Genomic DNA, 144,179 nt, shown 5'->3' with positions numbered 1-144,179 from the left:
CCACAACCCTGACCAGCCCTGCATGGCACCCCACTTGAGTGTTTCCTCTTGGTTGGAATGTGTTCCTAAACTTCAACAGTGCTCCTTGCATGCTTGGATGGAGAATACAGAAGGATGTGTTAGAAGGGGAGAAGCAAGTCTACTGTACATACATCAAATTTAAGTTGATTGCATTTTCCACTTTTATCTTTGACCATGCCTGCTCACTGTGCTGCCTCCGTCTAGCACTGGAATGTAGCCCTTCAAAGGTTACCCCAAACCAAAAGTGTTTTCACTCATGTGTTGAAAAACTTCCCACACACCCTGTATATACAGGTACCAGGTTAAATCTGGTTGTGTACAAAATCCCATGTGGAAAATTCACTAAGTCATAGCAAGGACAACTGCAAAACTATTTGGCTTTTATCAAAATACAAAATCTGCCCAAGGAACTTCCAGATATGATTTACATGTAATTTCAGGGGATATTCCAATGGCAACCTAGAGAAGTGGTTCCCAAACTGTCCCCTTCCCCAGCACCACTTGAAAATTTTTGAGGGTTTTGGTGGACCACTCAGTCACTTTTCTGCCTGCTGTTTGTTAATTGTGATGCATTATACTAGATGTTAAATTGTCTGTGTGTTTATTTTTTAAAAATGGAATTCAAATTTTAATACAATAAAAAAATAAAAGAGGCGATAAAAATGTATTTCAACATCACTACGAATACTTTAATGGATGTGTCTTTTGTGCTAAACAAAATTCTGTTATGTTCTGTGTGGCATTTGCCATCTTGAGTCTTAGGTTAGATTCAGCATTCATTCTGCTTCTGAATTTGGACACACACACACATATATGCCAACAACTCTCACTCTAACTCATCCTCTTTCTCTTGTTTGCACTCTCTCTTAGCTTCTTCCTCTCTTTTTTGCTTTTTCTTTCAATCCCTTTCATGTGCCTTGCCAGCCTCTTTTCCCTACTCAGGACTTCAGCCTTTCTTGCCACCAGATGTGGCTTTATTTTTCTAAGGGAGGCAGAGGTTCCTGCTGTCGCTTCTGGTCTGTCCTGCTCACCTTCCAGATGGTTCTAAAAAGGACAGAACAGCCACTGTGCCCACCTGCCTTCACACACACACATACACACGCACACACACACACACACACACACACACTGCACTCACCATTCTTTGCAAACACATACACTGTCCTTCACACAAATGTAGCTATGCTGCTTTGGAGAGTCACTGCCATGCAAGCTCATAGATCACTGGTGGACCGCCAAACACATTTTAGGAACCCATAACCTAGGGATATGCAGAACACTTCCTTCCAATTTCCCATAACCTTTATGAATTACTTTGGAACTCTGTTCGGCTGCTCCCACAACTTTTCCAGCATTTTGCGCATAACGAAGTTCCAAAATTTGCTTGGAATAGTGTGCTAAATGAAATTTCAGTATCTAAATCTCTGGGGGCGGGGAGAGCAGTGCATCTTAATGCCAAATGTGTGTTATGTGTTTATGGCTATTCAGCATAAAGGAAAGACACTCAACATGATACTATTTATTTCTAGTATTCTTGAACTGAGTCCTGGCATTAAATAGAAGTTCCAAGGTTAGGGTTGCCATCCTAAATACATTTACCAGGGCATAAGCCATAGTGAAGATAACTGGACTTACTTCTGAGTAAAAATGCATAAGACGGTACTATGACTCCTAATGAGTGAACTCTGGCTCAGGTGAAACCTGTAAACCATATACAAACGGAGAAAGGAACCATTTGTGATTTCATTATGAAAATATCTAAATGTCATTTTCTGATTTTATTTGAATATCAAGTATACACTTAAAATAAAGAGGATGAGAATTAGAGAGCTATCTCAATCATTTTCAGAAGCAACATTCCATTTGGCAATCACAGAAATGCCTTAATGAGGGGGAAGGACTACAAGGTTTTTTTTAATAAAAAAATAGAATATTCATAAATATCATTTTGGATCATCTTAGCTTTATTAAGATGGAAGAAGTATGTTTCATTTTGGCCAGTATCACAAGGATATTAAGTGGCCACTAGTGAAGAAAAAGAGAACACCATTATGATGTGCCATAACTGCAAGTATAATTGTAAATATTTTGCTTGCAAGTTAGTATAAAAGCAAGATAAAATAAAACAAAATAATGATTATTAATATTAGTCATAGTAGCTGTAATACTAGTAGCAGGTGAATTCATTTTGAAGAAGGAAAAGTTATTTCTGTATTACTAAATTCTTCAGGTACAACTGAAAATAAAAAATACAGGCTCTGTGCTCTTATGTCAAATTAAATAGAGTGTTGCATTACTAACATGACTGCAAAAGGAAGAGAATGTACAGGGAAAGTATAATTTAATTATCATGAAATGTCTAATTTTAAGGCAAACAAAGACAGTGCTGACTTCAAGGTATGTGAAGAAAGTAATGAACAAACTGGAAAATTAAGGCAAACTGTTGCCTTGCTTTACTTTCTCCCACCTTCACTCCATCCCCCAAATAAATTAAATAAACCAAGGTTCAATCTTACTAAATCTTATTATGGAGTACGCCCCATTGAGCTCAGTGGACACTATGTCTGTCTAAGAAAACAGGCATAGCATTGGCCTGCATGGAACCAGTCGCTCTTGGATAAACATGTTGTTGTTGTTTAGTTGTTTAGTCATATCCGACCCCATGACCCCATGGACCAGGGCATGCCAGGCACTCCTGTCTTCTACTGCCTCCCACAGTTTGGTCAAACTCATGTTAGTAGCTTCGAGAATACTGTCCAACCATCTTGTCCTCTGTCGTTCCCTTCTCCTTGTGCCCTCAATCTTCCCCAACATCAGGGTCTTTTGCAAGGAGTCTTCTCTTCTCACGAGGTGGCCAAAGTGTTGGAGCCTCAGCTTCAGGATCTGTCCTTCCAGTGAGCACTCAGGGCTGATTTCCTTCAGAATGGAGAGGTTTGATCATCTTGCAGTCCATGGGACTCTCAAGAGTCTCATCCAGCACCATAATTCAAATGCATCAATGCTTCAGCGATCAGCCTTCTTCATGGTCCAGCTCTGACTTCCATACATTACTACTGGGAAAACCATAGACTGATTAATAACATGATTGACAAAGGATAGCCAATTTTCAGGGTTCGTTAATCTGCTCTTGTGTATTTGTCAAAGGGAAATGAATCCAGATCAACTCACAGTACTTTTGGATTTACAAAGAGGAAGCCAGTAGTTTCTAAACTAAGTATGCAAAACATCAGATGTATACTATGATATATAATATTACATCTGAACAAACATGTATATCATTGACTTAACTGTAGCCCAGCAACACCCTCTAAGCCAGGTCTACTAATTTATTCATTTTTTTATGTCAGCTCTTATAAGTCACGTTTCCATCCCAAAAGCATACAATTGTTATAACACATTTTGTGTGTGCTTTGTGATAGCTAATTCACAGTTCCTATTAGACATTACAGCCATCAAAGCAGTGTCGGTGTAGGAATAGTGTTTTCCTATAATACAGCTATGTCGGCGTGGGACACAGGGAACATATGCTATCCAAATCAGAATAAACAATGCAAAAAAATGCACGCAACGTAACCTTTTCAACTAGGAAATAAATCCAGTAGGTCAAAGGAGTTGTGCTTGGATTTTCTACCTACATTTGGGATAAGTTCATAGGTATGCACTTTAGCTGTGTGAGAGAAAGCCAAGATTTCGCAACTCTGCTGCACATTAGTGTTACTATCAAAGATGCCTGCTAAAATATAGCTCCACATCCACAAAAACTGTACAGAATATTTTTACTTCGTGCCATTAAAGGTGCTAAATTATTTAGTTTTGAGATATCAATGCTTATTAAAATCTCTCACAACTGAACACACCTTGCACGGCTAATTGTCTGCAGACTGCTGGCTAATAAATTATGTTTGACTTCATTTTTTTTTCCCTCAAGCAATGCAATTAAAATGATCCTTAATCAAAGTTAGTATAAATACATCCATACTTATTTAGAGTTATAAGGGGGGGGGGATGCCTCTTTCTTTTCAGACATCATTAACAAGTGATGAAGAGAGGGGCAGGAGGACTAGTGAATTTATATTAAAGCACTGATGTATATAACCTGTGGTTTTCCATATGTTGTTGGACTCAACTGTAGTCCTTGTGGACAATGGTGCAGTATAATGGCATTTATGGTCCACCAACATCTGGAGGGCCATTGATTTCTCACCCATGTATGAACTCATTTTTCTCACGTGCCAGGCAGTCCCAGACAGATCCTCAGTACTCTACCTTACCACCATTACTTCAAGCACTCTCGACCCTCTTTCATATCCCTTCTGCACTCCTCTGCTGCAACCCTGAACAACTCTAGATCATTTCACTGGTACATACACTAAATTTCCCCCTGTTGTTGGGCATTCCTTGACCAGATAGTGGAGCATTTATGTGTGGGATGGAGGTAGACTTTCTAATGATATGATTGGCAACAGGGGTGCCAACTTGAATAAAATATTGTGGGGGCCCAGGTAAGCGCACTCAGCATCATCGATCACAAGACACAGCACACACACCCTGTGTGAATGGCAATGCCTGTTGACTTTGTGGGGCCCAGCTCCCTCAAATATTTAATGGGGGACAGACAAAAGTACTCCAGCCCCTTGGAGTTGACTCTTATGATTGGCAACAACTTTTAAACCATTCACTGCCTCCTGTAAGGGTTAGTGGTGTATCAGCTAATGAGCTTTATTTTTGGCAGTCATGAAGCTAGTAGCTTTGATATCTTGCCTAGCTGTTCAGCTAGCTGTGCCTCTATGTCACATTGATAAACATTCAGATAAATACTTTTAAAAAACACGAAGCTTATATGTTAACACACAACTAAAGCATATTAAAAAATAAAATACAGTGGGTTTGGGAAGCTATGGCCCTGAATTTTTTGAGTAGTGATGTTGTTCACCACTGACCACTGGTCATGCTGGCTGGGGCCATTGGGAGCTGGATTCCAACAAAACCTGGAGAGCCACAGGGTTCCTAAACCTGTTATAAATGTAAAGTTATTAAAATGTCTAGTAAATATTACCATAAGTATATTTTTTTAACCTGAAACATCAGTCCACATATTATACTTTAACAGTATAGGAGAGACATATTTCTACTTACAGCCTAATCTTTTTATAGGTCACACTGCACTTAATTTGGATGCATATTTCCTGGTAAAGTGTGCTAAAGACTACAGCTTTAATTTCATTAAATTCATGACCCTTTGTGACATATTTACAGAATGGTAGCCACTGTTCTTTCACCAACCTTCAGCCACTGCCTTGAAGGGAAATGGTCACATTTGTGCCATACAAGCTGACCAACAATTGATTAATCCTAAAGGTGGTGAAGTTTTTGTTTTAAGGGACTTCACTAAGTCAGCCCACAAAAGTTATTTTTGAGACTGTATGCCATTGTGAATATATCTATGTGGCACAAGCAATAATAACTCGAAAACTATACCTTAGTGAACATAAGTGTAAGATGACAACTGGGACACTTGAAGCTCCATTAGTTCCATGTTTATTGGAGAACAATCATACAGCTGAGGATTTTAAGATGCTGCAGTTGAGCAAGTTCATATATCAACACAGAAGGGACAAGAGCCATCCATCCATCCACCCATCCATCAATCTCTTTCACATCCCATCTTTCATCCAAGGAGCTCAAGGGTGGCATATATGGTTTCACCCTTCTCCATTTTATCCACACACAAACCTGTTTACTTTCTGGGTAAGAATCATATGGGATTTACATAGTTACCCCTAATGGTCAAATGAATTTCACAGTATTTCTGACATAAAGTTAATTTTATAATGTCTGCTTCCACTTTGGATATACGTTTGAATCCAAAATGGCACACACACACACCACGGTTCATTAGTGATGAATTTATATTAAATGGTCCACACACCACACCACTTTATCAGTTGCTCGGTGATGTTTCTCCAATGTTACCACATTATTTCTGTCTGGAAGGACATCCTTGGGGCTTATCCAAACTTAGCTTTTGCACCACTCTTTGCAGGCACACTTCCACACTTAAAAGTTCTGTGTCCAAGTGTGTGTGTGTGTGCTTGCCGCAGAGCTTTCTCCACAAAAGTCTGTGCTTTAGTGGTCACTTGGAGCAAATGACCATTTGGGTTTTTTGTGGATTGCTGTCTGTGTGGCCAGGCCATGACACCCCCCAGCCCCTAGGGATCATAAGAAAGGAATAAGGACTCTGACAACGTGCTATGGAATTAAATTAGGCCACAACTTTATTAAACTTCTGAATGCAGGAAGACCTTGGCTTAGGCCTTGGGCATGTACTCCTCCCAGCCCCCCAGCTGGGGGAACTGGGCAACATCAGGTTAAATGGGATATGGGGGTGCACTGTGAGACATGTGTATAGCACACAGCCCAGCCTATATCCCCACACGCAGGGTAGTTCACTGACAGCCTTTTCGTGTATGGCCAGTGACACCCATATATATAACCCCTTTTAGGAGGGGACCCTGGAAGAAGAAGAAGAGTTTGGATTTGATATCCTGCTTTATCACTACCCTAAGGAGTCTCAAAGCAGCTAACAATCTCCTTTCCCTTCCTCCCCCACAACAAATACTCTGTGACGTGAGTGGGACTGAGAAACTACTTCAGAGCAGTGTGACTGGCCCAAGGTCACCCAGCAGCTGCATGTGGAGGAGCGGGGAAGCGAACCCGGTTCACCAGATTACAAGTCTGCCGCTCTTAACCATTACAGCACACTGGAATCGACGACATGGGGGGGGGGTGAGTCACCACTTCAGTCCCCTCCCCTCCATTATAAGGAAGAAAAGACTAAAGGATTCCACCCAAGGCCATAAACTGCCAAAGTTGTGACAAATTGCTACGGGAAAGACAAAATCTGCCAATGCAGGGAAATTTCTTCCTGGTCCTTCAACAGCAACCAAAGACCATAGCAGCGCCTACTAAACAGGAAGAAAAAGTTAACCTGCAAAAAGAAAACATTAAAGTAAGGGAAGGTGGGTGAATCTCCTGAGCTGACTGCCTGGCTACTGTCGGCTGCACCCCCTATATATCATTGGGACTGGCCCCACCTCCCAGCAATGAAATGGGTGTGAACCTCCAAATAATATCACTGAGAGGCAGGCCAGTCCCTGTTTGTCATTAAGTTCCCTGGGAACTGTAGCACTGCACGCGATCCCGCAAACGGCACCCACAATGTAAATTGCTCATTACTGCAATTTAGCTTTAAAGAGCAAGTTTTCGTGGGGAACCAAAAAAACAAAACAAAAACAGGTGCCTGGACATTTAAAGTGCAGGCTGTGCCTGGAAAGAGTGAAGGAAAGATAAGTGTGGATAAGCCCTTATACTATAGCGCAACATACCGTAAGTGGGGCCATGAACAAAACTGAAATGTTTGTGGCGTAAAAAGTGTGACAATTTCACCAGGAAGCTAGGAGACATGCATTGATAGCAAAGAAAGCATTATGTCTGCCCTGAAACCTTTGTAGGTGTGAAAAATATTGAAAGTGGAGATTGCCTATGACTTCCCAGATACAATCATGCGTGCAGATGATTATGAACGCACAATAAAAAGGGTCCAGAAAAGAACTGTTGTGTGCGATTTCTTTCCTTGTGCTAGGAGAGTTACAATAGTACTTTAGACAGCTTGCTTTGTTTACTGAAGCACATTTGGGACCCAGTAAGTGTGAATAATTTTGTTTTGATGTCTTTTCATGTCACACAGTACAGGATGATGCAGAGAATTATGTATATCTTGTAGGAAGTAATTTTCCTCTAAAAGAAGCTACATCAAGTTGGAAGTATTATGTCTAACGTGGAAAAATTCAGAAAGGCTAGTGCACTTCATTGTTGAAGCTGATAAGAAAGTTTTCCCCTAAAGGACTTAGAATTGATTGTTGGCCTATAAGAATCTGAAAACAGCAGTTGAATCTGATGTTTATTGGTGAGCTGTAACATTTACTATGTACATTTTTGTACATGGCTGAAAACTTATTCATGCAATGCAGGTACTGTCCTGAGAACTCTTTAGGGTGAACAGACAGGACTTAATTTAACTAACAAAAAAATAAATATTTGGATATAATTTGGGTCTCTTTATTTATTGTGCAGACTATTGTTATAAGTCTATTGTTGCCAAACTCAACATTTGCCACTTGCCAGCCTCCTCCTCTCCTTCTGTATTAGGCTATGAGTCAGCTATCTAAATTGCTAAGGTGATCTGCCTTAATCACCCATTACTTGTCACTCAGTGTTGGTGACTGAGTCAGGCAAAAGCTAATGGTATGCTCTGAACAGCAAGACTCCTTAACTATATCAAATGAAGGAGATATGATATTGGTACTAGGGATGGAAAAGATCTGTCAGTTTCCCTTCTTTCAGTCTTTCAGTTTTCCAGTATTAAATTCAGTTCTTAAAAAAAAAAAAAAATCCCCATGAAAATTCTTCAGCAAGATTTTTTCAAATTTCTCCCAACGAACAATTTTTTCTAGGCAGTTTTGACTAGTATTCACATTTTTTTTGCAAGCAATTTTTCCTAATGCATTTCTGCAGGCCATTTTCACTAATATATTCATTTTTACACACACTTTTAACATTGGTTACTTGCAAAACTGCACCACAAAATCTGGGTATATGTGAATTTCAAAGGCTGGCTATGTTTCGGTTCTCATATTGTTTGTCTGAAATTGGTATGTCCAGCTTTAAATGTGAACTGAACTGAATTTCTCCCCTATCCCTGTTTGGGACTTGAATGAGGTGGTGGCGTCCTGAATTGTGAGAGCACAGCAGACTTTTTCACCTAAGACAGCCTTCCGCTGAAGTGGCACAGGCCAAAATTCTACCAGCTCATAATTCAGTTCTACACATGTCTAACCAGAAGCTAAGTCCCAATAGTCCAGGTCTGCAGGCTCAGTCCACCATCTAATTTGTCTGCATGAGTAGACCAGCTCTTGGAACTGAAATTGAGGATCATTTCTGCCTGAGATATTTTATGCACCCTTCACACATCACTGTGAAATCCACCTCTCAGATCTGAATACAGTGGGGTTCTAAATGGTTCTTGAAGTGAATTGTGTTTGTTCTCATGATCATGCACTATGATTCAACCATTCAAACAACACACAATGTTGTGTAGCGTTTCACATTTGCGTGGACAGGCGGAGACCCCTCCCCAAACCCAGGCGACCCCCGGGTGGAATAATGACACCCGACAACGTGTTATGGGATTAAAATTGGCCACAACTTTATTAAACTTTCAGATGTAGGAAGACCTTGGCTCAGGCATTGGGCGTCTATCCCTCCCAGTCCCCGGCCAGGGATCTGGGGAACATCAGGGTTATCCAAAGTGTGTGGGGATTGGGCTGACTCTGGAGAACATCTGTTCAAGTCGAGAGACCGTGCCCCATTTCGCTGCATCATAGGGGAGAACACTGACAACCCATTGGCATAAGCCCCATGCCTCCCCTCAAAATACCCCTTTAATGGGGAATCCTGGGATTGCCGTCACAGGGGGGTCATGGGTCACCGCTTCACCCCCCCCCCATTGAGGGAAGATAGACTAAAGGATTCCGCCCAAGGCCTAAAAACCGACAAAGTTGTGATGTTTTGCTACGGGGAAGGCGAAACCTGCCAATGCAGGGAAATTTCTTCCCGGTCCTTCAATGGCAACCATCAAAGACCTCAGCAGTGCCCACAGAGCTGTAAAGAAGAAGGTTAAACTGCAAAAGGAATCCATAAACTGAGGGAGGGCAGGGTGGGGGAAGTTCTGGAGCCAACTGAGGACTAACAGGTAAGTTAAACCCTCTATTATGAGTGTGGGGTGGTCCTAACTCTACCTGGCCAACCCCCCTTGGCAACGCCCCCCTCCCAGCTGGGATTGGCTAATTGTGGAGGCTAGGTGGGAACCTCCAGGTATCCAGCTTGGGAGAGGGGGGCAAAGCCAGCTAATTTGTTGGGAGTCTCATAGTCCTGGGGGGGGGGGCTGTGCACGACCACGTAAAAGCCACCCCCCAGTTAATGTGGGGAGCGGTCATTGTTGCCCTTTGGCATGAAAGGGCTGTGACACTGTATTATCAATATGCTTGATTACCTTTCCCTACTATGTTTTATAACCATTTCTAGGAAGCACTCTTAATATGAAATAATTAGTTTTGAAGGCACAGAAATAATTCTCTTTCCAGCCTGCCCTCATCAGTTCCACTTGGCAGATAATGACCACTGACATGAGTAATTGTTCAATGCATGATTTTGGTTACATGGTCCTGAAATAAGTTTGCTACAAGAAGGCTAGAAAAAAATAAAATACAGGATTCATCTTCTGATATATCTCCTTCCACTCTGTTTATTAGCCAGTTATTGGGGTGGGGAGAGAATCATATAAACCACAGCTACTCAGCTGCTTACTGCATCAAAGGCAATTTGGTCAATTTAACACACTGTCGGGCTGATTTGAATGCATTTCATTTGACTGAACCCAAGAAGTATCACACTAGGGCCAGAATTCTTGAATGAATGAGCTTCTCCAGTCACCTCAGTGGAGGGGAAATCTCCCTAGGAATGTCCCTTTGCACTTGCAGAGCTATTGAAGTAAGTGGGGGAGACTTTGGGGAAGGGATCAGCTGTGTTCCTGTCCCTTCCAGGAATTATATAAAGCTGCTTTTATACACAATCAGACCAGTGGCCCATCTAGCTCAGTATGGTCTACACAAGGGGTCACCAATGTGGTGCTCTCCAGAGGCTGTAGACTAAAGCATCCATCACCCATATCGCTGATCTTGTTGGCAAGGGACTTGTAGTCCACATCCTCTGAAGGGCACCATGTCGCCAACCCTGGATCTACAGGGAAAGGCAGCAGGCCTCTAGTTTCCCCCAGATTTACCTGGAAGTTCTAGGGCTGAACTTGGGATCACCTGTGCACAAAATTGTCCTTTGATGATTTTGCTGGATTACGTTAAACATTAACTTGGGCTACTGCTTGATCTGCCTTTAAAGAATCATGGGGGATCTTCTCTCTCAGGTGTCCCCTGGAAGCAGCCACTCCATCAGGTGGCAGCAAAGGAAGAGATGGGAAGCAGGGCCTTTCCTGAACCAACAAGTTCCTCTGACAACTGTCTCCCAGCCATTTCATCAGGCTGTAGTGCAGTACTGTAAGAGGAGCAAATCACAGACACACCATTGGCTCTGCTGATACAATAGCCGCATTTGGCTTCTCCTCCCTCTGAACTTTTTCTATTCTAGAAGGCATGCAAGTGGAACTGCTATGTATTGTTAAAAATGCTGGTTTTCCTTTCTTTGCTATCCCACTTTCCTTTTGTGTTATCATTATCCTTTTTTTAAGATAGTAGCTAGGGACTGCCTTGTTTTTATTTATTATAACTAAGCCACTCTAGTAGCCTTTCAGCAGACGACTGGGGTTAAGATGCTTCATGACATTAGTCCTGTTAAGTTGTGGGTGAACATATCAGACGACGCAGCGATTCTTCAAACAGCTCTTGTTTATTCAGAGGCCAGAACAGAACTGAACCGAAGAGCTCAGTGAGCCTGCTTATATAGAGCTCCAGAACAACGTAACTGTAGCAACTTTCTAAAACTATCCAATCACTGAACGTCACTTTCGATCCTTCATTTGCATACAAACTATCCAATCACTGAACGTCACTTTCGATCCTTCATTTGCATAACTATCTACAGTATCCCCCTGCTGACCCTGGGTGAGAACTTCAGTACATAACAAGTCCAGTGATATTTTTCTGACTAGCAGAGTCCTGGGAAGAGGCCTTTTCCCCTTTAGCTGGAAACATCAAGGATTAAACCCAGATTTTTCTGTGAAGGAAACATGTGCCCTGCTGCTACATGGTCATCCTTTATTGCTCAATAGTAATTCAACCTCCCCCGCCACCTTTTAATTTGAATATTATTGGGGAGGGAAAGCCAGGTTCAAAACAGCAGATATAACCACAAGACAATAGAATGAGAAGGTAAAATCTTTTTCAGCACAACAATAAGAAAAGCCAATAAAGCTTATGCATAGTACTGCTATCAGAACCATTTTGACTTCCCACCCACCTTCCCCTTTAAGCTAACATCCCACTCAACCAGCACAGTTGTAAAGTGAATTTAATATAAGCATATGCAGTTGATCACAGTAAATAAATGCTTTTATTTACTGGCTTTAGAACAGTTTGTGTGAGAGTGTGAGCATCAAATATGAAATGAATAAGAGCCAAGCTTCAAGAGCATTTTATCCTCTCTCTCTTTTTTTATTCTTCAGCCAGCCAAGTTTGTTCTATTAACTTGCCTGTGATTGCAAAATACCAAAATCTATATAGCCAGTGGGTTGATGTTGGCACTGTAGGTGATTTTCAACACTGAACAATACTTAATTTAGCAGCTGCAGGTAGATATCTAATTAAGCCGTCAGGTGTCAAAAAGGGAACCTTCCAGTACCCATTACAAAAAAAAAATCATCTGAGGGTGAACTTCATGCCAAGTGATTTCCTCAACCAGTCCTACTCTTTCTTTTAAAAGAGCTGGTAAAAAGGTAAAGGTACCCCTGCCCATACGGGCCAGTCTTGACAGACTCTGGGGTTGTGCGCCCATCTCACTCAAGAGGCCAGGGGCCAGCGCTGTCCGGAGACACTTCCGGGTCACGTGGCCAGCGTGACATCGCTGCTCTGGCGAGCCAGAGCCGCACACGGAAACGCCGTTTACCTTCCCGCTGGTAAGCGGTCCCTATTTATCTACTTGCACCCGGAGGTGCTTTCGAACTGCTAGGTTGGCAGGCGCTGGGACCGAGCAGCGGGAGCGCACCCCGCCGCAGGGATTCGAACCGCCGACCTTTCGATCGGCAAGTCCTAGGCGCTGAGGCTTTAACCCACAGCGCCACCTGCGTCCCCCACAAAAGCTGGTATATAGGTGCAAAGACTCCCACAATACAACTTTTCCTTAGAAACAGGACCAGAAACAGTCTTAAGGATTTGTTTAATTTGGGATGGCGTACACTCTTTTACTAAAACACAGGACAATGTTTCTATGGGGGAGGCAAGTGGGTCATGCTACCTCACTTTGTGTCCACCATTGCGCCCAACTTGGACCTTCCCCAATGCTGAGCATGTCTGGTGTAGGGCAGTTTCCTAAATGGAACCTGGCTGGAACCAGGTTTTGAGAAATAGGGTCACAACAGTGGGCTCTTTTTTGTGTTTGTGTGTACCTCAACATCTGCATTACTCACCTTGCTAATAACAGTGTACATAAATTAACATACGCAAACAATTAGGAAGAAGCAAAGGCTTCAGACAAATTAGCTGCAGACAACCACAGAGCATGGCATATTACATCCAATTCTGCAAGGAAATCACCCTTGTTTAAAGCTCTGGTCCATTTGATGTACAAGATTTTTTGCTGAAGCTGGTCTTCTAAGAGTTCTCATGGGCACTAATAGGCTGAGAGATGCCTTTTGAAGTGCCCATTTTATAGCAGCAACACTCTCTGTTCACAAGTCAAGGTGTTCTAAAAAGACTGCTAGAAACTCCAGGCACACATTCCTTCTTTCTCTCTTATAGCCCAATTGACAGACCCTTTTTATGATCTCAGCTTCTTAATGTTGCGGAACATCATTTGCCAGTAACTTTTTGTGTGTGTGGTACATCTGCCCTCAGTTCCCCCCTCCCATTTGTGTTCCCTCCCTAAAACTCTTTCAACCCTGCATGCACATTTCAAAGCAATTCTCCTTACATCTTGTATGTATCTCTTTGAGGCAGTCATAAATGGAGTGACCTAGAGGTTTTGTGGTTCACTGAAAATCTTTGGATGGGCTGGCGAGCTCCTTCATGTCCTCTGATAAAATAAAAAGGTGCTGCCCAGAGTCAGCCGCAGAAGGTCACCTGTCAGCAATTGTTATGAGCTGCATAAAAAATTGGAAGCATGTAATTCTTTTATCTCCTGCAGAAGGTTTGACAGCACAGGTGAATTCTCTGTTAGGTAATTCATTGCCTTTTGCTGGAAACACCAACGACAAAGGCCCAGGAGATGTAGAAAATAGCATCTCATGTAATTTGAATGCTTTTAAGAAGAAGGCAGGTTATGAGAAGCTTTTACTTCCAAAAGTTCCAGTCAATAAATCAGTCCCCATGAATACTGCATATAAAAAAATGCAATGCTCTAGGGATAATTCAGGTGCTCAGGACAGAGGACAGGCAAGTATTTGGGGGCAGGAGTTCAATAAACAAGCAGGCAGAGGGACTTCCGGGACGCCGCAGCCGCGGAAAGGAGCGCGAGATAACCCTCCGGGGGGTCTCGAACAACATGGAGATTTAGAGGGGTCATGAAGGCTCTGTGAACCCCGAAACCGCAGGAGAAATATCCTGGGGGGCAAAGTACCCAGTGACGCTACCTGTGCTCGCCTGTGTTGCCGGCGTTTAACAAGGCTGGAGCTGCAGCGTAAAGGGGAAGCAACAGACTCCATGTTGTGAAGCCTCAGGCTCCGAGGGAAAGCGGCGGACTTCCAACAACAGCAGAAAAGCTGGGAAACAGTTATAAAACACTGTGGAAAAAGCAGTGGGATAAAAGAAATACTGGAAAATATTTAGATAAGATTAAAGGAACTTTAAGATAAGAACCCAGCAGAGACGAAATAAGTGGTGAAAGGAGGAGGAGTCCACCACTGGCGGTAAGGTGAAAAAAGAGTATAGCGAGACGCTGGGAGAGAGGAAACAAGAATAATTAGCCACCAAGTGAGTGTGGTGGAAAGACCTCGGACACAAAGTATAAAGAGTCGGAGGCAAGGCAACAGCAATGTAACAGCGAAATTATTTAATGGACTAGAGAGAAGGGGAAGGGATCTTTCTGTTTCATCGGGACGGAGAGTGTTATAGCCAGCGTGGGCTTCTGCGGAGGACCTTTGTTTCCAAACTTTATGATTGTGGCGTTTCAGGAGTGTTGTGATTTAAACGGTGTGTGGAGTATAGGCTCTTTTCTAGTACTTTTTGTCTAAAGACAGAGACTATGAGATTGTGAGAGACTGCCATATTTAACAAGCTAAAGGGGGATCTTACTTCGTCATCCCAATCTGACACGTTCCCGACCTTCCTAGATGGCTGCGACTCTCTTTGGGATTTAAAGAGATATACACTTCGGGACTTAAAGAGATATACATTAATGTTGGACCAAGGGGAGATTGCGTCCAATCTTTAAGTCAAAAGAATACGGTATTGTAGGACCCTGCCCCTGAGTCTGGAAGTGTTTTTGGTGGTTCAGACGCTTACTATACCCACCCCCAAGACTTAAAAGACTTAAATACATGTTTTGATTTAAGGTCCAGTTAAAATTGTGTTACCATCTGATACCCTATTAAGGGCTAATTTTTTTGAAGTGTACCAATCAAGTTAATTTTGGACCCTTACTGTACTACTTGAGAGACGTTAGCCCTGTTATTTCTATATCCTATCCCTCCGGTATTATAGGAGGAATCAACCCTAAATATATAATGCTGAACGGTTCTAAAAAGGGGGTGGCAACACCAGGGGAAAGGAGGCCTTCAAGACAAGAAGAGGTGAAGGAGGCAAGAGAAATCAGAGATTATGATAGCTTGATGGCCGAAATAAGAAAGGAATTCAAAAATAATGAACAGTATATTGAGAGAAAATTAATAGAGGTACAAAATACCTTAGATAAGAAACTGGAGGGAGTGGTGGGGGAACTGACAGGAAAAGTTAAAGATCTCTCAGTAAGAACTAAGGTTTTGGAGGATTCAATGAAGAGGGTCCAAAAAGATACGAAAGACAGTAAGAAAGAGGTGGACAGGATTAGACTAGAAGTTAAAGAGATAGGTGAGATACAGGAAGAGTTGTTGGATAACATGGCTCTGACGCAGATGCAACAAAATCAATCTAACCTGAAATCCAGAGGAATTCCAGAGAATTTAAATGAGAATATTAGAGCTAAAGTGGTGAAAGAGCTGGCAATTTGGCTAGACAGAAAAGAAGAAGAGATAAATCATTGTTTAGTAAATATTTTTCGAATAAGAATAAAATTGGCTAAAGCTAAAGGGTAAAAATTGCCAGGAGATGTAATAGCCATGTTTAATTCATTGGAGATAAGAAATGAAATTTTGAAACAGAATTATGTTAAAAGGCTATATATTTAAGGAAACCCAATCATTATTTTTAAAGAGATTCCTTCGAGATTTCTTCGAAGGCGAGACCCATATAAAAAATTAACAAATCAATTGAAGAAAAATGGGATCTTGTACAGATGGGAGTTTCCGGAAGGTATTTCATTTTATTTCAAGGAGAAAAAGTTCAAACTGTCTACCATTTCAGAACTTCAAAAATTTGCAAGGAGGTACGAGAAGGACCTGGGAAAAATGATGGGGGAGGAGGAGGTGGGGAATCAGCAGGGGGAGGAAGGTGGGGGGAGTGAAGAAGAAGAAAGAGAGGAGAGCTCAATAGGAGAAAGAGAAGAACCAGAGAAAGAAGACAAAGAACAGTAGTTTGTATATAGATTTGATAAATTAATTAATATTGCATAACAGATGGCGATAAAAAGATTAAACTGGAACGTGAATGGGTTGAATAATAAAAATAAAAGGAACCAGATTGCACATATATTATTGAAAAAGAATTGTGATTTAATATGTCTCCAAGAGACGCATATAATAAATAAGCATAAGAGAGTACTAAGTAATAAGAGACTGGGATTAGACTTTGTGACATCGGACAGGGTGAAGAAAAGAGGGGTGGTAATATACATAAAGGAAAAATATGACCCTCAATTATTGTATAAAGACGACCAAGGGAGACTAGTCATAGTTCAGATGGTGTTTCAGGGAGAAAAAATAATTGTTGTTGGAGTATATGCTCCAAATGATAAAAAATCCGCCTTTTACTCTGAACTAGGGGATAAACTGATGGAATGGATGGACCAAAAAATGATACTGATGGGTGACTTTAATGGGGTGGTGTCTCCAAGCTTAGACAAATTAACAAAAAAACAAGAGAAGAAGGAAGGCAAATTACCGCGATCATTTTTTGATATGGTAAATAACTTGGGATTAATTGATGCATGGAGACTTAAAAACCCCACTATAAAACAATATACTTTTTTCTCAAATCCAAACCAGAGCTGGGGGAGAATAGATTTGGATATCGAAGGAATTGACACAGAATTTAATTAAATCGGAAATTCTTCCACGAACTATATCCAATCAAAATGCGGTATCCATTGAGTTAAAAGGAAAGGACACTAAAATAGGTAGATGGAGAATGAATGAATTTTTATTCAATGACCAGAAGATTGTAAAAAAGGCCATAGAGACAATAGAAGACTATTTCAAATGAAATTTAAATGGGGAAACTGCTATAGAGACGGTGTGGGACGCAGGAAAGGCAGTTATGAGGGGTTTTTTAATACAGAAAAATAGCCAATTAAGAAAAGAAAAAGAGACAAAAAAAGAACAGATCCTAACACAGATTATGGAAAATGAGAGAAAGTTAACTATCAACCCCAGTGAGGAGACTGCAAAACAGAATATAAAGATACTACAAGCTAAATTTTCTACAATAATTGACCAAGAGGTAGAATGGAAAATTAAAATGTTGAATCAGAAGACGTTTGAATCTGCAAATAAGATAGGCAAATATTTGGCGTGGCAAATAAGAGAAAGAAGAAAACAAAATACGATCAGTAAGATAAGGGAAGGAGAAAGGATTGTGGAAGAACCAAAAGAAATAAAAAAGATATTCCAAAAATACTATAAGGATTTATACAAAAGAGGAAAGGAAACAAAACAAGAAATAGATCACTTTTTGCAAGAACACCACCTAAAGCAAATTTCAAAAGAAGAAAAAGAGATATTAGACCAGAAAATTACTCAAGAAGAGATAAAGAAGGCTATTAAAAAGATGAAAAGTGGGAAAGTGCCAGGGCCGGATGGCCTTCCGGCCAAATATTATAAAACACTAAGTGATCAAGTATCCCCAGTGCTAGGAGAAGTGATGAACAATATACTAAAAGAAGGAAGGATCCCGAACACCTGGAAGGAAGCATATATTATATTGATCCCTAAAAAAGATGCAGACACCTTGGAAGTGAAAAATTACAGGCCAATCTCATTATTAAATAATGATTACAAGCTATTTGCAGATATAATGGCAGAAAGATTAAAAAAGGTTCTGAATAATAAAATACATAAAGATCAAACGGGCTTCCTTCCAGGGAGACAATTAAGGGATAATGTAAGGAACGTGATACATATTATTGAATATTTGGATATGAGTATAGATACACAGGTGGGACGCAGGTGGCGCTGTGGGTTAAAGCCTCAGCGCCTAGGACTTGCCAATCGAAAGGTCGGCGGTTCGAATCCCTGCGGCGGGGTGCGCTCCCGCTGCTCGGTCCCAGCGCCTGCCAACCTAGCAGTTCGAAAGCACCTCTGGGTGCAAGTAGATAAATAGGGACCGCTTACCAGCGGGAAGGTAAACGGCGTTTCCATGTGTGGCTCTGGCTCGCCAGAGCAGCGATGTCACGCTGGCCACGTGACCCGGAAGTGTCTCCGGACAGCGCTGGCCCCTGGCCTCTTGAGTGAGATGGGCGCACAACCCCAGAGTCTGTCAAGACTGGCCCGTATGGGCAGGGGTACCTTTACCTTTACCTTTACCTATAGATAGACAAGCGGCCTTAGTATTTATAGACGCCGAAAAGGCGTTTGATAATATCTCATGGGATTTCTTAAAGAAAAGTCTGGAAACGATGGGATTGGGAGAGAAATTTAGAAAACGCATAGAAGCAATATATAAGGAACAGAAGGCAAAATTGGTAATAAATAACACCACAACAGAATACTTTAATATACATAAAGGAACCAGACAGGGCTGCCCCCTGTCTCCTCTATTATTCATAACAGTATTAGAAATATTGAATGAGAGACTGAGGGGAGCAACAGAAATCAAAGGAGTTAAGGTAGGAAAGAGGGAATATAAAATCAAAGCTTTCGCAGATGACATCGTATTAACCTTAGAAGATCCAAAACATAGTGTAAAAGAGGCTTTACAAAAAATCGACAAATTTGGAGCTGTGGCAGGACTTAAGGTAAACAAAAATAAAACCAAAATGTTGGTTAAAAATCTAACAAAGGAAGAAACGATAGATTTAGAACGAAGGACAGAAATTGTGGTAGCTAAGAAAGTGAAATATCTTGGAATATGGGTCACGGCCAAAAATTTAAACTTATATAAGGATAATTACGAGGTCACCTGGAGGAGCATAAAGAAAGATATGGAAATTTGGGGGAGGATGAAACTCTCTTTCTTGGGGAGGATAGCTGTTGTTAAAATGAACATTCTGCCTAGAATGTTGTTTTTATTCCAAACTATCCCCATACTCAAAGGTCTAAAACAGTGTAAAGAGTGGCAGAGAGCCTTGGCGAAATACATCTGGCAGGGGAAAAGGCCACGGATAAAAATGAAAATTTTGATAGACAAAAAAAGAAAGAGGGGTTTTTTCTTTGCCGGATTTAAGTTTGTATTATGAAGCGGCGTGCATACTTTGGTTAAAAGATTGGATAAAACTGGAGAATAGAGACTTATTGGACCTGGAAGGTTTTAATAATTGGTACGGATGGCACTCGTACCTATGGTACGGGAAAGTGAAGGTCCACAAGAGTTTCTTAAACCATATTTTTAGGGGACCAATATACCAGGTATGGGAAAGGAATAAAAACCTCCTTGAAAGAAAGACCCCCTGGTGGATCTCACCAATAGAGGTTTTAACGATCAAGAAAACAAATATGGAGGAGAAAAACGCCACTTATGAAGAAATGTTAAGAAAAACAGACCAAGGGTTTAAACGTAGACCTTATGAAGAGATAAAAAGCTTATTCACTGGCAGAGAGATATATCTAAATTTGTCTGGCAGGGCAAAAAGCCCAGAATTAAGTTTAAGATACTAACTGATGCGAAAGAAAGAGGGGGCTTTGCCCTGCCAGACTTAAAGCTGTACTATGAAGCCGCAGCTTTCTGCTGGCTAAAAGACTGGCTACTTCTCGAAGACACTGATGTACTGGACCTGGAAGGTTTTAACAACGCTTTTGGTTGGCATGCATATTTATGGTATGATAAGGTTAAGATCAATAAGGTCTTTAAGAACCATATTGTCAGGAAAGCAGTATTTAATGTCTGGACAAAATACAAAGACTTATTGGAAAACAAAACTCCGAGGTGGCTTTCACCTCTGGAAGCTAAGGCCCGAAAAAGACCCAATATGGAGGCCAAATGGCCAAAATATTGGGAAATATTAGAAAAAGATGGAGACGCTTGAGGAATGGAGAGCAAAACTACTAGAATACGCGGAGATGGACAGATTGACGGGGAAAATTAGATATTTAAAAGACCAAAGGTTCATTGAGGATTGGGGGAAATTTGTGGAATATCTGGAAAATATAAGTGAAGGTCAGATAACGCTAGTTGGGTTTAAAAAAGCTCTGTGAAAAGGTTGGAATATTGTCTAAAGAGAAAAAGAAGGAAAGAGAAAATAATGTCAATATAAGCTAGGATTTGTGTGAATTTGTTAAATTAGCGTATGGATGATTTCAGGGGAAGCTGAAGGAAGTCTTATAGAAAGAAATCTGTGATAACAAGGCGTAAATTGTTTTACTTTCTTGTTTGTTATGATTTAAAAAACAATAAAAATTATGCAGGAAAAAAAAAAAATTGGAAATTGCAGAGTTTGGAGAAAATGAAGGATAAAGTGCGAGACTGGTTACATTACGCTCAGATTAAAGAAGTCTTTAAAAATGATAAAAAGGTAGGGTTCCAGGTGGAGAAATCGAAGTTGGAAACAGAATTGTTAGAACCAAAGACTAAGGTATTATCAAGAATGTATAACTTGCTGTTAAAATGGAATACACAAGACGAAATGGTTAAATCGGTTATGATAAAGTGGGCTCAGGACATTGGGTATAATATTATGTTTGAGGACTGGGAAAGGTTGTGGACCACTGGGCTGAACTTCACTGCATGTAATGCTCTGAAGGAAAATGTAATGAAAATGATATATAGATGGTACATGACCCCAGTTAAACTTGCCAAAATATACCATTTGTCTGATAATAAATGTTGGAAATGTAAAGAACACGAAGGAACATTCTTTCACCTCTGGTGGACCTGCCCTAGAGTGAAGGCCTTCTGGGAAATGATATATAATGAGTTGAAAAAGGTATTTAAGTATACCTTTACTAAGAAACCAGAGGCCTTCCTTCTGGGCATTGTCGGCCAGAAGGTGTTAAAGAAGGACCGAACATTTTTTATGTATGCAACAACAGCAGCAAGGATACTCATCGCTAAGAGCTGGAAAACTCAAGATCTACCCACACTGGAAGAGTGGCAGATGCAGCTGATGGACTATATGCAACTGGCCGAGATGACTGGCAGAATCCGAGACCTGGGAGAAGAGAGGGTTGAAGAAGACTGGAAGAAATTCAAGATTTATTTACAAAAGTACTGTAATTTGGTTGAATGCTAAGAAGGATGCTAGATCATAAATAATTGCCTACCATCGAATTAGATTTGAACTTGATGATAAGTGAGATTGAGGAAAACATAAAATTTTTGGAGATTAGATTAAATTAACCGAGCAAGACTTAAGAATATAAATAAGATGATAAATTGCTGGAAAAAATTTATAATGATGTAAGTGGGAGTGGGAGACGTGAGGGAGTCCAAAGAAGTTCTGAAAAATGTGTTATGACCCATGCTATATTGTTTATTATTTTTGTATTTTGTATCTAAAAAATCTTAATAAATATTTATTAAAAAAAAAAAAAAGCTTATTCACTGGTTGGTTGCAATATCACCAGGTGAATGATTTGCTGAAAGAGGATAAGAAGAATCTAGGTTTTGATGATAAAAAATCAAAATTTAACATAGATGTAGTAGAAGGTAAAAACAAAACTTTGTCTAGAATTTATGAGATACTATTAGAGTGGTATACAAAAGACGAGGAGGTGAAGGAGGCAATAACTAAATGGGCAATCGATTTTGGCTATAACATTGATTTTGATAGGTGGTTGGAACTGTGGAATAGTAACATAAAGTTTACGGCCTGTATGGCATTGAGAGAAAATGTCTGGAAGATGTTATATAGGTGGTACCACATGCCTGTGAAATTGGCCAAAATGTATAGATTAAAGGATAAGAAATGCTGGAAATGTGGTGAGGTGGAGGGTGACTTATATCATTTATGGTGGACATGTAAAAGGGTGAAGGGCTTTTGGGAATTAATCTACAATGAGCTTAAAAAAATACTTAAGTACACTTTTCCCAAAAGACCTGAAGCCTTTTTGCTGGGAATGACGGGTAAAGAAATCAAAAAAGAAGACAAGACGATATTTCTCTACGCCACCACAGCAGCAAGAATTATGTTGGCACAATACTGGAAAGTGGAAACCATTCCCAGCGTGAACGATTGGCAGATTAAAATGGTAAATTATGCTGAGCTTGATAGATTAACAGGTAGAATAAGAGATCAAGATGAACAGAAATTTCTGAAAAATTGGAGTAAATACTGGAACTATATTGGAACAAATGTTTAAAGTGAATTGGTGGGGCTAGAACAACTCTATCAGTGAGTGAATCTAAGATTTTAGATTAAAAATCAATACGTAATGGAAGAAGACATTTGATACTTACCAAAAGGGTGGAAGGGAGTTCAGGGTTTGGGTGGTTTTTTGTGTGTGTTTTTTTTATGATGTAGCCAATTTACCCGTCTTTGTATAGTCGGAGGAAGGGAAATGCTGGCTTGTGTATTTCTATTGTAGTGATTTTTTTTTTTGTATTTTTTTGTATTTTTTCTTATTTGTGTATGTCTGTTCTGCGCATAATTTTAATAAAAATGTATTGCAAAAAATAAAAAATAAACAAGCAGGCAGAAATCCAAATTTGGCAGGCTGAAGGTCTAGTTGCAAAGCAGTCTCTATCAGTGATAAAATGCTCAGGCTGAGTGAAGTCAGAAGGTCTGGAAAGTTTTTAAAAGGTTGACTTGCAAGGCCAGGAACTATGGTGTGAATGTCCCACTTAGAACTTCATGCAATACCTTCATGTATCCAGCCAATCCAAAGGGACAAGGTGCTAAAGAAGGTGGCTGCATTTCAGCATCAGACTCTTGTGGAGGATACTGATTATCTAGATCTATTTCAGTGTGGATTCACATCCAGTTTGGGCACAGAATCAGCCTTGATCACTCTGCTTAGTTTCCCAGTGGCGCTTGATACCATCAAAAATGGTATCATCCCGGAACATCTCTGTTGGCTGAGAATCAGAGTCATTGTGTTACATATGTTCCACTCCTATCTATGAGGGCCATCTCAAGAAGATCAGGGAACCATTTTGTCCCAAACGTCATTCAACATCTATATGAACCCATTGAGAGAGAAGTCATATGGGGATTTGAGGTATGATGACTTCAGTGTGCTGCTACTAGCCAGCTCTGTCCAGCATCCTTTTCTCAGAGTGGTCAACCAGATGTCTATGGGAAGCCATTGGCATCTTGTGCAATATCATGTTCTAGTGCAATATCCTGTTCTAGTGAAATATCCTGTTCTTGCAGTGGTCCAACACATGTCTATGGGAAGCCCCCCAGAAAGGACCTGAGCGCAATAGCACTCTTCCCACTTGTGATTCCCACCAGCTGGCATCCACAGGCATACTGCCTCTCTCAATGGAGGTAGAACATAGTTTGCATGGTTAGTACAATTAATAGCCTTCTACTCCATGGGTTTTGCTGGCAGAAGTTGTCATATGAATCCTCTGGGACCAGTAGGATGGGGCAAGGGAGGTGGGCCCTGTCATCCATTGGTAGCAAATACAAAGTTTATCTCCTTTCCATGTAACTGGGCATCAAATCACATCTTGTGGTAGTGAATTATGTAAGTTAATTATACAATGCATTAGGATGTACTTTATTTTATCTATCCTGAAGCTACGACTAGTCAATATAATTTGACAGCTGATTGTTGATACAGTGCTGCACAGGAGGGAGGAAAAGAATAGATTCATTGTCTCCACACCAGTTATAATTTAACGAACTCTCTATCACATGTCCCTTTAGTTACCCACACGGAAGATAAAATAAAAATCCAGTGCTTAAGACTTTCCTTGTAGGGAAGGTACTCCAACTGTTTGATCATTTTGCTTGCCTTTTCCATCACAAAATGTGCACAGTTGGTGATCAAAATCAGCTTAAAATATATTATTTTGACTTAACGCTGCAGTGGATTAGGCTGTAAAACACCATCCCTGGAGGCTATAAATGAGGTGCCATTTACTGGAACTGAATAAAAGGGCTGGCAAGGTTTGTGTTTATTATTATGAAAGTATTGATTGTGCAACATACAGTCTTCTTGGGATTCACTTCAAAGCATAAATTATATGGAAGAGAAATTAGGAGCAAGACCAAAAAAAGAAGGATGGAGTAGTGGAGGGCTGGCAAATCAATGTTTCTAGACTCCATCGTCCATCAGCCTCAGGAGTTGGAGTCCAGCAGCATCTGAAGAACCACAAAGTCCCCGTCCCTAAAATTGAGCTACTGAAAGTTTGAGACTAGGCTTCAAACTAGTTTATGCTTGAAGCTAATGCATGCTTACGTTCTATTGCATCTGACCCACAAGTACAGAATGCACACTTTAGGACTATGTTTTGAGAACATCCCTCGAAAAGAGAAGAAAAAGAAAAGAAATCATATATAGCTATTCCAGTCTTCAGAGGGAAGGTGGTCATTAATTTTTGGCAGAATGGCACCACTTAGCTATAAGAGGGAGACATCAGTGGGCTTCCAGGGTAGGGAGCAGACATCAGGATCACACACACACACACACACACACACACAGACACACACTATATGAGCAGAACACCTCCACAAACAGCCCAATGGAATGGAAATAAATACAGAGCATTCTGCACTGTGTTCTACGAAGCTCACTAGGTGACCTTGGACAAATCATTGACTCTCAGCCTAGTCAACCTCACAGGGTTGTTGTGAGGATTAAACAAAGGAGGAGAGAATTGTGTGCACCATCTTGATAACCTTGGAGGAAAGCTGGGATGCAAATGTAATAAATGAAAAATAAATTGTTGCAGGTCCCATTTGTAGACATGTAAACCTTGCAAAAACTTAATCTCGGACACAGAAATCAAAGGGAAAAGTAAAGTCTTTTCAGCACTTCAGAAAGATATTCCAGTTCATTGCCATCCCCATGGACATGCTGCCTCAGGCAGATTTGACACATATGCATGGAAACATGCAGATGCTCCTGCCACATGGTATATCTGGACATTTAAAATCACAGCTTTGTGTGGCGGTGCTATTCATGCTTGGTGGAGCAAAAGGGGAATGACCCGTCTGTGTTTCACTGTGAATTTCCCCACCAAATTATTGATGCAGAAATGGTACAACAAGGCAACTTATTTCTGCCATGTATTACAGTGCTATAAGCCTTCCAGCAGGCAAAACAGCTACTGTTCTTGTCTCTTCTTTCTCTGCCCTATGTGATAAGAGATTCAATCTATAGGCAGTTATTGTTGTAATGGAGACACTATGTCGGGTGAAATTAACAAATAAAAGCACACACATATAGAACAGATAAGTAATATGCATACAAATGTAAAATAAGTTGTCATCCCTCCCGGAGTACTAAATATTAGTTAAATACAGGTTCCGTCTTAGAGATCTCCTGAAACATTGTTTTTTTAAAATAATAATAATAATTTTTATTAAAGATTTTCATGGTTGCTGGAGCGTTATCTCCATATGTGGTGGGATTGTCCCTGAATCCAAACCTTTTGGACAGCAGTCCTACAAGAAATATGTACGTAAAATAACTGAACAGGTATTGGAACCCACCCCAGAACTGACCATATTGAATATTTTCCAAGACAGTAATATTCACTCACACTATAAAGAGCTGAAGTATTGGTTTCTGAACGTTAGTGAAATGAGTCCACTACCCAAACATTGGTTGAATTGCTGTGGTGACAGGGAATGTTCATGAACCTCCTAGGTGCCAAAACTTTAGGACAGAGGAAAAACAAACAAACAAACAAACAAACAAACAAACAAACAAACAAAAAAACCAAAAACAGGTTTGTGAGCCTTTTATGGGAAGAGTGGTCTAGGTCTCCTAGAAATATGGGTCTGTCTGATAAGAGTCTGGTTATGAGAGGTGAATAGACTATCAAATGTTTTCCGTGCACCTAATGCGGCAAAATGGGACGCAGGTGGCGCTGTGGGTTAAAGCCTCAGCGCCTAGGGCTTGCCGATCGAAAGGTCGGCGGTTCGAATCCCTGCGGCGGGGTGCGCTCCCGCTGCTCGGTCCCAGCGCCTGCCAACCTAGCAGTTCGAAAGCACCTCCGGGTGCAAGTAGATAAATAGGGACCGCTTACCAGCGGGAAGGTAAACGGCGTTTCCGTGTGCGGCTCTGGCTCGCCAGAGCAGCGATGTCACGCTGGCCACGTGACCCGGAAGTGTCTCCGGACAGCGCTGGCCCCTGGCCTCTTAAGTGAGATGGGCGCACAACCCCAGAGTCTGTCAAGACTGGCCCGTACGGGCAGGGGTACCTTTACCTTTACCTTTTAATGCGGCAAAAGGTCTTCCTAAGAGGATCAGGACTTCCACAGGACTGAACATTTGCTGATGTGATATGACAAATTGTGTGTGTGTGTGTGTGTGTGTGTGCATGTATATAACCACTAATGACATTAGCAGGGGGTCACAGACAAGAGCATTAAGACAAGGGCTCAAAGACACAGCCCATGTGAAGAAGAACAAGACACAACATGGGAAGAAGGGATTTAGGGTGATTTAAGGTGTCTCTTACATTCTAAACATAATCCCATAGTGGTTGGAACCTTGTGAGCAGATGTATTATAATGGAATCTTGGTGTCAAAGTTATTGTACTAGTACAATATAGTATAATACAATTCTTTTGTTGAATAAATCTGAATTTTACCTTTTCTCATTTGTGGTCTGGATTCCTATTCCTAATTGTGTGGTCTGGTTAGCTGTTAACCTGAGCTATGTCAGTGCTTATAAGGAATTAGGAATTAGAGAAATTAAGGCATATTGTGCAGTAAAGAGAGGTGGATGATCAGTTACAATGAGCTATAGTATTCATGGAACAAACAGAAAAGGAACTACATTGAGTTGCTGAAAAATCTTCATTAAACACATACACTTCAGAGTACAGAAGCAGAAGGAAAGAAAGGACTCGTTTGAGTCCCCAACTCTAGTGTATTAGAAAGAAGTGAATTAACCAACTTCAAGGGCCACAGATACATTTTCTTCTCATTGCCTTCCCACTGACAGCAGCAGAATACTATGGCCTTCTTTCATCTTGCATTTCAAATCATCCCCACAGGATTGGTCTTGATGCTTGAGAGATCACTTCTCTCCTTTGAAATCTCAACTTCAGATAAAAAGGTACATTTCACCGTAGTCACATCTAATTGAAATTCTCTCATTTTTGACCTTGCAGAAAACATAATGCAGCTATTGTAGGATGAGGCAATATGACTTTAAGATACTTCAGAGTGAATCCACATTGCAATGCTGATGTACCCACCTGGAATTTTGAAGAGAGGTGAAACCTCTTACACATGGGAGTCAGGGGGATGACCAGGATGAGATTATTGTTTATAGTCGCCTGTTATTCTCTCACCTCACCTTCCCATATTTCCTGTAAATAAACCACTAATTGTTGGATCTTCCTCAATCTGGCGTCACTTGTTATTCAACAGAAACACTACCCTTCCTGCTTGGCAGGGGGTTGGACTCGATGGCCCTTGTGGTCTCTACCAACTCTATGATTCTATGATTCTATGATTCTAAAGACATGGCCTACCTATTCCATACAAGAAAGGAAAACACAGCCATACTGCTTGCCTCATGTCCAGGATCCTGCACACTGCTGGCCTTAGTTCTTTGATGTATGCACATCTACAAGTGTGACATATAGAAATGTCTCAGATGCAATCTGCATATGCAGATCAGGATCACAAATGGTGCATAATTATCATACCCTCCAACATTTCTCCAATGAAAATATGGACATCCTATTCCATACCCTCCAACATTTCTCCCAAGAAAATAGGGACATCCTAAGGAAAAGTAGGACATTCTAGGATGAAATAAAAAACCAGGGCGGCTTCTGTAAAGTTGGGACTGTTCATGGAAAATAGGTACACTTGGAGGATCTGGTCCAATATTTCAAATATAAGCTCTGATATGGGAGGTATTTCTCAGATCTTAGCAGCATTTAAAAAAAATAATATTTCATTAATTTTCCAGAAATAACAAACTTATACAGTAACAATATATATTCATGTCCAAATATTTAAAAAATTGACTTCCCCCTAAACTAGCGATGGCCAAACTTGGCCCTCCAGCTGTTTTGGGACTACAATTCCCATCATCCCTGACCACTGGTCCTGTTAGCTAGGGATGGTGGGAGTTGTAGTCCAAAAACAGCTGGAGGGCCAAGTTTGGCCATCACTGCCATAAACCCTTCCTTGGTTACATTGTGTTTCTTCACACCGCATGTTCTCTGTAGTCTGAAAGTAATTATTTTTTTACTTATTATCTTATTCATAATCATATTACAAGTACTTCAAAATCATGTCAATGTATTGACCTTTGTACAATGTTTTTGTATACAGTGATACCTCAGGTTAAGTACTTAATTCGTTCCGGAGGTCCGTTCTTAACCTGAAACTGTTCTTAACCTGAAGCACCACTTTAGCTAATGGGGCCTCCTGTTGCCGCCGCGCCACCAGAGCACGATTTCTGTTCTCATCCTGAAGCAAAGTTCTTAACCTGAAACACTATTTCTGGGTTAGCAGAGTCTGTAACCTGAAGTGTATGTAACCTGAGGTACCACTGTATATGCAATAAAGTCCTTCCATTCTTCTTTAACTTTGTTGTCATCTCTTCTTCTTAGTTTTAATGTCAGTTTAGCCATTTCAGCAAGATCTTAGCATTATTCTTTCTTGTTTTCTGGGAAATCCCATGGGCACCCCCAAGTATACATTGAAATTTTGCTCTTCACAGACCCCCATATACTTGAGAAATTTCTGTTGTCTCATCAAAACCGCTTTTGCGTCTCTCAAAATGCCTTGCTTGCTTCACCTGAGGAAAACCTCCAAATTTGACTCAGAATTTCACACTAGGTAAAATTTGGTGACAACTCTGCTTAACATTTCTGCAAAGAATGACTACCGGTGACATGTGCATGATATGTAGCAGTATCACTTCAGTAATACATAGATGTCCTCATTAAAATATTTAATAAAAAGTGCATGGTACTATTCATGACGTTCCATTCTTTCAAAGGTTTGCTGATGGATTTGCACTGTGTTTATGACATAAATCATCCATTTACTGTATGTTATAAAGGGAAAGAAAAGTACACCTAAAATGGATTGAATGCAGGGTGTCAGAGTATGGTGGAACAATTAGTGGCTTCTTTAGGTTAGAGACAATAGAAAGAAATATTCTCATTAAATCGAGATGGCATGAACTTGGAAGTGTGACAACTGAGTCTGCATTGACACCTTATTTTTGTCCACCGTGATATTGAAAGCAGAGTTCCCAGAGAGCTTCACAGATCTGCAGGAAAAGTTTAATGTCAGTACATCATTTGATAGGTAGTCATGGAGATCACACAAAGCCATACCACTGAGATTTAATCTTGCTCTGATTTAATTGTGTGCTAGTCTAATTTCAAACAGCAGCATTTCTGTATAGCCTGAAGTCTTGGAATGGCTGATAAAAAGGAAATGATCATCAGCCATATATTACAATAGTAAATAGCTGCTCTGATAGAGGCTTGAATCAAATATTATGTAGCTGTTGTGGGATGAAGACACTGCATTTGGATAAAGTATTGTTAAGATGATATGAAGGTGATTTTTTCTTTTTTTTTAGTGATAGGCATTAGCTCATTTTTTCTTAAGTGTATGAGCAAAGGACCATCAAACCAATAAAAGCATATGAATGACAGAACTGGGACTCCCCTTTATATTCTCCAGACTTGCTCATCAGATTTCATCTACTCAGAAATGTTTCTGAAGCCCCAAAAGAACAGCAGTACCCTGCATAAGCCAGCTGGCAGAGGGGATCAATACTCTCAAGACCTAATGCAATAGCTCAGTGGATGACAAGGCACAACATAAATTTAAGTTAAATTAAGTATTTGTTTTAGGAGAGCATGACTATCCTTCATCCATACTTATGATGTGAGGAGATAGCCATGGTTAACTTCAAACGCTAGGAAACCTTGGAAGGTGAATTCAATCCACCACATACTGACACTTTTATTGAGGTTTTGCAGTTTCCTAGGTTATGGGATAACCATAAAACAATGAACAGGGTGGTGATACAACGACTACTGCAATTGACACAAGATAAAACCATTAAGGCAACTATTGGTAAATGAACAATAAGCATCCATAAAAATGGCAAAAGTAGTTTCTTTCTAAAATATGTTTTATCTTAAATAATTGCTAACACAGTAAATAAAGAGTCCACTTGTAATATATCAGTGGTTCAGCGCTCACTTCTTCTCTTTCCAAAATAAATTTTATCTTGAACAATTGCAAACACAGCAACAAAGAGCCCACTTGTGATATACCAGTGGTTCACTGCTCAGACGTCATTCCGGTAATCAGATGTTTCATCACTAAAGAGCTTAGTCATCGAGCTGTCAGAATCAACTGGAACAGAATTGCACTAAATTAACAAGTAGAATAAGGAAAATTAAAATTAAAAGTACGTTGAGAATGCACAATAAAGACATACCTTTGTAGTAAATAATGTACAAGAGAAGACAGTATGTAAATGACATAAAGCAGGGGTGTATCTACAAGAATAAAGGTGAGACAATAACTAGTCTATTTGCACATACATAGTTAATACCTCCAGTCCCACTAATACAAAAAACCTTGATAGAAATTTACCTATCCTCATCTGCATGTTTCCACTGGGAGGAGGATAGAAAGAGGATGATTTCATTCAGTTTGTTAAACCACCTTAGGAAACATGGCTGGGGCTCACAAATTTAATGACATAGTGACAGAAAGTCCATAAACACAGCTAAATGTTATTACATGAATCCTGCAAACTCTAATGTTGAATTTTGGAAAGAAACTACTTTTACCATTTCTATGGATGTTTATTGTTCAGTTACAGATAGTTGTCTTGGTGATATTATCTTGGTGATTGCAGTATGTTATGGGATGGCAGAATTAGAAGACAATCCTAACTCCCTCTGTATGTGAGAGAGGGAGGGAGGGAGAGAGAGAGAGAGAAGAGACAGAGAATATTTCAGACCAAAGTTTTGTAAAGAGCAAAAACAAATGTTATCCAAATCTTCAGAGAGTGAATGAGATTTAGTTATATGGTGACCTCATGGAGGAGGGGGAAATGTATTGTGTTAATCATTTTTTCCCCTCAAAATAGCTGGTTTCCAAGTTTAAAAAGATAAAGGACCCCTGACAGTTTAAGACCATTCACAAACGACTCTGGGGTTGCAGTGCTCATCTCGCTTTACAGGCCGAGGGAGCCAGCATTTGTCCACAGACACTTTTTATGGGTCATATGCCCATCATGACTAAGCCTTATTTTGGACAATTTCTGTCTGTAAGCAAAGAGAAGGGATCTGCCAAAAATCCACTTTCCACCAGGGACAAGTCTGCAAGGTGATGATTTAACTGAATTATGCAAAGTGTGGTGGTAAATGAAGAGAGTTGTGCCAGATATTTGTTGAAAGAGGAAGAAAGTAAGTTAGTTTGATATGGTGTGAAACAAAATTACTAGCAGACTTTAGTTACTCAAACGGTTCAAAATGAAGTCAATTGATATTGCTTCTGCAACTCTACTCAAACCTTACTCCTTATATGTAAAATCAATACCCATATAGTTTAAGTCGGTGGTTCTCTGGAAATGTAAAGGCCAATTCAATCTATAGAACAAAAAACCAAACAAAAATACAAATGTACAGCTCTACTTGCTTATTATAGCTCTTAGACAGAGATAAGAAGGGCAACATTGGACTTACTTGTTACTATTCATGTTTCCAACAGGATAACAAGAAAATTACTTTGCTTGCCCTCACTGGATATATGTACTACACATAATTATTTAGTATGGTCTTCAAATTGCCTTAAGGAACAGACGTGTAAGTTTGCTGATTATACCAGTACAAAGATAATGTAAGTTGCTTTCTGGATACGATAAAGGAAATGTTATCAGAAGAGAACACTGTGCTGAGAATACAAAGCTAGAAAATGTGGAAGTAAGTGTGGTTGATTGTAATCATGTGTCAACAAGTTGGCTGTCAGTATACGATGCATTTTTTAAAACACTAACAGGAATGAAACAAACACTTTTCTTTTCATTCAACATTTATTAATAGTTGAGGTTTTTGGTAAGTCAAATCTAGAAATATATGTCCTGTTCTAGTAATATTTACATCCCCATTGCTAACCAGAATGTAAGCGGGGAGGCACATCATCTTCCCCACCACCACAATATACCAGAAAAGCAGCAGGTTTTTTGTTTTGTTTTGTTATATTTCCATTGTTTGTGCCAGACACCAACAGCAGCCCACTGGGGGGGACCTCACTGTAGGAAGTAAGGGGCAAGGTGTAAGATGGTATCCAGGAAAACTTCACCACTCAGGTTAAGCTGACCCCCAACACAATGTTCTTCCCTACATTCACAGTGGGGCAACACACAATTTTACACTGGATCCATCCCCTTATCATATTATCCATGGGTCTGGAAAATGTGAGTTAAACCGGGACAGACTGCCACTTGGATGAGGATAACATCATGTGAACATCATTCATACCTGATATGCATCCAATCAGTATGTGTACACGGCCAAAGTGAGTGTGGTGTTAGTGTTTAGACTGGGGAGACCCAGGTACAAATCTTCATTCACTGGGTAGCTTTGGGCTGGTGCTCCTCAACCTAGTTTACCATACCCTCCAACATTTCTCCAATGAAAATAGGGATTTCCTATTCCATAATAACAAAACAATAACAACAACAACAACAATTTCACTGTTTATACCCTGCCCATGGGTTGCCCCAGCCACTCTGGGAGGCTTCCAACATATATATATATATAATAAAACTGTAAACAGTAAAATAAAAACCTTCCTTATACAGTGCTGCCTTCAGATGTCTTCTAAAGGTTGTATAGCTACTTATCTCCTTGGCTCAGGGGTTGCATAACTCCATCCCTTCCTACGTTTCTCTGATGAAAATAGGGACATCCTAAGGAAAAGCAAGACATACTGGGATCAGATCAGAAACTGGGATGGCTTCTGTAAATTTGGGACTGTCCCTTGGAAAATAGGGACACTTGGAAGGTCTGGTCTACTTCATATACAGCATGGGTAGGCAAACTAAGACCCGGGGGCTGGATCTGTCCCAATTGCCACCTAAATTCAGCCCATGGATGGTCCAGCGTGTTTTTACATGAGTAGAATGTGCCCTTTTATTTAAAATGAATCTCTGGGTTATTTGTGGGGCCTGCCTGGTGTTTTTATATGAGTAGAATGTGTGCTTTTATTTAACATGCATCTCTGGGTTATTTGTGGGGCATAGAAATTCCTTCCTTTCCCCCCAAAAAATATATTTCGGCCCCCCACAAGGTCTGAGGGACAGTGGACCGGCCCCCTGCTGAAAAAGTTTGCTGACCCCTGAATACAGGATTGTTGTGTTGTGAAAACACAGTTGCTGTTGTTTTCAGAATGTGGTGGTTGTAACGTTCACTCAGAACTACCAATCACACATAAATCTGTGTGAATTTGAAGGAGGCCATCGTCTATTATTTTGTGGTATAAAGTTCTGAATTGCCAGATGTTGAGGTGTTCCAGCACCATTGTTTGACCTGGCACGCTAATTCACAGGTTTCCGACAGTAAAGATGTGTGCCGTCAGTTTCCTGTTAAGTTAAAAAGCTACTTTTCAGTTCTTGGAAACAGGGAAGTTGTTAATGTGAGTAAGCTTTGAATCTTTGTGCCGGAGGTCTGAGCATTTCTCGGCACTATGGCCTTGCGCCACCTCCCTGTTAGCTTATCAGGCAACAGTGGCTCATATTTCATTGTAAGACAGGGCCTTGATTAAACAAAAATACTGCACATGAAACTCAGCCAGTGCTGCTTGAATTTACAACATGCTGTGCTGAAGCTAAGGGCATATTCCTAAAACCTCAGGGTCATTTCCTCCCTGCATGAGGTATACTCATGGGGGAAAGGCAAGGGATTTCACTAGTGTGCAATTCCCACAAGCCTCACTTTGGCTGCTCTTCAATAGATTTAATATGAAATTGGGGTTTGTGTGTGCTATGTATGTTAAGAGCACTCTTGCCTCCCTTTTTGTATCTCTTAATTACAATGGTCAACTCTACATAGCTCAGTGGTAGAAGAATGCATGCTTTGTACATGCACAAGAGTCCTGGTTCAATCACTGGCATCTCAGCAGGGTTGGAAAGGCCCATAGGCTATGAAGGACTTGCTCACAAATTTATTGACAGCTGCACGAATTATTATAGCTAGGAAGTGGAAGGGGCAAGCAGAATATAAAATGAAAGAATGGTATAAAGAGGTGTGGGATATAGCTATTAATGACAAATTAAAATGTGCCATTAAGGTAAGACAGGGAATATGCTGGAGAAATGATTTTGAGGAGATATGGAGGGTGTTTGTACTGTTAAAATAGAGAGGGGTCAAAGCATTGAAAGAGGTGTTGAAATTTTGGGAGGTTGGATAGTTGAAATGGAATGGTCTCAGTGGTAGGGTGTACATTTTTATTCTTATTTATTTATGATTATTACTTTGTCAAAATAAAAAAGGAAGGAAGGAAGGAAGGAAGGAAGGAAGGAAGGAAGGAAGGAAGGAAGGACCATTAAGGGCAGATGGCACAGGGCTGAATTAGACCTGTAGGTTATCCTTCTCCCACAGCCCTCTCAATCCAAATTTGAGGAAGAGGCCATGAGATGACCCTTTTTGTGGTGGCCCAGTGACTATGAAATTACCAATTCAGAAAAGTTTCCTTGGCACCACAGTGCAGCCTTCTGCTAGGCTGTGCCAATCCTTGCAGTATTGGAAGACACTGTGCAGGCCAGTAAGATTTCACTCCAGGCCAGGGGTCTGCAACCTTTAAGACAAAAAGAGCCACTTGGACCCGTTTCCGAAGAAAAAAAATATGGGAGCCGCAAAACTCTTCACTTTTTTGTCACTTTTTTATTATTTCTTTGTTTGACCCCTCAGAATTACTCCTCCTCATAGAAATAAACATTAAATTAACAAGTTACCTTTTTGTGTGTGTGTGTTCTTCACTCCCCTTCAATGCAGTGACCAGCGTACATGCCCCTTACAATGTAGCGGGCGGGCGGGAAGGTGACGTCGGGATGGTGCGTGACTAACGCACACACTGCCCCCATGCGACGTTGAGGCATCTAATCATAAGCCTGCATTTTTATCAAAGCTTATATGTTTAATCAGGGCTTGTATTTTAAAAATGAGCTTAAAGATCTTCAAATATTTCATGCCAGGCAGAAGAGCAGCTGCCTAGAAGAACCTTGGCAATGTTTTTTACTCCTAGACAAGGGGCCCCCTGATTTATAGCAGAAAACAATTCTCAAAGTCGTAAAAAGGGAATTACAGGCTGAGAGCCAAGGTTACACTGACCCTACAAATTAAGAGTGGATAAATAGTAAAATGAGCCATATCTTCTTCTTAAGGTTAAAAAGGTCAAGAGCAGTGAAAAAGCAACTGGTCTGGCTGGCAGAAACAGAGCATTTTTGGGAAGTCTTTTCTAAAGCTGTTTCTTTCTTAAACTAAGATCCTTTTAAGATTTCTTTTCCTTTTAAAAGGTTATTTATGTATTAAATATATTAGTTTAAATATAATTATGCAAAGGATTTAAGAAATGCTAGATTCTTATTTCATATAGTTGGAAGAGATCACAGGGGCCATCAGCCACCAGCCCCCCCTTGCCAGACAGGAGACGCCATCGAGCACTCCTGATATATGGTTGTCAGGCCTTTTGTTTAGAAACCTTCAAATGAAGGAGATCTCTCAATGTTGATGTGAACTCAAAATCCTTGACATATGTTTAAGATAAAAATTCAAGATTAATCATCTGTTTTGGAAGGCAATAGGGCAAGGAGGGCAAGAGGTGAGCTGGTAATTAAGATTCCTTGTTGAGACACATGTAAGATATATTACTACTTATTTGTCATTTATAGATAGAAGAATATATAGCTTTTTGATTTCCATAAAAGGACAGAAGGAAATGGGTGTATCTTTTGTGATTGGTTCTAGCAAATAGCCAATAGGAATTTCAACCAGGCTGATTGGACAGAGGCAGCCACAGGAGGAGCAAGGGGGCTGGATTAAGGAAATATAAGTGCTGGCCAGAATGGCAAGAGGCCAGGCCAGAGCTTGGTAACCATATACCACTGTGCCTCATATTTATTTGTCTGACAAATAAATTACTATTTTAATTTCTCTATTGCTGCGTTGAATATTTCATTCCAGCTAAGCGTTAACCACAAGCAGGGTGCTACAACGTCACAGCCAGTACAGCACCCGCCACAGTGGGGAGTGTCGGGGCGCACAATGCGCCTCCTCCCCTCGCTAGTATCCACCCCGGAGCCGCGGCAAAGGTGTAAAAGAGCCACATGCGGCTCCGGAGCCGCGGGTTGCAGACCCCTGCTCCAGGCGCTCCAGTCTCTGCTATGTCCCCCAACACTGCTGGTGCAGCCTTCCAGTAGCCACGGGAAGGCCTGGTAGGGCCCTGCAGGCCACAGAATATTGAGGGGGGCCGGTCCCCTCCTTAGAAATGGGGGGGGGGCTTTGCCCTTCCTAGATCATGCCCCTTCCTGGCACCCACACTGTGTTGTGCTTTAAATGTAATGCTAACTTTTCTGTTTCTCGAAGCCATTTTAGTTCCAATGGTGATGGTTTGTGTTTATTTTTCTCTCCTGTGATTTGCATTGGTTTTTGTTGTTGTTTTGTGTGTGTGTGTGTGTGTGAGAGAGAGAGAGAGAGAGAGAGAGAGAGAGAGAGAGAGTTGGCCTTTTGCATTTGGCCTTATGCTGGCTTGGATTTTTTTATCATCATTGTGATTTTTTTATATATTATTGTTATGTTTTAATTCATTTGTATAGTGTCTAAAGAACTTGTATATGAGGGATGCAGGTGGTGCTGTGATCTAAACCACTGAGCCTCATGGGCTTGCCAAATGGAAGGTCAGCGGTTTGAATTCCCAAAATGGAGTGAGCTCCTGTTGCTCTGTCCCAGCTCCTGCCAACCTAGCAGTTTGAAAACATGCCAGTGCAAGTAGATAAATAGGTGCTACTGTGGCAGGAAGGTAAACGGCATTTCCATGTGCTCTGGTTTCCCTCACGGTGTCCCGTTGTGCCTGAAGCGGTTTAGTCATGCTGGCCACATGACCCAGAAAGCTGTCTGTGGACAAACGCCGGCTCTCTCGGCCTGAAAGTGAGATGAGTGCCACAGCCCCATAGTCACCTTTGACTGGACTTAACCACCCAGGGGTCCTTTACCTTTACCATCAACCTCCTGTGATGAGGCTGCATTTTAATATTTAATATTTTGATATTTAAATGTTGTATTTTAATCTTGTTTTTAAGTTGTATTCATTCAACTTGTTTTTATTATTGCTTGTTAGCCACCCTGAGCCTGGCCTTGGCTGGGGAGGGTGGGGTATAAATAAAAATTATTATTATTATTATTATTATTATTATTATTATTATTATTATTATTACCTTTACCTTTATATGAGGTGTCTAGCAAGCAAAACTAAATAAACTTGATGAATCTTATCAGCACAGACCAAACAATTTCATTTCCCCCTTGCACAGATGCATAGTGTGGGTAAGTCCTTCCCCCTCTGTTTTAGCATAATAGTTGGCATATAGAACTTCTGATATCATGAATCCATCATAGGAATACAAGCTCCCCCAGTGCAGAAGATTTTGCCTCAGTAAGTGTCTTCAAGCTTGGGTCCCACTCAAAGTGGGGCTCACACTATCCAGTAACCTCTGCTCTTCCACTTCACATGAACTCATCCTCACACACATGAAAAGGAGAAGGGAAATTCAGAAATACGCAAGGCTTATTGGGAAGAGAACGAGAGGAGCCTAGTCTTTAAATGGAGATGAACTTCTCAACACGTCAAGGAGCATTGTTGCTTGCTGGGAAGCCTTGAGTTTATTGCTTCCTCTACCTCCTCATTCAGTTCAAGATCCTCCCCAGCAGGAATGTTTGCCCCTGAGCATAATTAGGAGCACCATTTCCAGCAAGCCTCTTTCTGTCTCTAGTATGAACCTGATGGCAGTTACCGCCTCCTCTTTCCTGACAGTAGTTTTGTTTGTTTGTTTGTTTTGACTGAGAATGTGATAATGGAGCTGGCAAGCAGGGAGATACAGTAACTTGAGGCTTTTTCACAGCTTCTCATTAAAAGGTTTGAGGTTGCAGCGGGTGTGTAGAGGGGGAGGACCTAAGGTTTTGTTTCTTAAAAGGTTGTTTTCCCCCCAGTAAAGTTTGGGAGAATGAATGGATCCCTAGGCAAGCTGAGGGCAGTGAATCAATCACTGCATAGGAGCTGCGAGCTGGCCAGTATAATTGTGTGTGGCCCTCACTAAAAGGAGCCCCTGATTCAAAGCAAAATAAAAGTAAAAAATGATTGGATATCTAGGTAAGCTGAAAAGAGCTAATTCGTCTCCTAAAAATCATGGAATGTCATCCCTACAGAGGTGCAGCCAGCAGCAGCATTGTATAGCTTCTGCCATATGCCAGAAATGTACTTTTCACACCATGCTGGTGGTAAATTGTTTTAACCAATTATAATGTACATATGAAGGGACGCAGGTGGCACTGTGGGTTAAACCACAGAGCCTAGGACTTGCCGATCAGAAGGTCGGCGGTTCAAATCCCCGCGATGGGGTGAGCTCCCGTTGCTCGGTCTCTGCTCCTGCCAACCTAGCAGTTCAAAAGCACGTCAAAGTGCAAGTAGATAAATAGGTACCACTCTGGCGGGAAGCTGTACACCGGCTCCCTTGGCCAATAAAGCGAGATGAGTGCCGCAACCCCAGAGTCAGCCACGACTGGACCTAATGGTCAGGGGTCCCTTTACCTTTACCTAATGCAGAGTAAAGCGCTGCACTTTACATATGCAGTGCTATTTTTTTAATAGAAAAAGAGGTGCTGGAATTCACCATGAACTCCCTTGTTCTCTTATAATGGCAATGGTGTCTACCAGAGAAGTACCGGAACTGAGTTCCAGTAAGTTTTGGCTTTTAAAAAAGTCTTGTAAATATGTATATATATATTGTTCTAACCCTATGATGTAGAGTGAGTAAGAAATATAATAATAATAATAATAATAATAATAATAATAATAATAATAATAATGCCCTGCCCATTACAATCACATATGGCCCTCACTAAATAGAGTCCCTAATTTGAGCAAAAATGGAAAAATGGTTCTTCCAGAAAATGTAATATGCCTGCAATCTACAGCATCATCAAAGCTGAGCCATTTGCTCTGGCTCCTTCCCATGAACACATTTAAGCTAAATCATTTTTAACTCAAAGATTCAGTCGGTTCCTCAACTTAGCATGCATGACCCTTCAAGCCACATCTAAATGTTGCAGTATTTGGGGAAATTAAGCCCAACAGTCCTGATTGAAACAAGCCCATAATCACAAATGCTTGAATTCACTGTACATTATTTGGCATTAAACATGTTTTTCCTAAGCAGGGCTGCTGCATCCCAGAATAGTCTCTCCAACTGACCTGAGTTGCATCGGGAACTGAAGTAGATATTTGCAGGAATCATGGCCACAGCTGTCTTTACATAATCTCTTGTGCTGGCAGCTTCCAGAGTTCCTAAATGGCTTTTAGCAGCCAGAAATGGCTGCACTGGCCCTTTGCCACATCCTGCAATTCCCACAATGCCAGCAACCTCTAGCTGGCTTTCAGATATGCCATAATTAACCAGCAGCCACATTTGGCACTTGCTTATTTTTAGCAAGGCCACAAAGCAGCAACCTCTATCGAAAGCTTCAGCTGCCCTTATCATTTCAGCTTCCTTTGTTTCCCACCTTTCAACCCAAGCACATTTCATTCACGGAAAACGTTGATAGCTTTCTTCTGTCCATTGCGAGTGTCTCTTCCCCCTGGTCTATAAGTTATTCCTGCTTCTGCTTCATTGAGAACAGTCGTTTTTCCGGCATACCGTATTTTTCCGTGTATAAGACTAGGTTTCCCCCCCTAAAAAATGATGCCCAAAATTTGGGGGCTTCTTATACACGACGGCCACCTCCCCCCATTTTCTTATATCGGAGTCCCCAAAGATATAAGTCTTTATACATGGGGGCGTCTTACAGACAGAAAAATATGGTAATTATGGCAGCATAGGATTTCATCTGTTGCTTATTTGGTCCTTATTCGGAGTTAGCATATAGCATTAACGAAGAAGGAACCATTCCATAGAATAAGGGACAGGCTGTAAGACTAAACCTGAGGTGACCTGTGATGATACTGCTCTTAACCTGGAGGAATTTCTTGTGCATTGTGCCATTTTGACCACTACTGAGTGCACACTGTTGATTCATGATTAGTAATTACAGTCATACCTCAGGTTACAGATGCTTCAGGTTGTGTTTTTTCAGGTTATGGACCACTGAAACCCGGAAGTACCGGAATGGGTTACTTCCATGTTTCGGCGGTCATGCATGTGCAGAAGCGCTAAATTGCGCTTTGCGCATGTGCAGAAGCACCAAATCGCAACCCGTGCATGTGCAGACGCGCAGCTGTGGATTGCAAATGCTACGGGTTGCAAACATGCATCCCACACTGATCACGTTCGCAACCCGAGCGTCCACTGTACTTATTGTAATTGTTAAGAGTGAATCTCTGTTTAATTATTATTTTCTGGTGTGTTGCGAGTGAATTTTATTGTGTACTATTATTTCTAAAATATTATTATTACTTTATTCAGTATAAGTCGTTCCATTTTAAAGACATGTTTGATTATGACTTTTTGTATTGGACCAGATTATTAAAAGGTGTGTGTGTTCTTTGTTGTATATTTTGTTGTTGTAAACTGCCTTGTGTATGGTAATATAGAAAAGCAGTGGGAGAGGGCACATGCTTGTTTTCTCCTGCTCAGAAGGGTAGAACTCGAACCAATGGCTTCAAGTTACAAGAAATAAGATTCCGACTAAACATTTGGAAAAAAACTTTCTGGCAGTGAGAGCTGTTCGGCAGTGGAACACACTCCCATGAGAGGTGGTCGATTCTCCTTCCTTGGAGGTTTTCTAAGCAGAGGTGGGTTGGTCATCTGTCATTTTAGCCATGATTCCTTCATTGCTGGGGCTTGGACTAAATTACCCCTGCGTCTCTTCCAGGTTTGTGAAATGAAATGTACACTTTTCAGTTGCCACTGCTTCATAAAAGTAAATGTAAAGGGACCCCTGACCATTAGGTCCAGGCGTGGACGACTCTGGGGTTGCGGCGCTCATCTCGCTTTATTGGCCGAGGGAGCCGGCGTACAGCTTCCGGGTCATGTGGCCAGCATGGCTAAGCCGCTTCTGGCGAACCAGAGCAGCACACGGAAACGCCATTTACCTTCCCGCTGGAGTGGTACCTATTTATCTACTTGCACTTTGACGTGCTTTCGAACTGCTAGGTTGGCAGGAGCAGGGACCGAGCAACGGGAGCTCACCCTGTTGTGGGGATTTGAACCACTGACCTTCTGATTGGCAAGCCCTAGGCTCTGTGGTTTAACCCACAGTGCCACCCATATCCCCCACTGCTTCATAGGTTAGCCTTAACTGAAAAGTCCTGATTTCTAGTCTCATTCCTGATTTCAACAGCTACCTTGCTGAGTGCATTTGAAGAAATTACCATCTCTCAGTCTCAGGTCTATGCCAATAAAATGGAAATATTGCACCTCACTGTTTGGAGTGAGCTTTTTCTGTGCATGGAGCTCCCTGCCACAAGAGGCAAGTCTCTTTGACTGGGCTCCACCAGCAAATGAACATTCCCCTTTTAAAAGAAAGCTTTTGAATCTGTTTCTACTTATGACTCATCCATACTTCCTTTCCACAGATGTGAAACAGATAAACAGCTATGTGATTTTTAAAAGACACCTGTAGGCAACCTAGTCAGATAAGCGGCATATGAAATGAAATGAAATGAAATGAAATAATATAATAAAATAAAAAATAAAATAAAATAAAATAAAATAAAATAAAATAAAATAAAATAAAATAAAATAAAATAAAATAAAATAAAATAATTCCTCTTGTCCCATTGCTTTCCCCCAGGGAAACCCACTCCTTAGTGCACATTCAGCACTAAACAGCAACTTGGGTTTTCCTCAGATTAAAATTTGTTCTGATCTATTGCTAAAGAGCAGTTTTTCCCTTGAAAAGAAGTGGAGCAAGGAGAAAACCATTTGGACCCATACCTAGAAAACATGGGTCAACTGCTCAGACCCAAACTTTTTAGACACGGCTCAAGTAGAACTGTACATGAGCCCTAAGGAAACTTTGGCATTTATTCTTAGTGCTGCTTTTTGTATTTTGGCTGCAATTTTAATGATTGGGCTATTGCTGATTCTGCATTTCATCTTTATTTGTAATCTGCTTTGAACAACTAATTTGTGGAGGTGGAAAAGCAAGACATAAATCTTTCAAATAAAACATGTATGTGTGCCTTTCTGACATGCAAGCAGATATTTTATTCCAATCTGTATCTGCAGTGGATACAGACGTTTTCATTTGTTTCTTTTGGATTGAATTGCTTTTATACATGCAATTTTTTTAAAAGTTTCTACATATGAACTTGTTTTTAATTGTTGATATTTTTACTGTAAAATCCCTTTGAGGTATTTAACGTATTTTTTAAAAGGTGCTTTTCTAAGATGCACGTTCATTTGTTTTTGAAATGAGAACTGCACCACAAGAGTCAGAGAACTGTAAACACTGAAGGATAATTAAGTTCTGGTCTTTGCTTTTAAATTAGTACTAATTAGTTCAATTTATTTAAAATGTGGACCAAAAAAATATATTCTCCTCTATCTGTAATGTTAGTGTAATGTCATCCAGTGCATTTTCTATGGGGAAAGTATTCTTGGACTACGTGGGTATCTTAAGAAACACCCAGCTTTGCATCTTAGCAGCAGTTTCAAAAATATTCCTCCAATTGCCACTATAAAAATACTACAAAGGTTTTTTTGTTTTTTTTTTTAAAAAATGAGTTTTCACTCTGTTCAGGTGGCTGAAATAAAAACCACACACTTTGAACAGCCACTGAATCACAAGGTCTAGCACAGGGTCACATATGATATTATGCCGTTTGCCTCCTTTTTTAGACACAGTGTCTTAATGATAAACCAAGTAAACAACTTCAAAAAGCAAATAAATGCCAGGGGACATGCCTCTGGATATGGGAGTTGCTGAAGAGGATTATGTGGGAAAAGAAACAATAGCAAGGTCAGAGGGAAAGCATACAAAGCCAACTAATTAGACACACAAGAGAAAATATATCTCCGAGCGGAGAATGTTAAGCATACTTTGACCAATGCTGAAAACGGAATAGTGTGGCTTCTCTCTGACAAGAAATCATATAAAATCGAGGACCTTCGTGAGACCAACATCTATTAGCTTGAGCCAGATGCAAGCCACTTGTGCTAGGACAATCACTGGCAAATTGACTCCTCCGTACAGGGGATACATTTGTATTGACAACATATTATCTTCTCCAAACCATATGACACAAATGCTGTGACATGGGGGCATTGGGGAAGGGGCAATTTTTAAGTGGGTGAGAAGGGTGCTGTCTGGTGGTTGCCAGTTCTGCAGTGCAATTTTCACATAGTCACATTCATTCCTCGCAGCTGAAACTGACTTCCAGATTTTTTGGAAGGGAGAAATAATAATAAAATGGGAAAGGACATCTGCTTTTCATGCAAAGGTCTCAGGTACAATCCCAGAATCTCTGGGTAGGTCCGGGGGGATATTCCTTTCCTGAAAATCTTGGAGAACCACCACCACTCAAGCGTTGACAGAAGTGACCTAGACAGACTAATGGGCTGACTCAGAATTACAATAACTTCCTGTGTTATCATAGATAGTGTGATTTTTCTAGAAAAAGAGGTACTGGAACTCACCATGATACCCTCCATTGTTCTCCTATAATTGCACTGGTGCCCACCTGAGAGGTGCCAGACCTCTGTTCTGGCAAGTTCCAGCTGGGGGGGGGGGAGCCCTGATCATAGCCATGTTTACTCAAAAGTAAACAAGACACCACCCCGTAAACAGACTATAGATATGGAGAGGGGATTTCAGTTATTTTCCTTGGAGCGATAAATTCTTGAACAAATGTGTGTATGCATGGGTCTGTGAGAGCCTTGTGGCAGTGATGAAGATGATGCTGACTACTTTTCTCCCCAGAATCCCCTGCAGCAATGCTATATTTGGACTATTATGGGCAGAAATGACAGTGACTAGAAGGAGATCCATTGTTCTTCATCCCAGGGAGAGCATTTTCTTCTCTCTCTGTTGCCAAGGCTTAGTATGTAAGGTTTAGCTACTGTCTTTCCCCCACTACATGTAGAAGATTATTTCTCTTCTACTGTAACTATCTTTATCATTTGGCACATTTTTTCTCTCTCTAAAAGGCCATATCCTTTACTATTCAAATGGAATGCAAAATTTCCTCCATTATCTCTCTCCAGATAATATTGATCTTCTGCAAAGAAGAAAAAGTGATAATAAATTTCCTGTGCCACAATATTAGTTTTCTATTCATTTCTCCTTTCTCTTTAATATTTTGCAAAAACAACATCACAACATCACAATGTAATTTAGCTGTGCCATAATAAGAAGCAATTTTTGATGTGTGTGTGTGTGTGTGTGCGCGCGCGCATACGCATGCATGTGCATGCAAGGTGGGACTGTTCAATACCAGCTATGTGTATTTTACAATATTCCAGGGAATACATATATATTCAAATAGCCCATGTTGTGTTTCTGTGCTTAGACCTTTATTTTCCTTTCTGTTATGTAACTGAGCTACTTAAAGCAGTATTTCCATGAACAGCGAAGCAATTTTAAAGGAGGCTCAATAGCTGAAAAATTTAAACAGACAATTCAGCAGCAAATATATTTATGGAAAGAAGAACACCAGACAATAAAACACACAAACAGGATAATGCACAAATTTTTCTTCCAAAAAACATCCCAATGAATTGTCAGGAGCTTGTCCTACACTCGAGTAGGACCCTGGCAGAGACACATGCCTTACTGGCATGTTCTCTCCCTCTGCTTCAAAAGTTTTCTTCTCCCCGAACATCACAGCGACCAATGCCAACAGACTTCGGCACACTTAGGGATCCGCAGAGTCTTCACAGCTTGCATAACAGACCTCAGCAACTCAGCATTTTGGCTAATCTACTTTATTTACAAAAGGGACGTGGGTGGCGCTGTGGGTTAAACCACAGAGCCTAGGACTTGCTGATCAGAAGGTCGGCGGTTCAAATCCCCATGACAGGGTGAGCTCCCGTTGCTCGGTCCCTGCTCCTGCCAACCTAGCAGTTCGAAAGCACGTCAAAGTGCAAATAGATAAATAGGTACCACTCCAGCGGGAAGGTAAACGGCATTTCCGTGCGCTGCTCTGGTTCGCCAGAAGCGGCTTAGTCATGCTGGCCACATGACCCGGAAGCTGTACTCCGGCTCCCTTGGCCAATAAAGCGAGGTGAGCACTGCAACCCCAGAGTTGGTCACGACTGGACCTAATGGTCAGAGGTCCCTTTACCCTTACTTTATTTACATATAAACACACATGGAGTACTGCAACATGCCCCCCCCCCAGCATCAGACAGCAGAAAGAAAAAGGACAAAGGACAATAGTCCCACTTCAAGGAACACAGTAACACAAACATCCTGTCTCCATCGCTTACTGTTTTTAATATTCAGTTGGAAGCCGCCCAGAGTGGCTGGGGAAACCCAGCCAGATGGGCGGGGTATAAATAACAAATTATTATTATTATTATTATTATTATTATTATTATTATTATTCCCACTCTGTGGAGTCAAAACATTCAGCATCATGTGATATACAACAATCCCATGACTGCAATCATGGAGCAGGAATTCTAACAGGCATCTGGTCTTAGCAAATGTGTAGATTTCAGCTACATGAGGTTCAAAATAGGGTACGTATCAGCAATCCAGAGCCTAATTAGACGTGTGACCAATTGTGAGAATGCAATGAACATGCATGTTTTAAAAAATGTAAACAGCAGCTTGACAGGGACTGGCTGGAAGACGAAGAGTGTTGAGAGACACCAGGCCAGTAACTCCCCAGGGATGACACAAAGGAAGAATACTTAGATCCAAGATAGCGGTGGTGAAACACTGAGGGCGGGTCTGTAAAAGGGACAAGCTGGGAGGTGGTAGAAGCAGGAGGTCTGAGTGAACATGGGGGTCAGAAGAAGAAAGCCGTTCCAAGACAGGGCTGGGTGCTGAGGGTTGCAGTGTAAGTGCAGATCATGACAGAAAGGAGCCAGATGCTACTTCAGTTGTCCTGAAGCGGGACGGCCCCTCTTCAGCTACCTTTCCTCCTTTGCTGACACCCAGATCCTGAACAGCCTTGCACATTGCTGAGCAATGGCCCATACAGGCCCAGAGGGGAATCCTTACCCCTTGTCAGAGTTTATGGCTGTTTGGGAGCAGTTCAAAGGGAAAGGGGGCTAGACACCAGTTCCAGCAATGTCTTCAACTAGGGCAGATTAGCCTATCTGAACTCTGTTGTGTTTTTATCTTTTTGAATAAAAGTTGATTGCACTTTGTTTCTGGAGTTCTCTTCCTGCTCTGTGGATGAACCTGCACTCCTGACATACCTTTGACACAGCCATGGGGAAGGGACCACACCAGCAAACCTGCATGAAGTCACATACACCTTGCCTTTTGCCCCAGCAAGACATCATATAAGCAGGGCCCGTCCAATACATTTTGACGCCTGAAGCAAATCACAAAATGGTCTCCTTCCCAGCTAGGGAAGAGTTAGTGAATGAAGATCAACACCACAAACAGGGGGGAAATAAAGATCTACAATGGGAACAAGGGGGGGGGGAATCAAATCAAGCTTACCTGATGGTTGAACTAAGACTCACAGGCTGTCATGGCGGGAGGGACCACTCTGAATCATGATTGGTAAGTGCAGACCCCAGGAGACCTCAGAAGGCAGCCCCTGGGATTTCATCTCAAGGAATGGGAGGAGACCAGTAGCACCGCCTATTCATCAAGAGACCACTGTAGAGGCAGTGGGGAGACTGCTGAGAAAGTGGCATATCTGGCCTCCATGATGCACACCACAGCTGTTGATGCCATCAAGGCAGCAGCCACAGCAGTGAGTGAAGCATTACCTGGAGGCCAGATCTGCTGTCCCGTGGATCCTGCCACCTGAGGCTGTTGCCTCACCTTGCCTCATGGGTGGGCTGGCCCTGCATATATAAGCATAACAAGTTAATCCTTAATCCTATGGCAGAGGTGACTAACATGCAAGTCATATGTGTCCTCCCATTAAAAAAAAGACACACACACACCGTACAATTTCTGGCTGTTCTATGGAATATCCACTGTGGTGCCATGGTACCAAATGGTTTTTGTGCCCTCCTAAATTCCCTCTTCTAAATTTGTCCTTAATTATAATAATAGGTTTAAAACAGTATGCATAAAGATTGGGAGGGGGAGGGGTACCAATATTAGAGATAAACATAACAACAGAGTGCTGAACACTGGCAAAAAAAAAAAAACAGCATTGACCAATATTAGAAAAGGATTCTCATGCCTAAGAAAAGCAAGGACAGATTATGAAAGATATTGCAATATTTGTGAGTTAGAATAAATGAGCTGGTTACTTTACTGGACCAACCACACAATGCCTTACATATCTACATTGAAGTAGGTATTTTTGAGTTCAGTTGGACTTACTCTTAGCAAAATGTGCACAGGTTTTCAGCTGTAGACTTCTTACTATACTTAATTTCTCAATGCTCCGGATGATTTGAATAATTAGCAGATGATTTACATAATATGCTGATTAGACTGACCAGATATGGGGATATGGGATATGGCAATCCTAACTGCATCCCATTCAGGGTTCCTTTCAGTGCTTGCACATTTTAAGAAATGTTTTCTTTCACCCATTTGAAAAGCAAAACACTTAATTCATTTCTGTACCATAGAGGCTCTATTTAACTATCCTATTTGACTGAATATTTGACTTTTCCAGTACTTTGTGAACCTTTTAGGTTCAAAGCACTTCTGTTCCACCAGAGAGGTCTGTCATTTTTCAACTGACATTCACAATTAACAAGTACCTTTTTTCAAATGTCATTTTAGGGCAGATGGAAAGAATTCATGGCAAACTAGAAGGATGGACAAATCAGGCTGTATGAGAGCTACCAAATGCTTAAATGCTTGAATTTTGCCTTAAAGTGTTTACTAAAAGACTTCATGTCCTGTGGCATTTCAGCATGAAATGATGTACTGTGAATCCTGCAAAAATATAATCTGTGGACTTGTTTGCACTTGCATACAGCAAAGGAGTGAAAAGAAAAAGCTCATTCTATGCCAGCTAAGAGTGCTTGTGTTTTCATTTATACTATTTTACAGCATGCAAAACAATAGCATGCTACAAATGAAGAATCCAAAACAAATTGTTCAATTATAAGCAACTAATTATAGCCATATGCATGAAAATGTACTACTCTGAGAAAAGGGTGAATAAAGTGTTACAACAGAAAACCTTTGGAAATGATTTTTTTAAAAAAATCCAAATGCATATACCAGAAAAGAAGCAGTTCCTCTCCTGAATACAATTGTTCCATGATCTACTATTAAGAGATGGTGTCATATATCTGAAAGAATCAGATGCACAGGATATTAATGATAAAGCTATTATTATTGAATAGGATGTCCCTATTTTCATTAGAGAAATGTTGGAGGATATGCAGCCAAGTCATGACTGCCTCTAAAGTCCTCAAAACTGGAAGATAAATGGGCAGTCAGAAATGGTCAGGTGACCAGGCCACTCCCCCCCCCCCCAGTCATTTGAGCATCAATGTATATTATTCCGGTTCAAATGTAACATTGTGCTTCTACTTTGTTTAAAAAGAAGAGAAATGGAGGGGAGCAGGAGTGACCCTGGAAAAAAGTAATTAGGAGACACAAAGAGTTTACTAATGAGGTAGACGAACAAGGGTTTTGCCAGAGATTGTTATAGGGCAGTGTGACCAGTTTGGCCACACTGGGTAACATGCTTTAGGAGGCACAGCAACCATGCTGTAGAATGCAGCTTGAGTGGCAGGGGAACTGAATTTTAGCATCACACAGGGTGCTGCAGAAATTTGAGAGCCCGAAGTTCACCACTGCTTTTGCTATAATAATAATAATAATAAATAAATTATTACTTATACCCGGCCCATCTGGCTGGTTCTCCCCAGCCACTCTGGGTGGCTTCCAACAGGAGATTAAAAATACATTAAAACATCAGTCATTAAAAAACTTCCCTAAACAAGGCTGCCTTCAGATGTCTTATAAAAGTCTGATAGTTGTTTATTCCTTTGACATTTGATGGGAGGGCATTCCACAGGGCGGGAGCCACTACCGAGAAGGCCCTCTGCCTGGTTCCCTGTAACTTTGCTTCTTGCAGTGAGGGAACCACCAGAGGGTCCTCGGCACTGGACCTCAGTTTACATCTGAAGTACAAATTTTTCTGTCTTCTGAAATTACAAGAACAAATGGTGGTATATAACTTGGGGGAGTGTTCACTTTCCCTTCCTACCCCTGGGAGTCATCCTTTGTGTGTGGGGGGGGGGGAGAGAGAGAGGGGGGCCCTAATAGGTGCAAGAAATGTTAAATATTGGTAGGTATTTTATGTGAATCATTGTTAATTATTTTATTATGTTTCACATTTCCTTTTGCTGTACACCACCCTGACTGCTGTGGCAAAGGGTGCTATGAAAACCTTAATAAATAATATGTATTAAAATTTTAATACAACATTATTTAGTGGTCCCAATGCGCTCCAAGTTAAAATAGCTCTCCGTCGGGGAACATTATTGTGAATTAATGAACTGTATACATGATTTTCCATTAGATATGTTGAAATATGGCTCTTTGGGGAAGATGTATAGGCAGATTTTCCTTTGCAATGTTTCTCCAGCGAAGCATTATTTCGGCTCAAAATACGCTGGGAGTCATTGAGCTGTGTTGCATTAAAGAACTATTTCCCGCACTCGTTTGGATAGCTTTCTGCTCTGTTGGTCCTATGAATGTCATCAGCAGCAGTGGTGAGATGAGTGAAAAGTGCAGTCTCCTCTCCTTTTATGGTAAAGACAGTGAATGGCATATATCTCTTCTTCAGGTTTCAGGAATCCATCTTTTCTCCAAAAGAAAATCTTGGAAATATCATCTTCTTCAGTCCCAACACAGAATTTACAACCTTGGGAAATTCTCCTATACTTGTGGATACTCCCTGCATGTTTTTGAACCTTGACTTTTCAGGGTTTTAAACAGGGTGAAGATCTTCCATGGGTACAGGAGTTTCCCATCTTAAAATAATGGCCCTCCAGTTGCTTATATTTAACATATTAATCTGAAAAACAGATGATTAATGAAGTTTAAGAATATTTAATGAGTTATTCCTACCCTTAGCGGGGGTGGGGTGGGGACCCATTTATCTATATAGTTAAAGCTATGGTTTTCCCAGTAGTGATGTATGGAAGTCAGAGCTGGACCAAAAAGAAGGCTGATCGCTGAAGAATTGATGCTTTTGAATGATGATGCTGGAGGAGACTCTTGAGAGTCCCATGGACTGCAAGAAGATCAAACCTATCCATTCTTAAGGAAATCAGTCCTGAGTGCTCACTGGAAGGCCAGATTCTGAAGCTGAGGCTCCAATACTTTGGCCACCTCATGAGAAGAGAAGACTCCCTGGAAAAGACCCTGATGCTGGGAAAGATGGAGGGCACAAGGAGAAGGGGATGACAAAGGACGAGATGGTTGGACAGTGTTCTCGAAGCTACCAGCATGAGTTTGACCAAGCTGTGGAAGGCAGTGGAAGACAGGAGTGCCTGGCGTGCTCTGGTCTATGGGGTCATGAAGAGTCGGACACGACTAAACGACTAAACAACAGCAAACATATATATATATATTGAAAGTAAGCTTTAGACCACAAGTCCTACTATTTTGCAAATATCTGCTCTAAAATTGCTCAATATTTGAAACAGAAACAATGCAATGCTGAACAGAAGGATTTCTTTTTCTTTTCTTTTCTTTTTTGAAGCACAGAGTTAAGGAGAAAGCCTTCACACCAGACAGAAGCTCCATTCTTTTCCCAATCTGTTTTGCTCAGCTATAGGGCTCCTTCCTCTCAAAGAGGTGGGTGGGGAAAGTGACTCTGTCTGCACTACTGCTCAATAGCAGTTCATCATGAAGAACTGACGAATCGATAGCATCTTGTCAGACAGAGATAAGACCAAGAAACAAAAGCCGTAGGGATGTTGTGAGGAGACATCTTTCTCCATTAGACAACAGAGCCAGGATTAGGCAGCAACAACTGAGCCCCATTCATTGATCCCACGCAATTTGCCTTTGCAATGCAGAATGGTTATAACCGTACTTACTGTGCTAGGTAATTGTGAATCACATGGAGCCTGTACACCATTACTGAGTTTATAGAAGTGGGAGAGCTCTTATGTCCTTGGAGTACACAAAATGAGGTAGGAGGGAAAATGAGGCTTGGGGTTTGGTGTTTTGGGGATTTTTATTTTCTTTTTGCCTTCAACTAGAATCCCAAGGCAAATTTTGCCATCCCAGAACAGGCAGAACATCTGAGGGATTCTGATGAAAGCCAAAACCCAGCAAAATTTCTTAGTGAAGGTTCAGGTATCCCCAGTTAAACTATTGCTTAATTAAACTAAAATGCAGTTGACCGATACTAAAATTTTGCAATATGCATCTTTGATGTACTGAAGGCTGTTTAAAGAAACAGAAGCTACATTCACTGCTCATCCCCCTTTGCAGCATCACACAAGAACCAAAATAGCCTGCAAAAACAAACAAATGTGCAGCCTTACCAATTAAAAAAATGTCCTTCCTGATTAAAACTGATCTCCACTAATTCTACCATTAAAGCTTTAGTTGAACTAATTTAATGATTTAGGGAGCATTCCTATGTACAATAAACTGGCATGAAGCAAGCCAATGTAAATTAAGCATATAGTTACACCAAACCCATTCAGCATCAGAAGGAAAACAAGCTTTTAAAATAGTGTTCTGCGCCAGATAACCAGGTCTTGCAACAAAATTGGATAGGATTAGGATACAACCCAAATCCACCCTCCTTGCTGGTCCTCATCCCACCTATCCACCCACCCCAAACACCCATTTGGGGGGACTGACATCAGCATTGGGTCAGTCAGCTTTGACCAAGTTATGTCTGTGCATCTTTGGCTGAGCTGTGGTTGGGGAATTAACACTGGCTGAGTTTGGATGCTTTTGGATTCACCCAGCTGATCCACTGCAGCCTAAACCTCTCATTCCAGTGGATCTTATATACCTGCTGTTATATTAATCATCAACATCACCATCATCATCATCTTGGCATAGGATTTTCCCCTTAAAGAAGTTTGCAGGCTTAGTACAAACATTAAAGAATTTTTCATTCTAAGCATTACTTATTGCACAGCACTATACAGTATGTGACCTCTAGCAATGTGCTGAATCTTCGTTCTTTTTCTTCCCTTTTCTAGCCACTTTAGGAAATGGCATTAATAGTCCAATCCTGTGGAAATTTACTTGGAAGTAGGCCCTATTGCCATCAGTGGGGCATGTTTCCAATTAAGTATATTTAGGATTTGAACCTCAGTATCAACGACGTATGTTATTAAGGATGAAGGACTGTACTGCAGAACTTTTCACACACTGTTCTATACAGATAATACATACCCCAAAACTCTTCATATGGATTTTAATGATCAATGAAACCCCAGAGGGAATACCCCAGAGTCCTCTGCTCTGCTTTCAAGAAGATTGTTCTGCCTTCTTTCTTAAGAAACAGTCCCTGTTGAGTCTTCTTCTCAAGATCGTGACTCACAATATCATCTTTCGACCTACTTTTCAAAGGTTTTTCAGCACATGATGGGTCACAGTCCCAGCAAGTGTTACAGCATTCTGATAATCATTTCACATGCTCCTCAAGATTTCCATGTGCATCGGCTGTCCAAGAAAACAGAAGAAAAGTTGAGGTGTGCTAAGGAAAAGTCAAAATATTAATTGTGCCCCTTTCTCAAAGGAAATCAGCTAAAGCATTCACAGCAGAAAAGGCTAAAATTCCATTGCACTGAAATCCCACCAACTCATGAACATTTAACCATGAGCCGATAAGCTCAGAATAAACTTGTAGGGCTACGCCTTGGTGTTTTGGTGAGTCTTCAGTGATCTAATTGTGTGTGTGTGTGTGTGTGTGTGTGAGAGAGAGAGAGAGAGAGAGAGAGAGAGAGAGAGAGATCTCATCAACCACCCTACCTTCTCAACATTTTCAACTTTATAAGCTAAGGATATGGAATCTGTGGTCCTCCAGATTATGTTGGATGGGTTTTCACCATCCCCAACTAAAGGTAAAAGGTAAAGGAACCCTGGACGGTTAAGTCCAGTCAAACGTGACTATTGGATGTGGCATTCATCTTGCTTCAGGCTGAAGGAGCTGGCATTTGTCCACAGACAGCTGTCTCGGTCATGTGGTCAGCATAAGTAAACCACTTCTGTTGAAACAAGACACCATGATGATTGCCAGACCACACGGAAATGCCATTTACCTTCCCACCATAGCGGTACTTATTTATCTCCTGGCATTGGTATGCTTTCAAGCTGCTAGGTTAGTAGGAGCTGGGACAGAGCATTCCACTGCTTAAAAAAACAAAACAAAAAACTTTTAGCCTATGCATAATTATTGATATTATTTATTAAATTTGTATACCTAGAGGCACATTCCACTGTCAGGACCAGGTTTCAGAGGGTCCCTGAAAAACAGTTTGTTGCTGGTGCCTCCTCTCAGATTAGCAGTGTTTTCATAGAGCCTCCATGTTAACTCCTCATAATATCCCTGACATAGCATTACTCAGTGCTTTTTTGTGGGGGGACGCAGGGGTATGCATACCCCTAAACATTTTGTGAATCTTTAGACTTTTGTGCATTTATTGTATTTATTTTTCCTGATTTGAACTATAAAATGGTGATTTTCTTGAGTCAAAATGCGAGTACAGTCGTACCTCTTGTTACATCAGTCTCCAGTTGCGTTTTTCCAGGATCCGAATGCGGCAAACCCGGAAGTGTATACTTCTGGGTTTTGCTGTGCACACATGTGCAGAAGCGCTTTATTGTGCTGCATGTGTGTCCAGAAGTGGCACTCTAGTTGCAGACTTTTCAGGATGTGAATGGCACCCCGGAACGGATCGAGTCCATAACTAGAGGTACCACTGTACCCCTAAACATTTTTTTTTAAAAGCACTGGCATTATTCCAGGACACTGCAGAAAATGAAAAAGACCCAGACATTGCTGCACAAAAAAATTGTTTAAAGAGGGACCCCAGGAAGATAGTTGCTCAAGGATGCCATGCACTTACTTTTAAGTAACGGTACCCAGAATTGCAGTCATAGCCATATCTAACCCAATGATTTCACTGTGCAATCATATAAACAAAGGCTATATAACTGAAGCCATGAGACAAGTGTAATGTGTTACTGTACACAGGTGCTCCATTGTTTAATCACTAATACTGCTTGAGATGCCGATTTCCACATGGCAACATGCCTTAAGTGAGTAATGCAGACTGTCTAGAAACATTTGTCTTCCTCTGGCCAATTTACTAGTGTGAGTGGTTGACATTATTCATCCTTTTATTTATTTATTGGTGTGATGCAAAGCGTCATCAGAAATCTTTATTTTCCCCAGGTTGCTGATGCTGTGAGGTAAAAGAGGAATAAATCCACAATACTGCTCAGTGTTTGCATTTCAAAATTTAAGGAGCTTCAGCAATAAACTTTCAATCTTAGGCTTAAACTTTTATTTTATTTTTTATAGGTGCATAGAGGCTACTTTCTCAACTCAAAATATGAGTGTAACTTACTATGCCAGAGGTCCCCAAACTAAGGCCCGCGGGCCGGATAAGGCCTGAAGGACTCGTTTATCCAGCCCGCGGCAACCCCCACAACCCGCTGCCGCCGCCCACTCTTACCTGTGCTGCGCTGCGTGGAGCACCGAAAATAGCTTGTGCAAGCATTATTTCCAGTGTACATCCGGGTTAGAGGAGGCCCGTGCACATGCGCACAAGCTATTTCCGGTGCGCCTCTGACCCGGAAGTGCACCGGAAATAACGTGTGCACATGCATATGGGCACATGCTCCCCTGCCCTCTGGCCCGTCGCGCGATTGGCGCTGGAGACACCGGCCCGAGGCGCGGTAAGTTTTCTAACCCCTGTTATGCCAACATCCAATTTCATTTCTGGCATGGCTATTAAAGCAGGGAAAACTCACACTGGTCAATGTTGTTTTGATGTTGAAACCTTCATACTCCTGATGCCCTTTTCCTGTTGTAATCTGTTTTTTATTAATTAACTTTTGCATTCTTTCATTTAAGCACTTTTAATGTTTACAAGAACTGAGTGGGAAATAGGCCAGTTCTAGGCAATACTGTAACTGTTTGGTGGGCCTAACAAAAGTCCTGGGGAAAGCGCTATTTTTCTAGAAAAAGAGGTGCTAGAACTCATCATGAACACCTCCCTTGTTCTCTTTTAATGGCAATGATGCCCATCTGAGAGGTTCTGGATCGGATGTCCTGAACCCCTGGCCTACTTGGTAGCAAGTCCTCAGTCCAGGATCAGTCCAGGATCAGATCATGTGTCCAGTGTCCCAAGTCCTGCAGAGATTCTGGAGCATCCAAGCTGAGGTTCATCAGCATGGACTGTTGAGCAGATACAGAACTTCAGCTCTGCTTCCCTTTTATACTTTGCTTGCTGATTGCAGCATCTGACCCTCACCTCCAAGGGTTGTTCCAAGGTTCCAAGCCTACTCCAGATGAGGAATCACCCACCACTTCCCAGAACTAGCGAGCCCCACCTGGCCAGCTAGGAAGCTGGGCTGTGGGCCCTTATCTGCCTCAGCCTCCTGGGCACTCTATCCACAGCTCCCTATGCCTCAGAGCTCATGGTGACAGAGGCCCCTCTGGGCTTTGGTGATGGGGCCTGCTGCTCTGGTTCCTGTGCACTCACCTCCATCCCCTCGTCATCTTCTATCACGCTGTGAGTACTTCCTAAACCAACCTTTCCTTCCCCATGCTCAGGTGTATTCCAGCCCCAGCTACACCCTCACAGGGACCTCTTTCTCTTCCCCATTGTCCTGCCAGTTCATGACAACTGAGTTCCAGTGAGTTTTGGCTGAAATAAGCCCTGCCTGGGAGTCCCACATGCTTCATGCCTCAATGTTCCTCCTTTGTGCCCTCTTTGTGCCCTTCTGAAGAATCTCTTCACACAATATGCAAAGCTTTTTAAAACCAGGAATGACCACTTCCTGAGAATTTCACTGGAAGCAGAATGTTGACACAAATTTAGATGGCCCCACTGGAGAAATATTAGCAGAATTCTGAGGAAGCAAATGAAAATAACAACAACCACCCAATAAGACTAGCAGAATTTCTCATGGGGTTCTGCATATCCCTTGCTGCAATAGTTTTCTCACACGACATGCACATTGCTCCTGGGTGATTTCTTCCTCTGTACTGAGAGTCTGCCTAAGCCAAATTCACCACTGATTTGCTCAGACCATCATCTCAACACAGCAACAGAGTCACATGACCCATCCCCTTGGAGACACATAAAGGCAATACACTCTAAGATTGGCCATAATCCTGCATGCTTTAATTATTTCTATATTCCTTATTTAGACGTGCCTCTTTTCTTGCCACTATTGTATTTTTGGCTACCGTACAGTATTGGATTCAGGCCAAATATCCATTTGCTGAATTGCAACACATAAACTAAAGTCTGATGTAAAATGAGTTGCTTCCACGTTGTGCGCTGTAAATTCAACAGGACTCTGCCTAGGAAGGCCAAGCACAGAAGACCATGTACTGCATAATTCCCTCCAGATTATGTACCTAAATTATTAGATATAGATGCAGCTATATGCACTTGCTTTGTTTTCCCAGAAATGTCCAGTCCTGTAACTCACAGTTTCACACTAACTGACATCCATGCAGTTACTTCTAATGTAAAGTAGCAGAATCAATATACTACTACTCCACATCCTGTGATCTTTTATAATAATTATTTGATTGATCCACTTCAAAGAACACATTTTAGGATAAATCACTGCTTTTCAAATCACCATATGTCTCCTTTTGCAACTGCCTTTCAGTGGAGATTCTGGTCCTAAGAGAACAATGGCATGGGACTAGAGATGGGCGATGAGCTATGTGCTCATTCCAGAAAACCTTTGTGCTCCTCCAGCATTAAATCTGAAAGCTTAGAAAAACTTTGTGGGCTCCCTGATTGTTGAGTTTAATCATGCTCAGAGGGTGCAAATACCATTTCCTTTGGTGACCATTCTGTCCCTTCTCAAGGTCAACAAGGTACAGGCTAGGGAGATGAGATTATAGCTGGCAAAGGCTTCAGTCAAGATGGTGGGTTGACACACTTTCCTATGCTACTTTCCACTCTACTTTCTCAAGCTGCACACATTTGCACAACATCTTAATCAACCATGAGTCATGCAATTCAAATCAGCAGCCAAAGCAGTTCCAGACAAACACCATTCCACATTTACAAAATGGGCCTCTTGCCATCTGTCACTCTCTCCCCATCCATATTAATCTGTCAAGAGCCCCATGTCTAGATTATGCTGAAAGTGTGACTGCTCCAAGGTAACCTGGGCAACTAACTTCCTGGCTTAATAGAGATCTGACCCTGCTTCTCCCAAGTCCTGCCCCAACAAGCTGAACACTATACTACTTCATTACTCAGAGCTGACACATTTCAAAGCTTGAAAAGCAAACTACCAAAATCTTTAATAAAGCTTGCAATCAAAAATCACCAACTAGGAAGAGCAATTCAGTCTCATACTGACATCCAAGGCTAATCATGACATCAATTCACATAGCCTGGGCTCAACTGTCATCTCAGTTGTCATTGGGAAAAGACAAATACATGCCAATGCTATCTTCTTCTCAGAAAGAAACAAATGCAGAAATGATGGGACAGTGAATCCACACTGATATGCATGGGACTATTTCACAGGGGTGGTTGGTGGGCCCAAATATAAGGTGGTATGAGGCCCAAATGTGGAAGGGGATTTTGTTGAACCAACATTCACTTAACATTTCCCCCTGAATACATATCCCTTATGATTCATGTTCTTGCATGCATATTTTGGCTGGAGAATCCCTACATCTTCTCCAGATAATTTTGAATTTTCCATAGTTAAACAGATCCAAAGGGGCCCCAGTTAGGATATTGACCAGAACTGTGTCCTAGACTATATTCACAACCCCATGAGGAATATATAAATCCTTGGGTAAATCTTTCATAGCTGCTGATTGGTTTAAATTATTTATGTTTTGACCAATAACAAAAGTGTATCCTTGCTGGGTTTTAAATGTCTCCTGTACAGTGGGGATCTCTCATCAACAAACCAGGGGGGAAACCACATGACACTTTAGGGTGGCTAGATATTCAACATTTCCTAGGAGGTTTCCTCAGCTTTTCATTGAGCAATACACATGTGATTTTCTGGGTTAACGTGGTTGTGATTTTCCCCTCCCCCTGAAAGCAAATAACACAGAAATAAGCCCTAAATGTCTGCTAGATTCTGCCAGTTTTCTATAAGTGGCTTTTGCATAGTATGAAAGACTGAAGGAAATCTGAAGGTAAGGAAATGTTGGGAATATTGAATTAAGCATTTGCTGTGTGAATGCAGCCCCAGTAATACTCAGTAGTCTACAAAACCTTGGTCTACAAAACCCCAGTGAAATTCACATGTCATGGTAAGGTTGATTGTACCAAAAGATGAGCCATTACCTACTGGATGAAATTACATTGTCAATTTGCTTTGAGATTGTTCATAAATGAAATTAACAGCAATCAACATCATCATCCGAATAAGGCTCTTCCAATCCAGTTACCACTTCACTAAATTGCAAACTTTCCCATGCCATATTCTGTTACAATTAAGGTTCCAATCCTCCAGCAACTTGCTTCAGAGGAGTCTCATTCACAGCCTGAATCCTGTCAGCCATGATTAGCAGGAGTCCAACTCTGCTCATTATCAGCAAAGAAACTTGCAGACAATTTTTCATATTGAGTTGAGCACATTCTTTGTTGTTGTTTTCATCCTTCTGTCAATTTATGCTGTCCCCCTCGGCTCCCTAACACTGTCACTGAGATCTTGCTTGACAGCAGTGATATGTGCTTTTCATGCCACATGCTGCAACTTCCAAGACATTGCACCTTAGGGCAGGTCTCTGGTGTTCTTTGCAGAAATGTTGGGAATCAATCCAAGGAAGAAGGGGGTGGAATCTCATTTCCATGAGATGAAATCCCCAATGCAATCCACTGCTTTGCAGCAATCAGGCTATGAAGACTCCTTTTGACTTGATCATGTGTTTTTAAAAAAATATAATTTCAATAAAAACACTGCAAGATTGATAGCTTCCTTCTATCCTCAAACTGTACCTCAACATTCCTTTACAAGAAAATGTCTACAGGACTGGTTACCTTAGTGGTATACAGGCATCATGTGAACTTGACAATCTCATAACCCAGGTTTGAATCCTGACTGGTGAATGTCTTTCATCATATTTTGAGTATGATATAGCTCAGTGTTGGAGGTACATGGCTTGTTTATCAAAGCTGGATGTTCAGATCCTGGCATTTTCAGGTTGAGCTGGAACGGTTTCATTATGAAACCATGGAAGCCATTGCCAGCCAGTGTAGATATGAGGCACCAGCACCTAACCTGATCGGGCCCAGTTCTAGTTTGGCACTTTAAGATGACACCACACAAATTCCACAATACCTAAACATTTCCCTATTGTAGTTCAGTCTAAACTATATCTTATCAAATGTCTGCAAAGCAGATTTACTCTACATGTGAACCTTAAATATTTCTATTTTATAAGAAGATAGTTTAAAAGATTGAAGTATAGCCCCTTGCTCCTGCTATAATTTTCTACTAATTCCAAGATTTGCATCCTGCATGGGTTACACAGTGATCATAAAGGAAACCAGCAAAAGAAAAGTAAAGCTCAGATTCAAAGCAGCTGAAGAGAAAAATAATCCATTCCCAGAGAATCTGAAAAGGGGGGGAGGGGATTAGGAAAAAAATCTTAGTCATCTGGTTTCAAGCTGCCATTACTGAAAACTTTAGATCAGAGTCATCTAGCTAACTTTAATTTAATTCAGTTCCATATATTATTAACAAGCTCACAAATCTTCAGATTAAAACAAACAAGCTAGCAAAATAAAAGCATGTCCCATTCCATCCAATGAAGGAAAAGGAAACTCAAAATAAAAGAAAGCACTCTAACAATGCAATTCTCATTCTTAAACAATTAAAAAAAGATTATGTGAATCACTTGGACATTTCTTGAACTATAAGGTAGCATACAATCTCAATACATAAGAAAAGATTGGGGCAAAATTAAAATCATCAGCACCTATTGGTAATTCTTCAACAGTCGCTTCCAAATCTTTATAGTTTGTAATACAAATGTATCAATTGACCCAGTTACATAACTCCGTGTGATGGCTGCAGTGTTAGGCTTTTAATTGTATGCCAGTGATATGTTGTACTTTGCATAGTTGTTACATTGTTTTGATCCACCCTAGGATCACTTGCAATGAGGAGCAGGACATAAATCTCTTGCAACCTTCTGGATCTTCATGACCTTGCTGGCAAGATGGTCAAGCACAGAGAAACCAATGACAATATTATGAATATCAAGTAAGGGAGACGTTTCCCAGTGTCCTTTGCCTTAGCCACAGCCATGTTCGGTTCACTCCTGAGCACAAAAAGGAGGCTGATACCAAAAGTCTCATAACACAGTCCATTTAACAAGGTTAATGTCTGCATTTTTCCATCTCCCACACTGGCCAGGTGCTGCCAGGAATATTATGGTCAGTGCCTTTCCACTCTATTGTATTTACTGCCTCTTACTGCCAGCCTGGAACTATAAAGTATTCAGTCAGCACCTCGGCAATGTCACAGAGCCTTCAGTTATAGGCATGCAACGAAAAAGTAAGTTTGTAGATCTTTTATAGCAGCCAGCTATATACAAACATGTGAAAGAGAGATCTTGATCTCTCCCACTGACTTGCTGGTCTTTGACTGGTGAGTCATCATTACATATGCACACTGAGTTCTGGCCTGACCTATGGTAGGTTGCACCAGCAGCAATGACAACCCTCTTTTATTGAGAGAAGGGAAAAGGTGCAGAAAGAAAAAGAAGGCGAAAAAACAGGCAAAAGCTATTGTTTTGCACAGGGTGTTAGCTTTTGTTAATCTATTGTTCTTCTGCCCACATGGAAGAACTACCATCAGCAGCATGTAGGGATGTGAGGGAAATTTAATTCATTTTGCATTCAAAAGTGAACCTACCTAAATTTGTACTTTTCGGAACAATACACAGACCAAAACACAGCCATCCTTAAAAAAAAATTGCACTTCTCTGAATTTTGCAATGCAGCCATCTCGCTAAGAAATGTACATAATATGTGCAAATATTAGCAAAAATAACATACATAAACATGGATTATATTGGGGGGAATTACTTTGAGAAATGGGCAAAACTGCATACAAAAGTGCACCTATCAGAAATTCATACTGCAGTGCTGGTGAATCTGCACGCAGACTTTTTTGAATGGGGACCTTGCAAGTTGAAGTACAAATGCAGAGAATTGAACAAAAGACTGGGGGGGGGGGGATGAGAAACTGAGAGAAAACGACATGGGCAGATTCCCCCAGCCCTACTAGCAAGTCACTGATTTCCTTGCTAACTGAAATTGCTGTGTGAGGCTAGCAAACACAACTTCTGGGCTTGCTGTGGGTGGTTGTGGAAATACCACTCAGGAAGCCGCATTTTAGCTGACCAGGCCAGATTCATCATAATTCCAGCCCACTGTTGTCTACTTCAGCCTGCAGTCACCCTCCAGGGTCACAGGCAGAGGTCCTTCCCATCAATGGCCACCTGATCCTTTGAACTTGAGGTGCCAGGAATTCAAACTGGGAAATGCTGCATGGTCTACCACCAAGCTATGGTCTGTCCCACAATATGACAGCACTCCCTCCCTCACCAACCTATTCCGCTTTTATTGCATAGGAAACAAAGATCTTCCCCTCCATTTTGTCCCCAGGAGGATGTGCAATGGTACAGCCCACAGCTGCAGCATTGCAACGGCATGGTTTCCCCCTGCCAACAATCGGGGAAAAATATTTTTAGTATTGTGTTTTCATTTGGGGTGTGCAATGGATCCAGCCGCATCCCAAATATCAAGATGAAGTGGGGTGTTTCTGGGCTTGTCTGAATCGAAGCAGTGACACATTTGCCCCGAGTGTTTTGTGGTGCTGTACTGATTTAGACATTAACAAGATTCTGCAAGTACCATATTTTTCGCTCTATAAGACGCACCAGACCACAAGACGCACCTAGTTTTTGGAGGAGGAAAACAAGGAGGAAAAAAAAATATTCTGAATCTCAGAAGCCAGAACAGCAAGAGGGATCGCTGCGCAGTGAAAGCAGCAATCCCTCTTGCTGCTCTGGCTTCTGGGATAGCTGTGCAGCCTGCATTCGCTCCATAAGACGCACACACATTTCTCCTTACTTTTTAGGAGGGAAAAAGTGAGTCTTATTGAGCAAAAATATGGTAAATGTCTACATTGGGCTGGGCTGGGTGACAGAGGAAAACCTGGTATTTAAAATGCAGACGTTCTAAAATTGGATTCCAGGTGGAAAAATCGAAATTAGAAACAGAATTGCCAGAACCTAAAACTAAGATTTTGTCAAAGATGTATAACTTGCTGTTGAAATGGAATACTCAAGATGAAACAGTTAAATCTGCTATGATTAAATGGGCACAAGATGTTCGACATAATATTATGTTTGCTGACTGGGAACAGTTATGGACCACCGGTTTGAAATTTACAGCATGTAATGCCTTAAGAGAGAATATTATGAAAATGATTTACAGGTGGTACATGACCCCAGTCAAGCTTGCAAAAATCTATCATTTGCCGGACAATAAATGTTGGAAGTGTAAAGAGAATGAAGGTACATTCTTTCACCTTTGGTGGACGTGCCCAAGGATTAAGGCTTTTTGGGAAATGATTTATAATGAAATGAAAAAGGTATTTAAGTATACCTTCTTGAAGAAACCAGAGGCCTTTCTCCTGGGCATGGTCGGCCAATTGGTGTCAAAGAAGGATAGAACTTTTTTTTTGTATGCGACAACAGCAGCAAGAATACTCATCGCAAAATATTGGAAGACACAAGATCTACCCACTCTGGAAGAATGGCAGATGAAGATGATCGATTACATGGGATTGGCAGAAATGATGGGCAGAATCCGAGACCAGGGAAAAGAGTCAGTGGAAGAAGATTGGAAGAAGTTTAAAGACTATTTGCAGAAACACTGTAAAATTAAGGAATGTTAGAGAGATGTTGGAAAGTAACAAAGTGGTTTTCAGCTGTAATGCTTAAGAGACAGAAAATAAGGATTTGAAATAAGTAAGACCTAATGGTAAGGATTTGCTGAACAAACAATCTGAATTGGAATATAAGAAAGGGTGGTATGAGGAGGTCTGGAAAGTAAGGTAAAAGAAAATATGTAATTGGAATTTATATGTGTCTTTTTGTTTTTTCTTGTTTTTAAAATGTTTTTGATTTTTGTATTTTTGTATTTCTGTTCTTTTTCTTTTTTTCCTGTTATAATGTATTAATTTTGAAAACTTTAATAAATATTTATAAAAAAAAATAAAAAAATGCAGATGTTCTTCTGTTTCTTGCCACAGTGCTGGTGGCAGAAGAAAGAGGGGGGGGGGTTAGAGAAGATAAATAATTATTTCTTTCCTTTGTCCTCCCCTATTGCTGTTGCCACTGTTGCTGCTGGGGTAAGTGAGCTGAGAGGAAAAAGTTGTTCCATCAAATAGCAGCCCCCTCTTTAAGCAAGGCATCACCCGGCAGCTGATGGGCAGTGGGGACCATACCCTGTTCTAGAGCTAAGGAGCAGTCAAGAGCTCACTTTCAGTTCCTAAGCAAAGTCTTGCCCTAATCTTCCTTCTCATCTGATGTGATGTCAAGTGAAGGGGAGATGGCTGAGATTTCTCCAAAATGGATTCATGGGCCAAACAGAGATGTCTGGCAGGACACTGTTCATAGGCTGGAGGTCCCCACATCCCCGCCTGCTTAGAAGCATGAAAAATCAGGGTTCTAAACCAGGAATCCCCAACCTGCGGCCCTCCAGATGTTATGGCCTACAACTCCCATGATCCTTAGCTAACAGGACCAGTGGTCAGGGATGGTGGGAATTGTAGTCCAAAACATCTGGAGGGCCGAAGGTTGGGGATGCCTATTCAGGGTGCTTTCACAAGTAGAATAATCAGTCAAGCTGGAGAGTGACATGGATGGTGATCAGGGTTGTGGTACAACTAGATGACTCAGCCCTGCATGCACACACAGACCCCTCACATGCTTAGCTAGCACTAGTGTGCACTCCTGAAGTGGACTAGCATACATAGAATATCTAAACAGCGAAATTACCAGAATGCCCATTTTATCAGGCCAGAATGCACTGTTACAATGGAAGAGCCCCAGAAATAAAACCAGGTTTTGTGGAAGTAGCAGAAAACAGTCCCATCAATAGAAGCCACACCTGAATAATTGATAGAACAGTCCCTTCCTGGGTAGTTTATCAACCAACCGCAGAATCTATGCTGCAGTAGCATCTCCTTGCCTCTGTGCAACCATTGCAATTGACTTCCTCCGATTGGATTGTTGCCACAATTCTGCTCCACATAAGCAGTGAAAGTGAGAAAGAGATGAGCCATTTATACTAGCTCAGTACCCAGCTCTGAGTATATGTGTTGTGTGTCAGACAGCTTTTAACAGAAACCGGAACAAATCCTTTTTTTTATTTTCTTTTTTTAATAGTGAAGGGGGTGGGGGACAGAAATGCCTGCTTTAGCTGATTTAGTGCACAGAAATGGTGACACAGCTGGACAATCAATTTCTACCATTATTCATAAAATATGCAGGGAGAAACAGCCCAAGTCCCCCTTTTTGTCACTTGCAGGGGGGAAAACTGCCAGGAATGAAAACCAGCTGAGTGGCTAAAGGGAAGCAGAGCCAAGTTGGCACTTCTGTAGAGGAGAATCTGAGATCAGGGTGGGTTGGAAGGGATTGAAGCAAACTTGAATTTTCCTGCAGAGACTGGAATTTATATTCTCCTCCAGATACTAACTAAAACTAGACTTGCTAGACTTGTAGCTTCGGCAAGGAGACTACATCATGTGCTCTCAGACAACGGCAGGTTGTGTTGCATTCTGCCCTGCATCAGTCCGCATGTATACACAGGAACAGAGTGTGCCTTCTGCCTATAACAGGACCATAGCTCATTGGTAGAGCATCTGCTTTCTATACAGAGGGTCCCTGGTTCAGTTCTTGGCATCTCCAGGTATGGCTCCTGCCTGAAACCCTGGGTGGCCACTGCCATTCAACGTGGACAATACTCAGTTTGATGGACCAATGGTGTGACTGAGGATAAGGAATCTTCTCGTGAAATGTGGGCAGCCATAGAAAGATATGAATGGATGTCAAATCTTAGATACATTTGAAAGGAGCCATCTTTGGGGGAAATCTTGTGTGGTTGCTGTCTTGTGACAGGCTATGTCACATTAGTTTTTCCATGGAAACCACTTAGGGGCTTTCTGTCAAGTAACCAGGGTATAAATTTTGTAAAAGAAATAATACAAAATAGTTAGGATGTGTCCTAAAAATAATTAAGTAAAAAGAGGACCTTTAACATGGATATTAGAACCTTCCTTTTTCGTATGTATCTATGTTTCCAGGTATTGGCTCTTAAATTTCAAATAAGGCATTTGCTATACGGACCTTTGTTGGCAAGGTGATGTCTTTACTTTTTAAAGTCCGTATAGTAAAAGCTATGGTTTTCCCAGTAGTGATGTATGGAAGTGAAAGCTGGACCATACAAAAGGCTTATCGCCGAAGAATTGATGCATATGAATTATGGTGCTGGAGGAGACTCTTGAGAGTCCCATGGACTGCAAGAAGATCAAACCTATCCATTCTGAAGGAAATCAGCCCTGAGTGCTCACTGCAAGGACAGATCGTAAAGCTGAGGCTCCAATACTTTGGCCACCTCATGAGAAGAGAAGACTCCCTGGAAAAGACCCTGATGTTGGGAAAGATGGAGGGCACAAGGAGAAGGGGACGACAGAGGACGAGATGGTTGGTAGTGTTCTCGAAGCTACCAGCATGAGTTTGACCAAACGGCGGGAGGCAGTGGAAGACAGAAGTGCCTGGCGTGCTCTGGTCCATGGGGTCACGAAGAGTCGGACATGACTAAATGATTAAACAGCAACAACAAGGCATTTGCTTATTTACTTTATTTACTTTATTTAGTTCTGAATATCCTGGAGACAGGATGTTGTGAAACATCTCTCTCTCTCTCTCTCTCTCTCTCTCTCTCTCTCTCTCTCAGATAACTTAGATGCAATTGTATGTGTGTTTACACACACACACACACAATTGCATCTAAGCTATCTCGCATATGGCACAATTTATATGGCTCTATGCACAACTGTTCCACTACTTTACCTATTTATTAATTAATAAGCCTTTCAGTTTATCACAAGTTGTGTTGTGGCTATATAACAAAGGTTTACAATGGAAGATTTGTTATTCAGCATTCAGAGATTCTTAACTGATAGAGAATTCTTTAATATATTTTCTGTGTAGGTGTCTTTCTTCACAACAGATATTAACATTCTTATGTACTGCAAATTTTAGAAGGATGATGACTACATTGCATCAACATATTTTGCGTGAGATAATGACAGAACTCTATAGGGGGAACATACATCAAAGAAATCTGCAATAATCCATAAGTGAAAATGTATCATATGGCAAAAAAAGTTTCAGTGTGGGAATATTAGCATGGCGATTGGAGAAAATGAATTGCCTTAAAAAGTCATATACACACCCACACAAAAAACCAAAAGAGCATAAATTAATGCTATTACACCAGGTTGGAAGCTGAATAATGTTGGACATTATCATTTAACTTGTTGCTCCAAAACTTTCCAAAGAATACCCATTTCCCCCATAAACCTGTCAGGCTAGTTTATATATATATATCATAAGTGCCAACTCCCTAGGGCCCTGGGTACCCGATCACACAAAATTCCCCATGAAGGGGCTGGGCACTCACAAATTTCGGTGCCAGGGCCATACACACTGCATGGCACCCACAGCCCCAGTCACTATAGTCACGGGTTCAAGCTGGTATTCCTGATATGTATCATTTTGTAATAATTGTGCTTAATCTTAGTTGCTATGTACATAATTTTCTCAGTCTACTGAGCTATAAGAGGAGATATCCCCCCACCAATTTGTAGCTATTATAATCCTAGCAGCTGTTGTAAGGTTGAATATGATTTCTTCATCATTTTCAAGAACAACATCTTTTTGATAACCAAACATAGGTTCCAAGGGTATAATATATCAGGGATACTGGCCTGAATGGATTTCCAAAATATTTCTATTTTAGAACGATTCCAAAAAATATGTATGTGATCTGCTTTATTTAACCCACATCTCCAACCTTTGCCCTATCCTAACTTATATGTTAAACTAAATTTATAAGGCATTGAAAGAGGGTTTTAAAATTGGCCCCTTTCTGAGTTATGGTGATGTGGATCTGGATAGGTCTGTGGACCCAAAGCAAAGCCTACACTGACTGGCAACATCTCTCCAGGGTTTCAAACACATCCCTTTCCCAGCCCTACCTGAAGAACAACCCTACCTGAAGAAACTAGGAACATCTTGGACGGTTAGCTATCCGCTGCCAAAAAAGAGGTTACCAGTTTGCATAAAGACTGCATGTGGTAATTTATATATATAGATGCAGTTTTAGAAATAATTGTTGTTGTTGTTGTCGTTTAGTCATTTAGTCGTGTCCGACTCTTCGTGACCCCATGGACCAGAGCACGCCAGGCACTTCTGTCTTCCACTGCCTCCCGCAGTTTGGTCAAACTCATGCTGGTAGCTTCGAGAACACTATCCAACCATCTCGTCCTCTGTCCCCTTCTCTTTGTGCCCTCCATCTTTCCCAACATCAGGGTCTTTTCCAGGGAATTTTCTCTTCTCATGAGGTGGCCAAAGTATTGGAGCCTCAGCTTCAGGATCTGTCCTTCCAGTGAGCACTCAGGGCTGATTTCCTTAAGAATGGATAGGTTTGTTCTTCTTGCAGTCCATGGGACTCTCAAGTAGAAATAATTACTATAATTTAAAAAGAAATACAACACATCTCAGCAGTGTGGGGAAGAAACTAGGGGACTCCATGTGCCTCCTCAATCTGATAACCAAATGTTCTTCCTTGTTGACAGACAACTTCATGGCTCCTGCTCTTCCGTTTTATGATCCTATATCTCTATACTGGACTCTGTTTGAATCCAACAGAGGAAACCTTCAAAACTGAGGGCTGTCCTCTGCCAAGTAGGACATATGGCCACATGCTACAGCTGTGGCCAGTGCTATTTTTCTAGAAAAAGAGGTCCCAGAACTCACCATGAACACCTTCCTTGTTCTCTTAGAATGGCAATGGTGCCCACCTGAGAGGGGACGGAACTGAGTTCTGGCAAGTTCCGGCTGAAAAGAAATACAAACAAACCCTGGGTGTGGCCCCTTTCCTAAAAAATAATTCTTGTTTTAAAAAAGCAGGCCGCTACATCCTTCTACAAAGAGCAGATCTCCACTCTCTCGCACACATTAGTCCATGCAATGGATTCAGGCACTTCTGGAGAATGCCTATGCATGCCACTTTGATGTGGCACTATTTATTTTAAACAGCCAGCATATGGAGGTCCTCTCACAGGGGCAGATAGTGCATGAAAAGTGCCTTAAAGAATTTAAGCTGTGTTCAGCCAGACTGTGAAGAGAGAGCGTAAGAGAGAAGATTAAGCTCAACAGGATTATAATGTGGCTTTGGGTAGAAAGCTTTCTGAGAAGTAATAATAAAAGAAGTCTGTTCATTATTCAAACAGTGGAATTTATGTATTGCACATTTTCTTCAGCTCTATCTGTAGCTGCTTTGGAGAAGGAAAATATATAGTAATAGATTATCAAAGATTTGGCAGACAGAGATGTACCACATGGAGGGTGCTATCTTTGCAAATCACGTTATGGGGGGATAGTTTCTCCCTGGACAACTATTGTTCATTCTCCCTGCGCACCAAAGACTGCAGCAACCCAATCAACTCAAGAGTCACATGAAAATGAAGACATCTAAACAGTTACCATATTTTCCGCTCTATAGGACGCACCAGACCATAGGAGGGGGAGAACAGGGGAAAAAAATTCTGCCCCTCTCTGCTCAGCGCCCCTTCAGCGAAGTGGCAGGAGAAACGGAGCCCCTTCCATTTCTCCTCCCGCTTCACTGAAGGGGCACTGCACAGCTCTCCCTCTCTGGCTTGCAGATAGCTGTCTGAAGCCTCCGAAGCACAGCGGGAGTTCCCGCTGCGCTCCGGGGGCTTCAGGCAGCTTCAGCGAAAGCAACGCGAAGCCTCCGGAGCACGGGGGGAACTCTCCCTCTGCACTTCGGAGGCTTCGTGTTGCTATCGCTGAAGCCAAGGAACCTGCATTCGCTCCATGAGACGCACACACATTTCCCCTTAATTTTTGAAGGGGGAAAAGTGCATCTTATAGAGCGAAAAATATTTTACATTTACACTCTCTCTTACTGTCCATCATCCCCCTGCCAACAAAATATATGGTTTGAAGATCAATGGATACTTACTTTCAGAGATTTCCCCTCTTATATTCACACTCTTTTGGCATCTTTATGAGAAAATGTTCAATCTTGGGAACCCTTCTGTGCAGCGTTTGAGGTATACAGAAAGCAGAGCAAGAATAGTCTTATTGCTTGAACCAGAAAAAATGCATTCTTTAAAGACCTATGAGAATATGAAATTATTATTATTATTATTATTATTATTATTATTATTATTATTATTATGCCACCCATCTGACTGGCTTGCCCAAGTCATTTGGGGCAGCCCCCCACAAAATATTTAAAAACACAATAAAACCAACACAGTAAGATAGGCAGCATAATAATAATAATAATAATAATAATAATAATAATAATTTCATATTCTCATAGGTCTTATCAACTGATCAAGGAGAGGAATGGCTGTATTTGTGTGTATATGCATGTGTTTTTGTGCCCTCTTCCCCATCTCTCTTTTATAATAATAATAATAATAATAATAATAATAATAATAATAATAAATAATATCCTGCCCATCTGGCTGGGTTTCCCCAGCCACTCTGGGCAGTTTCCATAAAACATTAAAAACTCCCTGATACAGGACTGCCTTCAGATGTCTTCTAAAAATTGTGTAGCTCTTTATCTCCTTGACATCTGATGTGAGGGCATTCCACAGGAAGGGCGCAACCGCCGAGAAGGCCCTCTGCTTGCTTCACTGTAGCTTCACTTCTCACAGTTAGGGTACTACTAGAAGACCCTTGGAGGTAGACCTCAGTGTCAGAGCTGAATTATGGGGGTGGAGATGCTCCTTCAGGTATATGTTCTGAACATCTCTCTGTGTATGTTGTGTGTGTACAAACTGCAGTGTGTGCGAAAGAGTATGTGGTGGCCCCTTCTGGCAACACCCACAACTGGCATATAGTCACCAGAGGAATGGCCAAGGGTGAATGGAGCCCTTCAGACCCCAAAATATTAACCACCCCCTGCCCTAGGAATCACCTCCTGCCCTGTTTTTCATATTTCCTTCTTTATTATAACCATGTCCCAGAAGATGCCATTTTAGTTACCTCAGTGCAGTCTGACTTAACGTATTCTCTGACCCACATTTCCTCCAGTTCCACAAGAGCATGAGGTGTTGATAGCTTATTAGGAACTCTTCATGCTTCACCATTTTTTTAAATAGCTTGTGCCTATTTGGTCAAAGTGCTCTCCATTTTCACACCTACAGTATGTGCTAATAAAACCCAGGCCCAAGGTTTTAGAGTGAGATGTTGTATATGTTAAGTGTTTGTTCCATTTTTTTTTTCCACTTCCCACCGTTTCAGGTCTATGGAAGTGATGAAGCTGAAATTTGCATGAGCACCAAGCCTGTTCAGCAATGAAGTTCATTAAGGTGAAAAGGCATTAATCTTCTTAACTGCTACAGAATATATGTATAGCCATTGCTAACTTGGCACCACATCGCATCATTCACTTTTCAAAGTCTGATGCCTTGTGTTGTCCAGTGGAACCAGATTGGACGGGGTCAATGGGAGGCTTTGCTGGTTTCCTGTGGGGTTAAAGATGCTGCTTCCAGGCTCAGCATTGCTCAAATAGTTCAGTGGCATGATAGATTACAGGAAGCTAAACTCAGCAGGTTTCAGATTGCATTTTTTGATTTGGCATTTTAAGAGCCCAGCAAGTCACTAGTCTGCAGCTCGCTGTGAGACTCTCTAATTTGTTCCAAATTATCACGATTAAGGAGATCGCTTTAAAGTGCACATAATTGCACAAAGGATGCATTTGGGTCCATAGTAATCTGTCCTGGCACTTTTAAATGAGTTTGCTTTTAGGGTATTTCTTTTCCTCTGAAGTGGTAAATCTCTGCTGTAAGTGAGCAGTGTTTTGCTATCAATCCATTAGGGGTGTGTGTCCATGTGCATTTAATTATACAATTTAGCCATGCAATTTTGCTCTGGGCTAAATCTCGACATCCAGATCATGTATGTTCATCTTCTATTAAATGAGACCAAGGGGAACAAAGGCAAAAATTTTATTTTAATGCAATTTTTCAACTTACATTTGACAATACGCAATAGATATATAAATGTCCACTGTACTCAATAGATGCAACTCAGCAGTTACATTTTTATAGACAAACTTCCTTAAAATGCAAGAGGGCATGCACACATGCACAATCAATCTTTGGGGGTGGTGGTTATGTTATTTTAATACTTTTAATGACAATTCATTGAGAAGTTTGCTACAATGGCTCTGTCCATTCACCAGATGTTGAGGTTCTGTGTGATCCAAAATGGTTTCTTTACAAATTGACAGATTACTAGATTTATCTATTTGGAGTATTTTTTTTATGCATCCCTACCAGTGAAGGCTTAGGATGGAGAGATTCTCATCTACCTTTGAACTATTCATATATATTGGAACCACTGACAGGGATATGCAGACAGGAAGGGGGTGGATTCTTAGTAAGTGAAGATCACCAGAGGTAAAGTGTTGCCTCAGTGAGTAATACTTTACTTTCCCCCATGTAACTAAAGTTCCTAGGGGACAAGGAAAATGCTGCACTAAAAGAAAACAATGTGATGCAGGCAAATGTGTCTAGTCATTGCTGATAGTGGGTGATTGGATCTCAGTCAGCTGGAACTCTGTGGAAACATGGAATATAGACTTCTACATTCTTTACTGTCCTGCAACCCAAGCTCACTTATAGGAAGAATAACCAGTACAGCACAATGCCAATGAGTTTTCCTCTGCATTCTGGTTTTGTTGACGCAGTTGGTGGTTACCTTCTTTCCTAGTCCCTTTGGAAATGGGTGTGGATCAAGCTATGATATAGTGGTTGGATTGCCAGATAAAGGGTAGCTTCAAATCTCCACTCAGCCATGAAGTTTACTGGGTGATCTTGGGAAAGTCATTATTTCTCCAAATCTAATCCACCTCACTGAACACTATTTAGGAGAACAATACAATTCTCGGTGGAGGAGGGTCAGGAAAAATAATGTACAGTGGTACCTTGGAAGGTGAACAGGATCTGTTCCGGAAGTCCATTCAACTTCCAAAATGTTTGGGAACCAAGCAACCTCCTGCAGCCAATCAGAAACTGCAGAATTCACGTCGGACATTCGGGTTCCAAAGAATGTTCAAAAACTGAAACAATCACTTCCGGTTTTCAATCGATTGGGAGCCAAAACTTTCAACTCCGAAGGCATTTGAAAACCAAGGTATGGCTATTAATGAATAAATAGGTTAAATTTAATACTTTTGTAACATAAAAATATTTCATAAATAAAGGTACTAACTTTTATTCTGATATCTGAATATTGAAGGGACATCTATCATTTTGCAAAGAGGGAGGCAGAATGCAAGCAGGAAAATTAACAGAGGGTCTTCTCAGTAGTGGTGCCCACCCTGTGGAATGCCCTCCCATAGATGTCAAAGAGATAAGTAACTCTACATTTAGAAGACCTCTAAAGACAGCCCTGTCTATGAAAAAAAATATATGTTTGATATTTTATGTTTCTGTATATGCTGGAAGCCACTCAGAGTGGCTGGGGTAATAACCCTGTCAGATAGGACGGGTACTACTACTACTAATGTATCCCAAATGTATTGCTGCACTTAACCAGTTAAAATGGTACAATTTGGTAGACATGAAAATACAGTGTCCATAGCATGTTCTGTTTACATTGCTACAGGGATATGGTAAATGTTTGAATTTTCCACAATTTGCCAGGTCAAAAGGTGCAACCATAATCTAATATTATGGTTTCAAAGGAGTCAATATAACTAAATGTTTGTGACTGATGTCCCCTTTGGAGCTCTGAATATATTCTTACAAACAAAAGACTATCCTCCAATTTACTTTATATTTATTGCTCTGAAAAACACAACCAACAGAGCAGCTGCATGTTCGGCATATTAATAAAAGAAATAATCTAAAAACTCAAAAGTTAAGCATTTTGCCAAGGAATTTGTAATAGTTCACAATGAACATAATGCATATAATCAGACTGCTTTTACAATGTTTCCACAACAGAGAGCTGATCAGACAAACATGTAATTAGGAAACTATTAATTTTAGCAAGACACGGCCATTAAAGACTGTGTGCCTAGCCTTTTCTTTAAAGGAAATTTCTGCTTCAGCCAGATAAACTGAAGCAGCTCCTTCAGAATATATGCCTGAAAGCATCAATAATAAGATGTGCTAAAAGTAACACAAAGTTCTCATCAAAATGTTAAATATTTGCCATTCCTCCTCTTCAAGACATTGTAGACACTAGAATTCATCTTCTTTTTTATTTTTAGGTGGAGGAGGGACGGAGATTGTATGCATTTTTCTGAGAGAATCATCATTCAACCCCACAAGGAACCATTTCAAGGATTTTGAAGATGAAAAGGGCAACTGCTTCATTACATTTTTTTAAGTGTGTGTATTCAATAAGTAGTACATTATTACTGGGAGCCGTATGTAGGTCATTTTACATATTACATTTTTAGGTGAACTTCATCTAAGATGCTTCAAGCGTACATGTGTATCATACTGGTTTACTAATTGAGTCATAACTGTGCACTCTGAGTTTGTCTCTGCATAATGTTTGAAATTACCATTGAATTATTAGGTTTTGTTACCTGTTTGTTAAGAAGTAGCATATATAAAATGCTAGAAGCAGCATATATAAAAAACATACATAATAAGTAGCATATAAATCAGGCTGATGCTGTTTAAAATACCTATGTATTATAACAACAACAACAACAACAACAACAACAACAACAACAACAAAACAACAACAACTATTATTATTATTTTTATTTATTTATTTATTTATTTATTTATTTATACCTCACCCATCTGGCTGGGTTTCCCCAGCCACTCTGGGCAGCTCCCAACAGAATTAAAAGCACAATAAAACATCAAACATTAAAAGCTTCTCTAAACTAAGGTTACCAGACGTCCCCGTTTCCCGGGGACAGTCCCTGGATTTACAAATCAGTCCCCTGACAAAATCCATCCATTTAGTAGGAAGTTGAAAAGTGTCCCTGGATTCATTGAAAAAAATCTAGTAACCTTACTCTAAACTTCAGATGTCTTCTAAAAGTCAGATAGTTGTTTATTTCCTTGACATCTAATGGGAGGGCGTTCCACAGGGCAAACACCACTACCGAGAAGGCCCTCTGCTTGGTTCCCTGTAACTTCGATTCTTGCAGTGAGGAAACTGCCAGAAGGCCCTCGGAGCTGGACCTCAATGTCCGGGCAAAACAATGGGGGTGGAGACGCTCCTTCAGGTATACTGGGCCGAGGCCATTTAGGGCTTTGAAGGTCAGCACTAACACTTTGAATTGTGCTCGGAAACATACTGGGAGCCAATATAGGTCTTTCAGGATCAGTGTTATATGGTCTCAGCGGCCACTCCCAGTCACCAGTCTAGCTGCTGCATTCTGGCTTAGTTGCAATTTCTGGGTCACCTTCAAAGGTAGCCCCACGTAAAGCGCATTGCAGTAGTACAAAGAAGGAGATTACCAGAGCATGCACCACTCTGGCGAAACAGTCCGCAGGCAGGTAGAGTCTCAGCCTGCATACCAGATGGAGCTGGTAGACATCTGCCCTGGACACAGAATTGACCTGCGCCTCCATGGACAGTTGTGAGTCCAAAATGACTTCAGTCTTCAGAGGCACAGTTACCCCATTCAGGACCAGGGAGTCCTCCACACCCATCTGCCCCCTGTCCCTCAAAACAGTACTTCTGAAGAGATACTATGAAGTGTCTAATGTGAGCCATGAGATCCCTTAACATATAAAGATAACTTTGAATCAGACTGTTGGTCCAACCATATTGATATGATATATTCTGGCTGGCAGCAACCATCCAGGAGTCTGCCCTCTGCTGCCTGCAGTACTTTGGGGTGAAAATACCCAGGACTGTATCTAGGAAAAGGTTGTCATTGCCTTGTAAATGACACTGCAAATGGGACTCAAACCATCATCTGTTTCCATTTGCCTTGCTCATTCCCACCAGGGAAAGAGGTCAGAAGTCACCTCTTTGCAATTCTGTGAAGCTCATTGGAATCCTAGGAATATTGCTTTTCATAGAAGTTAGAATACAGTGGTACCTCTGGTTAAGAACTTAATTCATTCCGGAGGTCCGTCCTTAACCTGAAACTGTTCTTAACCTGAAGTACCACTTTAATTAATGGGGACACCCACTGTTGTTGCACCGCAGCCATGCAATTTCTGTTCTCATCCTGAAGCAAAGTTCTTAACCCAAGGTACTATTTCTGGGTTAGTGGAGTCTGTAACCTGAAGCGTCTGTAACCCAAGGTACCACTGTATTTCTTTTCATAGCACACAAACAAACATGTGTCTAGGCTCCAAGGTGTGAACATGTAATAGCAGCAATCCCTTTCTTTGCAACATTGCAAATAATCCAGTCCTAAAGCAAAGGCTGAATAAACACATGAGCACCTTTAAAAACCTGTTGATTCTGATACCATCCCCATGCTCACATGCTCACCATCATACGGTTACACTTTGAGTTGCTAAAAAAGTGTCTAATAAATTTAATAAATATAACACAGCAACAAAAGCAACAGAACATTTACTGGGCACTGTCCCAACACTGGGCTGTAAACATATCTCAGTTTGTAACTCAGAAAGCTCTACAACGTTATGCAAAAAAAGAGGAAAAGCACCCACAACTGGGGGGGGGGATCATATGCCTTCAAGCCCACTCAAGGGCTGAATCATAATTATTAAACATTTGTATGATGCAGTAAAAATGTTAACGTCCAGCTATTAACACTCCCCCCCAAAAAAAACCCCATCGTCATTTGAATTGTCCTTCCAGCCCAGCACTCATAAATGCCAGAGAAATGTTAACATAATGCTAAGCAATGTTATATGCTCACCTCCTGAGCTCTAAAGGGTATTAAGCGTGAAAATCTGCAGATACTCAAAGGACCCTACACCCTACAGAAGACAGGATTAGCAATTACCATCATCTGGTTGTACTAAATGTGTGCTAAGACAGATTTAAATAGAAAAGGCATACTGCCACTGAAAAGAGAGTTGTTAACAATTTTATTTATACTGTAGCACACATTTCTGATATTCCTCCCCCTTTCCCATGACTCGTCCTTAGAAAGGAAAAAATAAAAGCTGCAAATTATGAATCTTCTGCTCAGTCCATATGCACTTACCATTGCAGGGTGAACTTCTGATTATTTCCCCCCCAGATCAAATATTTGCTGGTGTCAACACTCAGCAATCTTGGATGGAGAATGTGGTTCAAGTCCCCTGGCATTACACACCAATGCTACCATTGGTCCCAGTTTCAACCCCAGCATCTCCATATAGCACTGCAGATTTCTCCTATATGAAACCCTGGCAAGCCTCTACCAGTCAGGATAGATAATACTGACCTCCGTCTTTGGGCTTTCTGCTCACCTGGTCACTTGGCCACAAACCTAAGATGAAATTGGTAAGAAAGATGCCTACTAGTTTTATTCTCCCACCATAACAAACAAACTAATAATAATAATAATAATAATAATAATAATAATAATAATAATTTTTATTTATACCCCGCCCTCCCCAGCCAAGGCCAGGCTCAGGGCAGCTAACAAGCAATAATAAAAACAAGTTGAATGAATACAACTTAAAAACAAGATTAAAATACAACATTAAAATATTGAAACATTAAAATATTAAAATGCAGCCTCATCACAGGAGGAGAAAGGAAAAAGAAAAAAGAAAGAGGGGGAGGGAATCAAATTGGCTCCAAGCCAAAGGCCAGGTGGAACAACTCTGTCTTACAGGCCCTGCAGAAAGAAATCAGATCCTGCAGGGCCCTGGTCTCATGAGGCAGAGCGTTCCAGCAGGTCGGAGCCCGTGTTGAAAAGGCCCTGGCTCTGGTTGAAGCTAATCTAACTTCCTTAGGGCCTGGGACCACTAGGGTGTTGCTATTTATGGACCTTGAGGCTCTCCGTGGGGCATACCGGGAGAAGCGGTCCCGTAGGTATGAGGGTCCTAGGCTATGGTGAGCTTGTGTCAAGAAGAAGCAATGTCACACAAACACAGAGGTGATGCTAGGGTAAGCATCTCTGATAACAGCATCTCACAGGATCCAGAAGTTGCCAATTTATTGTGCGCCTTAATCAAACATTTAAAAAGCTTTCAACCACAGCAAACACAAAGACAAAGCATCTTTGTCTCTTGCTGTTCTGGCAACCAGCTGCGGAAAGCATGGTGAGGTTTGATGGTATTTTTATAGAAAAAGAGGTGCCAGAACTCAGCATGAACGCCTTTCTTGTTGTCTTATAAAGGCAATGTTGCTGACCTGAGAGGTGCTGGGACTGAGGTCTGGTGAGTTCTGGCTGAAAAAAGCCCTCCAGGGTAGAAAGCAAGGGAAACAGTGCTGTTCAAAAATACCAGCTTCACTGCTGCTGACAGCTATAATCTTCTTTTCTCTTATGGCCAGTAGACACCCATAAATAATACTGACATCATTAGCTTAATAATATTTAAGGAAATGTACTCTATACCTGCTCAGGAGCACTGTCACCAAAGCTTCATTTAATTTTTCCCCCAAGGATGGAAACAAGTGATACATTTGAGCACCAGTAAGCCTTGGCCGAAATCAATCAATGATGGTTGATTAAATTTAATGCAACCTTTATGAACCAGTATGTCCATAGGGTGGCTTACAACTATAATAAAACAAGAAATGGCAACATTTAGATCCAGCCAAATAAATCATTCTCATTTAAAAACCTGCAACAGTTTGGGAAACAACATACAAATAGACTATAGAATTTCGTATAGAAAGGAAGGTCAATGCCAGTCATCTAAATACAACAACAGATTTCATCTGGCAAGGTTCTCTATAGGAAGTGGGTGCCACTGCCAAAAAGCTCCTGCCGTCCTCATCCTTTGGGGGGGGTGGCTCTAAAGGGACAGCTTCTAAGGTCTCCCTTGTTGAACTTATCAATCAAGGTGATCATTTACAAGACCCTTACAATTCAATTACAGTGGTACCTCGGGTTACATACGCTTCAGGTTACATACGCTTCAGGTTACAGACTCCACTAACCCATAAATATTACCTCGGGTTAAGAACTTTGCTTCAGGATGAGAACAGAAATCATGCTCTGGGGCGTGGCAGCAGCAGCAGCAGGAGGCCCCGTTAGCTAAAGTGGTGCTGCAGGTTAAGAACAGTTTCAGGTTAAGAACGGACCTCCGGAACGAATTAAGTACTTAACCCGAGGTACCACTGCACTGTGACCATTCATATGATCATGGATCACACACACACTTAAAATTCGCACACAGAGAAAGAGAGAATTTATGAGCAGTATTGAGTGTTTCACTGAGATGCCATTGCCAAGAAAAAATAAGAAAAAATGCCAGAGCAACATTTCGAAACTACTGGCAGGTACAACAAAACTAAAAGGTATTAATTATGACTGGAGACTAAAAAGCAGCAGTCACAGGAGAGGTCCCTCTCACTTCCACCAAATGGAAAAAGGAATAAATAATATGTGAATCCTCTGCAAAAAAAATTTGTAACAGCAGGCATTAAAAGCCTCAAGTTGCTTGCCAAAATACCTATTCTTTACCAGACATTAAACGCCTTCCAGTTTGCACTTTAAATGATTCCTCCCTCTCCCTTAGCAAATATTGTTCCAAAGGCTTGATAGTGATAGTAAAAACTACAAACATTTCACACTCCTTTGGTGTTGATCTTGAAATTCTTCCAATAATTTCAGCTTTTGCATCCAGAGAAGCTATAGGTGAAGTAAGATTTCTATTGATGTGAACAGGAATATCATCATGAGCAATTTTAGTGCAGTAGAGTATTCTTTCACAATGTTGCCACATCGATCACTAGCTAACTTGCACCTATGCAATGAAATTAAGAGAGAGTCCCAGGGTTCCACACACCATTTTGACATTTCCCCTTTTTGCTCAAAAACCATTCTCTGGGAGGAATTCTATTCACTTCTTCAGGAAAGTATTGCTCCCCTCACTCTAATGACAAGGATGCAGCAGGTAGCCAGGTACATTGTGAAACATTTGCTTGGATCCTAAGTTAGTTTAAGGATGTTCACTGAAGGAAAGTCTCCCATCCCTTCCTAATTTCTGTAGGCATCTGCACCTCCCGAAAAAACTGCAGCCTTCCTGAATAAAACAGGGTGGTGTGCAGGGGCTGCTAATGGAGGAATCATTCAAAACTGGTATGGGATCCTAAGGTAACTTTAACTTAAGGAAGTTAATGGAAGGAAATGCTCCATTTCCTTCCTTCATCTCAGCTCCCTCCCCATGGTTTGGGAGGCCTTGTGATACCCTGGATTCACTTTTTAAGCAGGCAGTGGGCTGCAGCAGAGAGGAAAGGGTAGGGAATTATCATCCCCTGAATTTGTACTTAGAAGGAACCCTGAGGTTCATATAGTCCAACGCCCTGCAATGGAGAAATATGCAGCTGTCCCATATGGGTGTTGAAGCTGCAACCTTGGCATTATCAGAACCACACTCTTCCTTAAGTTAGCTTGTTCTAGGTGCCAAGCCTCTGGCAGTACCCTACTCTCAGAAGACAAAGACTGCAAAATAAGGCAAAAGCCCTTTAACCACCCTGTCAGTTCCTCCTTCCTACTGCACTCTAGGTCTCCTCAGCCTATATAAAACTCCAGTTGTCAGCATCTTCCTGTAGGAACCTTAAGAGCAGGCACAGGCAAACTTTGGCCCTCCAGATGTTTTGGACTACAATTCCCATCATCCCTGACCACTGGTCCCGTTAGCTAGGGATCATGGGAGTTGTAGGCCAAAAATCTGGAGGGCCAAAGTTTGCCTATTAAGAGGCAAACAAGTTCAGCCAGCAGCAGTCCCTTGGAGCTCTCGAAGGTCCTGTCCTTGTCTATTCTCTGCTTTGACCTGTCTTGACTCTGCAGTGCACTTCCCCTGCAAGCCTCCAGCTGTCAAGAAACAGGGGTCCTTTCTTCTGTGTATTCAGTAGAAGGTCACAATAATTAGGTGTATTTATTTTGGGAATCTATATCCTGTCCCTCATCAAATCAAATCAAATAAAAATTCAAAGACAGAAACATTAAAGATTGCCCAGTCTCAAATCTTCCATTCTTGGGCAAGGTGATTGATCGCGTGGTTGCTGAACAACTCCAGGCACGCCTGGAGGATGCGGACCATTTGGATCCCTTCCAGTCGGGATTCAGGCCTCATCATGGGACTGAAACTGCCTTGGTCGCGCTGGTTGATGATCTGCGGCGAGCTAGGGACAAAGGTGAGAGTTGTTTCCTAGTTCTGCTGGATCTCTCAGCGGCCTTTGATACAATCGACCATAACATCCTTCTGGACCGTCTAGAGGGGCTGGGAGCTGGGGGCACTGTTATACAGTGGTTTCGCTCCTTCCTCCTGGGCCGTGCTCAGAAAATGGTGGTGGGGATGAGTGTTCAGACCCCTGGGCCCTCACTTGTGGGGTGCCACAGGGTTCTGTCCTCTCCCCCATGCTTTTTAACATCTATAGGAAGCCGCTGGGAGAGATCATCAGGGGGTTTGGACTGGATGTCCATCAATATGCAGATGATACCCAGCTCTACCTCTCTTTCAAATCAGAACCAGTGAAGGCGTTGAAGGTCCTGTGTGAGTGCCTGGAGGTGGTTGGAGGATGGATGGCGGCTAATGGATTGAGGTTGAATCCTGACAAGACAGAAGTACTGTTTTGGGGGGACAGGGGGCGGGCTGGTGTGGAGGACTCCCTGGTCCTGAATAGGGTAACTGTGCCCCTGAAGGACCAAGTGCGTCGCCTGGGAATCATTTTGGACTCACAGCTGTCCATGGAGGCGCAGGTCAGTTCTGTGTCCAGGGAAGCTGTTTACCAGCTCCATCTGGTACATAGGCTGAGACCCTATCTGCCTGCGGACTGTCTCGCCAGAGTGGTGCATGCTCTAGTTATCTCCTGCTTGGACTACTGCAATGCGCGCTACGTGGGGCTACCTTTGAAGGTGACTCGGAAACTACAACTAATCCAGAATGCGGCAGCTAGACTGGTGACTGGTGACTGGGGGCGGCCGCCGAGACCACATAACACCGGTCTTGAAAGACCTACATTGGCTCCCAGTATGTTTCCGAGCACAATTCAAAGTGCTGGTGTTGACCTTTAAAGCCCTAAACGGCCTCGGCCCAGTATACTGAAGGAGCGTCTCCACCCCCATCGTTCTGCCCGGACGCTGAGGTCCAGCGTCGAGGGCCTTCTGGCGGTTCCCTCATTGCGAGAAGCAAAGCTTACAGGGAACCAGGCAGCGGGCCTTCTTGGTAGTGGCGCCCGCCCTGTGGAATGCCCTCCCATCAGATGTCAAAGCGATAAATAACTACCTGGCATTCAGAAGACATCTTAAGGCAGCCCTGTTCAGGGAAGTTTTTAATCTGTGATATTTTAGTGTATTTTTGGTTTCTATGGAAGCCGCCCAGAGTGGCTGGGGAAACCCCACCAGATGGGTGGCGTACAAATAATAAATTATTATTATTATTATTATTATTATTATTATTATTATTATTAAAAGTAACACAACTTGAAATGACAGCATAAAAGCAACCAGAAGAGGCAAAACTAATATGTAGCAGCATTAAAGTGCTCTGCATTCCTAATCAGATCAGATTAGACAGCCTGGGGGAAATTGCTGCCTCTTGCTGAAATGATATTAAAGGAGGTGCCCCATTAGTCTCCAAGGAGAAAGCATTCCACAGAAGGGGCACCACCACCACAAAGGCCATCCACTGGAACAACAACTGGAAGCCCTCCACTGCAACAACAATTTTTTTCCTTATATTATTTCTGAAGGTGTATACACCATCTTTCAGAGAGCCCAAGAAGAGTCCTTGTTGAATATATTACTGTAGAGACAGGCTAATGTATATTTGTGTTTCTTTAGAGAGGAGCAGAGTTTGAAAGCAGAGGTGAAACTAGCTTCTCTTTTATTTTGTTTACTGCAACCATCAAAGTTATGGTGGTAGTCTTCTTCATAGCCACAAGCTAAAGAAATTGTTATCCACCCCCCTCTAAAATAAATAAATATTTGGGAGCAAAACTACATGTTAATGTAACATAACACATCTCCTTCAGTATTATAGAATGAAAAATTGTGTCTGTCACTGGAAAAGACTGCCATCAACCCTAGAAAGCCCTGCTATTTTTACCCTTTTACCTCATTTTGCACCCCACCCAGAAGTAACCAAAATATCCAATTTTCACCATCTGTGAATGGGGCAGCAAAAATGTGTAGTACTGACACATTTCAGATCAAACCTAAATAAATCCTACTAGATTATTTATTAGGCGCCACTTCGTATTGACTTTGTTGTTTTTCTGCTTTAAATTGTTCCAAGTATGGAGGCTTAATTTTTGAAATAAAATATTAACTGATGATGCTGAAGGGAAAATGTGTGTGTGTGTGTGTGTGTGTGTGAGAGAGAGAGAGAGAGAGAGAGAGAGAGAGAATTAACTTGCCCTGTAATCACCTTGATGTGAGAAGCTGAAAGAGAATTGTAGTGAGAGGTTTTATTAATGGTTTTTCCAGCCATCCATTTTGTGAGCTTTACCATTGAAATATACTCAGAGTCGCAAAGTGATTTCATGCTCTTTATTCAGCTCATAGTGGTGAGGAGGAATGAATGGAAGTCCCCTCAAGGTATCTGCTTTATATACATTATTTACACAATGGGCTGCACATGATTGGCTAATTCCGGAATTCTACTGTAAGCCAATCAGGTTGTGGATTCACTTCTATCTGGAGCATGATTGGGTAGTTCCTGCCAACCAATCATACTGCTGCATTGTTCTAGGACCAATCAGACTGCTGCATTCTGAATCCTATTGTTCTAGGACCAATCAGGCTGCTGCCTTTTGGATCCTATTGTTCTAGGGCCAATCAGACTGCTGCAGTTTGGATCCTATTCAACCCAGTACATAACACCCCTCCCCTCTAAGTTCCAGTCCTGCCCGGGAGGTCGCATTCATAGTCCTCGAGGTACGCCGGCGGCCTACGTGTGCGTTGCGGCCTGGGGTGTTCCCTGGTCCGGGGTTCAGGTTCTGGCTCGTGTTCCAAGGATGCTGGCTGTGATGGGGCTGTTTGGTCTGGCGCAACCGGCTCACTCAGTCGTGGTTCTGGTTCCGGTGTCCTTTCGGCCTCGCGGGTCCTCTCTGTATTTACTGATTCTGCCTCTCCTGCTGGCCCCTCGTGCTCTATGGGCCTCACTGCCCCTCTGTTCCCTTGGGACTCCTCTGCCCTTTCCTCCTCCTGGTTTTCTCCTGGGAATCGTCGCCGTATCTGGTCGCAGTGGCGGCGCCAGCATTGCCCCCCATCCGTTAGCACCTCATACGACACGGGGCCAGTGACCCTGGTGACTGTGGCGGGTACCCATGCTGGGCCTGCCCCAAAATTCTTTGCGTACACTGGGTCCTGAGCCTCGAAGGTCCGGGGGTTCTTGCCTTCCCCCACCACTGCCTCATCCTGAGCTCTATCGGGGTGAAGGCGGTCCAATCTGATTGCAAGGCGCCGACCCATTAGTAGTTCAGCGGGGCTCCGGCCAGTCGTTGAGCTGGGGGTGCTGTGCTGTGCTAGAAGGAATGTGGCAAGGCGGTACTCCCAATCCCCTTGTGTCATACGGCGAAGGGTGTCCTTGGTGGTCCGCACCATGCGTTCTGCTTGGCCATTGGTGGCAGGGTGGAATGGCGCCGAACGGATGTGGCGGATGGCGTTCTGCGTTGTGAAGGTTTGGAATTCTCCTGACGTAAATGCAGTCCCGTTGTCTGAGACGAGAGTGTCAGGGAGCCCGTGGGTTGCAAACAGCCTGCGTAGTACCCGGATGGCTGCGGACGTAGAAGTGGACGGTACCAGTGCGACTTCCAGCCATTTGGTGTAGGAGTCCACCACTATGAAGAATGTCTTCCCCTGAAAGGGGCCAGCGAAGTCCACATGCAGGCGTGACCATGGTGCTCGGGCGGACTCCCAGGACTGGACTGGGGCCCTTGGGGGATCTGGGCGGCATTCTTGGCAGGCCTGGCAGTGTTTGACCCAGGCCTCTATCTCTCCGTCGATCCCTGGCCACCACACATAACTCCTGGCAAGGGCCTTCATTCTTACTACCCCTGGGTGTGTCTCGTGTAGGGCTGTGAGGACCCTTTTGCGGAGGGGCTGGGGAACAACGACCCTGCTTCCCCATAACAGGCACCCCTTGTGGGCCGACAGTTCATGTTTGCGGGTTGTGTAGCCGGCGAATTCTGGCCCGGGGCTGCTGCTGGGCCATCCCCTCCACACCCAGTCCAGGACCCGGGAGATGACCCTATCTTTCTTGGAATGGTGTGCAACTTCTTGTGCCTGAATGGGGCGGTCAGGAAGCAGCTCCAGGCTCATAACCTCTTGTGCAGGTGCTGGGTCGGGGCCTGTTTCCGGTAGTGGTAGCCTGCTGAGGGCGTCCGCATGGCCCATCGCCTTCCCTGGACGGTGAATCAGTGCATACTGGTAGCTGGCAAGGAAAATTGACCACCTGAGGACGCGAGGAGACAGCACTTGGGGGTCTGCTTTTCAGGGGCAAACAAGCCAAGCAACGGCTTGTGGTCAGTCACCACGGTGAAGGGCCGCCCGTACAAGAAATCATGGAATTTTTTTACTCCCTTCACGATTGCCAGACCCTCCTTGTCGATTTGCGAGTAGTTCCGCTCGGTTGCGTTGAGTGTCTGGGAAAAGTATGCCACTGGTACCTCTCTTCCATCCGGGAGTTGGTGTCCCAGGACAGCGCCAATTCCATAGGGCGAGGCGTCGCATGCTAGCACCACCGGCAGCCTCTCGTCGAAGTGTGCCAAGACCGAGTTTGAGACAAGCAAGTCCTTGACCGCCTGGAATGCGGCCTCCTGGCGCTGGCCCCACACCCAAGGGGCCCGCTTGTCCAGGAGTCTGTGTAGGGGCTCCGCTACCGCCGCCTTGTGGGGAAGGAAGGAATGGTAAAAGTTCAATAGTCCCAAGAAGGCCTGAAGTTCAGTCTTGTTCTTGGGCGCTGGGGCATCACAAATGGCCCGTACCTTGTCCCCAGTCGGGTGGACCCCTTCTGCGTCCACCATAAATCCCAGAAAGTCCACCTGAGGCACTCCTAGTAGACATTTTTCCCGCTTCACCTTGAGACCCGCCGTCTGGAAACGGTGCAGAACGGTGCGGAGGCGGTCCTCAAACTCCTCTGGTGTGGGCCCGGCAATCAACACATCATCGAAGAAGGGGGTGACGCCAGGAATCCCTTTAAGTAGAGAGTCCATTAGATTCTGGAATATGCCTGGTGCCACGCTGATACCGAATTGCAGCCGCTTTACCCTGAATGCTCCTCTGTGCGTCACAATCGTCTGTGCCTCTGCTGTGGCCTCATCTACTGGCAGCTGTTGATATGCTTGGGCCAAGTCCAGCTTGCCAAAAATTTTCGACCCAGCCAGGGTGGCAAGAACATGGCTGACCACTGGCACTGGGTATGCATGGGCCGTAAGGGCCTTGTTTATGGTACATTTGTAGTCTGCGCAGATGCGGACCGAACCATTAGGCTTGACGGGTGTGACAATTGGGGTTTCCCAGGGGGCATTAGGCACCGGCTCCAGCACTCCTTGCTCCACAAGCCGGTCCAATTCCTCGTCTATACGGGGTTTCAGGGCGAACGGGACCCGGCGGGCCTTGAGCCTGACCGGTCGTACTGCGGGGTCAAGCTGTAGAGCAATTGGGGGGCCCGTATACTGTCCCAATTTCCCATCAAAAACCCCCGGAAATTCCTTGCATATGGCGTCCACGTCCACTTGTAAGCTAGTGTGGTTCACCCCGGTGACGGCTAGCCCCAGTGGTCCAAACCATGCCAATCCCAGTAAGCTAATGTAGGGGCCCTTGACCACCAGCAATTCCAGTTGCCGCGTCCGCCCTCGGTATTGCACCCTGAAGGTCCCCACCCCCATTGTGGGGACCTTACGTTTCTGGAAGTCCCGGAGGGTGAATGGGGCCGGCCTGAGTTTGGGACCCCCAGTAGGACACAGTTTCCTTAAGGTCCTTGCCGAGATTATGGATAGAGTTGAACCCGTGTCAAGCTCCATGCGGCATGGGGCCCCCTCTATCTGTACGTCAACATAAATTTTCTCTACGTTGGGGTGGGGCAACTGGTATACCTGGAAGTCCGTGAGCTCAGTCGAGTTGCCTTGGTGCGTTGGGCCCCGGGACCTGGGGCTCTTGGATTGGTCATCTGATGCCTGGCGTCGGGTGGGCCGAGCCCGACACACCCGGGCGATGTGTCCCGATTTTCTGCACTGCCTGCACTCTGCGTTGCGGAAACGGCAGGTCCTCCTCTCGTGACTTTCTCCGCAGCTTGCGCAGTTCCCTCCTTCTCGTCGAGGCAGCTGTGGTATGTGGGCTGCTTGAGTGCGCTGCTGTACTCGGTGCACCTCCTCCCTGTTGGATCCTGAGTCGTCGGTGAGGTCTTCATGGTGGACCCTCGGTTGGGATGGCTGGCTCGGCCGTGCCTCTTGCGTCGACCTCTCGGCAGCTTCCGTTGCCAGGGCCTCCTCCAGAGCGACCTGGAACGTTAGGTCCTTCTTAGCGTAGAGGCGTCGTTGCAGCTTCTCATCCCTCAGGCCACCGACGAGGCGGTCACGAAGCATGTTCTCCAGCTCTGAGAAGTTGCAGAACCGGGCGGCTTGGCGGAGAGAGGTCACAAACCCAGTTATGGTTTCCCCAGGGGCTTGCCGCTTTGCGTAGAAGGCGTTTCGACGAGCCACCACTGAGGGCTGCGGTGAAAAGTGCCCCTTCAGCTGTTCCATTATTGTTTTGTATGGAACAGTAGCGACGTCTTCAGGCGCAAGGAGAGCCCGGGCGATTTCAAACGTCTCCTCTCCGCAGACGCTGAAGAATATTGCCCTCTTCTTGGCGTCTTCTTCATCGGTGACCCCTTTGGCTTCTAGGAGGAAGGTGAAACGGGAGGCGTATGCTTCCCAGTCTCCAGATGCTGGGTTGAACGGCGAAAAGCTGCTGTTGGTTGCCATTCTGAGTTCCTTGTGTCCCGGAGCTGAAGCCTGGATACACGGTGCGAGGCAGCGATGCGGCAGGTGGCGGTGCTGCGGTGCTGTGTGTGGCAGTCAGCTCAGCGGGATCCCATCCTCGTCGCCAGTGAAATATACTCAGAGTCGCAAAGTGATTTCATGCTCTTTATTCAGCTCATAGTGGTGAGGAGGAATGAATGGAAGTCCCCTCAAGGTATCTGCTTTATATACATTATTTACACAATGGGCTGCACATGATTGGCTAATTCCGGAATTCTACTGTAAGCCAATCAGGTTGTGGATTCACTTCTATCTGGAGCATGATTGGGTAGTTCCTGCCAACCAATCATACTGCTGCATTGTTCTAGGACCAATCAGACTGCTGCATTCTGAATCCTATTGTTCTAGGACCAATCAGGCTGCTGCCTTTTGGATCCTATTGTTCTAGGGCCAATCAGACTGCTGCAGTTTGGATCCTATTCAACCCAGTACATAACACCCATCTAGAGAAATCAGTAAACTGGCCAACTGCAAAAAGGACCAGCACTCACCAGTAATAAAGCTGGAAGCGTTCCAACAGCCGTCTTTAATCAGAATGCCTGAAGGAATGCAGGTCAAGAGGTGAGTTTACTGCTTATTGAATCTATAAATAACTAGGCTTTCACTTCACTAAACATATACAACACGCCTATAATAGAATATATTAAATGTAATAAACCACATTAATGTGACATTAAGGTTGCAAAATTATACAGTGAGGAAATCATGAAACATGAAGTTAAGGTTGAGCATATAATTTTATCTCTATTTCGTTGGGAACATAAATCACAGAGCTGCCCTTATTTGCAATCTACCACTCCTGCCACACATATACATATATGCTCCTTTCCAGGGAAGGAAGCAAGGAATAGAATCATAGAATCATAGAGTTGGAAGAGACCACAAGGGCCATCGAGTCCAACCCCCTGCCAAGCAGGAAACACCATCAGAGCACTCCTGACATATGGTTGTCAAGCCTCTGCTTAAAGACCTCCAAAGAAGGAGACTCCACCACACTCCTTGGCAGCAAATTCCACTGTTGAATAGGAAACAGGGAATAGGAAACATATATAATGAAATATCTTAGAACTTGCTTAGAAATCCAAAGGATGTCAGTTTTGAGCATGCACACTTTTTCAGGATAGTTTACACTGACAAGACAATGTTTGAAGTAATAGTTTTAAAAGTTCAATGATGCTTAATAAATAATTGGCAAGCAGTACTACCAACTTACGTTTCATTTCCACAAATATGTCCCCCCCCCCCCCATGCGTAGACTATGATTTTGGACAGCCATGTGAGATTTAATTGAATCATGAACCTGATAGAGGGACACTTTAAGGGCATTTGTGGTGCCGAAACACAGAACGCTCCATTACTGGGAGGAAAAGTCTAACCGCTCCCCAATTATACAGTGGACAGAGGACATAACTCAACTGACCGTGTATGAGAAAGTCATCTTCCATAAACATAAAGAAGAGGGTGAGTTCTCTGATATATGGATTCCTTATACAGAGCTATTCACTTGAATGTCTGAAAACTGGTTTGGTCTCAGCCGTCAGCTGCCCCTCCTCCACTTTACATGCACACACAAAACACTATTTTGATTTATTATGATTTAATTTGTATTGTTTGTATTTGTTTTGATTTCTATTTAGAGAACCATGTATGGTTGAAATCACACAACTTAAACATGTATGAGATGTGATTGTACTGCATATGTACAAGCATTACATAGGCTGTAAGCTAGAGGCACCTGTTTGAGGAGATCCTATAATGGGCCATCTACGCAACACATAGTATCAGCATATCAGCAACACTGCACAGCTGCTGTTCACACACCCAGAGCATCAGATCTAATTTTCAAACATGTGTGAATTGTTGTCATCAAACCCATGTATGCCCATTTTTCATCTCCTTGATCAGATTTTTTTAAAAAAGGTACATGGAAACTATGCATTAAAATAGTTAATTGGTCTCTCAAAGCAAAACATAAGGGTTGACCATTGGGACAGAACTCCAAGTGCAACAGCCCAGGGATCCCAAATCAATGCTAGACAGTGAGGGATAGATGATAGAGCCATGGTGGCAGTCAACAACTCACAGTGCCCAGCTGAGGTTCCAGCTGCCCGCCACGGGGTGCCCAAAGGCACTTCACCCAGAGCTTCTTAGGATCTGGCAGCAACATCATAGTAAGAAGCCGAAAAGATGGGGGCAGAATTCCTGCCCCACTTTCCATTTACATATTTGTGTTAAATGTGAATGGAATTCCTGGATAGAGTTCCTGAATGGAATTTAGTCAACAAGTCCAACAGCAGGCCAAGTGCTCTGGTGCTTACACAGTTATGGATGATTATTTGGAGCAGAATGTGGATGGGATCTACACTTTGATGTGCATCCCACTGGGAAAGTATTTGTAATGACAAGATGATGGTGGTGGTGATAATTTGATTGTGTCCAAAAAGAAACATACTGATGCTTGGCATGTCTTGCAACTAGATATGTTAAGATATTTAGCAGTCTTACTGAACATTTTCAATTTCTGAAATATATCTACATGGATTTCACCTTGCCAATATCCTCCAAACTCATCATATTCACTTCTGGAAAATCCCGTGGAGAAATGTCATCAATGATTTCCCTTGTAATCCATAAAGGATACCAGAACAAGCAGCAGCTTTAACTTATTCTGAAATATGTAGTTGGGCATCTGTTGCAAGAAAGAACATAGGTAAGTAACCCATCTTCACACACCTCTGGTGTTGGTTGTAACAGTGGTGAACTCTCACTTCAATGGAACAGTGAAAATCTTCAGACTGTTGCAAACCCGATGTGGCCGGCTTGATCTCAGGCGTTTGTGAGAATACAGTGGCACACAATAAATATTACATTAAGATGAAATCCATGCTGTCTCTCTGCTCTTGGTAATTGTATAGTGGTGTTCCAAGTTCCAACTTAATTAGAAACTATGGAGATATTAAAACCTGAAAATAAATCTAATGTCAGCTATCTTGCATTATATTCACAATACGGAGCAATGTCAAATGATTATATTGTTACAGAACATGATGCTATGCTATTCAAAGTCACCCTTCAGCTCTGGCATGGTTTGGCCAATAGCAATGAGTTAATTAATTAACTGGCAAGAACAGCTAGTGACTTCATATATCCTGGCCAGACAAGTCCATGTGATAGTGTTGACTCCAGGTTTGAAGGGGCCATCAGAATAGTCCCATCTGGGTGGGTTACACCCTACTTCAATAGACCACCATGAGCTCTGGGAAGATTAACTTGTGGCAGACAATAACAGCTTAGGAGATTCGTTGAGCTGCCACCATTTATATTTCCTACAGTGCCTTGGATTGCCTCCAATGAAAAACATATATAGGATTAGCTGCTTTCTGAGAAAACTTTGGTGAACGTTTCCTAGGGCTGAGAGAGAAATTTGTGCTGCCCCAACTAATTGCACTTCCCAAACAAATACAGAAACCAAAACCTATATATCCTTTGACTGCATTTTTCTGAATTTTGTGCAGTTCACCGTGGGAGGATGGATGTACAAAAAGGTGTATATTAAGGAAAGGGTCACACACAAAAAAACACTACGTACATGTGTACACAAAGGCATGTATTCATGGAAATAACATGCCGTATGCATTATATTAAGGAGATTTCATACAAATATGAGTATATTATGAGACACACACTAAGAAATGTGCACAACTTTTGTATTGCTTCTTTTTTAAAAAGAAAGTGATGCATAAATTTTGTGAACTAGACCTAAGTTTGGGGAAATTAGAAATGGAAGGAAATCAAAATTGACAGTTCATGCATCCCTAACCTTTATTTGCTACCTAGGTGAGGCAATAGCATCAACCTTGCCTTTTCTCATCAAGGCACTGTAGTGAACTGCCCCTTATGGAATATGCTTCTCTATACAACTATATATAAAACAGCCCAGTGAAAATCTGGACCTGAAAACCCTAACTTCTGGCTGATAAACTATGTAGCTTGGTTGATGTTTCTTTGTGGTAAAGACAGCTCTGCTCTTGAGAGACAATCAGGAGAGAGATTTTCATCAAAATAATTGATCCAGCTTGTGGAATGTAAGAATAAAGGCATAGGAAATGCAAGATCAAAGAATGTTGCAGAGATTTACATGACGTGAAAGTGAATTAGCAATGCATCCTATTTTTTTTTCCTGTCAAAGCAGAGGAAGGAGAGAGAGAAACAAGGGAGAAACAATACACTGCAGAAAGAAGGTCTTTGAAAATAGGTGGGCCATTTATCAGAATTTATTTATTTTTTCATTTGCCAAGAAAATGACCTGCATAACAACTGTTCAGCAACTAAGCGTAGATGCATATTTGGAAATTTAGAACAAGGCTGCTTTGACTCCTCTTTGCTTTTAGCAGCCAAAAAGAGCAGTCTATTCCATGCTCGTTTTTAAAAAAGTAAGGATGATAAATAAGACAGACCAAAATAGCCAATCTGAAAGTTCTTGGAATAGGAGCAAAGCCGTTACTGAGCCAGTCCTGGGGTACATCAATAATAAGAAAAGTTTCAAAGGAAGTGGAATGAAGTAATTGAAAATGGTTCGGAACAATGACATATCTCACCTTTTGTGACCTTATAATTCAGAGCTAATCATTACAGTATTAGATGAAAGTGACATGTTAATTAGGATATTAAAGCATATCAGGCCCTTCGTGCTAAGATAATTAAGGTAGGTTGTTTTAACATTTCCATTATAAAGCCCATTTGCTATGGGGATTAGAATTTACATGGGAGCGGGGCTCTGGGTAGAAGGATAGATTCAGTTCGCTCACTCTGGACAAATGTGTGCGTATCATTCTATTTAAATAAATAAGTGGAAGAATGAAAGGTCTTGCAACCAAAGTTCTGCTCTTTATATTTACTTACTTATTATTTTAGGCTAATATTATTTTCTACCTATGGCCATGGACAGATGTCAGTAAGATTTAACTACTCGGTTAAGGGGCCCACTGCAGATAACCAGTGCCGCCCATTTGATGCAAGTTATGAGCAGATCAGAGGCAGTATGCACTGCCTATGCTTCCAGAGTCTCATGTAAACTGTACCATAGGAACCAATGTGATGGTGGTACTAAGGCCTTCAGAGGTACTAGAGGGGACAGCTATCCTCTTTCCTATCAGCCAGGTATTTCAGAGGTTGCCTGCGAAGCTTTCCACAATGGGCAAATCAGATGGGACAAAGTGGCTGCTCACCCACGCACCTCCCTCCCTTCCTATAGATCAGCCTTTCTCAACCTATGGGTTCCCACATGTTGTTGAACTACAACTCCTATCACCCCTAGCTAGCAAGGCCAGAGCTCAGGGATGATGGGAGTTGTGGTCCAATAACATCTGGGGACCCACAGGTTAAGAACGTTTGCTATAGATCAACAGCTGAGCTATCAGTATCGCACCAGCAAGCTCAGTATCTTACTTTGGGAACAGAAATGATATTTCCATTTCCTTTCCAAAAACACTGAAAAGGAAATGGCTGCCCTGAGACCAGTGTAATTATGTGCAGATTTCCAACTGCATTCTTCCAATGTGCCATCGTGCTTATAAATTGCCACCAGAAGTGTTGTACAATTGCCATGACCACATTGTAGCCTACTAGGCATGGGCCATGAAAGCAATATTTTAATGATGTTAACCTTGTAATGGAAACGAAGACTTGTGAACAACCTGGGTTGGATCCAGGAGGTTTCTTCATTGGTGTAAGCTGTTTCTGCCCAATAAGAAGCACTGTCCCTCTGTTAAAATAAGATCCTCCTCAGAAGAAATTCTTCTGAATCCAATCGTCTGTCCTGAAGGTAGCTATACTATTCTCCGTAAGTAAATATATTGTGCAATTCTCTTACTAGTCTCAAACCATTCTTTAGACATCCATGGAATTGTTAAAGGCTTCATAATTATGATAATTTACTTCTTCATTCACTCTGAGCATTTTTTTTTTTACCCATGTTCAAAATATAACTCACGTCACCCAAAAAGGCTGATGTTTCTGTTGATCATTTACAATACGGTTAAGCATAGCCTTAGATGCTCATTTGAAAAGTAATTAAAATAAATCCAATATATCTATCTGTCTGATACCTACAGATGAAACATGAAAGTACAAATCTACTGTTGCCAACTTTCTTGGACATAAAAAGAAATTATAATTACAGTAACTACTCTTCAACAGCTTACCATATATCAGAGCTAAGCATTTGATTACTTACATGGCTTTCCCAATCTTGCTTACATCTCTCTTTCAATATGAATGAGCTGAGGAAGCTCCAGCTAGAGCTAAATATTACTACTGGAGTAAAATATAGGATTTTACATTATTCACTGTCCTTGGATTGTATTGGATCCCCATTAAATTACAGAAAAGATTAGACCTGATATTTCATCTTTCTGCCAAAGATATAAAACCGGGATAGATTCTGTTATACAAATGAAGCAGAAATACATTAAAATAAAATTGCTTTGCTCTGAAGTATTCAAGAGAATTTTTTATGTTGTCAATGGAAAAAAGAAGAAAAAGATTAACCACAGTACAGGAAGCTAGTCCTAAGGGGGATGTCCATACCAGGAAGCAGTTTTTTATGACTATGCCACAGTAGGATTATCTGAAAGAAAGTGTTATGAAGAGTATGAGATGGAATAGGCACTACTTAAAGAATATAATTATTATAGCCTTCTTTGAACCAGGATTTTACTGCATTTCTCTCTCTCTCTAGCCTAATAGCAACACATACAGTTGTGCTGTGTAAAGCCCAGGACCACATCTCAAATTTCCTACTAAAAATGCCCAGACTTTTTGGGGAGTTTACGGTCATTAGCAGATGGCATGGTGGGGCATCACCATTCTCCTGACCTTACATCAAGAGCATTGCACCTGCTTTCTGGGTGCTAGAGGGGGAGGTTCGAGGTGGCAACAAAGTTGACATGGTGTAAACGCACTGGCAGAGCCAAGCCGGTGCTCCTGTTGGTGCATTTGCACCATGCCAACCTCCTTGCTGCCTCTTCCCTCCCTCTCAACCTCTGTCTGGCTGCTGCCAGTGATTCCACAATATACAATATACTCTTCCACAACCCTGCAATCTCACTTGACACAATTAAAAAACGATGGGAACATGATATAGGCTACAAAATGAACTCAAACCAGTGGAGCACAATGTAGCCCAAACCACCCTTTAAATCCATCTCTGTCCGGCTGCTACCAGTGACTCCCATGGCTAGTTGTCCAGGAATGTACAAAGACAAGGAAGTGCTTCTTACTGACCGTCCACTTTTTATTCAGTATTTACAGAGAGACGCTATAGAACCCAGCATTGTCTCAAGCGATTCTCCACCCCACCCCCCATCTCTTCCACTTCCTCATTCGTCAATCTCATCGTCTCTTCTACAGGTGCTGATAAGTGCCCCCTGTCTTAGAGCTCTTTGCTCTCCTACTTCCAAGGCTCACAGGGTTCTGGGAGAGGGAGGTCTGGAACGCTTTCTAAAGACACTGTGTCCATCAGCTGCCACCCCCTGGTGCTTCCTCTTCCTCCTCCTCCTCTCCCATTATTTCCAAACTTTTCCCCTCCTCTGCCTGTGAGTTGTGACCTCCCTCAAACCCCTGTTGTAAAACTAAGCTGTCTTCCTCTTCTCTGGAAGGGTCAGGTTGGGGATGCATTCTATACCATTCCTCCTCTGCCCAGTCCCTGACAACCTCCCACTAAGTAGCAGCAATGTTGGAGATGAGGTACTGTACATGGTTGTGTTCCACCATATTGTCCACTATTGCTTACTGACCAACCCAGTCGTACATTAAAAAATAATAATTGAAGTCTATGTTACCCCAGGGATGACTTTGATACCTTCACTGAAATCTGTGTTTTTGTCCATAAATGCAGCAGCAGCAGCAGTAACAACAACAACAACAAACTTGCAGCTGACATCTATGCATCACCTCAGCCCTCTATTCATATACTATTGCTTGCACTGTCTACAGATCCCAGCCATCTAATCTCCTCATCCATAGAAAACCACCACATACTTTCCTCTGCTACAAATACTGACAATTCTCAAATCCACACTGCTCTACTCTTCCCCACTGCACGCTCCTCTACTCTTCTTATATCTGTGCTGCTAGTTTATAGAAGATTAATACAGTATATCAAAGCCCTCAATGTGGGACAACAATTTGTTAGAAGTTTGCCATGGACCAAATCTGTGGCTCTGAGCATACATGAAATGTCTAAGATATTTACCAAGGTTTTTATGTTCCTCAGTCTCCTAGAACTGAATGTTCTCCATATCTTCTGCAGTGTGTGTGTGTGTGTGTGTGTGTGTGTGTGTGTGTAACAGCCACAACACATACACAGTGCTCAGGAATTATAAATATGGACATTGTAGAAGATGCAAAATGGCTGCCAGATTGTCAACACAGTTTTTGTTGTTGGTGTTGAAAAAGGAAGAAAGGAGCCGTGCTATCATTGCTGCCGATGGTAATACCTACCCATCTGGGAGCTTGTCCTTCTTCTGGAAGAATTCAATAAAATTTACATCAATTTTTATAGAATTTTGAGAAGCCATTTGCACACTGCTTTTGGCAATTAGGATTAGTACACCAACATTAATCCTGGACCCCAAATTTCTGGAGCATGTGAAGATGTCAGCAGTCTGGTTTTACACATATTGTGGTCTTACAAAATAGGTTTCATTTCTACATTTAAATTAGTCTTCCCTCCTGGGCAGGATCTGCTTATTCCAGTGCATATTCAGGTGTGCTGTAGCCATCATGAGCACTACTACTTTATTAATTTACACCCCCCCCCCTTTCCATGCAACTTTCTCTCTTTCTCTGGCTCCATTCCTGTCTTCAAACAGTTACCACCATCCCTCCCCAGGTACTGATGAGTTCCACCAGTAACCAAAGGAGTGTTCAGACAACCTCCCTCCCCAAAGCTGAAGCATACATAAGAGTGGGGGAACCCTGTCCCAAGTTTCTGGCGTTCCTGCTGACCATGTTCCCTGTGGGGCACACATTTTGACAAACACCTACAGTATGTACAGAAGGCTCCTGCATGTGGGTGAAATCCTGACTGAGTAACTGGTTGGAATTCTGAATGGTTCACTGAAACAAATAAACAGCTGGCAGGGGGCATAAATAGCAAACACATCATCAGTGGGGATGGTGCTGCCATGACCCCACAACTCCCAACTGTGTTTTCTATATGCGAGGGGGTTTGTCATGTAAATGCAGTAGCTCTTAAAATGGGGATATTATTATAATGCTGTTGTGCCTTTTCCAGCTGTGCAAGAACAATATATTAAAAGCAAAAATGTTGAATTTGCTATATGCAAGATATGGGAGATGAAAGCATTTAGCTGGCTGTTGGTGTTCTGACCTGATTTTATTATTTTAATGAAAGCCTATAATGAGGCGTTATGTTATTATTATTATTATTATTTAAAGATACTGTTGGATGTACTGCTAGAGATAAACTGAGTAGAAAAGTATCCATTCCTTTCCGGTACCTAAGGGATCTTTTTACGTATGTAGATGCCAAATGGTTGTGCTATGATGTCAATCCCAGCTGCCTTGGGCATGCCAAATTACTAGACTATGATACCTTTTGCAAATACCAAAGAACATTCCAAATTTGTCTGCTTTGATAACATTCCCAGATACTTAAAGACTTGCCAATCTTTCTGAGTTACAATGTCTTCTCTTGGTGATAATAATATGGCTGGGGTGGGAAAGAGGAAATAAAAGCATTGGCAGATTTTTTCTTCTAAGTAAATTCCACCAAAAATTAAATACTGCCCTCTCCCCCATCAGCTCAGCTAAAGAGGTATTTGTGCATGATATGCTTTCTATACCTCTGTCTTTTAATTACACACTGATGAAGTGTTTCCCAGATTACAGGATGTGGTACACTAAAAAGCCACACAAACTTCATAGCAGTGAAACACTATGTTGTCAGATTTAGGGCAATGCAGCACAGGGGACCCAAACAGCTTGACTTCTAAGTCAAGGGTAGACCAAGAGATGAAATCTAGGGGTTCATTAAATATTCTCCGATGTCAGTATTTCACTTCAAAGTTCAGAATAAAATTCAGGCAATTTTGAAGCTATTCTAAACCATTTTATTCCCCCAACCACTGCTTACTGCTGGCACTTTTCACGTTCTTTACGTTCACTACTGCTTAATCTGATAGCGATTTTCTTTCAGCGCATGTATGATGTTATCATGTGACATGTGGCCACATGACGCATTAGCTAAATCACACAGGTCACAACAACCAATCAGGTTAATGGCAGAGAAGGCTGGCAGAGCCGAGAACATTGATGCCGAGAAAAACGGTACAGAAAAGAAGCAATATGCATGCAAGCAAAAGAACGAGGAAGTGCATCAAAGCAACATGAGAGAGATCTTTCTGGCAATCATGAAAATCAACATGAAATTAGGCAAGCTGTTTTAGTGCAGTCCTTCTTGTGAAGCCTGGAAATTCCATTCCTTTCCCCTATGCAAAGGGACACATTTGCCACGCTCTTCTCCCCTGGAATAAGAGGAGAGATGGGCTCACCCACAGGTGTAATGTAGACAACCACATGGGGAGATTTGTCCTATAGGACAGTAGCTCCATCTAGAGGGGGCTGGGGACTGGGGGGCTGGGAAAACATTTTTAAGGAATAGGCCAGGCCCCCTCAAGATTCCTCAGCGGGTGTGCTTACATCATGCATGCACACCGTGGAGTGTGCTGATGTCACACGCACACACCTCGCAGTGTGCATGCAGTGTTCTGGTGTCCCTGCCCCCCTCAATTGTAGGAGCAAGGCGGCACACTTTCTATAGGGAGATCAGGCTATTTAAGCTCACCCCACCCTCTTCCCTCTTCTCACTGAGACACCCACGATCCCACCCCTTTCCAAAGTAGGCTCTGCTAGTTGCCTTCTTTGAGGGGACTGAGTTGGAATTTGGGGGGTGCCACTAATAGGCCTGCACGTCATACTTCATAGCTTCTCTGAGTTATTCAAGCCCCTTTGCCACGGCAAGGCAGTGAGAAAAGAAATGACAAACCTAGACAGCATCTTAAAAAGCAGAGACATCACCTTGCCAACAAAGGTCCGCATAGTTGAAGCTATGGTTTTCCCAGTAGTGTTTGGAAGTGAGAGCTGGACCATAAAGAAGGCTGATCACTGAAGAATTGATGCTTTTGAATTATGGTGCTGGAGGAGACTCTTGAGAGTACCATGGACTGCAAGAAGATCAAACCTCTCCATTCTGAAGGAAATCAGCCCTGATTGCTCACTGGAAGGACAGATCCTGAAGCTGAGGCTCCAATACTTTGGCCACCTCATGAGAAGAGAAGACTCCCTGGAAAAGACCCTGATGGAGGGCACAAGGAGAAGGGCATGATGGAGGACGAGATGCTTGGACAGTGTTCTTGAAGTTGGACAGTGTTCTTGACCAAACTGCAGGAGGACAGGAAGACAGGAGTGCCTGGGACAGATGAGGCTGCAGATTCCTTAGTTTGGCTGATGATCCGGGTGGCGCTGTGGGTAAAAGCCTCAGCGCCTAGGGCTTGCCGATTGAAAGGTCGGCGGTTCGAATCCCCGCGGCGGGGTGCGCTCCCGCTGCTCGGTCCCAGCGCCTGCCAACCTAGCAGTTCGAAAGCACCCCCGGGTGCAAGTAGATAAATAGGGACCGCTTACCAGCGGGAAGGTAAACGGCGTTTCCGTGTGCGGCTCTGACTCGCCAGAGCAGCAATGTCACGCTGGCCACGTGACCCGGAAGTGTCTCCGGACAGCGCTGGCCCCCGGCCTCTTGAGTGAGATGGGCGCACAACCCCAGAGTCTGTCAAGACTGGCCCGTATGGGCAGGGGTACCTTTACCTTTTACCCTTATTTTCGAGGCTGCTGGTCCCTTATTTTCAAATCTGCAAGTTGACAGCTATGGCCACAGTGTGCATGTCAGGTTCACATATGCAAGAAGCCTGTAGTAAGGGGGGGGGGGGGGAGATGGGAAAATCGAAATCCTCCCATCTCTCCACCTCACTGTCCAGACATTGTTGGTTCTAGTTAATTTGGTTGACTCATTACTTGTTAGATTTTAATAAATATAGCCAGTTTACCCATCTTTCTTGTCTCGAGTCTTCTTGGGAGTGTTGGCAAAAGGTTTTTTTTTTTTTTTAAAAAAAAAAAAGATCACTGGTCATTTTGCTTTGTAACAATACTTTAGAGCCAAACATCAAGACATAAATAGCACATTACAGTGTGTCTTCATTTAGAAAAACCTAAAACATCAACATTTACCATCTTAGAGAACAGTGTAAATGCAAAAAGGGGGGATGGGCAAGGAAATACTTACACTTATTCCGAACCCTCATCAGCTTGATCATGTGACCTATCAACCCAGCATAATTTAGACAGCAAAAATGAAGATGTAAGTCTATCCCCAACCCCCAATTTCCTCCTGAATGGAGTTTGGCATGGGGTACCATGCTGACTTTCTATAGTTAGGATTGCTTTTCTAGTCTGGTTCTCTTTAAACCTGGTTTATATCTTTCTAAAGTTCGTCTTTAAGGGAGAACACACACAAGAGAACTAGGCTCTTATTAATCTTGTTGCATCAAGTGTTATTGGAATGCACTGGAAGCTTGTCCAACATTAAGAAAATTGCATCCTTATGTGCAACTCTTTTGCTCACAATTAAGGGAATACGCAACTCTATCATTAACGTAGGTGAATTAAAAATGCAAATCCAGCTATAGCTTTTACAGGCATGCAAAATGACTTTTTGGCTCAAGTTAATGGGGAACATTTTTCCAAAGGGATGCCATTGCCCTGAAAAGAGAGCTCAATTCCCTGCTATGACATTACAGCTGAATTATGTTCATATTAATTATTTAAAGAAAGCTGCAATGGAAAAAAAGGAAAGGAAAAATAGCTATCATACATGGACTCAATAGGCCTTTTTTCTGTTTACTGCAATTTGTGTCCCTTCTAAAAATCACATTTATCTTAAACAATTGATTAACTTCTTGCTTTTCGGCCTCCAAAGGAAATTCTTAAAAATTTGTCTCTGTGGATAATCTCACAGCTCAATATTAACCTAAACTCTAGAGAGATATGTTGTAATTTTTTTAATAAATCCACTTTTTTGTATACTCATTAATGCAGACTGCAAATAAAGCAGAGTCTGTTAATTTCTCAGAATGTACAGCTGTTTCATTGCCTTGACATAGTTAGTTATTGTTTTTAATTGCACTATTCAGTGATCATGTATGAACTAATTTTCTTATTTGCACTTTCCATGTTAGCTCTTTGAACCATGAAGAACCAAATGCACATTGAGAAACAATAATAATTCTTTCAGGGTTTATTCATGCATTATAGTGTTCAAAAGACTGACTTCTGCAGGAGTCACTGTCAGCCCCACCCCTCACAAAAAAAGAATGCAAAAGATCTCGCCCACCCACAATTTCATCATACATTTCAAAATAATAATAATGGAGAAGTGTGAGGGAGAACTATCAGAGGAAACATGGGGAGCTTGCTCATACCTGGTCAGACTATTTGCCTAGTGTCATACAGAAGACTACAAATAATCTGCTACCTGAACACTTTTTTAAGGGTGTGTGTGTGTAGTTCAACAGCAGCAATAAACAATAACAGCATTCCTAAAACTTCAACACAAGGCAAAAAGTCGAGTTGTATAGCAACAGTGTAGGAAGTCAGCTTGAGAAGTGTGCCACTAAATTAACAGTTATCATTTCAAGCTTATGCCAGCTTTATGGTCAGTAGTTTCACCAACTACTTATACTCAAAACTGAGTCCTGAAAATTATGGTGAACAAATTAACAAATCTTACAAACCATGGTTGTGTGATGGAGAAGAATGGACACCCACTCCTCCACCTCCCCAGAACAGCAGTTCCCAAGATGGTCTGGAATAGGGGTGGGCAACATGAGGCCATTCAGATGGATGCACTGAATAGTTAACTCCCTAACATACTTATACCTTTGGGATAGCTGAACCTCTCCATTTCATGATATCCTGCTGGAGCTTAATGCATGATTTTTCCTCCATCCATTTATCTTCACAACAACCTTGAGAGGTAAATAGTGTGTCCATGGCCTGGTAGAGATATGAAGCTAGCTCTCCTCATTTATTTGTCAATACCAGTGCTATTTTTTGAGAAAAAGAGGTGCCGGAACTCACCATGAACATCTCCCTCATTCTCTTAGAATGGCAATGGCACCCACCTGAGAGGTGCCAGAATTGAGTTCCAGAGAGTTCCAGCTGAAAAACAGCCCTGATCTAACCACTACATTGCTGGTGATATCATTTGCTGGATTCCTTCAAGTTCATTATCATATATTACTTCAGGCTACGACTGCAAGGAATTTGCTTCAGAGTCAGTCAAGTTACATGTCAACAGATTTTTTTATTATTATTTAATGGAAACACAGAACATAATGACTTGCTGAGAGAAACATTTCCACTTATGATTAAAAAAAAAAAAACCTTAGGTGTTTTATTTCGCACTCTCTTGTGACAGTTCCATTAGTTTATGAGGTCATTTCCAAAACCAAAGAAGATTGTGAGTTTTATTCATTGTGTCTATCAGTAAGTAATGTTTTGCCTGTGCAATGACTGGGTATGTTATCAATCAGGATTGCTGGTTAGGTGTTGCTGGTTATGTTCTTTTATAAATACATCTGTACACTTTGTGTCCATTAACCTCCCCCCATACTTTTCAACATTAAAATAAATCTTAACACTATTAAAATGAGGGAGCATGAAAAAAAAACATTTCTTTTAAAAAATAGTCCATCGCCACACTGCATGGGACCCATGACCCTGGGCACCCACTGTCATGGGACCAAGCTGGCTCTCCTGCTTCCCTGTGTGCCCCCGTCCTCCCGCCAAGTCCTTGCACAAATAGAACGACTTCATTTGCAGCAACCCTAACTGTTAAAGGACTTTGGGTATTTAAATCAGGGGCTTATTTCCTCCCCATCTTCCCAGATGAGATCAAACTCCCCACAAAGAAGAAAGTTCAGAAGGAGTTACCGAGTGAATATATGTGATGTGCTTTGAGAAAATGTGAAACGTGCTGTTTAAATGCTAAAGTATTATTATCTATGGCCCAGGTCCTTTCTAGACCTGTTAAATAGGCAACAGGGGTGAGGTTGCATTGCCTCCAGACTGAATTGGAAAAAGCCTCTTGCCAGCAGAGGCTATAATTGATAGCATAGCACTACTGAGAGGGGCTAGGGGAGCACTGTGTAAATGGCTCCTCTGGGCTCAATGAGTCAAGCCACAGCCTGAATTGTAGTGGCCCAAGCCGAACTGCTTTAAAAACCACATGCCTGAAAGTACTTTGAAGAGAGATAAACAATAATTACCTCAATAGCCTTTTGCTTCTGTTAAGTAGAAAGGAAAATTAGCAGATAACATACAGCAAAAACAAGGGCGTTGCATTAAGATGCTGAGTGAGAAGCTTCAAGAAAACGCCTGATTCACTATTAAAAATTGTGAGAGAATACAGTATAGGAAGCGTAACTCTTGTCAACTGCCTGGACATTTCAGAAGCCTCTCCTTTTTCCGCCTTTTCGGTCCGTTTCTTTTGCTCCATCCCCACAGAGCTCTCCTACTTAATAACACTTGTGATGGAAAAGGCAGCATTAGAACACAAACCCTTGACATGAAATCGATATGTACTAAAAGTTAATTCTAAAAGGTTAGTTACCCTCCTCAATATATCTTTACAAAAAATAAAATAGAAACCCTCCGTGCCTGAGGTGTTCTGATTTCAGGCCAAGATGAGTCCCTCTGATACAGAACCCAAAGGTAGAATTGGGGGAGGGTGTAGAATGGACATTAAAACACATGTCCCCCCCCCCTTACTGGACTTCCAGGAACAACTAAGGAGAGATTTGCATGGAGAGTTTTCAGGGATATGTGGTAGACAAGCATTTTGCTATTGGCCTAATGTGCACAGAACAGTAGGGAACTGAGAATCTACAAGGCATTATTTTTGCTGTTGCTTGAGTGCCAGTTCTTGGGGCATGTTTACATGCTCAGGGATATTCATCCAGCTGTTTAATTTCGTAGTTCAGCTTTCTTGTATTGGGATTATTTACATTGGTAGGGAATCAGAGGCTGTTTCTCTCTCCTCCCAACATGTGCTTGCTGAAGTAAACCTTGCATTGCTATTTGTCATCTTGCCCTGAGCATCTTTTCTTTGTTTTTACATCTTTCTATGCAGAAACACAGCCCCTTTGCTACTTATATAAACCCAAAAAGTCAAGGCAGTCAGAGCTGTAATGGTCCTGTGAAAGACCCCAGGGAAGAACGAGGTCAATATGAACTTTGTGAACAGCCTTATGTGAGATATTATCTGTCAGCCTAGTGACTCAAGTTAAGAGGTTGTTGTAGGTATATTTATATACCTGAACCATAACAATAGTTGTCTGGGCAGATTGTGAAACATAACATTCTCCAACTTTACAATTCTATGATTCCCCAATACCAGCTCTTGAAAGATACCACACTGCACTGGCAATCTTAATTCTGGTCAGTTGCAAGACTAGTTGGGTTCTCGGCCCTGCTATTGCATTTCTCCTTGTCCATTGGCTCCATCCACTGACACTATGCTTAATCCATGTACTCAGGACTGGGAGTAGCTGGTGAGCATGTTTCTCATCCGCTTTCATAGAATCATAGAATCATAGAGTTGGAAGAAACCACAAGGGCCATCGAGCTTTCTCATCTAGTACTGTCTTGCATGGCCAGTAAAAATTAGGGTTCCATTTCTCTCCCCCTTCAATCAAAAGAAATTGGTTCTCATCAATGTACTAGTGTTGTGGGCTGGCTTGCAAACTCAATTTACAAATTCATTTTACATTACTTTGTGATGCATATAATCAAATGTGTAGATGAGCTTTGGTTTTGGTTTTCAGTTCAAGTACCATATTCACTTCTGGGCAATCTCCTCTCTCAAACTGCATTTACAACAATTATGAGTCAAGAATTGCACTGAAACAGTGAGAAAGCTAGTGGATAAGAAAGTTCCAATCTGCACATTGCTCCAGGAAGTCTAGATCAGGTTATTGTGTTGGAATAAACAAATACTGAATTCTTCAAGCAACCTGAGTTTGTTCTTAGCGGTTGCCATCAATGTTTAGACCACAGCCTAAAAGGGATTAAACCTAATCTCAACAAATGTTTTTTTTTCTGGATAGGTCTGAAGAGTGTTGGATCATCCCCACTGTTTCCAATGTTCATTCCCACTGTTTTCAGTGATGCTGTTTATCTCCAACACAAGTGGAAAGTATCAGTAGGCTTGGGGAAACCTCAAGCTTTGCAGAAGTCAAGATATTTTTAGGAAGAAAGCATAAGCCATAAGCTTTCTTATGGAATTGGAAAAAATAGGTCAATTAGGACTAGGGATGGGAGAGAAATTACATCCAGTTTGCATTTAAGTAACTAATTTGTACTTTCCACAACAATATGTGAATTGAAACACAGCAAGCCTTGAAAATTCACATTCTTTGAATTTACAATGCAGTTTTCCAACCAAGTAATAGGTGCAGAAATGCATGTTATTGGACAAAGTGTGCAAAAACAATAACAACCCACAATATATTAATGAAAAAAGCAAGCAAAAATGCATTGTATTATGGGGAATTGATTTGCAAAAATATGTATATCAGGCAAAAATTCATACAAGGAAGTTTACATTAGGATAAATCTGCCTTGAAACACTGGTGAATTTTCATGAGGACTTTTTTAAAAATAGAAAAATAGCAAACGGGAGTGGGACTATGGAGAAATAAACTTAAGACTGGGGGGAAAGGTGGAACTGTATGAAGCTAAATTTGACATCATCATCATCCGTGAGGATGGAATGCTGACAGTTGAAGTTGGGACAGAAATCTAGGTGGGAGAGAGAAACTGGTTGGTGTTCTGAATGGGAGTTGTTCCATACTGAAACATTTTGTTGAAGATACCACTTGTGAATGTCTATAAGTAATTGTAAAAGGTGTCATGTAACACACATGTGTAATGCTATGTCAATCAAAACAGTTCATTCTGGACATAAATGTAGCAGAATATTGTACCTTTCTATCAACCCACCTCTTCCCCTCAAAAAACATTCTGAAAGTATGACTTGAAATATATATATATATATATATATATATATATATATATATATATATACACATATATACTGTGTGTGTGTGTGTGTGTATATATATATATATGAATGAGTCAAAATCTATCATAAAAGGTAAAAGGGTATTTCTGACACGCAGGTTCCGAGAAGGAGTCTCAAAAAGATGGATGTTCATAATCTTCAGCTTCTGTAACTTAAAGAAGGCTGGCTATGCTGCAGGGTCTGTACAGTATCGATTGAAATCTCCTCCTGTGTGCCTGTCCCATGTCTTACGTCATCTTAACAGATCATTGGGCAAATAAATGGCTTTTGCGAAAGCCTGAAGGGATAAAGAAATGTTAGAAAATAAAGAAATGGAAAATTAATCTAAATAAATACATGCATACTACTGGATTCATTAAGCTGCCTACAGGTTCATGTATGACATTTCAGACGGTAAGCTATCAAAGGAAGCAATCACATTGGCCTGACAAGAAAGAATTAAAAACGTTATTCATCAATGTGCTGTAGCCTTTCTGATATTAGTTTACTTTATATCTGATCTGTTAAATTTCTGGAAGCTGGGCTGCTCCCATACTTTTGTTCAGAATTAAGAGCAGGGTGGCATTGAAAGCCATGGTGGTGCAAGAATAATTCCAGGAAGTACATTTATGAAGTTAGTGGTACCTCGGGTTAAGAACGTAATTCATTCTGGAGGTCTGTTCTTAACCTGAGGTACCACTTTAGCTAATGGGGCCTCCTGCTGCCAGTGCGCCGCCGCCGCACAATTTCTGTTCTCATCCTGAAGCAAAGTTCTTAACCCGAGGTACTATTTCTGGATTAGTGGAGTCTGTAACCTGAAGCATCTGTAACCTGAGGTACCACTGTACCTAAATACAATGTGATGGAAAATATGTGGTTGTTTACGGTATTGCATTGTATTTTGACTTTGCTCCGAGATGGTCACAATGACATATATGATAAGCCGGCTCCCTCGGCCAGTAAAGTGAGATGAGCGCCGCAACACCAGAGTCGGCCATGACTGGACCTAATGGTCAGGGGTCCCTTTACCTTTTACACACAACCCATCACCCATTTAGTCTCAGATATGGTAAGCTAAAGCATGGTGACTGATGCAAGGTCACCCAGTGACCTTCAAGGCAGATGCCCATCACTTAACTATTAGATCACATAGTTGCTTATCATATTGAACTGGAAACTGTACTACTACTACTACTACTACTACTACTACTACTACAAATAATAAGAAGAATAAACCACACAGGATAGTTAAACTGTTGTGATTTTTGACACTCTGGGGTTGCCCGGAGGCTCCCTCAGTCTCCCTGACCTTTCTGAGCGTTCTCCCGGTAAGCACAACTCTGGAATGGCATGTCCCTTCATTCCAGTGTGCCCTTCAGCAACATCTCCCAGATGAAAGATGCACACTAATCTTCTGGCATCGCACAGCAAGAAGAATGAACCATCGGTAGATCTAAACGACATATTTATGTACATATTTATGTATTTATGTACAGACACAGAATCATGACGCTCTCTCTCATTCAGCTCCGAGAGAGAACAGGCAGGCAAAAGTGAAAGTACCTTACAAAGTACATACATATAGGACTCTATCCGGTTCTCATGCTTCTTCTCAGACAGGCATGCGAATGACACCAATCACAAAATGCAGCCTTGGAGGCAAAAGAACAATTAAGAAATTGTGCGGAGAAGTTGGAAGGCCGATTTTAGCACAGCTCTAGTTTCTGCTAACACAGCCATTGAAACAGCAGAAGGCAGATTCTCCTTTGGATGCCTGGAGAGATTATTACCATCAGTTGTGCTAGACAGAACTATGAAGTGCAGGATTTCCCTACAGTCTCGCTCTCTCCTGCCTGTTGACCAAGTCAGGGCCCCTTAACCATGCCATTTTGATAGTAAGTGGTCCACAAGTTCATCTCTGCTACCCTGTGGTATGCAACCCGAGAACATGAATGTTTGTGAAGTGTTGACGTCTGTGCGCCTGCCTAGTGAAATTTCCAGCACATTTTTTTTTCTTCCTTTTTCATTTTGCATCTAACTTTTCCAGTGCTGAACGTTGTTTAGCCAACTGTTAAACTATCAAGGGCTGAGGTCTTTCCAGTGCTTGGGTATAATCTCTGGAGCACCTGATAGATGATGGCTAACAAGTTCTCTAAGAGACAGAATAAACATTTATAGGAGGAAAACAGCACAGCTATTAAGCTCTAAGGCAAGCTAAAAGGAACAACACCTGTTTCTGGCACAGGCCAGATGTGTGAACAGGCAGGACATCAGATGGGAATATTTGTATTAAAATGGTTCAGTGCCAGATCATCAAGGGGATTTTACAAAATCCAGCAATCTAATCATGCTATTTCCTACACAGTATCTTTCTTGGGAGAAAGAATAGGAACTGGCAGTTATCTCTCTATTTCTCTCTCACTCTCCGTACACAAGTATCATATATTGTTATGAACTTGGCGCCACTTCCCTGCGCTGTAGCAAGTTGGAAGAAAAGTGGTGTTTTGATTTCCTTTGTGGTGCAATGACAATATTTGCTTTATTCTTAAGAATACAAGCAGAGCCAAACTGAAGGCAAGATAAGACTTCCCTAAGACCAAAGATCTATGAGAACAGGCCAACAAAACACACTCTGCATTCCCAAACTGCAGAAAGAACTTGTTCTGTTGTGGTGAAACACCTTTCTTATAGAGTTACAGCTTATTATGGCTCAGGACCACAATACCCCAAGGACCGCCTCTTTCCATATGAACCTACCTGTACCCTGAGATCATCTTCTGAGGCCCTTCTTTGTGTTCCGCCTCCTCCTCATCCAGAGGGTGGCAACACGAGAATGGGCCTTTTCTGCAGTGGCTCCCCATCTGTGGAATGCTGTTTCCAGAGAGGTTCAGCTGATGCCTTCATTATACACCTTTAGGCACCAGGTGAAAATGTTCCTCTTTAACCAGGCCTTTGGTTGATTTGATTGACATCCTATGCCCTTTAAAAATGTGTTGAGGGAGGGGGTTGTTGGGTTGTTGTTGTTTTTATTTTGATTATTTATTTTGTGCTTTTATATTCTGAGTTTATTCTATGAGATGTCTAGAGACCTGTGGGTATGGGTTGGTAAATAATAATAATAATAATAATAATAATAATAATAATAATAATACATGGCACAAATGCTTTCTGAACCACCAGGTGTTCCAGCTTGCCCCGGTGGTGGAGGGGGACGGTGTCGCATGACATGCTTGTTTCAGGCATACACACTGTGCAATGTGCTGATAAGTTGCATGCCCACTGTGAGTCTTGTGCACATGACACGAGCATGTCAACACAGAATATTGAAGAGGCCTGGTCCCCTCCTTGAAAATTTCTGGGGGGCTCTCGGCCCCCTCAGGGGACGCCTCTGAGCACCAAAAACAAAATCAAAACTGCCCTTCACAACCCCCTTTCTGTATATATATCAGACATATGCTATCTCCATTGCCTTTTCAACATTAATTGAAGAACCTCCTTTTTCAACAAGCCTTTTAAGTGGGGATTCTTATTCCAGTATGTTTTTTCGTATTGGGGTGTTTCACTGCAAGCAGGTCAATAATACATACATACATACATTCCCCGCATCCCTAGTAAAGGGTGTGTTTCTCTAATAAGTATGTGTGGTATGGAAATGCATGAAATGTCAGTCAAAAGAAACCAAAATTGGCAACAAATACACACGTTTACTTTTCTACTAATCGTGACTATTAACCATATTTTGAAAGCAACGTCATCAATGTTAATAATAAAATGCAGGGCAGGAAGTTAGTCATTACTGCTATCAAACTGATTGGCTGAACTGCGGGTTTGTTTGTTTTTTTTGTATCCAACTCCCAGCATGTACCTTAGAATACACAGAGCAATTTGCACATGGAACATGTTTTAGTTCTTCATTCCTGCTCCCTTTCTCTCTTTTTTTCCTGAAGAGAACAGCACCCTAGAAACAACTTTCCTTCTTCTTTAAATATTTATAAATCACACTTTCATATAAAACATTGCATGGCAGTGTATAACCAAAAAAACCAAAGTAAAAACAACTGGAAAATGTCAAACATATCAGTAAAAACTGGTTGGCAAAGAATTTCAGGTTTGAAAGGCCTTTCTGAAAAATATAACTTTTAGAAGACATCTAAAGATGAGTTGCCACACCTGTAGTGGTACCTTGGGTTAAGAACTTAATTCGCACTAGAGGTCCGTTCTTAACCTGAAACTGTTCTTAACCTGAGGTACCACCTTAGCTAATGGGGCTTCCTGCTGCCGCTGCGCCACCGCCACACAATTTCTGTTCCCATCCTGAAGCAAAGTTGTTAACCTGAGGTACTATTTCTGGGTTAGTGGAGTCTGTAACCTGAAGTGTCTGTAACCTGAAGCATCTCTAACCCGAGGTACCACTGTATTGGCAAGGAGTTTGGCATGGCAAGGCCTGCCACACTAAAACCCTGGGAAAGGCCATCCAAACTTCAGGGGCCTCATCAGAAGACCTCAGCAATCGAGGTGGCACATAAGGAATCAGTTGGTCCTTAAGGTACTTTGGATCTAAGTTGTTTAGGCTTTTGTGAATTAACATGGACAGGTAACAAACAGGTAAGTAGAAGCTCCCTCAGCAGCAGAGTAATATGTTTCTCGCAATCAGCTCTGGTGAGCAGTCAATATTTCTCACAAATATAACTATCCAGGTTTCTGGTCCTGTGAACATTTCATTTTCCTACCCAAATGTCAACCAGCAGCAGAAATGAGCTCTCTCACTAAGATTTGTTTCTACAGTGGTACCTTGGTTCTCAAATGCAATCTGCTCTGGAAGTCTGTTCCAAAACCAAAGTGTTCCAAAACCAAGGTGTGCTTTCCCACAGAAAGTAATGCAAAATGGATTAATCCTTTCCAGACTTTTATAAATAAATATTATTTATTTATTTAAAAAGACCCTGAAACAGCAATTTAACATGAATTTTACTCTCTAACGAGACCATTGATCCATAAAATGAAAGCACTAATCAATGTACAGTGGTGCCCCGCAAGACGAATGCCTCGCAAGACGGAAAACTCGCTAGATGAAAGAGTTTTCCGTTTTGGAGGTGCTTCGCAAAACGAATTTCCTATGGGCTTGCTTCGCAAGACGAAAATGTCTTGCGAGTTCCTGCGGGGTTTTTTCCCCCTTCCCCCCCCTTTTTCTAAGCCGCTAAGCCGCTTATCCACTTATCTGCTAAGCCGCTAAAAGCCGCTAAAAGCCGCTAAACTGCTAATAGCGCTAATCCGCTAAGTCGTCAATGGTCTGGCTTCGCAAGACGAAAAAACCGCTAGACGAAGAGACTCGCGGAATGGATTCTTTTCATCTTGCGAGGCACCACTGTACTGTACTATAAAATAAATAAGATAGTATTGTAGACTATGAAAATTAAAATTATTGTTTTTTTCTTACTTGCTTTGATGATAGTCATTGTTCGGAGGGGGGATTTTTATCCATTTCCGCAGTCACACAATCAATCAATCAGCTGAACTGGGTTTCACACAGTCACAAAAACAAATTAACTGAAAAAGCCTCAAAATCGCAAAATAAATAGCAAAACCAAAAGCGCCAAATACAGTTGTACCTTGGTTCTTGAACATAATCCATTCTGGAAGTCCGTTTGACTTCCCAAATGTTCAAAAACCAAGGCACAGCTTCTGATTGGTGCAAGCGCCCCAGAAACCATAGCCAACAGCCGCATCGGACGTTCAGCTTCCGAAAAACATTTGAAAACCAGAACACTTACTTCTGGGTTTTCGGTGTTTGGGAACCAAGGCATTTGAGAACCAAGGTACCACTGTACTGTACTTGTAAAGGCATGGAATGTAGTATTTGAAAAATGTTGGATTACTTCCCCTCTTGTTTTAAGTACCTCTTAAAACTAGAACAGCAACCTTTGGAGGCAATGGGAAGTCACTTGTCTCCACAGGATTTATTTATTTTTACGCCTCTGATTCTTGTGGAAAGGAGCAATAGTTTCCCCATTTTTTTTATCTCCCCATATCTCCCCGTCAGTCACTTTTCATGTTCAACAACAGGACTTTGAGTGACATAAATCCCTAATCTGGATGGCTGAACTGAGTCAGGTTCTGCCTGCATTTGTCTGCGTTCTTTGTGAACTTGGGTGTATAGATGTACTAGATCGAAAAGAGTACATGTGAAAAGGAATTAAGCGTCTTCATTGATAAACTGAGCATGTGTGCTGGTCCCGGGGGGGGGGGGGATTACCGTGCGGCATGGTCTGAGTATGGTCCTGGGTCAAGGGTCTGGAGGCTGTCCATTGAGGGCGGAACAGGGTCCAAGGCAAGGGGCTGGGCGTGATCAGGAACTCCGGAAGAGCAGGTCAGGGTGCTGGCAGGAACAGGTTACCAACGATGTTGCTCCCGCAACCTGGGACAGGGCTGGCTGGCCTTTATCTCCTCTGAGGCCAGGGGCGGTCCTGGCCTACAGGTAACCCGCCTCTCCTGGCCTTAAGGCGAGCACTCCTCCTGGGAGAACTTAGTTCCCTCCGCCTCTCTACCCTGAGCCTCTGCAGCTCCAGAGAGGCTGGAGGGTTACTGGACCCAGAGGAAACCTCACCTTCCCCTGACAGGGCTGAGAGAGGAGCACCTGCAGGCAATGGGTCCTCGATCACCTCTGGAGCCAGAGCAGATTCAGCTGGTGTCTGCTCCTGAGGATCCAGCACAGGTGAAGGCCCTTCAGATTCAAGCCCCAGCCCCGGCTCAGCCGGCCCTGGAGGCGGGGACTCCTGTGCAGACTGGGAATCCTCAGGTTCAGCCTCTGAATCAGATTCCCGGGCCATCACAGCATGAGTCAGCAGTGTGATGCAGCTGCTTAACAAAGCTAACAAAATCTTTCGCCCCATTAACAGAAGCATAGCGTCCAGACCACAGGAAGTTATAGATCCCCTCTAGCCTTCACTGGTCGGGACAGATTTGGAGTACTTTGAACAGAGAAGGCCCGCCTATTTGGCAAGAAGCCTCAAAACAAAGCCTTATGAGGAACAGTTGAAGGTCCTATGGTCCAACAACTTTGCCAACAACTTTTGTGTCAGGATTTTCACTTTTTGAAGTATGGCAAGCCTAGTTAAGAAAAGGCGTAGCAGTAGTCTGTCATGCAGAAGTTGTAGAAGACTTGTTCTCCCTCAAACATATGTTTGTACAGTGTTCTATACTGACTAATTCTAGGAGAAAGTGCTGGACTGTGTAACTATGACTGTGCAGAAAAAGTTAAATCTTTCAGGGGAGAATATTCTATTGAACTATATACCTGACGTACGGAAATTATCAGCAAGACAACAGAAATGGATTTTGTGTGCCCTAATGGTGGCCAAGAGACTGTTATTAATGAACTAGAAAAATAAGGATATGATACCCTTTAATCAATGCATTGACAATATGACATCACTCGCAACCTATGAACGGACTGCTTACAGGTACAGACTTTGCCTGGATAAATTTGGTAATATCTGGAAGGACTTTATAGAAAATGAAGCTACAAAGTGTTAGGATAATAACAATAGCAATTATATAAATGTATGGGACTATTGTAGGTTGCATTTTTGCATATATGTATATATATATATATTCTTTTTATATTTATATTTGTTATTCTTTCCCCCTTACTTTTCCTTCTTTTTTTTCTGTATCACTTTTATATCTTTCAATTGAAATCACTTCAATAAAATATAAATAATAATAAAAACAAAAGAGACTTGTTCTCTGTTGATCCAGGGGAGGCAGGATCTGAACCAATGGGTGAAAATAAGAAGGAAGCAGATTTCAGCTAAATGGAGGGTGTCATGCTGGCTACTGCTGATTTAGGGGTTTAACTGCCCTAGGATGTAATGGTGGACATTCAGATAGCCTTTAAAAAATATAAATTAATGGATGGTAGGGGTATTAGATTTCGCTGTTAGCAGTGCTATTTTTCTAGAAAAGGATGTGCCAGAACTCACAATGAACGCCTCCCTAGTTCTCTTAGAAAGGCAATGGCACCCATCTGAGAGGTGACAGAACTGGGTTCCAGAGATTTCCAGCTGAAAAAAAGCCCTGGCTATTAGCCATGTGGGCAAAATGTAATCTCTGTGCTGAGAGACCCTATACAACAGAGTGTTCCAGATGCTGGCAGTCTTCCTTTGAGCTTCCAGAGGCAGATGGCTGGCTGCTGTGGAAACAAAGTACAGGACCAGATGAGCCTTGGTCTGATTCAGCAAGGCAATTCTCATGTTCTTAAGATCATTCTCCATCCCCTGTTCACTTGTTAAACCTGACAATATACTGTTGCAATAGGTATATGGATAACCTAAAGGCATCCTTGCAAGCAAATTATTTATTCAGAAACTACCTTTGAGAAGGCAAAGGATAAGTGAATTATTCATTATCATTATGCAAGGGAAAATTCAACCTCAGAACCTATTGTACAAAGCTTGTCAGGCTCTGTCTGCAGAAGTATGATGATTTTAAGGCAGAAACATCCATGGAAAACATATAGGTTCCATTTCATACCCTCCAACATTTTTTCTGATGAAAACAGGGACATTCCATTCCATAACGATAATCTTACTATTTATACCCCACACATCTTATGCGGTTGCCCAGGCACTCTGGGCAGCTTCCAACATCTATTAGAACATTAAACATTTTTCTTTTTTTTAAAAAAAAGCTTCCCTTCAGATGGTTTGAGGATCAGATAACTCCATACCCTTCAACATTTCTCCAATGAAAATAAGGACATCCTATGGAAAAGTGGGACATTCCAGGATCAAATCAGAAACTAGGTTGGCTACTACTACAGGTTCCACATAATATCTGTACTGCATTGTTTACTGTGACACCACCTGCACTTTGGAACCCTCTGCCTATTGCAACAAAGCATGTGCCTTTGCTAGCATACTTCTTTAGGCAAGCATACCTAGATGCTTAGGAAGTTGAAGTAATTTTAATCTTAATATTTTAGCATTCATATGCTTTAAAATAGGATTGTTATTTTTTTTCTTGATTTTACTGCTGTGGTGTTTTTTTGTTTTGGTAAACCATTTTGCAGGTTTTTTAAAATAAATTTTATTAAATAAATAAACAATAAATATAAATAACGTAACATAAGCCAAAACACAATCCATCCTGTAGATTTAAGTATCTGTCCATAGTCACCTACTTGTTATCAGAGGCCCAGAATCCACATTCCTTTGTAAGAAAATATGAAATAACGTAAAACCATTTTTGCAAAGGGGGGGGGGGGTTTGACAAGAAATTTTCCGCACCGCGTACCACCTGACCTTCTTACGCCTCTGCATACAAAGAGGGCTTTGTGAAAGGAAGTTATTCATTTTGACATTCCTGAACCTACCACACTATATGGTCTATATGGACAACCTTCAAGTGGCAGTATATTGTGTGTGTGTGTGTGTGTGTGTGTGTGTACTATTTATATCTACCCACTCCATCACCTGTTATGGAAGCAGTCTACTAAGCTTAACCACTACTCTCTTTTTTGTTAATACACAGACTCTGGAGGGGAAATTGAATGATGATCAAATCTAATGGAACAAAGAGTGCCTGGCTCTTTCTCGTGGCAGGCTGAGTGCAGGTAGGGAGAAAGTTCAGAAGACGTTTTCCTGGTGATCACCTTGAGACTTTATAGTAAAGGACACTTTTCTGACTGAACAGCCACAGGTACCTTTGCTTTTAGGCAGTCAAAGCTGCTCAACGATGGAACAATCAGGTGCATTCTCAGAATGTGAGCAGGTGAAGCCAAACCCAGCCTGGTCAACAGGCTGGTCTGGCTCTCAAAGCTAGGCTGAAGTCTCCCATTTCAGACTGACAGCGGAAGAAATAGTCTCCTAGCACTCACCTGAGACTTTCTTAGCCTGTTGCAAACAGGTTTTCACCCATTACAGACCTTTGCAAATTAGTACGGATGCTTCTTATTTATCTCTTACAATGTTTCGTACAAAGTGTCTCAAAAACAGTGGCACCATTAATTTATATAACAGTGTGAAGATACTTGCCATTATTATTATCAGTCCCTTGCCTAATTATTCCTAACACTAATCTACAATCTGTTCTGTTTTACTGCACACTGAAGGAATGTTTTCAGTGAACTTTCTACTATAAACCAAAGGGTTCCACACACCTTGGTTTTCAGAAGCCAGACAGTGTATAAAAACTATGGTGAACAGTGTACATGCAAAGTTATGATCATGACCAAGGACTTAATGGGGTATTTGCTGTCACAAGCATATATATGGCATACATCAGGAGTGTGTTGGTGTACTCCAGATGTTGATGAACTACACCAGTCCTGGTTATATACATCCTCTATGGTTGGCTTAGGCATATATATGATCCTTTTGTACCATGAGAAACAATAATGTAAGCACCTGAATGCAGGAACCACAACAAACAAACAAAGGTAGTGGGGCTAACTTTAAAGGTGACGCAGAAACTACAACTAATCCAGAAAGCCACTCCCGACATAAGGAGGGGGGGGGTTGCGGGCTCACGGACCCACCTACATCCTCACAGGGCTAGCTCAGCCCCGTGGGACTTGGGTATCCCGGGAGTCATCATTCACCATGCCAGCCAATCAGCTGGCGATGGGGGCAGGCTTAGGAGAGTTCATTTAAGATCAGGGCAGCCCATGCTCATCCCTTTCTTTTCTTTCAGCCAGCTGCAGCTTCCCACCCACCCACCCTCTAGGTTGTCATTTGGACTTTGCTATGGGCTTCGGCTGGTCGCCACAAGGGGCCTGGTAGGAGTTTTTCCATTTGGCTAATTGGCTGTATTTTGGAAGCCACTTGGTTTTTTCGCCTACCTCGTAGCAAAGTGTCACAATACCTTTGGTTTGGGTGGTTAGGCATTGGCAGGGGTATTATTATGCAAATGAGTTGGGGGGAGGAACGCCATCACCTCCCCCAAATGCTGAAGGGTAGTCCGATAAAGGACTCCGGGGGGCGTTGCCTCGTCTGAAACCTATGGAGGCTAGGGCCTAAAGTGTGCTCCTGAGCGGTAACCCCTCGGGGAGCGCCTAGGGATGTGCATCTCGGGGGCTCCCCCTGTTGGTGCTTAACTCTCCCCGGTTCTATGCCGGTTAGTCTGATAGGGCCAATGCCTAAAGCCAATACCGCTCTTACCTATAATCAATAAAGTTGTGGCCATTTTTCGCCCATTAACCTAAATTCTGGTGTCCGGTGTCTTTATTTATTCCATCTGTGGGAGGGGACGGGAATCGCCACGCAATGCGGCAGCTAGACTGGTGACTGGGAGCGGCTGCCGAGACCATATAACACCAGTCTTGAAAGACCTATGCTGGCTCCCAGTACGTTTCCGAGCACAATTCAAAGTGTTGGTGCTGACCTTTAAAGCCCTAAACGGCCTCGGTCCAGTATACCTGAAGGAGCGTCTCCACCCCCATCGTTCTGCCCGGCTGCTGAGGTCCAGCGCCGAGGGCCTTCTGGTGGTTCCCTCGCTGTGAGAAGCCAAGTTACAGGACACCAGGCAGAGGGCCTTCTCGGTAGTGGCACCCGCCCCGTGGAACACCCTCCCACCAGATGTCAAAGAGAAAAATAACTACCAAACTTTTAGAAGACATCTAAAGGCAGCCCTGTTTAGGGAAGCTTTTAATGTTTAATAGGTTATTGTATTTTAGTGTTTTGTTGGAAGCCGCCCAGAGTTGCTGGGGAAACCCAGCCAGATGGGCGGGGTATAAATAATTAATTATTATAATTATTATTATTAACATTTACAATATGTCCAGATACTCAGTTGTGGAGCATTTGGCAATAATCTTAACTATTACACTTGGGGGGAAAGAATTATTTAAAGTATTTACAATTCTTGGTGTGAATTCTTTTAGAAGTTAAGAGTGGATGATGCATAATTACTTCTTTATGAGTCATGGCATGGGCACAGGGCAATTTTCTGTTTCTATTTTGTGGTGTTTATTTATACAAGGTGTTTGCTTTGTTGGAAAATGCTAAGAAAAGTTGTTTTTGAACCTTTAAAATAGCAAGGTATGGGTGGGTAAATTTATAGCTCAGAATCAGCGACTGATACTAGGTAGCTGAACTCTCACCCCCATCTGAGGTTATTTTCTTACTGTGGGGATCTCACAGAAAATGTCCGTAGTGGGGGAATGCCATCCAAATTTCATGGCAAGGTCCTGAACCCTCCCCCATTGTAGAATAAAGACACTTGATACCAGAATTTAGGTTAAAGGGCTGAAAAAGGCCACAACTTTATTGATTACAGAATGTGAGTGGTATTGGCTTAGGCACTGGAACCAATGACTATATCTGACTCCTGCCTGCCTACCGGGAGTCTAGTAAGGGTTAAGCCCTGTTGATGCACATCAGCTAGGAATTCCCCCAGGGTCACTGTTAGGGGTCGTGTTATGGCCCTGGCCCCCGTCTGGGCTTCGGACAGAGGACACCACCACCCCAGATTTCTTTAATGGAATACCCTTGAAATAGGAGGGGTAGGTGATGGCCGCCACCTCCCCTCCCCTCCAACCGAATACTCCAATGCCTAACCACCGAACCTTACAAAGTTGTGACAATTTGCTATGACGTAGGCGGAAAACCAAGTGGCTGGTGCCAATTTGTCAAGTGGAAAAAATTCCTACCAGGCCCCCTGGACAACCAGGGCAACCAACCGAAGTCCATAGCCTTAGGAAGACCTAATCTTAGGGAGGAAGGGAGAACTACGCAAGCGGGAGGGAGGTAAAAGAGGGTGTGAGCCTGGCTGCGGCTTGTTTAAATGGGCTAAGCCACACCCCCTTCGGCCAATCGGATTGAAATGACACAGCCAGGGACTACCTGTGACGTGGAGCTACCTAAGCCCCATGTGCACGGGTCGAGCTCATGATCTGCCCGCAACGTTGACTCCCTGTGAGGGGAACTGGCATTGCCAGAGCAGGGAATATGTAGAGATAGCACAGGTCACTTAATTTGCACCTGGGATCTTTGGCCTTGTAGAAAACTCTACATCATTATACTCATTCGCTTCTGGTGTCACAGATTCTGTTCTCCTGTGGCACAGAGTTAACAAATTTACACCCCATTATCAATGTGCTTTATACATTTTTTTTTTTTTGTCTGGAAATCCATAACTGTAGGTCAAGTGGCGCAAGTGTGAGACAGCAAGCGTGAGACTACCGCATCAACTGCTATGTGCCAGCCGCTCTAGATTTCTAGAGAAGATTTGCATTTTTATTAGCATCCAGAGTGCCAAGTCGCACAATGAAGCTGGCAAAGACTCTGACTTTTGACAGACTGCCAGGGCTTTGGAGGAACAGAAGGCACCTGCTCTGATACTAAGTCACTTGCTCTTCAAATATTTACTTGCATATATATATTACCTAATTGTTTCTACTCTGCAATTTACTGGTGCAGAATACACTGGTGTATCTATAGATAGAAACAGTTCTAGATAAATATTTAGATGTAGAGCCAAACACTGTCATTATAACAATCAGAGCTGTAACTCTAATAGCTCCCTGGGTGTAGAAATCTTAGTAGCCAAGAAACTATGGGGAGGGGGAATGTGCTTCTGACTAGCATAGCTTCCAGTTTAGGGGCCAGAAGAACAAAAGTCCATACCTTCCAACAATCCTCTGATGAAAATAGGGATGTCCTTTTCCGTAGTAATAATAATAACTTTAATATTGATACCCCACCCATCTGACTGGGTTGCCTCAGCCACTCTGGGCTGCTTCCATCATATATAAAAAATAATAATAAAACATTAAACATTTAAAAGAACTTCCCTATACAGGGCTGCTTTCAGATGTCTTTTAAAGGTTGTATAATTACTTATCTCCTTGGCTCAGCGTTAGCATAACTCCATACCCTCCAATATTTCTCAGATGAAAATAGGGATGTCCTACCATACCCTCCAACATTTGTCTGATGGAAATAGGGATGTCCTAAGGAAAAGGGACGTGGGAACCTAGGGCTTGCCAATCAGAAGGTCAGCCGTTCGAATCCCCATGACGGGGTGAGCTCCCGTTGCTCGGTCCCTGCTCCTGCCAACCTAGCAGTTCGAAAGCACGTCAAAGTGCAAGTAGATAAATAGGTACTGCTCTGGTGGGAAGGTAAACGGTGTTTCTGTGCACTGCTCTGGTTCTCCAGAAGCGGCTTAGTCATGCTGGCCATATGACCCAGAAGTTGTCTGCAGACAAACGCCAGCTCCATTGGCCTATAGAGCAAGATGAGCGTGCAACCCCAGAGTCATCCGCAGCTGGACCTAATGGTCAGGGGTGCCTTTACCTTTACCTTTAAGGAAAAGCTGGATATTCCAGGATCAAAGCAGAAACCTATAAATCCTGGCTTCTCTAAATCCGGGACTGTTCCTGGAAAATATGGACACTTGGAGGGTGGTCTTTGTGGTTATTGTGATGCATAAATTATATTTACTAAAATAAAATATTTTATTTTAAATAAAATAAACCCTCCTGAGGGTTTATTAAAACAAGTTAATGTCGATTATGAAAATGGGCAACAATGATGATTGTCCCTTAGGATTAATCTATTTGGAATGATATACCAGCAACCAGCAGCTATGGGCAGGTTTACAGCCAAATGTGGGTTGAGCTATATCAGAGGTAGATGAGGATACTGTATTTTCCCTCATTTTCTTCTTTCTTTTTTCTCCGTCTTCCTCTTTCAACTTCTTCCTTTTCCCCTATTTCTTCCCTTTGTTTGCCACCTGTGTGAATTTAGATCAAGAGCCACATATTAGGAACTCATGTTGCATACACATGTTAAAAGATTTGTAATGAGCAGTGAATTATTACTGTAAAATAAACCAAAAAAATGCAGTTCATTATAGTGCATGCCATGGGAAAATATTGCACATTGAAGGAAATGGGATCCAGTAATTTTACTGAAACATTGTGCCTCCCCTGTGAGCTTCTAGAAGTGAGAGCTATGTATGGGGGAGAAATTACAGAGCAGTCCTAAGTATGGAAAGCCAGCATAAAGCAAGCCAGTGTAAATTAAGCCAACATAAAGTAAGCTAGATCCAAACTCTGTTCAGCAGAATGGCTAATGTCGGCTGACTCACTCTACATCTGGCAGATAGTAAGCAAGCCTTCCGTTGATTAAGTATCGTCCTTTTTGCCAGGGTAAATTCTGTCAGGTTGCCTGGTTATATGAACATGTTGTGTGCAGTTAGGATCCAGTGTTAGTCCCCCCTACTCAGTCCTGCCACACCTCCAGAAGGCCCATTTTTCAGAGCTTACAATGAGGTAAGTTCTGTCCGGCTTGGCTCAGTCAGCAGTATATCACAGAATTGTATATGAATACATTACATTACAAATTAACTGCTTTCTATTAGCTCTATAATACTTTCAACAGACCAACAAAGTAAGATAATATTATTATCCTCATATTAGCAATGGACAGACATCATCATCATCATCATAATTCAGGATTTACTTAGCCCCCACCAAAACCTCTACATGACATCTCTAATTATTATTATTACTGTTACATTAGGGACGCGGGTGGCGTTGTGGGTTAAACCACAGAGCCTAGGACTTGCCAATCAGAAGGTTGGCGGTTTGAATCCCCGCAACAGGGTGAGCTCCCGTTGCTCAGTCCCTGCTCCTGCCAACCTAGCAGTTCGAAAGCACGTCAAAGTGCAAGTAGATAAATAGGTACCGCTCTGGCGGGAAGGTAAATGGCGGTTCCGCGGGCTGCTCTGGTTTGCCAGAAGTGACTTAGTCATGCTGGCCGCATGACCCGGAAGCTGTCTGCGGACAAACGCCGGCTCCCTCAGCCAATAAAGCAAGATGAGCGCCGCAATCCCAGGGTTGGTCATGACTGGACCTAATGGTCAGGGGTCCCTTTACCTTTTTACTGTTACATTATTATTATTATTATTATTATTATTATTATTATTATACAATCTAAAATTCAGTATGCCTCATGTCTGCATCAGTTCAGCTTTTTTCTATTTTCCTGAATGAGTTAACAGGCTTTTGTTTAAGGCAATATATCGACACCTCAAGAGAAAAGGGGCCAGCAGGTGTTGTGATGAAGTGTTAAGAGTCTTAAGGCAGTGCCCCAATAATTCACCAGCCCTACAACCCCTTTCCTGGTGCTCGGTGCCTGCTAGGAATGATAAGAAAGAGTCTCATTACCCTCTGACTTTTCAGCGATTAACAAAAGAGAAAGTGTCATTTGTTAAGCCCTGTCTCCAAACACTGAGGGAATCTAGTGTAAAATAATGTGACGGACGCTCCCTTCCTACGGAGAGCACTCTCACCATTGCACACTTTTCATTTCACAGTTTAAGCTTACCATCTGCTCCCTCCAAACACATGGATGTTGACACACAGAGCAAGCGAAAAGCCAGAAGAGTCCTTGGAATACTTTATGAAAACAGCCACAATACCATCTTGAACAATGGCATCTGCTTCATGGCGAGTCCTTCGATTAACTCAGGAAGAAAACATAGCTATATTACCTAGGAAATTGCAACTTCTTCTGTCCAGGGTTGCTTTTTATGAGGATCATGTCAGGCTTGAAAAGGCAGCGTTTTCTCCCAGTTCCTGGAAGCCCAGCTGAGGGCTTGGATTTGGGCCACAACCATGGATCTGTCAGCCAGAGAAGCAGATGGCATTTACAACAGACAGGCCCCTCTTTACTGGTCGGGAACTCTCTGGGGCAACATGAGACCTTCATTATGCTTTGTTGTGCTAAGATTATATTGCCTAACATAGCGTTGCTTGCATCACGATAGTCTCTTCAGTCTCTCTTTCCTACTTGCAAGGCAGCTGATGGTTGCCAGTCTGATAAGGCCTTGCAGTCTTGAACGCAAGATGTGTGGAATCTCTTTCTCTCACCCAAGCGTAAGCTGTTCTCATGAGGGATGGGATTTTCTGAAAATCTTATTGTCAACCTACTGTTCACCAAAATTCCCCTGTCCCCTTGCCATCTTGCTCTGTAATCTCAGCTGGAATAAAGTTCATTTACTGGTTCTGTTTAATATACAAACAATATGCATTATTATATATAGAATATTATATGCATATTGTGTGTACATACAATCTAGGTTTTCTAAAGTAACCACCACACAGATATATACAATTGATCTAGGTGTTTAAATATACAAATGTATTAATGTGCTTATAAAGTTGTGCCACAGAAATACAGAAAAAACATAGGCTCAACTCTTATACATACTACACAAATATGTATTTTTTTTGCATGTAATTTTCATATGATTAGTCAGGCTTCTTTTACATTTTTTTTTTTTTAGACAATGCATGAACAGCTTGGGCAGTTGTGGGCACCTGATATGAGAATAGCCCAATGTGAACAAAACTTAATTGGGTCAGACCACCAAATTCCATGTGTTGTTGTTGTTGTTGTTATGGTTTTAATTAAATAACTTTGTATATCACCCTTTTTCTGAAGACCACAGAGTACTTCGTATAAAAATATAATATAAAAATACAAATATAAACAAAGTGAGAACACAAAATATATAATAAAACAAAAACAAATCAACAACCCTAGCTCCCATAAACACATTTTGAAGACCATAGATTGTTAATCAGCCAAAGGCCTAGTTATAAAGAAATGTTTTCACTTGGCACCTAAATATATATAATGAAGGTGTCAAACAAGCTTCCCGGGGGAAAGCAAATGGGGAGCCACCGCAGAAAAGACTGGTTCTTGTGTTGCCACCCTCTGGACATCTTGTGGAGGATGGCTTTCCTCTGCAGAAGAAATATACAATGTAAGAAATGTAGAGGCAAGCTGAATATGTTTTGGCAAGACTAGTACAGTTCTGTTTAAACCAAGGTTGCTACTGGATTCCAGCAACATCAGGAGTCTGATGTGGGAATGTTGAACCCAGATGCTGTTGGGCTCCAACTCCCATCATCCCTGGACTTTTCCATTTGCCACGGGACTGATAGGAATTGTAGTCCAATGATTTCTGGAGGGCCACATGTTCCCCATCCTTGGCCTCAAGGGATTTCAGAAGATTTCAAAGGGGGTCAAGAGTTTTTGATAAGACTGGTGGTATTTCTTTTGGTAAGTTCTGCACATCCTGATTTTTCAGCACATTCTCAGTGCTGCGTTTATGATTGGATTCACAAATGCTGCATTGTAATATCATTCCTGAGGGTTCACTAGGTATTCATAGTCAGTCATGCATCGCCATTAAGACATGAAACATAAGTTTGCTTTTGGGTGTTCTGAAGGAGCAGTAAGAGAGAATGCAAGAATAAATTGCACATTCAGTGTAATTCTTTGAAGAGGGAAATGACATTCCCCCAAAGGATACATAAATAACAGATGTAGGCCCATCTCACACATCTCACAGCAAAGTTCCACCTTTGTCCCAAAGTGCTAAAAGCAGATACGGGAGTCACGAGCACATCAGTTCTCTCTGTCACATCCAAAGTCAGCCTTGATGATCTCTGTAATATCATAAACATTGTGAAACATGGCCTTTTTTTAACAGAGCTTTCTCCTATGCCCTTTCCTTCAAGACAACTGTTCAAAGAAATCTATGTAACCTAACTCTTTAGCAGCACAGAAAATAAGGGAAATCACATTGTAGATAATACTAGACTAGATGGACCAATATTCTATTGTCAGGCAGCTTCATGTGTCCAATTCAAAACTGAATTGGAAGACTGAACAAAGGGATTGTGTCAGCAGTAAGTTATACCAGTTCTTATGAAATGGTTTGGATTTGAGCCAAAGTTGAGCATTTATAAGCCCTACTGATTTCAATGGGTTTGTATGAATCCAGAAAGGCCAAGTTCAAATCCCCACTCAGCCACAAAGCTCATTGAGTAAGCTTGAATCAATCACTCTCTAATTCTAATCCAGGGATAGCCAGTGTGGCAATCCTTTAGATGAAGGGTCATGTGGCTCTTTGATCCTGTGAATTTCCAAATGTTGTTGTGCTCTAACTGCCATCAGAATGGCCAATGGTCAGAAATTATGGGAGTTGTAGCCCAGCAACATCCTTATCTCTGCTCTAGATGGTGTTAGACTATAACTCCCATTGTCCCTGACCATTGAAAAATATATCGTGTGAAGAAACATTATGAACTGGTCAATTTGAGAATACTGTAAGGGGTTATATTATTCCCCTCTTCCTGAGAAAAATACACCATTTCTTCTTGACAACCTGTAAAGTTGTAGGTGAACAATACTTGTTCCCTTTATGGCTACTAATGTAGGGCTTGAATTTTTGAAACGTGGTGCTTTGTCTTGCAATTTTTAATTATTTTTTTTGGCTCAACAACTTTTGGGGTGTCCTGGTTTTTTACTTTTTGAAGTATGGCATCCCTATTAGTGTCTCACCAGGTTAGGGTTTTTGTTGTTGTTGCTGTTGCTGTTGTCGTTGCTGCTGCTGCTTTTTAAATGAAAAGCCAATTGTGGATTGAAGCCACATCTTTGCAATTTTGGATTTGGACATAGTATAGAGGTAGCTTGGAAAACTGCTGAGAGATTTTTGGATAATTGCTTAATTTGGGGGGAGGGGAGATAATGGGCTGAATTTGGGATAATGGGCTGAATTTAGTATGTAAACTGCTTGCTTGTATGACTGCTTGCTTCCCACCAGCTCAGCATACATATATGGTAAATGCACTGGCATTAAAAAAGCAAAAATCTCCCTGCTCACAAAGAAACTGATGTTTTGAAACTTTTCTGAAATGTCTTCCAATCAACTGGACGAGCAGAAAGCAATAAAAGGCAAAGGAAATAGGTTTGCAGAAGAAATGCATTTCATGAAAGCACTGTAGTGCGACAGTTCCAAAGGTGGTATACAAAGGAACTGCTTTCTATTTATTTACATTTTAATCTGAGATGGCTCCATTTAATATTTAACACACTTTTTGTATTTCCATAAATGGATCACCCATAATCGCTTCCTGTATAGATTGTATCAGCAGTTCTGTCATATGCCTGCTTGCATCTGTATGTTTATTCCTGGAAAATTCAGAACTGAGATTATAAAGTGAAACAATGTTTGATGTAAACAAGCTGTTCCATAAAAATGAGTAGCCTTTTCCAGATTCTGGCAGTAGCCAGAATTTTGCATGTGATATTACCCTTCTCTAGGAAGAACTGCCATTTCACTTCTAAACCCAGTTCAAGGTATCTGTTTTAGCTCTCAGCAGTCTAAATGGCATGAGTTCAGAGTTCTGTATATAAAGATATAGCTCAGACAATATCCTCTTAGGATCTTCTGAGGAGGACCTCAATATGTTTCCGCTCATTTGGAGTTAGACTTCAGACCACTGCACTTGTGGAAACTGTTCTCCAGGGACCCATGTGTGCCTGGTTCTCTCATGATTTTTAAAGAGCCGCTAAGACCTTGTTTTTTAGGAGGTCCTTTGAGTCCCTGTAGGGCGTAGGCAACAGGAAACTGTTTCTCCTCAGTTCTTCTGATGCTTTTACACTACAGCTGGCCATTTTATTTTTATTTTTTTATAAATATTTATTGGCATTTCAATAATAAACATAGACACACAAAAAAAGAAAAAATAACAAAAAATACAAAAATTTTAAAAAAAACCATTAAAAACAAATGAGATTTCAATTGCTTATTTTCATATAACTTCTTTCTTAGACCTCCTCTCCCCTCCCCTTCTTGTATTCCAGTTCAAGTTATTAATCCTGCAAATCCTTATTACTTAATTCTCAACCTTAAACTTAATGATTTTAACATACTGTAATTTTACCTTTCCTCATTCTTCCATTCAATTATTTTTGCATTCCTCATTTTCATTTCATTTTAACCATTTTAGACACCAATTTTAACATATCTAATCTTAAACATCTTATGCATCATTTCTTATTCTTTGACATATTTCTTAAAGTCAATCAATATTTCCCTTCCACGGCTTTCCCAACTTCCATACAAATAACAAAACAAATTAAAACAAAGTAATTAATAATTCTGTACCCTTTGGATTACCAAACTCCAACCCGCCTTTCCCGGTTTGGTCCCCAATAAATGTTCATCAGTCAATACTGTTTAACCTGGAGATCTCACATCCGAGGCTCTCAAGTCATCCTCAGTTCCTCTCTGCCGGCCTCTTGGATAGCCCTTTAGGTTAAGCCCCAAGGCTCGAAGGGGCTCTGACCCAACAAGATCCATGATTTTTCCAGTTGGCCCTCCATATTTAAAATTAGTGCTAATGAGGTGCTCCACTCTCAAATTTACAATTTCCAGCTCAGTCCAAACTTTCCACCTCAAATTTTTATTCTCCTTTGTTGTCTGCATGCCAGGCCCCAAACTATAATTCTCCCTTGACATTTGCAAAGTTACCAGTCCACCTTCCTTTTCCTCAAAAGCAACGTGTGTCTCTTCCATAGTCTCATGGCTCTCAAATTCCTCTTGTTGTTGATATGTATGAACTTCTTGCCTCCACTCCCTGTCAGCTTCAACAATGTTGTTTACTGCCAGGGCCAGAGTGTTCGCATTTGTAGTCAAAACATCTGTCTGATCTTGTAACTTTCCCAGGAGAGCCAGTATTTTGTTGAGTTTAGTCTGATTTTTGCTTCTTTCAGCCATTCTTGTAGTGTCTCTGTCCCCCTGAAGGGGGGATTTTAATCCTTCAATGTCTTTCAATTTAGAAACCAGTCAGCAAGTTAATTTGTAGCTGCTTTCCCTTATTTTCCAAAAATTGCAACAAATATAGCCAGCAGATGCAACAGAGACAAAGTTCCCTTTATCCTTTCCTTTTGACAGCTATTTTGACAGCTGTCAAAATCTTCAATAGTTCCTCAACAGGTTCTCTCGCGGGACACCCCCGGGTTCGGGGGGGTGAAACTTTAGCTCCTAACGTTAGGTTTATCCTCCGGTAAAATTTATAGTGTCAAGCCGTGAAGGTTTTTTTTTTTTTTTATAAAAAAAGAGTTCTCTCGACCTTAAGTTGCAAGCTCTTTGTGTTAGAGTATCTACTCAGAGGGGGGGGGGCGACTTCCTTTTTGACCCTTCCCCGCTCGTTCCCAATTCAACAAAAATTTGTTTGAGTTCCAAAGTCCATATTTACTCACGGGTTCTTGTTTTTTTGAGTCCAAATGTTCCAAGGAAAAAGTCAGCGCTTCTCCGACAATGGCATGCGGCTTCGCTCCGCAGAAGGAGCAATCGACTCACAGCACCGCGCCGTACCCCGTCCCCGTTCCTGAGCCTTTAAAAAGGCTCCTTCGCGGTTTGGGGGGGGCGCAAATGGTGCCCGCCGAGTCACCACGCTCACAGGCATCCGCGCCTGTGATTTTTAAGGGTCCCCGCGTCGCCGGCGCGGACAAGACCCGATCCTGCGGAGCCGATTCCCTCAGGAGCTCGGAGGGAATCCGCCATTAATCGACAGCGCTAACCCGGAAGTCCCCTACAGCTGGCCATTTTATTTGCTCAGTATATACTGTTAATTGCAGACTCCCCAAGTGCCCCCATTTTCCAGGGACAGTCCTGGATTTACAGAAGACATCCCAGTTTCTAATTTGATCCTGGAATGTCCCACTTTTCCTCAGGACATCCCTATTTTCATTGGATTAATGTTGGAGGGTACGGAGTTATGTGAGCCAAGGAGCTAAGTAACTGTACTTCTTTTAGAAGACATCTGAAGGCAGCCCTGTATAGGGAAGTTTTTCAAATGTTTAATGTTTTATCATGGGAGCCAGTGTGGTCTAGTGGTTAAGAGCGGTAGTCTCGTAATCTGGGGAACTGGGTTCGCGTCTCCGCTCCTCCACATGCAGCTGCTGGGTGACCTTGGGCCAGTCACATTTCTCTGAAGTCTCTCAGCCTCACTCACCTCACAGAGTGTTTGTTGTGGGGGAGGAAGGGAAAGGAGATTGTTAGCCGCTTTGAAACTCCTTAGGGTAGTGAAAAAGTGGGATATCAAATCCAAACTCTTCTTCTTCTTCATGTTTTTATATATGTTGGAAGCTATCCAGAGTGTGAGGGACGCGGGTGGCGCTGTGGGTAAAAGCCTCAGCGCCTAGGGCTTGCCGATCGGAAGGTCGGCGGTTCGAATCCCCGCGGCGGGGTGCGCTCCCGCTGCTCGGTTCCAGCGCCTGCCAACCTAGCAGTTCGAAAGCAGCCCCGGGTGCAAGTAGATAAATAGGGACCGCTTACTGGCGGGAAGGTAAACGGCGTTTCCGTGTGCTGCGCTGGCTCGCCAGATGCAGCTTTGTCACGCTGGCCACGTGACCCGGAAGTGTCTCCGGACAGCGCTGGCCCCCGGCCTCTTGAGTGAGATGGGTGCACCAACCCCAGAGTCTGTCAAGACTGGCCCGTACGGGCAGGGGTACCTTTACCTTTTATCCAGAGTGTATGGGGTGGGGTATAAATAAAGCAATAATAGTGGTTGATGTTGGAAGATGTTGTTGTGGAATAGGGTATCCCTATTTTCCTTGGAGAAATGTTAGAGAGTATGTAATTGTCCTGCATTTTTATTGTTCTATAAACAGTGGCTTGAGAACTTCAGGGACTAAATGGAACCCTTGAGATCTCTCATGCCTGCCTCCAGGCATCTCCATAAGCCACATCACTCCTTCTTATGCTATGCTTCCAACCAGCCCTGCTCTGTACCATCTCTGGGTGCTTTTGCCTGGTTAGAATTTGTCCTTGATCTGTTATAATGACCTTTGCTTGCCTAGGTGCAGTCTGTATGGAACTGTGTATGAAGAAACCTCTGTTTTTTGAGTGGTTGGCATGGCCTCCAACATTTTTCCAATGAAAATAGGGATGTCCTGCCAAAACCTCCACCGTTTCTCTGATGAAAACATGAACGTCCTACAGAAAAGTGGGACATTCCGGGATCAAATCAGAAACTGGGATAGACTCTAAATCCAGAACTGTCCCTGGAAAATAGGGACACTTGGAGCCCGTAAACAGTTGGGCTTAGACCGCTGCACCAAATGCTACACAGGAGCTGCTCCCATCACAAGAGACACCCTGGAGGGTCTGAAGGCTAGGTAAAGAAAGAGTCACATTCATTACTCTCTCCACATTTTGCCTCTTGTATCACCCATTATGCGGGTGGTGCTGTGGGTAAAACCTCAGTGCCTAGGACTTGCCGATTGCATGGTCGGCGGTTTGAATCCCCGCGGCGGGGTGAGCTCCCGTCGTTCGGTCCCAGCTCCTGCCCACCTAGCAGTTTGAAAGCACCCTTAAGTGCAAGTAGATAAATAGGTACCACTTTATAGCAGGAAGGTAAATGGCGTTCCATGTGCTGCTCTGGTGCTGGTTCGCCAGAGCAGCTTCGTCATGCTAGCCACGTGACCCGGAAGTGTCTGCGGACAGCGCTGGCTCCCGGCCTCTAGAGTGAGATGAGCGCACAACCCTAGAGTCTGTCAAGACTGGCCCGTACGGGCAGGGGTACTTTACCTTTACTTATCACCCATTACTGGTGTGTAGCCCTCAGAAGTTTGCCTATGAGGGAACCAGGCAGAGGGCCTTCTCGGTAGTGACACCTGCCCTGTGGAACGCCTTCCTATCAGATGTCAAGGAAATAAACAACTATTTGACTTTTAGAAGACATCTGAAGGTAGCCCAGTTTAGGGAAGTTTTTAATGTTTGATGTTTTATTGTATTTTTAATATTCTGTTGGGAGACGCCTAGAGTGGCTGGGGAAACCCAGACAGATGGGTGGGGTATAAATAATACATTATTAATTTAACAGCAACAACAACAACAACAACAGCAATAATGTGGCCCTCAGGGCTGCTAAATTCCACCACATCTGCTATGAACAATAACCAAGTTTTGGACAAGTACTTTAGAGGATCAAAGTATAATAGGAAAATTATTATCCTCTTCTATTAAGATAATGTTTTATATATAAAACTGTCAGTCTGCTTTAATGCAAAGAGCTTAATAGACACTTGCACTTCATTCTGCCTTCTAAACCTAACGGCAAAAATATCCTAATTGATAAAGTATACCTTGCTTGCTGGGGACGCAGGTGGCGCTGTGGGTTAAAGCCTCAGCGCCTAGGACTTGCCGATCAAAAGGTCGGCGGTTCGAATCCCTGCGGCGGGGTGCGCTCCCGCTGCTCGGTCCCAGCGCCTGCCAACCTAGCAGTTCGAAAGCACCTCCGGGTGCAAGTAGATAAATAGGGACCGCTTACCAGCGGGAAGGTAAACGGCGTTTCCGTGTGCGGCTCTGGCTCGCCAGAGCAGCGATGTCACGCTGGTCACGTGACCCGGAAGTGTCTCCGGACAGCGCTGGCCCCTGGCCTCTTAAGTGAGATGGGCGCACAACCCCAGAGTCTGTCAAGACTGGCCCGTATGGGCAGGGGTACCTTTACTTTACCTTTACCTTGCTTGCTGGACTCACTGACACAGAATAAGTGAGATGCAATCCATAGCTTGAAGACAGAGAATGAAAGAAGAAAACACATTTTTATTTTCTTCTGCCCTTGACATCTGAAGACAGCGGGGGGGGGGGGTCAACTAAATTATCAAATGCCTACGAGCTTTCTCAGATGAGTTTCTGCCAGGAATTTCTCCATGTTATTTCCTCATTGCTTTTATGCTGTAATTCTATTAGGCAGGTATTTGCATCACTGAATTCAGTTACCTTCGTGTTTACAGAGGGGTGAAAATTCTAAATCATTTGCTAATTGTTTTACTATTCTCTTCCTACTGCTAGTGCAGCCTTCCCCATGCAGTTTGCAGATTCATGACTATGTGGAAAGAAGTTAACATGTTTCATAAAAAGAGTAATCAATAGCCAGCTTGCAACTCGGCTTCTGTAAATGTATATCCTTCCAAGCTGATTACTGCAGTCAGCCAATAAACGAAACTTTGGCTCTTCTTCAGAGCCAAAAAGGGATAGAGAAACCTAGTCCAGAAAATAAATATCTATAGATAAAGCAGTATTGAGCAGGCAGCAAAAAAATGAAAGGAACGTTTATCAATCCTGCTGCACCTCTACACATAGATTGTTGGCTGTGGGCAGACTTGTGGCTCAGAAGTTATGCAGGCCTAATATCTCTCCCCTTTTGATAAATAATAAAGTAGGCAATATCTATCATGTATTTAATTCCAATTTCTTCTCTGCTTCTGCTGCAAGGAAAGCAGAGCAGCCTGCTGACTTTGGTGGTGGCACACAATATTGATATATATGTACCTGATATACTGGACATTGATCTATCCAGTGGAGTTTGTGAAGAGTGTGTGTGCTCTCTGCTATTGCTGTGCATGTCTGGGCTTTGCATGCATTCACTAAAGACTTTGTCCATATGTGATTGGGTGCTTCTTTGGGATACATGATGTGTGGGTTCAAGGAGAAGAGGTGTGAGGTTGAAGTGTGATGGTGTGAGGTTGTGGTGTGGTGGGGCTCCAACTGTTGTGCAGTTGTGCCCACGTGTTTGTTTATAGTGTTGCCCAAGGAGGTATGAGTTGTGCATGTGTGTTGGTGATTGACCGACGATGTTTTAGGTGAACATGACTGTTGAGTCTTCAAACTGGTTGAGCTTGTAAGATTTTCCCTAGCCATTGGAGTTTTGATGCACCTGTTTTTGTGTTGGCAGCCACACCTCCTGGCACATCCCCTTTGTCTGGATTCCTCTGCTCATCATACTTAGAGAAGACCCACCTATAACTCCTATTTATTTTAAAAATAGGTCTATTCTAAGCATGACTAAGTCTGGATCCAACTCAGTATCTTGATTTTATGTGCATGTGTGTACAATTCAGTACAGACGTTGCCTAACGGCTAATAATATATGTACATTTTGAGCATCATGTGCCCTTTCAAACCTGATTCACATAAGCTTGCCATACGTCAGGAAAATTCATGATGTGTCCTGGTTTTGGGGTGTAAAATGGCATCAGGGGATATTTTGCTGAATCAGCAAAATGTCAGGGAAAACATGTATATAGGGAAAAAGCAGTGTAAACAACTTTAAAAATCGCTATTTGTGGGTTTGTTTTCCTCAAAAAAGCTCAGCGATTTTGGCGGTCTCTTAAGGAAAGCTCAACAATTTGGGGGTCTTCTTAAGAAAGCTAAACAACTTAGCGGGTGTCAGGGATTTTATTTTTTGAAATATGGCAACCCTAGATTCACATACAGATCACTTTTCCCAGTCAGAATTAACTGTACTGTAGAACTCCAGTATCCAGATAGCACAAGAGATGTAATATCAGTCTATAACAGTGGTTATACAAAAAGAAATATAGGAAATACCCAATGTGTCCAAGGAGAACATGGGAGGCCTAGGCTAAACTGATGTTGTGTTGCACTATATAATACAGGAAAGATTTAGGCATATGCTAAAGTTTAGAGCAGACATGTAGTCAGACACGCACATTTGTAAATTGATTGCAACATTCTGGTTACTACTGTTCCTCATATAATTTTGCTACTTGCTGTTAAATTCTGGCTTTATGAGGATTATTGGGTTTGCAAATGTTAATGTTTGCTTTGCATGTCACTTTGGGACTACATGTTGATTAGGCAACATATATTTATATTATAAATTTATGAGTGTTTAGTGTAGAAATGAGTGAGTGAATGAATAAAAATAGCTGTCTATGGCGCTGCAAAGGGTTGCCAGTAATTCCATCAAATCTTCTCCCTTCCAGTCTCCTATGCCCTTTCTGCTAATTCAAATATGTAGACAGCACTAAAGATTCTGTCCACATGAAGGAGATTAGGACTGCCCTGTAGCCAGAGTAAGGGATGATTTTTATTTTTGGAAAATTGTATTTTTAATTTGTGACATGACAGACAATGGCAGCCCCCATTTAAGAATGACTGCTTGTTTTAAGAACAGGAACAATTAAATACAGTGGTACCTCGGTTTAAGAACAGTCTGGTTTAAGAATGATTTGGTTTACAAACTCTGCAAAACCGGAAATAGTGTCTTGGTTTGAGAACTTTACCTCGGTCTAAGAATGGAATCTGAATGGTGGAAGGGCACCAGCAGTGGGAAGCCTCATTAGGGAAAGCACACCTCGGCTTAAGAATAGTTTTGGTTTAAGAACAGACTTCCGTAATGAATTAAGTTCATAAACCAAGGTACCACTGTAATAGGGTCCTCTGAATAAAATCAGTAAATAAGGCAGGGTGAGTACACAAGAAATACCTCAACTGCAAAAGTCCTCAAAAATCTCCTCACCCAAGTGTGGCTGAGGGTGGGGTTCTCAAGTATACCTAAGTGATCCTTTAAAAAAGAAAGAAAAAGGATGTACTGTAACTTGACCTTTAAATAGTTAAATATTGAAACTTATCATGGGCTAGAGTTTAGCTCCACCCCTTGGGCTTTCCTTTGCTCTGACTTTCAGTTTCAGTTGTGTTCTCTACAGTGGTACCTTGGGTTACATACGCTTCAGGTTACACACTCTGCTCACCCAGAAATAGTGCTTCAGGTTAAGAAGTTTGCTTCAGGATAAGAACAGAAATCGGGCTCCAGCAGTGCGGCGGCAGCAGAAGGCCCCATTAGCTAAAGTGGTGCTTCAGGTTAAGAACAGTTTCAGGTTAAGAATGGACCCCCGGAACGAATTAAGTACTTAACCTGAGGTACCACTGTACTTGGCTACCATGTTTGTTTGCCAGTGTTGGGAAGTAACAGTTTGTTTATTCTGCAATTATGATGATGAGTAGAGTGGGATTGGGCGCTTATGACTAAAGAGGGAAATGGAGAACTTACACTGATCTCTAAGGGGGATCTACCGTATGTTACCCTTTAATATTTTAAAATCCTTACTATACTCACCACCATACTGGCTTTTATGGCAAATGATGAAAGCAGAGCCCAAGAAATAGAAACACTGTCATTAGCTGGCTGGCTGGCCACCTAGGCTGTAACTCAGGCAACATGTACACTGATGATCCACAAGTGTGCTGCAAAAAAGCCCTTTAGATACAGTTCCTTGTCAGCATCTCAGCATCTCCGCCTCTTTCTTTGAGCCCTAGTATCATTTGCGATCATAAAATGCAATGCTATTTGTAGCACTGCAGGTTTTTCTACCCTTGCAAATGCAGCTTGTGAAGCTGAGAAGAGGCAGCGAACACTCAATAATGAGAAAAATTAGTGTCACTCATTTTTGCAGCAATAATATAGGAGAGAGAGGAGGAGCGATATGGGTCATCTTTCATAGAAGACATGCACGCACAACAGTCCCAGCACCAAACTATTTCCTTTGCTCCTTAGGAATTAAATACTCTACCTTACGACAGCTGGCTATTGGGCATCTCTCTAGAACCAATCCCTAAATCATCATGCAGAGTTGTCTCAAGAAAGAGATGGCTTAGAATCAGGTACCAAAGCTACCTTCATCATCTGCTAATTTTCTTCCCTGTTCACACAAGCTTCTGGTTTTACCATAGGTTTACAAATCGCAATAACTGGATCCAAGTTCCATTTGGCCAGTTAAGCATTAACTTCAGGTATGTGAAAATTATCCCTTTCCCCTTCTTTCCCTGTGATGATCTCAGATTGAAATAAGGAATGTGTGTGTGTGTGTGTGTGTGTGTGTGTGTGTGTGAGAGAGAGAGAGAGAGAGAGAGAGAGAGAGAGGATGGCTTTACACTATATGATACCGCCAGGATTTTCCTCCCATCCTATCACGACTCCTCCACAAGGTCAACTCTCAGTGTGACAACACAGAAAATGCAGGTCCTGTTATACAGATATAAATCCTGAAAGGAAATGGGTGGATAATTTCATTGCAGGTTTGCAGTCATAAATTCAGACTAAATATTTGCTATTAGAATGACTACCGAGTATATGACCTTTTTCTTTAAAATGCTGTATCATATTTGCAGCGAAGGAAAACAAGATTGTGTGACCCGACTCCTAACAAGAAGAGCACGATTTTAGATCAAATATGACTGTCATTTGGGAAGATAGTATTACGCTTTCGCTCTGCCTACCTAAATAACCGAGAAAAGAAAATGGTATAATGATAGAGAAAATAATATATACTATTATGTGTCAGGACTCACATAAACAAATTGCTCGTTGAAATATGTGGTAGCATATTCACACCCTCAAGAGATTGCACTTCTATCATTTATAAAAGTAAATTGGAATGGCCATACTCAGGCAATAAATAAAGTGAAGACATGAGTCAATAATCAAAAGCATGCAAGGTTTGCATTTCCACTCCTGTAATGAAATTTAGCAGCAGACAAGGGAAAGTGACTTTTTTTATAACTGTGCATTTTTTAGTAAGCCTTTGTTGTCTTTGGATTATTCAGACCATGGAAAGCCAATCCAGATGGCTTCTCATTGCCCTCCCAGGGGTCATGGGACTGCATATTCAGGAATCCCTCCTCCGACGACTTGCCGATCGTATGGTTGGCGGTTCAAATCCCCACGGCGGAGTGAGCTCCCGTCTTTTGGTCCCAGCTCCTGCCCACCTAGCAGTTCGAAAGCACTCCTAAGTGCAAGTAGATAAATAGGTACCGCTTTATAGCAGGAAGGTAAACGGCGTTTCCGTGTGCTGCGCTGGTGCTGGCTCGCCAGAGCAGCTTCATCACGCTGGCCACGTGACCCAGAAGTGTCTCCGGACAGCGCTGGCCCCCGGCCTCTTAAGTGAGATGGGCGCACAACCCTAGAGTCGGATACGACTGGCCCATACGGGCAGGGGTACCTTTACCTTTACTGTACTGTTACGTTGCTCCCTGAACATTGGAAATGGAGGGATGATTAAAACCAATACAGCACAGCACAGCACAGCACTGCACATTGTTTATTTTTTTATTTAATGGAGATACAGTGGTACATCGGGTTAAGAAGTTAATTCGTTCTGGAGGTCCGTTCTTAACCTGAAACTGTTCTTAACCTGAAGCACCACTTTAGCTCATGGGGCCTCCCACTGCTGCCGCACCGCCAGAGCATGATTTCTGTTCTCATCCTGAAGCAAAGTTCTTAACCCAAGGTACTATTTCTGGGTTAGCGGAGTCTGTAACCTGAAGTGTATGTAACCTGAAGCATCTGTAACCTGAGGTACCACTGTACTGTTAACCAGCAGATTTGACTTCCAAGAGACTCCACCTGCAAAACCTGGTCGAAAAGGAACTGTATCGCAGCCTGTCTGCAAGGGCCAATAGGTTCCAAATGTTGTATCTTCCTTGGGAAATAATTACACAAACAAGAGGTTATTTCTAAAAAGAGCCTTTTGTCTAATGTTTCCAGCATTCTCCCTCCCTCCCTCCCTCCCCGTGTGTGTGTGTGTGTGTGTGTGTGTGTGTGAGAGAGAGAGAGAGAGAGAGAGAGAGAGAGAGAGAGAGTCTTTGCCGTTTCAGCATTCATCAATGTTTTTTTATGATGGAGACCACTGATGTCAAATGGCACAGAACATAGACACACTCCCCTACACAGATGAAGATCAATACTTTGGTCTTCATTAATACTGCCAGCACTCAGGTCAACTTCTAACAGTGCCTACACAGCTATGCTCATTAATGTATTTTTTAATAATGGGCACCTGGGGAAAATGTTAAAAGGTACAAATTATAGGTATGAATAATGAAAACATCCAGCAAATATGCAGTTTATTTCCTCCTTTTTTGTCTATTCTGCTTTGATTATTCTAAAATCTAATTGACCATTCTTCTGTATCCTTTGGCTTTGTGCACAATCACATTCCATCGTGCAGTTCTGTGTTCAGAGCGGAGATCTCCAATGAATTCTTTTTCAACTCCTGAACTCACTTCACTAGGGAAGAGGGAGTGCTGCTGCTCTGGCAGGTGTTTAGCAGTCCCACTGGTCATTACCATCAGCAAAGGCAGAAATAGCCCGCACGCTATGAAACTGGAGAAGAACAGGGCGATATGTCAATGAGGCATGTGGTTGCATCTGACTAAGGTTACAGTCACACCATGCATTTAGAGCACTATCACAACAACTTAAACAGTCATAGCTTACTGCAAAGAATTCTGGGGGCTGTCATTTGTTAAGGATACTGAGACTTGTTAGGAGATGGCTATTCCCCTCACAGCTACAATTTCCAAATTGGTTTAAAAACCAAATCTCTCTTTACAGGGAACCCTGGGAATTGTAGCTTAGGGAGAAGCATAGGAATCTCCTAATAACTCTCGCCAGCATTTACAAACAACAGCTCCCAGAGTTCATTGGGGGAAGCCAAGACTATTTAAAGTGGTATCATAGTGTTTAAAATAAATGGTGCCAATGTGGCCTATGTCATACTCAGGGTAGATCCATTGAAATCAACTGACTTAAGTCAGTCATGTGATGTCTCTTGATGTCAGTGCATCTGCTCTTAGCTGGATACAACCCACATCTTATTTGTGAATGCACATGGCAGTTTCATCAAAATAGTAGCTGTCATGCCCAGCTGAGGTCTGGTATGAGAGAGGACATGGCAATAAGATTCTCTTTTGGGGTGCCCTATATCCAGTATGGAAGTAAGAGCTGGACCATAAAGAAGGCTGATTGCCGAAGAATTGATGCTTTTGAATTATGGTGTTGGAGGAGACTCTTGAGAGTCCCATGGACTGCAAGAAGATCAAACCTATCCATTCTGAAGGAAATCAGCCCTGAGTGCTCACTGGAAGGCCAGATCGTGAAGCTGAGGCTCCAATACTTTGGCCATCTCATGAGAAGAGAAGGCTCCCTGGAAAAGACCATGAGGTTGGGAAAGATGGAGGGCACAAGGAGAAGGGGACGACAGAGGACGAGATGGTTGGATAGTGTTCTCGAAGCTACCAGCATGAGTTTGACCAAACTGCGGGAGGCAGTGGAAGACAGAAGTGCCTGGCGTGCTCTGGTCCATGGGGTCACGAAGAATCGGACACGACTAAACGACTAAACAACAACATATCCAGGCACAGTAGGGGGGTTGGTCATATTGCTTGTTGCTATTGCTTGCCGGTCTACCATGGGTTTCCTATTTGTTGAAAGTGTGTTTAGCACTTTATCTGTGTGGATAGAAGCAAATGAAGGTACATGATATGCTTTGTGACAACCACCCAGAGCAATCCCTTTAATGGACTACCTAATGCCACTGTTCCTGATGAACTGTCACCATTCAATAAAAGACTCATGATGAAATATTATTAATGACTCCGGCGTATAAGGAGCCCTGGCTCGTTTCCCCCATCTTCCTAAGTTTATAGAGTTGTTGTCATCGTAACTGTCTGAAGTTTAGAGACTTTCATTAGATAAAAGTGAACTTTGTGTAAATAAAAATTAGAGTGAACTTCATGTAAATAAAACCTCCCTACCCAAACTGCTTTGGATAAGTTATGCATGGCTTTTTGTCTTCCTTTTAGCAATTTGTTGGAACAAATTACTACCTGAACTCTTCCCACGAGCTTGAAACTTGATATTAACCACATTACCGTGCATAAAAAACATGAAGAGTTTTGCAGAGCAGCCTCTGGAGTCCCATATATGATGTGCCTTAGTTTAATCTAAACACTTTTTTTTCCTTTCCATTAAAAAGGAAGAAATGGGGAAGGAAGAAAATGACTTTAAGAGCATCTATGCAAATAGGATGCACAGAAAGGTAGAGTGTGGGGGGAGGAGAAGTAAATGTGTTGCATTTATGAAATATCTATTAAATAAATAAGTTAGTAAAACCTGGATCCAAGGAAGTTCCACTTTTCTCCCAAGCCTGAAGTTACCGCGAGAGTGGAGATGGCTTGCAGGGTGAACTGGAGTGAAGACTTCGTCCCCTTGGCTTCACTCTGATCTGCCCCTCAAGCATTTAAGTGGGCTGCATCCAGATTTTCCATTTCAGTTGTTGCTGGATTTCCCACCCTATACAGCATGTTTGACTTGGCCCAAATGTGAGCAGGAGTGCATGCCTGCAACCTTGCTATGGGAGTATTTGATTGCCATATTCGGGACCAGAAAGGAATTCGCTTGCAGACACATTGGACCTGTCTTGGGGTTTTGACTACCTCGTAGCAATTGTCGCAACTTGTTAGTGGACAAAGCATTGGGTTGGATCCTTAGTCTAGGCAGGGGGGATGTTGGGACTCCCACCAGCTGCTTCAAGGAATTGGGGTACCCCATTAAAAGGGTCTGGGGGAGGTGCTCCTGTCCAAATGGCCAGATGGAGGACTATGGGCCATAGCACCCCCCCCAAAGTGGCAATCTTGAAGGGAGTGCCCCAATTTTATGTACATCATAGGATGATCTGTAACACAGGATTAACCCTGCTAAATAATCAATTAGCAATCAGATATGTTGAATGGTACAACACCCAATGCCTACACCAAAAGCTACTGAAATCTGTAATCAATAAAGTTGTGGCCTATTTGATCCCAATATGTTGTTCTTATTCTCATGCCATCACCCCCTTCTGCAGCTACAGGCTCACTTTGTCTGGTGTCACAAAATATGTAAAGCTTGATTGCAATGCATTAAAAAAACACAACTTAGTTTCCAAGCATAAAAGAGACTTGGATGTTATAAAGAAGCTCAAAAAAAAAATGTTTTGTGGCTTTATGTAGCAAAATTCTAAGCTATTGACAAGGTATTCAGGAACCCTTGGACAGCATTGAAGTCAATAAAAGTGTTAGCAATCTAGCCCCTAAAATGATCCTGAGCACTTTAATGGACTGAATCCCTATTGAACCACTACTGTAAGTTATGTACAAAAGAAGCCACAGATATTAACCAGATTCAATATAAAGAAGACATAGTCACAGCTAATTCAAAAGGAAATGGTCAAGTATCACTCATGCCTCCACCTGACATGCTAAAAAGACTTGTCCTCTCAATTTAAAACCTTCATGTATCAAGAAATAAGTGTCTTGGCTGATGGTCTGTGGACCAAGTTTCACCTGATGCAATTTCATATGGTCAAGTTATTATTAACCCCTGCAAATAACTCTTTCTGACAAATTATAGCAGAAGCCAAATGACAGACCCACTGACACCACTCCACAATAAGATTGCTCTGTGCTGTAACTTTAATTCAGACAGGCCCCAACTGCTGCCTTGTCACTAAGGCTATTTGTACATTGTAAAACCATCTCGCTGAGTTGTGTTGTTAAAAGAAGCACTGGATACCTGCGTTAGTCATTCAACCTTTTATCGTGCCACTATGAGGAAGTTTTCCAGAAGCTTGCTCAATTCCAAGTCACAAAATTATAGCTGCTGCATACTGAACCTTTGGTACAAATGTGACCTGCAACTAAGTGTTGAAATTTAATTTCCATTGTAGCAGGACTATACCTACTTAGGGGTCCAACCAGCCATTCTCTCCAAGCAGGAAATTCCACTCCCCCTCCCCTTTTCTATTTTTCTTTTCCAACTGCACCTATGAAACACCTACAAAACAATCCTTACTAAAGAAAACTAGCATAATTTATGCCAGTGTGGTGTAGTCGTTAGGGGCGGTGGACTCGTAATCTGGGGAACCGGGTTCGCGTCTCCGCTCCTCCACATGCAGCTGCTGGGTGACCTTGGGCTAGTCACACTTCTCTGAAGTCTCTCAGCCCCACTCACCTCACAGAGTGTTTGTTGTGGGGGAGGAAGGGAAAGGAGAATGTTAGCCGCTTTGAGACTCCTTCGGGTAGTGATAAAGCGGGATATCAAATCCAAACTCCTTTTCTTCTTTTTCTACAGTGGTATAAATTATTTCATATTCAACACTCCACTCAAGAAGAATTTGCAGGGATTCCCATTTTGCAGGCTAAGTTCCACTAGGCTTTTTGGTCATTAACCAAGTTGAAAAGTATTTCGAATAGGCATAGTCCCTCCCCTCCCCCTCCCTTTTTTGCTTAGGTAGGCAAATTGCACCATTCACACACAGGAGGTGTGGGGGAATGTTAGGGATAGGTGACTATCAGTTTCAGTGTCTTCCAGATTGTCTTTCCCCCATTTGTAACCTCAGCTCTCTGAGGGTTTTTAAGTCCTCAGAAAGATTTATCAACACTTGTGTGCAAATTTCTTGTATGCAATTTTGCCTAATACACTTTTTTTAAAAAAAAAACGGTTTCCCCAAATATATTGCATTTTTATGCTATTTTCACTGATATATGCACTGTTTAGCATCAACATGTGTGGACACATTACCTGTCAGAAGACTGCACAGCAAAATTTGGAGAGGTGCAAATTTCAAAGGGTGACTGTCTTTCATTTCACTTATCTGCAATATGCTAAATGCAAATGGAATTGATTTTCTCCCCCATACCCAGGGACCACCAAAGTTCCATAAGTTGGGGTGGCCATATTCCAAACCGTGAAAATCCAGACAGCAAAGTCATTGACACTTTTGAGCTCATTTTAAGGAAAATCGGCAAAAACGACACTGCTGACATGGCTTGCCATACATCCAGATTTTCCCAGACTTTTTGCTGATTTCTGCCCAGACACTGCTTTCAACTGTGGTATTCCGGTTATGTCTGGAAAATTCAAGACGTATGGCAACCCTACATAAGTACAAAATACTTTGAAGGACAAAAGGGGCACGACAAACCCATCCCAACAGTGATCACTGACCATTAAAGGCATACATACTGTTGGAGGAAGCGTAATGGAGTCGAGTTGCTGGAATGGAGTTGAGTTCCTGGAATCCTAAACATCAACATCCCATGCTGCCACATTTTATTACAGGTCCCACTTCTTTCTTTCTATTTTCATTCTACATTAACACTTCTTCGGGTACTGCAGCTTCAGAATTACCATGTTTATTTGATCATAGCAAATTAGCACAGCATCTGCTAAATGCTGAAGTGTGATGGACAACTTGCTGCAACAATTAGTCCCAACTTTTGGATGTGTTTCTAGCTCCATAGCAACTTTACTGAAATCTGATGTAGGCACCGGAAGCCATGGACATTCAATTTCATATTGCCTTCTCTTCTGCGTGTTAATTTTAGCATCACTAAATCTAAGTCAGAGGTTAGATTATTGATGCATCTAATTTTGGTGTGTGGATAAATGTGGTACCCTGGCGCTTGCTATAAACATGTCATGAGCTACAAGCTACAACTCAGAAAAAGTGGTGTTCTTTAATTTCAACTGGGCAACAGCCATAGCTTAGTAGTAGAGCATCAGGAATTTTCAGGACCATGGAAAGCCACTATCATTCAGTGTGGACAATATTGCATGGATGAATGTTCTGATTCTATATAAGGCAGCTTTCTTTATTCCCCTGGGTTTCTAACTGATGCACGGTACCAACTCATGTTACTTGCTATTTGACACACACTTATCCTTACACTTGTGTACTGTTTCAGAGGTCATATTCACAACATACATTTAAAGCACTCATATGCCACTCTGTAGTTTGTTATTGAAGATGCACTAAATATTCTCAAGTTTTGAGCTTTGTGTAGAACTAGCCTTTTAACCGAGGTGGAAATGTGCTTCCTAAAACACTTGCTCACTTTTTTTCTAGTGGTTCTCCACCATTGCTCACTCTCATCATAACTTTTCTCCCTACACATTTTCTTCCAGCCCTTGTTCAATGCTGCTTCATGTTTTATGTACATGTCACCTGGATCATCAGGGATGTACAATGACAGTAATGATGCCACAGTGCTATGTATCCAGTTGGGCCAGGCTACATTATGTTGCCATGAGGACAACTGAGAATGCAGGCAATGTACATGTATAAGCAAACATTTGTGGGGAAAATGCTAAGAAAGGGAG

The sequence above is a fragment of the Podarcis cretensis genome, assembly GCF_951804945.1.
Source record: "Podarcis cretensis genome assembly, chromosome: 4".
NCBI classification, from domain to species: domain Eukaryota; kingdom Metazoa; phylum Chordata; class Lepidosauria; order Squamata; family Lacertidae; genus Podarcis; species Podarcis cretensis.
Note: the sequence above shows the minus strand (reverse complement) of the source record.